The sequence below is a fragment of the Hyalella azteca genome, unplaced genomic scaffold, assembly GCF_000764305.2.
Source record: "Hyalella azteca isolate HAZT.00-mixed unplaced genomic scaffold, Hazt_2.0.2 contig17406, whole genome shotgun sequence".
In the NCBI taxonomy this organism is placed as follows: domain Eukaryota; kingdom Metazoa; phylum Arthropoda; class Malacostraca; order Amphipoda; family Hyalellidae; genus Hyalella; species Hyalella azteca.
The window spans coordinates 169,406-277,265 of record NW_025947190.1 but is presented as its reverse complement, the minus strand read 5'-3'; the positions used below and the strand labels follow the sequence as shown (position 1 = coordinate 277,265).

General features: G+C 37.9%; 2 protein-coding genes across 2 annotated transcripts; one reads left to right on the top strand and one right to left on the bottom strand.

Moving 5' to 3' along the window:
• Positions 1-17,782: 17,782 nt before the first annotated feature.
• LOC108682692 (neural-cadherin) lies at positions 17,783-79,276 on the top strand. Its single transcript, XM_018171913.2, has 29 exons — positions 17,783-17,974; positions 18,557-18,721; positions 22,897-23,385; positions 25,495-25,672; positions 31,052-31,285; positions 31,863-32,026; positions 33,758-33,967; positions 35,366-35,545; positions 42,647-42,722; positions 44,301-44,413; positions 45,211-45,727; positions 46,833-47,080; positions 49,163-49,320; positions 52,649-52,811; positions 53,057-53,512; positions 55,462-55,792; positions 59,973-60,108; positions 62,785-63,247; positions 64,289-64,753; positions 65,146-65,228; positions 65,824-66,159; positions 67,142-67,333; positions 68,499-68,686; positions 69,143-69,307; positions 69,544-69,697; positions 69,959-70,068; positions 73,775-73,912; positions 74,385-74,852; positions 78,184-79,276. Exons 1-29 carry the CDS (start codon positions 17,783-17,785, stop codon positions 78,333-78,335), a joined length of 6,924 nt encoding a protein of 2,307 aa, XP_018027402.2. The 3' UTR covers positions 78,336-79,276.
• Positions 79,277-86,458: 7,182 nt separating this feature from the next.
• LOC108682691 lies at positions 86,459-91,506 on the bottom strand. Its single transcript, XM_018171912.2, has 7 exons — positions 91,254-91,506; positions 90,405-90,943; positions 89,601-89,874; positions 88,460-88,545; positions 87,911-88,027; positions 87,419-87,584; positions 86,459-87,097 (listed from the first exon to the last, which is right to left on the bottom strand). Exons 1-7 carry the CDS (start codon positions 91,327-91,329, stop codon positions 86,892-86,894), a joined length of 1,464 nt encoding a protein of 487 aa, XP_018027401.2. The 5' UTR covers positions 91,330-91,506; the 3' UTR covers positions 86,459-86,891.
• Positions 91,507-107,860: the final 16,354 nt, after the last annotated feature.

Here is a 107,860-nt window from a genome sequence, read left to right as displayed (position 1 = left end):
GAGACATAAATTATGTGCCTTCTCAGAAAACAAAATGACAAATAAAACTTGAAACGTTTCTTGTGGTTTGAATGTAATGCTCGAGATACCCGTAACATTTAATATCTGATGGTTCTCATGTCGTTAGTTTCGTAAGCGTTAGGTGTTAATATAGCTGATGACATTGTTGGGATTGACGTCTGTATTGACATAGGGGCGGCAATGAGACGATAACTGAAGAATTTGACAGACACCGAAACTTCCAAATACTCGCCGGCTGATACATGAGTGAGAGGTAAATTGGTGTACTGACTGCATGCGTTTCACATGTGCCAATCAGAATTATGCTTGCCTTCATTCAATTATTAAAGAATTAATTTTCGAATAGCACTCTCAATTGACTAGACAGAAGAAAAATTTCATTCTGTTTTAATTTCGCTTTTACCTTCTAAATTTTTGTTTAACTTTACAAGCGATGCTCCCAACTGCGCTTCACTAGCTGGAGTTTGGACATTGAAATAAGTTCTCATCAATTAATAATAATTGGGGAGGAGAGTTGCTTGGAGATTCCTATAACTGGAAACGTCTTTGGAGCATTAATTAGAGACGGAGATGTGAATCGTCCTCTCGGTCGACAAGAAATCCTGCTATTCAAATTACTAGGAAATAGTCGTAGAGTCATCATTGCTTTCAGCATATCATTATAGATCTTTCTTCGTATCAAAATAAGAAAATTATTCAAATGCTATTGACATTTGAGTCGAGTTCTGAAACAACAATTCGCCCACTGAAGCTTGGATGCTGGAAGAAGTATGAGATAACGATGCTTGACGTGGTAGAGCAATACTCCTTGGAGTCATATTGACACGATAATCAATCCTCAATAACAATTGCGCGCATGGCTCCATTCATACGAAGTTTATTGTATTCAAGTTATCACATCTGACTGGATTTCTTCAAACAATTACCTATCGTTGCGAGAATTGTTTTCGCCTCCACATCTTCGTCGCGAGGACTTGAATCGACGAGCCTGGCCTCGCTGCGAGGACTTGACTCGACGAGCCTGGCCTCGCTGCGAGGACTTGACTCGACGTGAGTACTTGACTCGACGAGCCTGGCCTCGCTGCGAAGACTTGACTCGACGAGCCTGGCGTCGCTGCGAGGACTTGACTCGACGAGCCTGGCCTCGATGCGAGGACTTGACTCGACGAGCCTGGCCTCGCTGACGCGAGAACTTGTCCCGCTCTAATCTCCGGTCTATATTGCGCGGCCACTCGAAGTACAGAGTCCCGCGGCTCAGAATAGAAATATTAATTAGTGACAGGCTTGCAAGGTTCTTACTGCCCAAGACAAGAAGGTACTGGACTGCAGAGAGCCTGTCTCATGGCTCATGGGACAGTGTTGTTCCCACGAGGGCAAGATTAATCCACGTCTTTCATGAAGTCAAGCTCTCCAATTAGTCCGCGATGTGGCTCTCTCAATAAGAACTTTTAAGCAATAAGTACTTTGAGATTTTATAGTGCGAAAAGGTTAGTATTCTCGAGCCCGTTGAGATTTTGAGAGAACTGATTTTATGTTCGATTTATTAATTTATAAGCACTACTGATCGCTTGTAGCTTCCATCACAGACTAATGGTTCACCCTGGTTACCAGGATCAAATTACATACATAATGTTTTATCGTTGACTGAAACCTTCTTAAACTTATGAAACAAATAATTTGCACGTAATTGATACTCACGATAAATATCATTGTCATTATAACATTTAATAAACGATATCGATAAAAATATAACTTGCAATAAGATTAATGTTGATCATGAATATTGATTAATTAATTAGTTTGTTTCTTTTGTAATGTCATGGCGTTTTGAAACAATTGCCATATGCCTTTTAATTACTAGAGTATAAATTCAATTCTGTATCAGCCGTGGAAAAAAATCAACACGAACTTCCCTGAGACAAAGTTCCAATGAACAGGGTTGGGAAATACGAGATCCCAACTCGTGGCTTCATAAGTGACAGGAGATGTAGCGTTCCCCATGAGCTCGGGGATAAAAGAGCTTCCTTATGTTTTTGCTATTAGCGGTTCGGGAAATTTGTTAGCACTGAAATATCATGTTTATCGCGAACCGGAATCCAATTAGGGAGATAACAGGAGTTGCAGTGAGCAAACACTGCTTTGTTTGATCAGTCGTTGTCTCTGCATTCATAGATTTGAACACCGCATCATGGATGTTAACTTTTTTGTTGGTTTGATTTATCGAAGTATCCAAATGAACGAAATTATACGAATTTTAATTCAATTGAATTCTTAAATAGTTAGTGCATTAGTTGATGGCTGGAAAATTAAATAATATTGAAACTACTTTTCAATCTTCTTCAATCTTGCTACTTAATCTTATGATCCTATTTGAAAATTTTTTTACATTACTAATGCATTGAAAATGAACGATTGATGCTATCCTCGTCTTGCTTCTGGTCGGAGTGTCATTTTCTGTTTACCGTTTTTTAATAATGTTCGAATTATAACCGGTACAACGCAGAATTTAAAAGAGAAGGCTCAACAGAAACGGAATTTTGTTTGCTCATTCGACCTCTGAAGAGGTCGCCGAATATGACCTCCCGATGCGGCGAGCTGCGTGACGTGGACAGACTGAGGTAGCGTGTGGGCAGCATGGCAAGGAAGGAGGCTCTCACAACCGCATGAATATCCCAGACCAGCAATCTATTTCACAGAGTTCAGTTTTAAAGTGTCTCTTTGGTCTTCCTACTTTTTCACAAGAAGAAAATATTGGTCGTCTGGTTTTGCACGATTTTCTAAACCATAGCAGGTTACCAGACAATACTATGGAGGTTGTTTAATGTAATACACTCTTCAGTAAACGAAAAGTATGGTTATTAGGATGTAAAAACGGTCAATCTGCCAACATCAAAATCGTCAGGAAATCTGGCAGAAATTTCAATACCGAGAGTGCCCAAGGGAATCAAAGCATTAAGAAATCAGAGGCGAATCTGACTATTTCGGGTTGGTGAGCAAGCAGCCAAAATGACTTCATCACATTAAATATAAGCTAATAAATCCCAGTTGTTTGATATCGATATCAATTATCAAGTTGAAATAATATATTTTCATGAAATAATTTGCTACCTTTTTTCTCTTGCAATACGCGCACATACTAGCAAAATATCAGATTTTTAATTTTATGAAGCTTTTCAAGAAAAACGCACGTTGCCGCAACTTAAAGATTATCCCAAAATGCCGGCGTACAAATTGTTTCGTTTGGGTAAAATTTTCATGTCTTCACATAACTTCATGAAGTTGCTTATCCACGGACTACTCTAGCTAGCCAAGTGCTCCAATTAAGTGTTTCCGTACTTTAAAGCGTTACAGGAATAAAGAATTGGTGTTATATGAATAAAGACAAATATTGGTGCACTAAGAATTAGCGTTTATGTTGCTGACAAAGGATGTAAATATGATGCAGAAGAATCTGGGCTCTTAATATGAGATTTGAGTTCAAACGAAATAAAATATTGCATAAATGGTAATGATACGGGTAAAAAGTATCAATTCTCGAGTGGAAGGAAAGACATGCAGTGACTCTTAATATCAGCACACTTGCAGCGAGTTTCAAAACGATTATCGTGCAAATGATGGATTTTTATAAAATTAAAATTGACAGGGAATATTCCTGTGCGCTTCGAATTAGCCGGATTAGTCACGGAAAACTACTGCTAGATTGAAATTGGCGAATGCAATCGAATGTGATACAGATGACGCGAGCGCATTACCACTTAAATTTTGAAAGCATGCATGGAGACAGTGCACGTCGACGAATGGGTCACTAGAGTCGATACAGTGTTTTGTTTTTCAATGAGTTGGCACTTCATGGTGACGGCTGTTGTAATTGACAGATTGGTTGCCTAAGTTGTGGTGTAGGTGAACTCATTTGATGACTTGTAGAGTCGTATATTGTTCTAGTTTTTCTAATGAGCTAATGAGTCTTTTTCGAGTCGTAATTTAATTTCGTTAATTCTCAAGCAAACATTTTCTGCCTTTTTAGGTACTTATTGAAAAGAAAATAATGGAAAACCCAAGCAAGATTCTATCTTATGAATTTCGTCAGTTTCGTCTGTGGTCGTGATGCATTTGAAAAACCTTGAAGGATTATTGAGGTGTAGAGTAGAAGAACGAGTATGATGACGCATGAGATACTATATAATCATTCAAGTAATACGACCATTATTAGATTTTGTTCATCGACATGATTAATAGACATAATGCAAGTATAATATCAGAATCTGATGAGAATTCGTTATATAACGGTAGTCGTAATTACTTCTGCCAAATTGACAATTATTAAGGAAAAGAAATCACGAGTTCCTTCGAGGCTCTTCAACCATCAACATTTATAGAATTATTATTGTAGATATTTATTTTCGATAGGAAATTTATCTGACAGCCTCCCTGATAGCATCGTTGACGCTCCGAGTATGAACGCATTCAAGAACAGACTAGACGAAGCTATGCAGGAGCATAAGTTCAATCTTAAAATGCCCAGCAAATTACGGACCTGGCAATAAGTCCAGCAGCTATCTCAATCAATCGTCAGCTATGGAAAGAATGGGTTCCAAAGGCCGGATACCTTGTGAATCAAGTCACGAAAAATTCAAGAATCGGCAATAGGCCATGGGCCTATTTCTTCAGTGCCGACACTTCTATTCTATTCTATTCTATTCTAAATGGGTGCCAATAATTTAATTCAATTTTAATTGGTAAGTGTAACCCTCATGATACCAAGAAGCAGAGCAATTCTTGACTGTGCATTTAATTGATGGACGAATCTCAGGCGTCAGGAACTAATGCACAATTAGATTAATTCGAGTTCTAAATTCAACTAAATTGGATCCCTGAAAATCTGCCGCGTGGAAAATCGACATATTCAGAATTAATCGCAAAATTATAGCAATATTTTGACTCTGAAGACGTCGCGACGCACGCGACTTTAATACAAGAAAGTCGCTCTGTTTCGTACACCTCTCACCGTTGCTGGCATTAGACCAGAACGTTATTCACTTAATAATTACGAAGCTGTTGCTCCCATTTTTTTTATTTGTTGCTCTTATTTATTGAATGTATTATATAATTAAGTGCATTTGTAATAGAAATACAGAACAGTTTATTGAGTATATAAAAAAACTACTGTTGTTCAGTTCTCCAAATCTATTTGACAAATCGATTGGAATGAATTTGTACCCAGTGGATTGCTTCTTATGAAAATAATCCATATTGGCAACAAGGACTCGCTTCCGTAATTTTTTGCGCACCAAGTTTATGGTCGCCGAATAATTTTTAAGCGGGGAAACCCCTATGAAAAATCCAGTCCACGAATTGCCTGTATTTTTGTGGCCAGTTTGTCGCTGTGCTGCAGACGCACCGCATCGTGAAGCTCCAACTTTTGCACGAAGAGAAAAACCACCGTCCGGAAAGTTTCCTTGCTTTTGAGGTAATGAATAAAAAAGAATTCAGTCCTGAGATTCCATCTGCACTTTAATCGAGAGGCTTCAAACCCAGGACGCTGCATGACTTCAACGGAGTTAGTTCTACTGATGGAATAAAGGACGTTTTTTTCAGAATTGCGTAGTGTATCTTGTAATTTTATGCTACAATAAAAAAGACATAATGTTTTACGTTCATGCAAAGACCAATTATGTTCGTTTTTCTCAGCCTAATTATTTTTCATCCAAAGCTAGAGGATGAGCTCAATCTCTTTTCTCGGAATGGAAGTTGCGCGTTAAGTGCTGGGTTTATTTTTCATGCCTGGCGACTATAAATTATTATCAGCTCTCAAGGAGGACATGAGCTTAAGAACGAAGTAAAATTACTTACACCTAAAAAGAATATTGCTCAATTTAATTTATTTAATTTTTCTTTTAAGAATGAGTGTTTCATTTAGATTGTGTTGTTATTTTGTGCAAATTGTTTTGCAAAAAACTTTTTGACCATTTTCGTTTGGCATCGGTTTAGTAAAACATAATTCTTGAATGAAATTTGTTCTTAGAAGTTTTATTATGAAATCAATGTTGAGAGATAAATCAATTCTTAGATAGTTGCAGCTTTGATAACGGTACTGATCGAAGTACTATATACGTATAGGCATGGAAGTAGTAGGTGTTGATAAACTTTAAGGGCGCGAAAACATTGGTCTTGAACTTCATGGCATATAAAGCTGAACACAAGATATTTCTCATGCTCCGAAGAGTTGCGTACGACAAACTATGATGGCGAAACATGTCTAAGCGGTGAGTTATGAACATGTGCCTAGCGCTGCCTTCATCACCAAACTTACACAACTTCATCGCAGTTACTTTCTCTGAAAGCTTTAAAAATCTCACCTCGCCTTGCTTTATTGGGAAAGTTTTTTACTATAACAATAAAAAGACGAATTTTGGACCACAAATCGCGCAGCGTTCACAAACTAACCGAGGAAGGGTAAATGAGACGTCAATTAAAAAAAATTATTTTGCCGAGGAAGATCAAGATTGAGAACTGTACATGTGTGAAGGGTTTTTTTCTTGGCAGACTGACTCGCGATCAAGCATCAGAAAGATTAAACAAACTTCGAATTGAATAGATCCGGGATTCATTAAATTAAACTTATTTATTATACGTGGTCGGTAGATAGCTTCTAAAAATTACGTCGATAAACTGGCTTGCAACTATCGGAACCGCGTTTGCAATTCCGATTGCGTTTTTAATCCAACCGACGTAAGAAAAGAACGACTGGAATATATTGTACAGCATGATGTTTATGTAATACTAATGGAAAATAAAATCCTTGGCTCAACTTAGCTTTGCAAGGATCTGCATGAGAGCACACCCAAATTTACCTTTTTAGCTCATTTTCTCATTTATGGAAAAAGGCGCTATATTGTGCTCGTCATGTGTCTCCGTCTGTCTGTCCGTTTGTCCGTGACCACGTTTTCGATGACGAGAAAATGCGCGCTCTGTCACTCGCTGCAGTGAGTACTGTGTTATATTTTTTTATGCTGATTGGGAATAAAACCGTACTCTACGATATTCTTATCGTAAGGTCAGGCAACGCGAGATGCTGTCAGGCGAAAAGGGTAAAAAATATAACTCAGTACTCACTGCAGTGAGTGACAGAGCGCGCATTTTCTCGTCGACGGAAATGTGAAGTCACAGGCGGACGGACGGACGGGCAGACAGACGGACGGACATGACGAGCAAAATAGAGCATTTACTCCATAAATGAGAAAATGCGCTGAAAAGGGTTTTGATAAAAATACTTGAGAAATCATTTATTCCTAAATATTCACAACCTACGTGACAAGACAAGAGGATATCCACTTACAAGTCAGACGTTAAAGGAAGAATTGTTGAAAAGTTTTTTAGCGTATAGCGAGTTGTGTAACTTTCGCAAGTGGCTGGTCAGAGGTAGCCACATCTGAGTTTTGTTATCCGAACCCCAAGGCGGAACAATTTCTTCCCAAGAAATTATTCTTTTTATTTGGTTGGTTTTAATTTTTCCTTGATGCCGGTTGAGGACTTGTGAAAATTTTAGTATTTTTTGCATGAACTGTCGTTGAATAAAATTTGGCAGGAATGATCAAGGCCATGAGACAAGCATATTTTTTTGAAAAAGGGAAAGTGTACATTTATGAAACGGCTAGATGACTAGAACGACCTATGGACCATGCACTCGAATAATAACAAATTAAAGAAATATAATTGCATGTTTTTATTATTTACCTTAAAGAATCGAATGTCCCATTACCTCTCTTCTCCGGACTGCTTTGACTATGACATTCTTTCAAGTACCAACTCTCATCCAAAACCCAGATCTAATGCTGCAATCACAGCCACTGAGGATGACATTCCGCAATGCAGGAACAGTATAAAGTGGGCGCACATAATGAAAAGTCTGCTTATTTTTCTCATTCGCTAGAAAATGCGCGCGCGCCAAGCTTTTTATTAGTTTCGCCGACCACAAGCCAATACTTCAATACGTTAAGGTCCGCCGGCCATTATCTGCTATGTTCTACGCGCATTATTTATCTACGCAGAGAAAAATGCATCAACTCTAGGAGAAAAACGCTAAAAACTGTGGAATGCCGATATGGTGCTACCTAGGATAAGTCACATGAGCGTATGCTCCTTCCTTTAAGAGCATTCAGGCTTTAGCATGGCTTTTCATCTTCCAGTCATCATTTCATTAAAATTTGTTTTGTTTTGTGGGAACATCCAATAAGCACCGAAGCAAGTCCGAACAAAAACAAATATCTTTCAAACAAGTGTTACTGGACATGTGCAAACTACAGTATTATTGCAGTTATAATGAATTACCTTTTCGAGTTTGAATAAACATATTTCAAGTAAGGACGATGGTGGGCCGAATTAGCCCATGAACGATTGCATGAATCGGAAATATTTTTTCCAATGAGCCAACGAATTAATATTATTATCCAATATGTTCGCCTGTTTTTGGCGAACACATTGGAGTAAGAAAAACGTTTTTTTTCTTCGGTCACACATTGAGGCCCAAGAAATACGACGATGCATTGATTCAAGAAGACTACTGTAGAAAACACTGTCATATCTAATAACATAACATAACATAGTGATCTCGGCGTTGAAGCGTAGGCCTGATGTGGCCTGTCGCCGATTCTTTTCCTTTTCGTGCCTTGTTCACAGAAGATCTGAAATCGTGTCATTTGGCCGGATCTTTTCATGACTGGCGATAGTTTGAAGAAGCTACTAGACTGCCACCGGGTTCGATTAGCTGCTGGGCATTTCAAATCTGAACATATATTTTTCCATAGCTTTATCTAGTCTGTTCTTGAACGCGTTCATACCTGGAGCGCATATGATGTCATCGGGGAGGCTGTTCCACATGTCGGTGATTCGAAGCGAGAAGAAATTTTGTCGCGTGGAGAAGTTGCAATAAACAAACAATCAAAATAATAACGATGTTAATACATTTTTGATATTAAACAAAATATAAACTTCTAGTAAGCTTTTAAATCTAACTTTGCATGGAGATTTTGAAGCAAATCCTTCAATTCGGCTTGTTGGATACTTATTGTCCTTATATAGGGATGAGTAATCATTATGCTCTACACCCACGTAGGAAAAGGTTCGTCAGTGCCTCTGAACGTCTTTTATGTAATCGAGCCGAGCAGCTGTTCAAGCAATTACTTTTGCGTTGTCGTGGCTCTTATTGATGGAGGTTACAACAACAGGTGTCATGCCGATTGACTTGAGAAATATACAAACTTCTATCTTGTGTTAGAGCTTCTTGGGAAGAGTGGTCAGAAGATGGTCCGATTCCTCAAATTTATCATCAAATTTTCATGAATCGTTTGCCATTTCTATTAATTGTCAGATGAGTGCACTTGCCCAGCATTTATTAAACGTTAATCTGAGGAATAAATAACGTGATTTTTGTTACATTAATTTAGAGTTGAATCTTTGTTGAGTATTGCTTGCTGAATTCTAGGGAACTTCTTTCCCTGGATTTTTTTGAAATATGTTTCTTCTCCGTTGTATAGGATGGCCAGCCAAACCTTTCCACGTATGGAGTTTAGTATTCAGTGTGATACTACGAGTTCCCTGCAATTATCGATAGCCTGTTTTTTATCTCAAACGAGTGTTCGAGCCCCACGGAGGGGAGCGTCACCAACAGAAGTTGCCGCCTTTGATAAAGTGCTTCAAAAAATAGATATTTGCGAAATTTCAACAGGAAGAAAGATTTTCTTCGTCACCGTTTTTTTAATTGAAGCGATACAGCCATAATGGTGGGAGCATTAAACCAAAAAACCTTATAATATACTTAATCAGCATTCAATTCAATGTAATCGAGAGTAAGAAAATTGATCCTAAAGTATTCATAAATTCATTGGTTCATCGATAAGTTCAGTTTGAAAGTGATTATTTTGTATTACATGTATTAGACAAACTACTATACAACTGTACTACCAACTAACTGTACGGAGGTCAAGGAATCTATCTCACTTTTTTTTACCTCAACTGAAGGTATGAGCGAAAACCATTTCTTAAATTCCCCTAGATGGTTTCCTTCTGAGACGTCGATAAAACAAACGGAAGATATTTTGACAGCGACATTCTCCGCTGCGTGGGACTCGATATCCAGTCGCATGCCGTCCTCAAGGGATTGGCTCGAATGACACGGAAATGAAGAGTTTACATTTATGAGTGGCAAGACGACTCGCAACGTTTGGGCTTCGGTTCTTTAAAAGCTCCACTTTCAATATCTGTCAGCGCCCGTCACTTGCAGAGCTGGAGTTTATAACTTTTGGGACCGGGATGCCTTGGGGGCGTAAAAACGCTTGACTCGCGCCCTTCGCTGCTTAGTCTCACGTCACCGACGCGCCCTTTTTAATTCGGGTTTTTACATCGTTTCCTGTGCTAAATTAAGAGGAAAGATTTTGTGCAAAAAGTGTTCCCATTGAAATGAACCAAAATATAGCGAGAGTAAAATTCTCTTTGTAAAAAACCTACGGAGCATTGATTGAATATTCACCTCTCGTTCACTTCTAGCTTTTGCATTGCATGAAAGCACAGATGATTGGCGATATGAACATAGTAGAAGATTTTGAAAGAACGGATTTGTGCGATATGGGGATATCATATTTGCTTGTGTTGATATTGAATTGTGATCAGAATCTTTTAGATCTTAATTGGTTATCTAAAGTAATAACTTCTTATCCGTGAATGTCATGCTGTGTTGCTCCAAGACCCTGATCCATTAAAGAAAGGAAATCGTTAAACATCAGCTTATCCCTCTTACAAACGAAGTGTTTACAAAAACTGCTATCCAGGCCGAAGAGAAGTGGATTACATACCAAGTTAGTGTTTGCTTCTATCTCATGTTCCCCTGCATGCTGTCTGGAGTCAAAATTTCCCTAGCTCAGATGTTTTACTTGAGAATGAAAAGGGTGGAGTTCTACATGCTCTCAAGAGTTCTACGCTCTAGTGCATATATAGAGCGTTGTGTCTTTTGCTGATTCTTAACCCCTTTTTTGCTGGCTCTAGCTGCGCCGCTTTCAATTTTGCGTAAGGTTGATTTAGGGATGCTGTCGTCTCCAGAGGGAGCAACAAGGATTATCTTGAGCATTTTATGAGCACCCACGATTTTCATACGAGATGAATTCACGAAAAAGTTTGTGATTTTGGGGCGAAGATGTGACGCTGCAGATTAAATCAATCCCTGTAAACAGGGATTGATTTAATCAGAATTTTCAGACAGAAATTTTTCATGATTTGCCACCGAGGAAAATATATAATATAATATTCAACATAACGCTTGCTGCACTGATTTACAAGACATAATTTTAGTCGTAATATATTTATAATTCACGTTAGAGAAGTTCTTCGCATACCATTCAATCGCTCAGAACTTCAGGATACTCGTTTGCTATGGATAATTTTACTGTGGTGTTTTTATTTATTCTTTTCTCACATACGATAACACAAAATCGACATAAACTTGGTGAAAAAATAACCCGTATAAACTAGTCAGTCAGCCACAAAGCAACAATAGTGTAGGGAATGAACAATAATCACAAAAAATTAGGTCCCTATAAAATAAGCAGTCTGTCAAACTACTACACGATGCAACTGACAATAGCATAACCCATAAATGAGCACATCAAAATCATATTAACATTGGGTGAGACTCATTATAACTGGAAACAAGTTCTATAAAAAGAAAACCGTCACCATGAAGTCGAACTTAACTGTGTTTGAAAATAAAATCACGGGACTTCATCTTCAAAGCTAGTTTAGACAATTCATTTTGAAGTCGTCCGCCAGCTCTCTAAAGAAATTAGCACAACTTTGAACCACGTTTTCTAATCTCTGATTTATAACTGGGACAATTTTGCAATAAATTAATTGCAATGCTAACTTATATGTTTGTGTGCCCCCAGTGACGCAGCTCGTAGGTCGCGACCCCGTGAGCTTCAGTGCTACAAACTACAGCGCCAGCATCCTTGAGAACTCCCCGCCCTCCAGCCTCATCACCCTCAGCGCCTTCGCCATCCTCAAGGGTACGTACGCACTAACACTTTACAAAATAAACTCTTGACTTTGTGCGTACGCACTAACACCTCACAAAATAAACTTTTGACTTTGACACAGCGAAGAATACTATTTCACACCACATTAAAGCCAGCGCGGGAACGTTATCATCTGAAATCTGCATCTCTTGATCTCTTCACTATTTGACCTTCAGTCAACTGCTAGATTGACTTTAAATTCAGGTTGAAAAGCATTATTAGCAGGAAGAAAATCTGATGCTCTTTCAATGTACAGATAAATCGTTAAATTTTTGATTTTTTTAGAAATTCATCCGTAGCTGTTCATTGAGTAGTGATCAGTATCCTCGTGACAGATTTTGATGATAAGATACTAAGAATATTTTCGGAATATAAAGAACATTGGGTGAATTTTGGAAATCAACTAATATTATTATCATTAACATCATTTCAAAACGATTCTGTGACAGAATACACTCCTATATTTTGATACATAAAAACGGTTTACGATAACATGACTTTTTGTGATAGATTAATTCCGATTAGGCAATCTAAGTTTAATTTTTGTGTAACCAAGATTCTTGAACACTCTATTTTAAATGTGAGCTGCTCCTTAAAGAAGTTGTGACCATGGGAGTTTTCAAAGCATGTAGAGCAGCGGATGAACTCGTCTTGTGCGTTGGTTTCACCCTTGTACACATCTGGCACAATAACCCCACAACGTCTGTGTCTTGAACATTTTTGAAGCTTTTCAGCTCGCATCTGACACAAAGAAACGTTTTCTTTGACAACATCGAAGATAGTTTTGGAAAACTTGTCATGTTTCTCACTGCGCCAGTTGCATATCACAAACTTGTAGCTGAATAATAGGAGTAAGAAGTCTTAAGGCGCTGTAAAAAACACTTAAGAGTACTTCAAGAGAACTCTTAACATATGATTTCAAAGTAGCAGAAATCGTATCCTCATTGCAGAAACAACTATTCCCTATGCTTCAAACACACATAGAAATACGCAAATTTTTTATGATGTAAAAATAGACAATTTACTGGCAAACGTCTCACTCATAGTAGGCTTTGGAGCGCTCTTCGTTGCAGAGGATTATGAGCTTGAATAAAGCTATACACCTGATATACTTTTAAATAAATTTCAAAGTATTGGACTTTCATCTATTAAAATTTCGGTTTTACAAAATATAATGTAAAATATAATAAAATTAATTTTAATTCTGGCAACAAAATAAATGGACAAGGTGACTCAAACGAATATTTTATTTTATCGAGCCTATTGTAAGTGTGACGGGAGATTTTGTCCTGAATATACTGAACTTCTCGAACTATAAAGGTATTAGTTGATGATGCCTGAAAAAACACGTCCACATGTTCTGAACATACACTTAATACACAGACGATATATTTTCTGAGCACCGTCATATGCACTTGGTAAAGTGAGCGCAATTTTTCACTTTTCACAAGGCTGCGGTTCATCAAAAACGCCCGTCGGGGCATTTGCTTGTTTTGCAGCCTGACCACGAAGGGACAGGAAGAGCAATTTACGAGTGCTCGCTAAATTGCAACAGCCGTTCAAACAATCGCTGCCCTGATGCGTCTGTGAGTCTGCCAATCATGTTTCTCTTGTTCTGCCGTGTTGCGGCGCTCGAGCTCTCCTCGCTGCCCTCTGGGCAACACGGATCGAGTCCTGTTGTGAATTTCCAGCAAATATTTCAAGCAAAAATATCCACTCGCGAAATGTTATAGGCTTGCGTTCTTCAACTTTAATGAATTGGAAAACTTCAAAGTTTCGAATTTTGTGGAACATGTAATTAGAGTAAATTGAAGATATGCTTTCATCTTTACTTCATTCGACCATACAAAATCCTTTCTGTTCTGCATAAACTTTTCATAGATGGAGCAAAATACAATTCTCTCTATCGAAAAAAACAACAACAGGGGAATAGAACGAATGAAAGACATGAAAAAATTACTGACTAATGAGAGAAAACTTTCTAATCAAACATCCAGCACTTCTTAATTTGTAATTAATTACATGAATATTGTTTAAAATTTGGTTACCCGAGTCGTCAAATCGGTAACTTCAAAAGAAATGATGTGAGTGACATTTTGCAACGAATTCATCAAAAAGTGCATTCATCTTATGAATGTAGCTTCCCCGGATTGATCTGTACGCATTCTTCATTTGTCTTCTAGCTATTTACAGTTCACGCGAACAATGATAATGAACGAGTGCGTAAGGCATTGTGTTTAATATATTTACTGCGACGGATAGTTTGTGTCGCGACAAATTTTTGCTCGTTGATTTCATGATCGTTTTAAATGTAACGGAGAATGTGAGTGGTATAAGATTTCTGTTCTTCCTCTAATATTACTAAAAAAAGTTTAAGGGCTTCCACTACCTCCCTGCTCCCTCACACTTACGTCATGAAAATCTGTGGTGAGTGTTCATTGAAACAATGCATTGAGTTTAACATAAATCTAAGTATAACTCCAAACACAAGATTTATGATTTACTCGTAGCCACAAGTCATAAAACAGAGTAGGAATTTGTGCGGTGAAATGTCATTAAAAATTAAATTAATTTTTGGTAGTGACGCCGATCCTAAATTGGCTTTCCAGACTGTCAATTTCGCAAACAATTCCAATGCGAGCATCTGTTTGGGTTTATGAAATCGAAATCCAATGTAAGATGATCGCATTGGCAACTAATTTTGGTGCAAAAGCCCACTTGATTTTCACCTTATTTTCCACTTAAAATTCGGTCATTATTGTGTTGTATATGGCTCACTTTCTACCACAACTCGTTCATTGTTAGTGAGTTAACAGCATGTTAGTAAAAAAGTATTCAGTATCGCATGTGTTGGAATTATTCTTAAATCATCGCGAATGAAATGGATTGAAATACTGCTTAAATCGCAAAATAAAACGTGTTATCTAATGTATAGCGCGTAGATCGGATCGAATAACCATTTATGGGACACGGCAAATCTGAAAAATATTGAGTCTGTCAATTCGCAATTAAACTGACCCTGAATGTTCGTAGTCTTGTTGCCCCAAAAAATTAATTAATGATTGTCGAACGCCAAATTATTTCAAAGAAGATGCAGTGAGGGGGGTGGAGAGCCATATAATGAATAGCTTTCAGTCGACCAGCACACTCGGCCGACCGGCTTCTGGCAGCCGACGAAATATGTTGATACAGGACAGAGAAAATTTCCGCATTGTCAGTCGCAATAATGAGCTTTTGTGCCTAGCAATCCTTTGCTATTAAACGCTGCTTTACGCTCATTAATTCAGATTTAGTGCCGGCTATAATTCACTGAATTGGTATTGCGCTTCGGTGCGGAATAGACAAATTTTTCATTTGAGCGATTGAATGTCGTTTAATGCTTAACCGTTTTTTGTGAGGGCTTGAACAATAAATAAGGTTATTTCATGTAAACATGAAATACATGTTTACATTAAATAACATTATGGATTACATGAAATAACCTTGTTGATTGTAAAGAATGATTTTGATGTATATGTCGGTAAATTTTTCCAAAAATGTTATTATTAACACCAAATGTTTCAATGAAAATGGGTACAAAACTTGGCTTGCGGTTTCGAATTGCATCCTTGTATTCGAGTCCTTTTATAACCTGTCCCTTGGCTTGCCTCTCTTCTCTTCAATAGAAATTGAATGGATAGTTGTCAATAGATCCATTTTTGGATTTACTATGAATAACTTTTTCATTCAGATGTATGATTTCAGTTATTTTGACATAAGGTTTATGAGTGTGCAGGAGCCCAGCTCAAAATCTGGCCCAGAAAAAACATTATGATATATACACTCCCTTAGCGATTATTTGAACGCTAGCTCTATTTGTTTTAGACTGAAACTTACTGTTTGGATTTGCTAATTATTTGAATGTAATCCTATTTTATTACGTAAGCGAACCGCATAACAATCTTCAGAGCTACCTAGTATTAAAGATTCTGCGTTCTACGCAAATCAATCGCACTCGTTAGCAACGTTTTTCAGCTTGTGCTTCATGAAGGATGTAGCAGCTTGTATACAGATGAGCTTGCACTAAGGAAGTCCAGCTATTGACAGTAGAAACCATCGATTGCAGCTGTTAAATCATGCAAGGAGATTTGATAATTTAGGTCATATCCATAAATCATCAAAACCTGCCCGTCTCCCATTATTTCTCCCGCTTGATATGTTTTCAGCAATATTGATACGTCAGCAGAAAAATGAGCTGCTATTCAAAAATCTCAAAATTTGTCTGGTGCTAGTAAATTTTCGAAGGCGAAAAATCCTACGATATTATATTGGCATGACATTATAGATTTTTGACAGATTGTGCTGCCTCTCAGCTAAACCTGACTTAATTTTCATCTTAAATTAGAATACGTAGGTATGTCCTAAATAAAATTTCTAGATTTTCCAGGAAGTATTCGCTCTTTCATTGTTTAAATAGACTACCTGCAGCCATGTTGACGTTGTAACTATCTTGACAATTGATGGGACTTAAAACATGGCGTCAAACATAATTATCCTTATCGTTTAAATTTGTTTCTTAAACTATGCGGAACTTCCACAATGTTTTGGAACTCATCACTGCGTAGTTTTTCAGAGAACGCTTTCGACCCATTAATTTTCCTTTGTTTATTCTTATGAACTAGTGCATGTTCCAAGGCAATATATTATTTAACTTTATTTTACAAGGCTCTTCTTTTATATGCATGAGAGAAAGATATTCGCAGCTTTTCCTCAATGACAGACTCATTAGTTTTAACCTTAGTAATTCCGATTAAGGCTTTCTAAGCATATTGCTGATCCACCTTCCATTTATAAGCTAAGAATTTTGCACAAAACTTCCAGATTGAGCCTCGTGCTGTGATTCGTCGCAGTGACAAATCACCACTTGCAGAATCAAGTGTCCATTTGTGCGCACAATGAATGCAGTCCGTAAAAAGGCGTCTTGAGCCCGGAATCCAGGCGCGCTGCAGATGTTAATGGATCGAAAGCTCACAGGCGCTTTGTCAAGTCTGAGTGATTAACACTCGGGCGATAAAATTCCTTTTCCGCTGCCGCATTGGCAATAATTGTTGCTTAATTACATTTACTAGTCAATCAGTGCCGACGGGGAAACTATAATCCTTAGTTTTGATCGTTTCAGAATTTTAAGTTGCATTTTCTAAATTGTTTCAGAAATTGTTGGCATTGAACCAATTGCAGTGCAATAAATTTTCCGCATGGCGTGCCGATGTGGTGGAAGCGAGCTTGCACTCCTGAGTATTTAATGATAGCCTGATTTTTATTCCGCTTCCGCGGCAGTGTGATATGTTTTCCGCGCCTCGCCGTTCCCGCCGTTATATAATATATCAGTTTGATGTGGTTACCGCTCAAACGATCGGACGGGATCTATCAATATTTAGCCACTGTTTAGCATTAAGGAAGTAAATTTTGCAAAGACATACTAAGTTCTATCGTGTGGGTCGTTAAAAGCATTACTTACTGACTACAAAGAAATGTATAATCTGGTAATATTGATAATTAATTTTTGAATTTCTTCAAACCATGTCATTGTGATCACCGATCATGAATTGGACTGATTTTCGGAAGCTATTATTTATGTAAAACTCTATTGCACTCAAAAATTCGAATAAAAAAAAATTGTATTTGGCGCTTGCAAGTGATTGAGATTACTAACTAATGTAATGTCACGTGCCACGTGTTCAGACGAGAAAATCCACTTCCGGGTACTGTCTGAAGGCCCCGGCGGGTGCGAGGAGCCCTACAGCAGGAGTCACCACCGAGCCAGAGGCGCGTCCTCCTCCCTCTTCCACATCGGGCGTCGCAGTGGCGCCCTCGCCACCACGGCGCCCCTCGATTATGAGGCCCACGCACAGGTGCGTTTCAGGGTCGCTCTTTAAACTATATTTACATTCAAATTCACTTATATGATGTTTATTAATTGAAACTTCATTAATTTACTCTTTAATCTAAAAATACATAATTATAATCAATTTACGACCAAGGAAAGATTGCTTGTTTCATTATTGAGCTACTGAACTAGTGTTCAGTCAACCAACAAGATGCGACTAATTTCCAGGAACACTACAAGAGAAAGGTTGTAATCTAATGCACGCACACGATTTTATCGCATTCATTGAGATCATTTTTAAAGACAAAACTAGTATTTGGCGGTTTAGGGGACACTAAAGCAGTCTAACGGCATCATTCCACTAGGCAGCTTCTGGTTCGAGCACAACAAATACTCGTCGCTTCAAATTAAGGACCACTTAATACATAAGTTCCAGATGGTTGGTTTATTTGATATCAATACAAATCAAACGAACGTCATTCATTATACGTAATTGAATGACAAAATACTTTCCATCTCTTTTTGGTATTTTATCATATTATGTACTCGAGGCTCTCAACAACTAGTCGTAGCTTGCATTGCCGCCAAGTTCGCCTCTCCCTTGTAGTACGCCGTGCGCGTGTCGGCGAGCAGCAGCATCGGCAGCGCCGTGACCTGCGTCATCGTCAAGGTCCTCGATGACAACGACTTCCCTCCAGTCTTCGTCAGGTCATATTACGAGACACAAATAACAGAAGAGGATGACAGAAACCTGCCAAAGCCAATCCTTCAGGTGAGCTAGCTGCTCTATTTAAGTATGTCGATTTTGAGATGTTTCAAAGACGGTATTCTGCTATGTCTGGTGTAAGACATTCTTTCCTTTAGCTCCTTCATGTGGTGCGTCGTGTGATGTGCTATCCGCTAAATTGCCTCGCTGGAAAATAATGCGTGACTGGACACAACGAGAAATAGCAGTGAGTTAATTTGTTAATAAGTCGAGTCTGACTTCGTCTTAGAGTTAAGAAATTTCGTCGAATTATTAGGCTGAGGCTCGTTAGCAGTTCTTCCTGTCCCGCATTTTCTCATCAAAGGCAGGCATTCCAGAGAGATTATCTCGTGGGCATTCGAATAATGTGCGGTGGACTGTTGCACTTAACAGCAACGTATTTACGGGCGTGAATTTAAAATTTTGCCCGTTCTACGTCTTACAGATGAAAGGATGCGTTCTAAGTTTCCAGATAAGCTTGCTACAAAACCCTATATCTGAAATCTCTTTTGTTTCGCAATTTTTTCAGCTTAGAAAACTTTTAGGGGACGAACCCCTAGATGCAAGGATTGTAGTTTACCAGGCAATAAATACGAGTACTCGGGTGGTAAATACGTACTTGGTATCCGACAAGCTTTTGCCATTGGATGCGCAGATCTGAAAATGAAATTGTCAGTATATTGTTTTCATTGTTACTACCGTAATACAAAGTACGTATCGATCCCTCAATTTCTTTGTAAATAACATAATGCCGTTTCGAAAGAAACGAATGTGTCGAGGTTCAACTGAACGCGCCCAACTGACATCACAAGATTCTTGCTTTAGTCGCGCAGCCTCCTGAGACGTCCTCAATGGTGCATTGCTTCAAGCGCGGCTCTTGAGCAAAGAGTATTTCGCCGAGATTTCGAGAACATTCGATGTTTTTCCCAAAGCATTACGTGTAAAATGAAATTCCTTTGTTTAAATTGAGACTGCTTAATCCCGTTTTGGCTGTCTAGTTCAGAGACCTAAAATTCATCATTAACTCACTCAACATGGATGGCTGGAACAGTTAATTGCGCAGAGATTATGTATTCACCGAAAACAACCTTTGGAGATCTTGAAACTTGTTTCACCTGGGCCAATGTCTTCTTGCCAACCTGAATCACAGCTAGATATATATATAGAGGTTCCATTATTTCATCTTTTGCATTTCTTTTCACCCAAATTTCAGGAATATTTGTCGATGCTGTACTGACTACTGAAATAAAATGGACCTAAATATCGAAAAGAATATCTGTCTAATCAAAATTTTAAGTAGTCGTACAACGTAAAAATCTTGCTTATTATGCTCGAAACAGCGACAAATAATAGTAATACGTTTTTATTGAAGCTAATTGTTCAGAAATCGAGTCGTTTTCCCTCAAGCCTAAAAAGGCATGACGTAATTAAGCCAGGTGAAATGCAGCGTTTACCCACCTCGAGTGTACAAACGTATTGAGTAAAATCGAAGTAGATCCGAATACATTGTACTGTGAACGGGCAGCGTTGTTGCATGATCATTATAGGTGATGAAAGCATATGGTATTAGATGAATCGACCTCTACTCTAGATATATTCAGATCTTTCTACCTTGGTAAGTAATAGCTTCAATTGTTGAACTCAACCATATTGAGATTGACAGTAATTAACTCATGCTTGGTTTACTTTGAATCGATTGCAGGAGCTGAATTGAATTGAAGTTCATACAAAATGTACTGCGTCATCTGGCATTGTTTATATACGGGCATTATCCATTCAGTTAGCTAAAGAATTCCAGTGATCGCAATTTTCCTTCACCGAGGCAATTATGGGGCAATTTTTAAGAGTGATTAGAGCAGGAGCATAAATTAGTTTCAGCCTTCGTTCAAATTTGGCACGCGGTCGTTGCTTACTGGCGATCAGATGCGTCATCTTGTCATTACATATTGCCTAATATTCTGGACAAATATTCCGTGAGTTAGGACCCTCAGTCTGCAATATAGCACTGAGTGATCCAAGCGTTCAAAGGCAAGGAGCAAGTAAAATTAGAGCGTTTAAAGATTATGTGAGCTATAATCTGGTGTTTTTGCTCGTGTCCACCACAACGTCACAGCACGTCTTTTATGCCGTGGCCGTCATTTCAGACCATCTCATTGATCTCAGAGCAGCCAGTCTCCTTGCGAAACAGTTCCTGGGATAAGCTGCTCTGGAAACAATGTACCGGCTTGCTCCTCTTGAGATCATCATATGATTTCTTCCGGAATTCATATGACTCCATCATCAACCACCCACAAGAAGCCTCATTATTTAGGTTAAAATACTTAAAATACCTGCTTTTAATCTTGCATATATTTGATTTTTTCTTCAGTATTTTCCTCCGTGTAGCCATTTTAAATTATTAGAGTAAAGTTTCTTCGTCGAACATATCATATTTACCATCTTGAAGATACGTATATGTTTATTCTGTTTGTTTTTTCTACATGGGATTCATGACGTACTCGAATGCTGAGTTGTTTTTGGAGTTGTCGTCTTCTTTGTCGCCTAATGTCTCAGAATGGCTGTCTCTCTAATTTGCTACTCACTTAAAGCTCAAATTATTGATAAACTTTAATTTGTTTTTTTTTTCTTCTTTTGGTTCAGCATAATTTATTTAATCATAAGAGGATTATTATGATTAATCAGGAAGGGAAATATTTCTCTGTGCAAAACTTTGAAAACAAATAAATCAATGATACAAGAAGAAACTATTACGAATTTTAAATATTGAACCCTGATATTTAAGCGTGATTAATACACTGACATGTTCGCTGAGTATAAATGACCGGCCAGAAACTGGAATGTTCGTGAGCTTGTACCCTTAAACTGCATTGCTTACGGAACCATTCAACGAATATTGGTTTCATACACGACATGTTGAATATTTCTGGTGAAATGTCTCGACTTCGGAGGCTAAAAGGTGTCAACATAAAACTTTTTTCTTGAGTTGGGACTACTTGTCGTCGGCTGCAGCTCAGCTGCGAAGTAAAAAATTGATCAATTGTTCCGCATTGCTGGCAGCAGCGAATCTTTTGTCCGGAATGTGAATTAGTGAGTAAAAATGTGAAATTATGCACTAATTTTCAATTTTACATTTGTTAATGGAATGTAACTTTATTTCCTCTTTTCAATGTAAAAGTTTGTTCTATTTCGTTGTTGTTTTCCGAGTAACTGTTAAATGAATTCTCTATGCAACGATCTTCTATGCATGAATGATTCCTTTACGCAAAGACCTAAGCGATTTTTTATTTTCTTCTCATATTCCTCATACATTAACCCATTGAGGTAAATCACTCATCGAATGTTACGTATCGCGCTACGCAATGCGACAATGCTGATGTTCGTTATTTGGACCAGAATTTTACTTTCATCATCGCATGAAATGAAAGAGAACATAATTGTTCATGATTGTAGCTGGAAGTGGGTGCAAGTTAGTGTAATGGAGCAACGACGTATCGAACAAAGTATTTTTGACGCATCGAACAAAGCCTTTTTATGTTCTATTTGTAGGTGGAGAGGGGATTTATAGAAGCGTATTTTTACTGTCGTGTTCCCGTGAGTTGCAACTGCAGACGATCGCGTCCGAAGTTGTGTGATGGATGACCTGCCCGGGAATTTAATTTGACCAAATAATCTCGAGCGTTAGCTTGCAAAGAAATTCCTCGGGGCATTGTACCACTATATCTATCGTAGTAAGAACTTCTAACATCGTAATATTTCGCAGCGGCAAGGCTACGTGAGCGGTAATTCAATTGAAGAAAAGCTGATGCGTGTTCCAAGATGAAGTACTGCCGAAGAGGCCGCTACTGCCACAACGGTGCCATATTATTTGCTTAATTTGACAGGGGAGGACGAAGTCAAAGTATGATCGCTAGGCATTTGGTGTAAGACATCGTCAGAAGTACACCCCATAAATAAAACTTATTTCCATTTAGTAAACTTTACGCCAGAATTTAATAGCACTGTGGGATTTTTTTAAGACGGAGGTATATAGAGACCAATAATTATTGTTGCGGTCACTCAAGAGAGAGTGAATCATGGGTGGAAGCTAATGTAAATCTTAACAAATTCGACGATTGTACCTGCTTTAAGCATTGGAAAAATTTTGTATTTCAGGAATGAATTATTTATCGCATTCATAATTATTATTATTTCCCGGGATGTAGGTGGAAGCTGAGGATGGCGATGCTGGACGATGGGGCATTCTAACGTACAGCATAGCGGGGGACGGTGTTCCCTCTAACAGTCCCCACGATCCTCTCAACCCCAGTAGACAGTCATCTGATATTACTTCAAACACAAGCGTATCTTCGAACAGGGAAGCCCTACTCTCACCTGCAAGCAATGCTAGCAACAAAATTATGATGAGTTACTCATACCCTGAAGATTACTTTGACACCAAAGGTTACACTGATTTTATGGGCACCACAATCCCTCTGGGTTCATCTGATAAAGTTAGGTACTCGGACCCGATACGTGACTCTGATCGTGCGAGCAGCCTGCACGGTTTGAGAAGCTACAGCCCGACGCGAGGCTCGACGCTCGACACGCTGGCGCTGCTGGAGTCGCCCGTGTACCGCTCACGCAAGCCCGACTACTCGGTCCTACCTTCCTTCACTGTACACCCGCGCTCCGGGGTCGTCTACGTAATGAAGGTAACTACTAACATATTAATGAGTTCAAATCTCCTTATTGCAAACCAAGAATTATTAGTGATGCATATCGATAAGCTAAAATGTTCAGAAATTCGATGAAAGCGATACTGATAAGGCATCGGCTAAATTAATTTTTCATTATATTCAAGGTTCAATTATATGAAACCTAATTGAATTTGAAACACTTTGGGCGTGGGCTTTTCTAGTCGGCTCTAATGATTATTTTAGTAATTGATGCGTTAGTTAAAAAATCATTAAATTAATTTTCATCGGATAATTTAGACTCATGTTTTTACCCACGTACAATGTACAATATGAGAGCACGGCAGCTCAGTGCGGCTGACGACTCAGCAACGAGTAAATGGAAAAACTTTTGAAGTTGCACTAGCCGTGCATTTGGCTGATGAGCTAAGTTTGTTCACAATTTTTTGCTCATTCTCAGAAGTATATATGAAATTCCCAAGCTGAGAGCGCACAATCCACAGTGAAAAATATTATCCGATTATTGTTATTTGTTCATGTACTTCGGTACTCAATATCTTGTAAATACAATGGAAGCGGTCATTTACTTCGCTCTACAGATGTACAGATGAATTCGACGGTTACACAGAATATTCTGTCGGTAGCATTAAAATAACTCAATCTCTTCGTTATTATTCTCAATGTATATATATAAATAATGTTAAAGTGTCATTCATCGATCATTGAAAACCGGTTGTGCAGCACGGATGGGAAGATTTACTGTGCAACAAGCTGGCGTAGTTAGTTTTGCATGGCATTTATCATTGCCCTGGTGAAAAAGGCTTTAAAAACTAATGTTTCAACATCTAAAGTACCGCATCGCTGTTTTCGTTTTGATGAGAGGATCCCTTGACTGATTCAATGTAGAATGGCGACCGTGCGAATGCTTGTGAAGAGTTTATTCGATTACCATCGAATGCTGTCGATACGGGCACTAAAGTGCCCACATGAATTATTTATTCGCATAGCTAAACTGAACGGAAATTTAAGTAGCGAATTCATCGCGTTGGCTGATAAAATTTGAATTTGTCATTTTGAAATTTAAGCGGCTTGGTTTTGCTGTTATTTTTAAGCCGCTTAGTATTTTTTTCCTCTTTAAACGAATGCCATTCGTTTGGGTCGCTGTTCAGTAGTTCTGAAATTCAGTAATTTGTGTTTGCCAATACTGCTGCATAAAATCAGTCGGAAGTTGAACAAATAACTAATAATAAATAACATAAGTTGTCTTGAAAGTAGAGGTCGGTAGAGAGTTGGTTTTAGCCAACTATACTTGGACAGCAGCTGTCACAAAAGTAATACTTGCAATACGCAAATGCAATTGAACATTCCTGGTTAACGCTGAGCCTTTTTGCCTATGGGACGAGAGGTGCTACGATGTTTTGAGGTTATTATATTCGATGAAAATGAACAAACTGAAAAACTCGTATTTGCTTTTTGCAAAGTTTAAGCTTGGATTTTTTCTTTTTTATCCCATATTAATTTGGGGCGTTTATTAAGAGTCTCTAGTTCATCGCATAATATGATATTTTTTGGGTTCCAGATCCTTGTGCTATTTTCCGTTCTGAGTAAGCTCTCTATTTCACTGTATTCATTTGTCATCACATTACCTCACATATATGCAATAATATTCTCAGATCTTAGGTTACACGTCTCTTTACCTCATAATTATGCTATACTCAGATCTCGAAGTGCTCCGATCTCATCTAATATTCATTGGTCGTCTGAGTACCTCACAATTATGATATACTCCGATCTAAGAGTGCGTGGATCCAATCTTGTATTCATTTATCTTCTGAGTATCTCATTCATTATTGTGATATACTCAGAACTCAAAGTGTGCGGATCTCATCTTGTATTCATTGATCCTCTGAGTACCTCATTATTTTGCTATATCTCAGAAGTGCGCGGATATCATCGCGATTTTTTTTAGCGCATTTTCTCATTTATGTAAAAAATGCACTATTGTGCTCGCCATGTCAGTCTGTCTGTCCGTCCGCCTGTCCGTGACCTCAAGTTTTCGTCGACGAGAAAATGCGTTTTCTGTCACTCACTGCAGTGAGTACTGAGTTATATTTTTTTCAATGTCAGCCGCTGGATCGGGACGGGCCACTGGGGTCGTCCCGCTGGCAGTTACGGGTGACAGCGAGCGACGGCGGCCGTCAAGCACACACCCGTCTGCTCATCAACCTCAAGGACGTCAACGACAACCCACCCGTTTTCCCGTCACGTGTCGTGCACGCCGCCGTGCCTGAGAACTCTCCGCAAGGTGAATGCCAGTTTTATTGACGTCTGTAACATTGATATGGCGGTGGAAAATTGTATAAAAAGTGAGAAATGATACTAACGAGGCTTGTTAAAGAAACGCTCATGACCTAATAATGACTTTTGTTAACTATTTTGGGTACCTTGATATCGCATTTGCTTGATTTTAAGGCTTGCAATCTCAACTATTCTGTGAAAAACTCCCTTCGATCGACATAGTTCAAAATCAGCATCGTTGATCTGTAATTTAAAAACTTGCTGTCCAATTATCCCTCTAGAATTAAAGGCTTGTATCCTCATCCCCGACCAAGCCGAGCTAAACAAACACATATTCGGACACGACTCTGCTGCAGCTCATCTCAAGTACTAATATTTCCCGCAGTTTTCCATAGATCTCTCAAGAGAGATTGAGCACAAAGCTGCGCGATTATGTCTAAAGACTTTGTAACCACGATAAAGCTTTCTATTTTTAGTTTGCCTTCTTAAATCCGCGATGAGTAGAGCGGGAAGCTAATTTTTGTCTTGATCCTCATTGAATATTCTAATGTAGTTAATTCGTCGGGAAAACTTTTTCACTTTCGACAAAAGTTCAGATTACTCTCCCTCCTTCATTCATGTTATAAAATTTCGTTTCATGCAGAATCGGACTAACAAGCAATTGTGTTTATTAAGATGATGACACTCTTTGACGCGTCAGTGATGACAAATATAATGATTGATCCAGCTACAATTTTTGTTTTCAAAGGAATTTTCAGTATAGGTAAACTTCTCAAACTTTCTTTTAAACATTTAAATTCAACCGTGCTGAAGTATAAAGACCGGTAAGTGATATATGTAGGAAACATTTGATCGATTTTCTCGAATGCCTGTTTGTTCTTTTGAAAAAAAAAACACAAAATGATCATCATGTAGTTTTTAAGTATCGTGGTCGAACCACGATCGTTGTTTATAAAAGCTCTGACATAGATTAGTACTTTTAAAATGGAAAAGATGGAGTTTTCTCCCATTTGAATCATTTTCTGGTCTAGAAATTTAAAAGCGAAGAAAACACCACAAAAATTTAGCATATCTCTTTTGAAAAGCAGCATATCTCTTTTTTTTGGGCAGTTACTATCGCGCCCTCCTCATTCGGCTGTGCGCACTCACGCCGAACAGTGCAACGTTCCAGTGTCCGACACAGACTTTAAGGTTTTAGCTTATAGTTCTGGTGCTTCCGATCTGCGTATTTTGGAATCCTTGTATATTTTTAAAGAGAAGCCTAGTTTAAATGCTGCCTATAGTTCTTATCCATTAGAAATTGTGAATAGATAGGTACTTACTTTATTATTCTGCCCTTTGTCTGTAAATTTAGGTTTTTAACTTCTGTTTGTGTTTTTTTTATTAACTCCAAACTAATTTTCTGCATTTATCTGTGTTCTAGATTTATCGAACTGACGATGGAGCTGGTCTCCGAAACGTTTTCAAAAGAGATATGCTAAATTTTTGTGGTGTTTTCTTCGCTTTTAAATTTCTAGTGAATCTGCGATTAAAGCAATCTAGTGACTTTTTTATTTTCTGGTCTCTGATGGACACAATCGTGTTCTAAAATTTTACAGATACAAATTAATGCAGGGTGGAGTTACTTTCTTCACGGAAAACAATCAATCTGCATAAAAACATTTTATAGTTGTTGGACTAATGACAAAATTCTCGTTCATTGCTTCCGGTAAAGTTAAAGTACGAAATATATTTTTTATATCTATTTATTATTGAAGTGATTTTAATATGGAAGAAAATTTCTACTGCGCTTGTATTGTGCAATCGCGTACTACGGTTTTAGCTTGGTTTAAATTACTTATCAAATCGAATTTCGAGAGCCCGGAACATTTTGATAGAACTATAACCATTTTGTTTTAATGTATTTTATTTTGAGCACACTTTGGCTTTAAAATATTGAAAAGATTTTGGGGCAGTATATTCACTGAGTATAAAAGATTCATGCAAGATTAGTACATCAAAAGAACTTTTTCTTAAATGTATATTGTTACAATCGGCAAAGCCATAACTGTCGCACTGCCTATTAAATAATCAAGTTAATTCTTAAATTCTGCTCCACAAATTTCTCCTCATGTCAGAACTTCTGCAGTCGATATAATGCCCGGGAACTTTGGTCACTCAAACTCAGGCGAACTGTGGCATATCCTTCATGAGCCCGAGAGTACGAGTACCCTATTTCAAAATATGGTCGACTTAATTTCTTTCTTCTAACATTGTACAGTCTTATGGCAGCGCAGCGGGGAACCCCTGCCACGTACTGACCGCAATAAAAAGTTTACTGTACATTGCGTTGGGGAGAAATGTGAATATCCATGTACTGCTGAAGGCTGATATGGTGCAAGTCATCAAGTCATTGTCACGAATAAAATACGTTGTAACCAAAAGGGTATTGTGAGGCTGCAGTAATGAACATTTATTGTAAGAAAGGAAAATTACTCTCAATAATCACATAGGCTAATAGTTTCTCTCTCTTGTTATACCTAATGTAGGCTGCTTGCGAAAAATACCTTAAATATAGAACAATACATATAATACAACAACTGTATTAATTGCTCAATTTAACTTACAAGGGTCACTTTGAAATCTCCTGGATGTTTCAAACGCTAATCACTAAATTAATCAATGACAAATAGGTACATATGCAGTTTTATTTAACTGGCAAATTCGTAAGTAAATTTTCCTCTCTTCGAATAATATAATCGATATGATTTTATATGATGAACCGGGACCGTTACGGGTGATGGGGGTTCAAGGGAACCAGCACCGAGTCAAAATATGTCCAACAATCTCTCTTAGCATTCAAAAGATGCAGTCTTAAATAGAATTGATTAAATTTTAAATGCAGCACGAGGGATTCATGTAAAATTGATCCACGTCATCGAGAAACACTTCAGCACCATCTCCACAGGAGTTGCATTTTGGTTTACTAGTACAACAATGCTCACGATTTATTATTTCAACGCCATATCGTATAATTGTTCCTTAATCCTTCACGGATGATATGGACTTTCAAGAAAAACGTGACAGAGGAATCGATAAAAAAATTCCGCAAACGATGGTTACCTCTTTCGTCTCTCATTTTACGAAAAACTGTAAACGCCGTGAGACTATCGCACACATGCGCTGAATCCCACAACTCAGAGTTCACAATCTAAAAAATATAAACCCAACAATAAAGAATCAAAAAGTTTGCTCGTAATAAAAATTCGAAATGATTTTGCATGAAAAAAATAATAGTTATGACTATACCAATTTTTGATAAATAAATTCTGGGTTCATAGAACCTAATACCATTACAGCAGAAGTATGATGTGTAGCTTAAATATTTTTCTATCACTTGACGTATGATTCCTGAATTCCTTATCGACTTCATTGCCTAATTTTCCAAATCATTGGTCTATTTAATTCTGGAAAGTGTTCGCAATGATGGAATGGTCTCTGAAATTGCACAAACACCAAATTTTTACTAATACTTCAGTCACGTAAAATTATTATAAACAATTTTCCCCAGATTGTTATAGGTAGTCTCGTACGCTTCAGAGGAGCGCGCTTCTATTATGCAGGCCGCTTGATCATTAACTCGGAGCCTCGACACCTTCCTCGCCCTAATGTCCGCGATTTGTCTGGTTGTAATTGACCTGCGCTTGATAGGCCGGCCAAGTTGAACGCATCGCCTACATGTTTCGTGCATTCATGCTTGATTAAATCTTTGCATTGTTTACATTTGCACAATTTGTCTCTTGTGTGAGCTTAAATCTTTCAGTGGGTCGTGCGTTCTGGCGGTCAATGAAATACAGCGAGCACTAGGATTTTTTTTACTGAGTTCTACACAACATTTCGTTGCATATGCTTCATCGCTGGAATGTATATAACAATGCATCGGTGAAGAATCTCCTTCACTACACAAATTTGCTTTATAAAATAGAGTGGAGACATTCGACCAAACATTGGAAGTGCTTTAGTTGAAAATGCTAAAGCTAAGACGAAGTGTCATTCCCTAACTGGATATGAAGATAGTGTGAGATTGGCTATATACTGGGGAAATCAAAGTAAAAATGATTGCATTTTACTATGTTAGGGAATAGTATCAATATATGCGAATTGGATATTATAATTTTTAGCAATAGTAAGTATTCAATTTGCGTTTGGACTTTCCGTTATCGTTCAAACTTCCATGATTTAGTTACGCGCTGTAAGGAATACTGAATGTCATTGTGCAAACCCGTTCTTGAAATATATATGTGAAAACTCATTGCTTTATATTAAGTGAACCTGTAAGGCATTGTATTACTCGAGTCACAGAGGTGTCCCTATAGCAACTCTACAATAGGGTCAATTAATTCAATCCAGACCAAACCAAGAGATCTTATTATAGGCGAGGGCAATCGGCGAGACAAGAGCAGTTGCTGAGTCACAGCATGTTCTGTATTAAACAAGTTGTAAAAAAATTATCCTGACAATTTTGAGCCGTAATTCATTTTGGTGACTGTAAACAGAATGAAAAACGAATTTAAATGAACAAATTTTTGAATTAAATGATCAACAATATTGCTGGTTAAGGCTCATGTAAAAGAAAATTCATTTTTTTTGACGTATGAAAATTTTTATAATTCGAATAAACATTTTGGTTGAGGGCTTTCGGCTTGAATTGAGTGTGCGTGTACTCTTGTAGCAATTGTTTCATACGAGTATGTATATTACTAAATAATGTACATTACTATGTGTATATTGACATGTATTTCTATATTACATCTTTGACCCGAATTCCTTTTAACTGAGATTTATATCTGCGTATTCAACGTCCTGTTTCTTTAATTGTGCTCCTTTATCCTTACCTTCTAATTTCTCGCCGCTCTCTCTTCCCAGCCTTTGTTGAGAGGATCAAACTTTGATCACGACGAGAAAAGAGATGGGAAAGGGGCTTTTCTTTGTGCCAATCATTATTGTTAAGATGATCATCCAGGAAGCTATACTTGGCTCATTGTAAGCATGGTTCTTCCGTTTGCAGTGAACAGCTCATAGTGGGGAAATGATTAATTCAATTCCTTCACTTCTTATATCACCAATCTATTGTCATAAATAACAAAACTTCTGCACTATTATGTTTTTTTCAATACAACGCTCTGTTCATTTTGTTGTACAGATCTTAATGTTCTGCTATGCGTTCGACTGTTTAAGGGTTTATTTCTCCTCGACTTTCTTTACTTGGGTTCTTCAACGTATCTTAGCTCATTAGGAAAAGACATACAACTCCCAACTCCCAGATGTTAATTATAGAATGACTTGTGTCTCATTAGAATCACTTCATGCTTCATGTCTCATCACTACCACTCATATTTATCGTCAGGCACGGCGATCGTGACGGTTACAGCGCACGATGCTGACGAGCCACTGGAGGGCCCCGCACCACAATTGGTGTACACGCTGCAGAAGAACGTCATCGAAGAGACGTCGGGCCGAGCCATCTTCACGGTAGAGAGAGACTCGGGCAAAATCAGCACGGCCGTGTGTTGTCTGGACCGTGAGCGCACCGGCACCTACACCCTCCTGCTCGCTGCCACAGACGCCGGCGGGCTACAGGGTTAGACTTATTTCTGACAAGGACTCGATATGTTACGTTAGGACCTTTAGCCGCATAATGTAAGCCGTTATATACGTTCAAAGAGTGTCGGCAGTATTCTGTAATAGCTCTTTTATAATTTTATTTCATCTTAAACTGCTGTTTTTCTTTAAAGTTTATCTTATATACGTATGTCAAAATTAATATAAATTTTATAACTTCATATATAAAAAATTATTGTTTTATAGTCCATAAGCTTTTGTTTCGCACATTTTTACATATTTGTTAGAAATGAAATCTATAGGCAATTTTTGAATTCGGTTTTAAGGAGGTAGCAACACTAGACTGAGATTAGATAGGTATAGTGTTGAGGTTCGCTCCCATACGAACAAGAGGCTCTGATGTTTGTGATGCCCGGCGCATTCTTCTTTTCCGTTAACGATTTGAATGGAATGCTTTTTTAAAAGCTTTAGACGTTTTTAATTAAAACTTGAAGTAAAAGTGACAGAATGTTCATTAATTAATTTGAAAAATTCCTACTCAACCTCTAAAAATGCTTTCTCACATTGACATCACTGCACACTTATCGACGGCTCAGGAAGTTGCACGGTGGTGGTCGAGGTACGTGACGTGAACGACGTGCCTCCTCAGTGGGCACGTCGCGAGTGGGCCGTGTGGGCAGTAGAGGGCCAGCCCGCTTCTGCCGTCCTCGCCACCCTCCCCGTCAATGACCCTGACCGAGCCAACGAGCTCGCCTTCAGGGTGAGTGAATGTGTCCGAATAGGAGGACCGTGTGATTGCCTTTAGTGAAAGTGGAATGTGTTGAGTGAATGAGTTGAGAGTTGTGTGGACGAGTTAAGCGTTGAGTGAACGAGTTAAGCGTTGAGTGAATGAGTTGAGTGAGTTAAGCGTTGAGTGAATGAGTTAAGCGTTGAGTGAATGAGTTAAGCGTTGAGTGAATGAGTTACTGCAGTAACTCATGACTATGGTGAGTTAATATTGAACTTTATTTTCTGAATATACATCAACATTGATATAACTTCTGACGGCGTTCAGTGAATTTCCTACTGATTGAGCTGAGCATTCGACAGCTTGAGTGCATGTATGTTCGACTGCTTTGTGTGTAAAGCGGACGAAGTGAACCTATAATGTACTACAGTTTGAGTGAATTTTAGAATGGGTGCACTAAATATATCATTGTGTGATGCTTGTTCTGAACTAATATGATTAAATGTCTATAGTGGTTCTAGAAGAAGGTCTCATTAAATGAAAGGAACATTTGATTTCTTATGTGAATGTACCGGATTCAGGCTTAATGCGAAAAGTCAGCAGCGCTATTTGAATTTTCTGTTGCTTTTAAATAACGTCTTTATGATACTCATACACCGAATATCAGTCAAAGTTTAGTGATTATATGAGTTTAGTAAATAGGTTAGTTCAGTGACAACACATAGTAAATTTAGAGGTCTGTTAATTGATCATTATATCTTTCGGATTTTTTTTGACTGATTTGTGAGAAGCTAGATGATGCATTTTCACGAACCGTCGCCATTTTTCCTCATGGTTGACCTTTTCACATCGAGGATCCGACTAAATCACATAATGCATGCATCAAATTCTTTAATTTTTTCTTAATTCATTCGTAATTGTATCAAACTTGGAAAAAATTTCTTTAATTAATTAGTTTTCAAAAAAAAAGAATATTTACCTAAACTCTCAAACTCTGTCTGAGAAAATCTACGGGAAATAGTCCAAGCATTCAACTTACTTTTACAAATGGTCACATTTTGGATAGAAGTTCGAGTTCTACTACTGCGCTCTTATATATGTTTAATGCTAAGCTACTGTCATTTTATGTTTCTTATGGCTTATGTGATGCAAATTATTGTTAGATTTGCAAATTATTTTTTATGTCTGGCCCAATCGTACTGATTAAAAGCGTCGTACTTTGCTTACTCGCGCGCGAAAAAAATTTCTAGGGAATATTAACGGCATATTATTGCAATGATCTGCTTAGAGCTAATGCTCATTCAAGGTAGAGTTAAGGTAGTAGAGGCTCAAGGTAGAGTTTAGTTGGCTCTAGATTTGTTTTATTTCTCACGGGCATTATAAAAATTTTAGGTTCAATGTGTAGCAGTCTCTTCGTTAATGGGGTTTATTTTTGCATTAATCCCGTGTCAAGATAACCACATTAAAATACGTTGTAATGAAATAACGAGTCAATTAAAACTAATGTGTCTTCATCATTTTGTGTTCGTCATGATTTTGGAAGAATCGACTAATCAATGAGGGATTGAGTGCAACTCTACTTGAAGTTTTTGAAAATGGATTCATAATTCAACAAAAGAACTCGTTGCACGTCCTGCAATCTATGAAGGTTTTTCTGTCATTAATCATTTATGTCAGGTTCACTCATTATGAGAATTTTTCCTCCGACACGTACTTTTTGACGAAGATCAAGGCTCATCGCCGCAGTTTTGTGCCTCACTGCAGGTTGTACCAGACTCAGGGCCTGGGTGGCAGCTAGCGCAGTTGACGCCTCAGGTGGAGGGCGCGATGCTCGGGGGGAGGAGGGCGGCGGTTCTGAGAGTGCGCGAGCCTCTGGACTACGAAAACCCGCGGCACCGCGCAGGCATCAGCTTCAGGGTACAGGTCACGGACCAGGTGAGCCTGCCTTGTGTTTCAGCCAGCCTGCTGTACCAGGTGAGCCTGCCTGCTGTACCAGGTGAGCCAGCCTGCTGTACCAGGTGAGCCAGCCTGCTGTACCAGGTGAGCCAGCCTGCTGTACCAGAGTCATCATCTTGCATCGAGACAGCATTGAATGCTACTATTAATTGTTCAAGTATCAATTGCTGAAATGCCAAATTTGATTTGAGGTAAATTTGATCTCAGCCTCTGATTCACCTTAATGAGCAACGATTGGCATTAATCCGCCGTTTCACTAAGGAAGGCACGATGAACTTTCTCGACCGACGCAAGAGCGACGACTGTCAGTCAATAAGCAGATCCTCGAATCGTGCCAATCAAGGGAGTTGATGGAGCGTAATGAACCAAGGATGAGATGTGGACGCCAATTGGAAGCGTTGCTTGGTGTTCATGGCTTATTGACTTATTAATGCTCCAGTGCCGGCCGTCTTGAGACCGCCGGGAACTCTAGCGCTATCTGCTCCGAAGAATAAATTTTACTGCCCAAATTGTTTAAATTTACTTATTTTGCCAAAAAAACTTCTAAGCAATTTAGAAGAAAAAATTAATAAAAATTTAAACGTTTATTATGCTAAGCGCTCTAAAATGATTTGAAGAATATTAGATTAATGACTGCCAATGAATTGTAGCTTAGTTTCAGACGTCGAGTACAGTCGGACTGATAGCGCTGATGGCATGGCAGGCTTCATTTGATCCACAGTGGTGCTTGCCAGCTCTTGAGCTGCGCTTCACTTCCAACCGAAGAGATCAGGGCGCTAGAGGCGCTTCTATTAGAATTGTCCCGGCTTCTGTTCCAGGAGCGCTCATCGCTTCGATTTATTTCAAAGCTCGGCTGTTGATCGTGCAAACAGTAATTTCCCAGAACCTTTGAAGCAGTTTTCAGCCAAATGAGTTCGATCAAGTATAAATATGGTCGGTGGGTACAGTACAGGTACTAGCTTCCCTTCGCGATTAGTTTTGGTGTCACGTCGCTCGTGTGAACTGAGCATAATAATGAATAGTATTTTAAGAAATAATTATCGTGTATGTAATATCAATTAACGTGCACTTTTGGATTGAAAAGGTGGAAATTAAGAAGTGCTATTTATTTAACCATTCGGAAACTTATAAAAGTTCTGACAGTTGTGATAACAAAAATATATATTCTACTTATGCAGAACTAGTATCGCTCAATACTTCTTCAATATTGTTTCTATTGTGCTACTATGTTCAGTGTTTAATCCAATACCTTTATTTCTATTAGAACTTACAGATTCTAAGATTTCCTAAACAAAATTGATCTTTACAGAATGGAAAGTTTACTCAAGTCAAGCACCATCGTATGCAACATTGTTGTATCTTCCTCCGCGTTGAAGTAAGTTTTTTTTATGAGAAAGAAATTTGGCGTGCGCGCAGGGCTCGTCGGGCTGGAGTGACCACGAGCGCGTTGGTGAGGCTCGCGTCATCCTGCGCGTGCTGGACGCCAACGACAACGCGCCGGTGTTCGTACGGCAGCCTCCCCACACGGTCACCGTCAGGGAGGACCTCCCCGTGGGCAGCGTCGTCGCCACCCTGCCTGCTGCAGACCTCGACGCTGTGAGTCTCTTAGTGTTTGCTGCTTTATTTAAGTTGATCCTGAGGTCCTCTTATAAAGTTCTTTCTTGTACTTACGCGTGTAATTTTATAGTTATTTCTCGCACACACTCATTGTGTAATTATATACTCTTGGTAAGATGTTATTTTTATTGCAATATTTCAATAGTGTTCTGTTATAATTTGTAATTAATGTCCGATATAACGTTATTTTCGTCAATATCCTTCCAAGTGAAATGTTATGAAAATATGTTAGTTTCGGAATAAGAAAAGGTGAGAATTTTTTTCTGCAAACAAATTAGGACAATAATTCACGTCATTTTCTCTTTTGTATCGTTAATGCAACGTTTAAATCTTTAGTTATATCGTTTGCTGCCGGAATTGTTCACTTATGCGCTATTGTCCTGAAGATGGAGCTTATCTTCCTAACGTTTGTGTGAAGATATGATGAAATTTGTTTCATTTAAAATTTTCATTTAATTCTTCACTTTCCCAATAAATAGTGATTTTTTAGCAGATAATTTCACTTTTCATGGTGATTTTTCCACGTGATGCGTGATTTGTCAGAAACCTCCAATACGTCTGGTACAACGTGACGTCTGGAATGTTGATTGACCGATTGGAATGATGCCAAGGTATACAGGGCGTCAAAAGTTTCGGGGATTGGGAGCTAAGAAAGTATTTTTTTCTGGAATATCGAACTTTTTAACACGGATGTTCAACTTAGAGAGAACTTTGGCCGCCTTGCTTTCAACGAATACGAAGCCGGACCTGGAGCTGCCGTATTCGACGAAGCGATGCGTTTTTTATGAGTATTTTTACATTATTTTTTTTCGAGCATTGTAAATCTTTTGCCTTCTCATCCCCTGAAAAATATCATTCAGAAAACTTTAAGGTTTAGCTACCACTTCCGGTACTTCCGGTTTACGTATTTTAGAATTCATGCATCAGTATATCTTCAAAAACAGGCCTAGTCTGAATTCAGCTTTTAGTTCTTATACACTTGAAATTGTCTATAGATAGCTGTTGCCTGTTTTTTTGCTTGTTCTTTTATTTGTAAATTTAGATTTTATTTTATTTTTTAATTTTTACTGTACTAACTACTGATTGCATCTGCATTCGAGAATTTTCAAACTGACGTTGGTGCTGGTCTCCGAAAAGTTTTCTAGGAAGATGGTATGGTACTTTGTTTGGAAATTTTCTTTGCTTTTAATTTTTCAGAAAAAAATATCTATGTGCATTCATGTGAAAAACTAAATTAATGTTCTCATAGACATTTGGCACGCAAGCTCAATATTTTTCGATCAATGCTATTTACAAGAAAATTTATCAACTGATGGAAGCTAAATTTTAGCCTAGAAATTTTCAACGTTAATTGAAAAATTAATTTTGGAGTTAGTTATACATAACTTATTGTCGGGTATTTATTGATTACAGCTGACGGTCTATGAAGTAAAAATTTATCAACAAGAAAAAAATAAACTAAATTAAATTTTGAACGAATGTTTTCATAGCCTCTCTGTTGTCCGAGATTTTTGGTGCCGGGACTCAAACATTTAAAGCGAACGAAATATTAACAAATACCTTTACGCGTACACTTTTTCACCAATTCGGACTTAATTCTGTGAAACTGTCCGTTGCACAGCTTCTCTGATTTCAGTGTGTGACGATTGATTTATCAATGAAGAATCTCAATTTATGTAGTTCATTTTACAGCCAAGGTTCAGGCCGGTGATTGTACTGCGTAATGCCACTGTTGGTTTTCAGCAAGGTGTTTTTACCCTTGTTTGTATCTTCGGTGTCTTAGCAAAATGGAATGAATTTCTTCATCTAGAAATTGAACATTTTGAGACTATTCTGTGTCTTAGTCCATTTCAAAGAATTTTGAGGAGAGGACTATATCATTTATATTTTAAATTCTGCTAAATGAACTACTAGATCCATTTTTGAAACAGAAGTAATTGACGTAGAGCACCGAGCATGTGTGAAGTTAAAATAATATTCTAACGTTAATTAGGATAATTTCATTGCAGCTGATAATTCTAAATAATAATTAAAAGGCTGATCATTCTAAATATGTTCGTGACACTAAAGTTCAAATGACTAATGCTAATATTTAGACTGATTTTTTCCAGCCACTGTTTTTATATGCACCGAAGGTGAAGAAATTCGATTTGGCAGGTTACTACGCCCATTTATCATGATAATATTCATATAAAGTTTAGTTTTTCTTCATAAAATCTGTCCCGGAATTGATTCGAGTGAGCGCTTTCATTGAGGACGTTGCTGACGTCCGTCTTCATACGTCTTGCTGATGTGACGGTCGGCAGCTGGAACACGGACTAGTAATATTGCGATGTTTGGCTTCCTGCTTCAAATACTTGCAGCAAATGTGATGCATTGCCCCGGTGCGCTCACGCCTGACTGGCCTACGAGTCTCGTACATGGAACATTCTACGCACCAAAGAAATGCGATTTGGTATTGACGAAAAATCCGAAGAAATGTCATGTGCAGCAATATTTTCTTTTCAAGCATTGTAGCTGTATGAATTTAATTAAATTATAGTGCGACAAACGACGGGAGTTCTTCCTGACATTAGAAGCGAAAAAGGAACCGAGTTTTGAATTGAGCTAATCACTGGAAAGATTTACAACAGAGGTTCAGCGATGGACAGAGCCGGGTTGTGCAGCCACTCTCCTGACAGAGATTTGCTTAATTTTATACACATGTGTCGTTGCTGTATATCATGGAACACGCCGATTTGCGTTAAGCTCCTCCTGCAATGCTCGACCAGCGACTGTATGCAAGAGAAAGCATGTGATCCGGTCATGGAATATGCATTGGTACATGCGTGCCCCATTTGGATAGTGGCGTGCATCCGGGCCCCGGGTTACTTTAGTTTAGTTGGTCCTTGCAAAGCCTTCAATTACATCTCCATCGGAAAATGTGCGGGACAAATTTTAAGTTATATCGGTTATGCTGGCTATTCCTTTAAGATCACAAAATCTCTTTGTACAAAATCTCTCCTTGTTATATAAAATAAAAATAATGCTCTTTATTTGTCAAATTTACCAGTAGGTTGATATGACTTATAGTTGAGATATCCGCCAATATAGTTTCCAAACACAGTATAATTTTAGCAGTGAAGTGATCCAAATCTGACGGCAGAAATAAATCACGGTACTGTCTCGTGCGATCTCCTAATCGTTTAGTTGAATTCAGTGTGAAGTCGTGAGAGTAATCTTCTTTGTCGAAAAGTATAATTGGAGATAAATGAAAATAAAATGTAAAATTGCGAGGTAAAACAGAGGCTCAACTGTTGTCACGTTCCCTCGGTGATGGTCTCACATCTGTCGTTGTACGCTAGGTCTAAATTTCTTCTGTGAGAGCTGTTTCTTATAAAACCTGAGAATCTCTCGGTAAGATTAATGCTAATACTACCCTAAAAACGTATGCCTCGGCGCTGCTTTGAATGCAAATTATTTTTCAGATGTTGACGGCTGCGAGAAATCTTGCAACAATTTAGACCAGAACTAAACGTGTTACGATATTGCCAGCGCCGCTCATGTTGGCCCTAACACTTTCTGGAGCGGAGAGAACCGCTAATGCAAATGAAGAGCGAACCAGGGAATATTTATAGGCTACAAGGTTCAATTTTTATTTTTGAGGGTTCAAAGAAAAAAATTAGAGATCTTTTCCTTGCCATCGTCTTGATGTGTAATACCAATTGGCCATTCGTATGCACCCCGCGGCTTGGGAATGCTGACGGCACAAACAGGCTTCCCAGTGTTGCTGCCCACAAATTTTCTGCAAGTCACTCGATCTCAACACTTTCAGTAAAATTGCCAACCTGCAGATTGGATATTTAAAACGCTCTTGTTTAGTAGTATTCATACTTTTTTCTCACAAATTTTACTTATAATATTTGTTCATCGTTCATTATGAAATCCCATTAAATTGTAAGGCCCAGCTCAGGTCGAAGATCGTCACAGCACTCTGTTTTGATGAGAGAAAATGTTAAAATTGTGTAAAAAATGCCGAACTAGGCGTAGAGGGACTTAATTAAGTACAGAGTCTGCCCCAAAAGTGTTATAGAAATATTTATTGAACATTTGATCATCAGATATTAAATATTTTTTACGGCTGGTCAGAATGACAACTTAGATTACAAAATTCTGCATTTATTCTTTGCTCGTTTATTTCACAATGAAACTTTCTTAAAAAAAGGTAATTATTCTAAACTAGATGAACAGTTCAAAAGACTTTTGCTGTAATCAAAATTCTACGGCACTATCAGCGGCCCTCGTACTGTCGACACCTAATCTGTGATACCACCGGCTCTAAAATCTCACTTTATGTCTGTCTGATGAGCGGCAAATGAATGACAAGTCCTTGGGGAGAGCAACATTCACACTGTTTGAAACGAGGTTTTTCACTTTAGTAGGCGACTGAATGACACTGCCGAGCCGGGTTTAGTGTTCAACCCTTTTGCTTCAGCGATCTTTTGGAATTTGAATTGAAAATGAGATGAGAGCGAGGGTATTTTTTGATGCCCAGCCGAACCAGTATCGTAGTCTACTCTGACAGCCGCGGAAGCCGGCATTGGCGTAGTTTACTTTGTCGTCCGGGAAGACAGCATCAATGTAGTCTACTATGTCGGCCGGGAAGCCAGCCTTGATGTAGTCTACTATGTCGGCCGTGAAGCCAGCCTCTATGTAGTCTACTCTGTCTGCCACGGAAGCCAGCCTCTATGTAGTTCACTCTGTTGGCTACGAAAGTCAGCATCGGTGTAGCTAACTCTATTGAATCCGGAAGCCATCATCGTAAGGTCAGTATCAGTTTGGTCGACTCCGTCGCCCTCTGGCGCAAACGTGACGGGAGTGTCATGTAAGCAAAAACGTGAATTAATTATGTTGCTGTGTCTTCCGAGTGTTAACATTCGTGCAAAATTCATATAAATAAATGCTTAGTCGATTTAAAATATTAAACTACGTACTGTCTGCAGAACTATGATAAGACTAGGTGACCCGCGCACTGATTACGTGTGAGCATTTCTATGACGGGCCGCAGTTTTGCCGAAAGATTACATTTCTTCATTGCGATTCTTCAACTCTTGGTAAAACGTATAATACTAATGCGAGAAGTCCCAGTTTCGTAATAGCGGATACAGCAATGCATGGAAGTGGTCACGCCTGACTGATTTTTTCATTTAGAATATACAACTCTACATTAAATATATAATGCTATTGAAGAATTGTATAGTTCGCTGCTTTCGAAGCTAATTCTATAAGCCCTTGAAATCTTCGTCTTTTGATCTTGTTGGTCCAGCTATCCATCAGATTAAATTCCATTGGCTTAATTTTCTTCTAATAGAAAACTTACAATAGCAGCTGCTCCCTAGCACACCTTTTCCCGAATCAGTGAAAGAAACGATTTATCATTTCTGATCAATATCAATTTCGAATCAGTCGTCGAAGCACTCCTGAAGCTGTGAGACTTCATCAATGATTCCCGTTGAGGTTCAGTCCCTCTGAGACCAATAAGCCTGAGTGCTCTAATTTGGGTCTGGCGCTCGGACAAGCCCTTGTTTACTCCACAGTCGACGGTATTGAAGAGCGACATGTATCGGTATAGTATGTTGCGCCAAAATGGTATACGTTGCCTTAAATCTGTACTAAAAAATAAGTTTGGGTTAGCGAATGATTGGATTATACAAGTAACTGCAAACTTATTTAAAATGAGAATATTCTCGCTGTTATGTAGATGGTTGATAGGAGGCTGTGTAGAACCAAAATAACTGAAACTAAGTTGGTAGGAATACATTAAAAATGTTTTCAAAACCTAAGATTTTAGTTCAAGGATCTTGAGGGGTGTTGTTAAAATAACACAGCTGAAAATTTTAGTTTCGAAATAAATCATTCAAAAGGCTAGGATTAACCTAACTACAATTTTGAAAGCCTCGCTCTGCCCAGTTGTTTACAAATGCACATCAGAACATTTTATATTCGTACTCATTACCAAATATTCCATAGGATGTTTCTACGGATTTAAATTGTTCGCACAAGACAAAATAAATAGAGTTTTTATATTTCTATTTAATATAAGTTTGGCCATCATCATTTACCGGAGCACGATGAGGTTTTGAAGTCATCATTGCATATTTTGCTTTCAACGACAGAAGTGTTCAACTGAAAACCACTGCAGAACCAATGCACTGGCTCGTCGAATGCAAATAATACTGTTCTCAACTCTATCGATCTTAGTACGTAACTTTTGATTTTATCTACAGCCTCGAAGCGAATGCGCTTAAGTAGCATACTTTGTACGTTTCAGAAGATGTCGAAGTTCTTTGGCATGAAGAGCAACCCTCTAGAAATTGAACAACCTTCTGGAACCTCACCGCCCAATTTCCCAATATTCGAGTTTTCCTTTAAAAATATGGCCGAGCATAAGTTGCAGCCGAAGTTGGCAGCGCTGTCAAATTCCAGTCATGCTCTTCGTATGTTGCTGACTCCTGACACTGCCAGCTTAGTGAGAAGTGCCCTGATGATCTCGCGTGAAGTGTGATTAGGGTGACTTTACCGCTTCTGCTAAGGTGCTTTATGCCAACTTTGCCGTAAGCTTAATGCCGGTGTGTCTGGCTTTCTTTAACGTTGAGTCTTCAGTAACGACTATCAGCTATTTGTGAACAAAAGTTTCTACTTATTATGTTTATTTTCAACGAGGAACGTTTAATTAGTTCTCGTATTATAGTTTAACTATAAGATTAAGGTGTTGTTAGTTATCAAAACTCATTTCCATAATGAACAATAGATTTTTCGGTAATTACGATGGAGTAGTTGAGACGTACTGGTACTTGCTGCGTACGTTTAACAATGCATATTAATAGAATTTTACGCACTATTACAATTGCGTAAAAATGTTGATAAAAATAAAGGCAGCCGCTGGAGTAATGATCGTTTCGGAAATTTTAAATGCCCTAATATTTATCGTCTAAGGCTAGTAATTAAGAGTTTTTATCGTACAATTACTGTTTATGTTGGCAAATCCAAACGCCTAATTGCTGTTCATTTTCCACCAACCCCCCCCCCCCACCCGAGCAGGGGTCCGGAGGCCTCATCAGCTACGGCGTCACTGCAGAGGGCAATCTCGGCGGGACCTTCGCCGTCGACACGCAAGGTACGTTGGGGACGCAGTGTGATCGCAGCGTCACGAGACCGTCCCTCAAACACCGTCCCATCATGCGCGTGTTCATCAAGTTCCTCTCTAACGCCGGCGTGCGTTAATGAACAAAATATTGCGGTGCTTTCTACCGCTAATCCATAATAACATAATAAATAACGATCCTGATAATTAGTGAGGTTAAAATTGACTTGGAGATGATTTATTGAATTGCAAGTTCTTGTTTGGGTTTGATGTCTCGGCCGAGTTTTAAGTGAATAAATTGGCCGAAAATGGCCATCATGGCACACTCTCTAGTGGAGCGTTCATTTGCATCCCGCCTATGGCTGTATCACTTAGAGTCCAGAGTAGCGACGAATATTTTAACACCTGCACGGCGGTAGATGTAAGTGAATTTTGATTGCATTTGGCGTCGCTCTAAACGCAAGCCAAGAAACACAGGAAACCATAACTGGAGGTAATAAATTCAGGTGAAACTTTCGAAAACATTAAAGTAAAACCTTTGGCTCGTGGAAAAGAGGCCTGAAAAATTGAATAAGATTTCATAAACACTTACAGGAAAAACATATGTAAATAAAGTGAAATGCGTCTTGTTTAGAAGTATTTCCCAAACTATATAGCATTTGAAGGACGAAATACCTGACTTCGATTGATCGCGATGAAAGTTCATGCAGTATAATCATTAGGCTTTCAGCACAGCCAATGCTGATCATCGATTATAACATTTCCAAGGTGGAAATCCGATCAAAATGTTGCTGCTTTTTACAGCACAGAATTTGGGCGGCCGAGAGCTCCTTTGTGAGTGGCTGACTCACTCAAGCCGACCTCTCGCAGCCTCTCAGCCCTGCTCACGGGCTCATCGATTTTGATCTTGAAGCCTTAAAAACTTACTAGGATATTAATTGTTATTTTTCTCACTGCCTCATCTTGGAAATTGGATTGCTGATTTTAATTTCTTATGAGAGGCTGTAAATATCCCACGGTTGGCACGATAGGGCATAAAAGGTCGAAATACTTATGCTCAAATTTCTTATGTATTATGTATACAGATTACAGGGTTTGTACGTGATTGTATTTAATTGAATAAAGAGATTGTGTCGGTTGGTATGGAATTGAAATCGTCTAAACTCTCTTGTGGTAAAGGTCTATCCGATATATTTGTAAAAGAAATAGATAAATACAATACTATAAGAGCATTTATTATTTTAATGGGATAGGTTTTTCTTCATCTTTTCATCCCACTATAGTTACAACAAATTGAATATTATATGTCAGTAATGCTCAGATTTCTCTGTAACGCTGGCTTTCTGGACTCATAAAACTCTGACTTAAATACATTTAATTTAATTAGAATATAAAAATTGACTATATAACACGTATAGTTCATTTTACTTCACCTCTTGTTAAATTTTTCCTCCTTATAAAATATTCATATGTTACTGCGTCCATCCTAGAATATCCATCTTCTTCCATAAGAAAAATTCTGTTAAGTGCCTGAAGAAATGTTCGAGCAAATAAGAATTGGAATTGAAACACTCGAGACTTTGAGCTGCCACAACCCTCCCCCCCCACCAGGCACCGTACGCACGGCGCGCCTGCTGGACCGCGAGACACTGGCCACCTTCCGCCTCCTGGTGGTGGCCTGGGACAGCGGCACCCCTCCCCTCACCACCACCAGCACCGTCACTGTTAGTTCCTAGGATATATGATAGATATGAACGCTATTAGAGAGGTTATAATCCGACAGTGTGGTATATGATATACATGAACCCTGATGGAGCGATTATCACGCGTCAGTTCTTGGGATTTATGATGTACGTTAACTCCGATAGAGCGCTTATAACCCGAATTCTAATTGTTATTCGAATATTTGAATTCGTATGCTATTAAGCTTTTGCGAGATAATTTGAATGACCTGCATTGAGTTGTATCTCTGATTAATTTTTTATGTATATAATTCATTTGATATGATATAACATGTGTTAAATTTATGTATTCATAATTTACTCAGCTTTTAACTTGGAGTATGATTGTTATATCCGGACGTTTAATTACTTGGAACTATTCGCACAAATGAAAAATTGTATCCATCTCCCTGAGGCCATGCTCATTAATTGTTATACTACTTATATTCGAAATGAGTTTGCTGAAGACTCTAGAACGTTTACATATTACTTTAACAAACTGTGGCTTGATCGAACTGTGGGTTGATCGGAAACCAATTCATTATATAATACGCGTAAAAACTAAAATATATAAACTATTTTGGATTGTTATTGATCAACCTGACACTGAAGGTCATTGATAAGCGAAGTAATTTAGCAAAATCTGTTTTAGATCATGAGCGATGGTCCCGCTAGCGGGAACAATCAGAACTCAACGACATTGGCTTGAAATTTTCTAGTCCGCGGAGGTCTTTGATCAGGTGATTTATGAAGCATAGCAGTAGTGCCTGACACGACGAACCTTATCGTTTGCTCCGTAGGTGTCAGTAGAAGATGTGAACGACAACCCGCCGTTCCTCGTGAGCCCCTCCATCGTCTCCATTGCTGTGACTGACTTGAAAGAACGAGAAAAAGATCCAGCGGCTGCCTCCACCACGGCATCTGATATTCAAATGCCATTTGCACCAGACGTTGACTGGGAAAAGCTATTGAAGAACGTTCAAAATATCGGAGGAGATTTTTCTCATCTAAACGAAAAATACCTCGCTTCTTTCACGAGCACGCCAGAACTAAAACGTGAACAAGAACCTGAGCTGAGCAGTATAAACGAAGCAGAAAAAACCACGACATTGCTGAGCTCGGCATCTCCTCTACAAACAGACAGAGGGACACCAAAATTTCCTGTTGGTGAGATCAAAAACAACAGGTTGCTCCTAAATTTGACTTTTGGTGACTTGGACGAGTGGGCAGTGGGAAATGGACCTCCTTTTTCTGTGATGTTGGATCCAGCAGCGATGGAAGACCTGCGCGGCATTGCTAACGTCTCTTTTGCGGACGGTGAGTTTTTACTTAAATGAGTAATTAAATTAATTCTATTATGAAATACTTGTGGAACAATTTCAATTATACCTTATTCTTGCTCTACTAGGAATCGGTGGAATGAAATGTCGATACTGAGCGCTGTAATTAAGATCTGCATTAAGAGCTGGTTGAGTTGGGGGGGAATTGTTGAGGCGAGCCGAGAGTTTGTATTCTTCCATTGGTTGAAGTGTACTCTGCTCTTCATGGAGGGCGCTCGAGACTGAGACTCGTACTTCGACGGGCGATTTATTCACGATTTTGCCATTTTGTAATGACAGAAGAGTCCTGGAAAATTAAGTGCAGTTCATTGACTGGAATATAAGACCCGATCTTACTGCATGCCTAAAACGTAAGAAGATTGCCTGTCCTCTAATGGCATTGTGAAGCGACGGGCGCTTGAAAGGAAGTCCTGAAATTGACAGCCACCGCTGAAATTGCGTCGCTGCTTTCAGGGCGCGCCGAGTTGTTCATAAAATGCCTTCGATTTCCTCCAAATGTGGAGACTCTATAACCCGCCCCTGATTATTATTGGTCCTGCAAGCGACAAAGGGCTGGAGCATGAGTTCAATTTGGCTCAATTAGCACTTGAAAAAAATGGCCTTAGTAAGAACACTCTTCTGTTTTTAAGCTATGGAAACAATTGTAAAATATAATTTAGGCTGAATTTTCGCCCTAGTGGATAAGCAGTAAAAGACATTGCTAATTGATTTATTTGCTAATATCTTACAGACGTAAATTAGATCTTACCATCTCTATAATGATAAAACTCTCCCGTATTTATTCTAACATGCCAATAATTTTATTTCGCTTGCGACTGACAGTCTATTCGTCTAATACAGTCAAATCATTGCTACTACAGTAATTCAAAATGCATTCATTTATAATGCGTTCCAATCATTGCTAATTCATTAATTCAAAACACATTCATTTATAATACATTCCAATCATTACTAATACATTAATTCAAAATACATTCATTTATAATACATTCCAATCATTGCTAATACATTAATTCAAAGTACATTTTTATATAACAATTTCATATTATTCAATAATTTTGTTCACATTATTTGCCACGCAGGTTATGTTCCGTACAGCAGTGCAGCGATGCAGTCTGACCCTCCAAGCAGTGCTGCCGGCAAGGTGGTGGTCGTACCCACGACGGTACAGCTGATGAGGGACTGGGAGCAGCAGACAGGCGTGCTGCTGCTGCCTGTCGTCGTCAGCGACGCAGCTCCTGTCCCTCAGTCAGCTACTGTCACCCTGACGCTGGCTCCACAGAGAACCCCCACCTACCTCAACCGTACCATCGTGCTGACACTCATCAAGGTGGGAGTTGTGTGTCATGCACTGAGAGAATTGAGCGAGGCTTTGTTCAAATAACGAGTCTTTTTTGCCCATGGGTGCGTCAATCTTACCCAGTTCGGCCCGGCAAACTGGCACATTGTGTAACGTCCGCTTTATGATCGTGTTCAGGGTTCGAAAGTGTGTCAATATTTGGAACATATGGCCTTCATTCATTGAAATATGACATTAGTTTTCTGAGTGTAATTATTGTAGGTAATATACAAGAACGTCGAGTCCTGTATCGAATTTTGATTCTAGATTATTATTAATTTAATATTTTTCTGCTTTACCCAGTGCTTGAACCATTATAATTATCTCATCATATTGTTAATCCTTGCAACTGTAAGTCCTGCTTATTTCAGCTTACAATCGTTCTAACTTTCGCATCCATCTAATTTGAAAAGTTTAACTTCCAACTGCGAATTCTCGCGGCGTCGATTTTGCACTTCGTTAAAATATTTCGGTGGATTTTGTGCGAAAATTATTGAAATTATATTGACTCTGGTGCATTGTTGGAATCCCATCAAACTGCGGTGGAACTAAGCTAAATTAAATTTCTGATAAATTGAATTAAGTGTCTGTTTTTTGAAATTGGTTCGTTTAAAGTCTGGATGGAAGCGTCGGTACATGAGTCGATTCAAGCCAATATTCGAGGTTTAATAGGAAACAGCATTTTTTGCAAATCAGCTCACGAGGAAAAACCTTAAATAAAGCTAGATTGAGAGCCCTGTTGCTCCCTACATGAAACTTGCGCTGTTTGCCGATGGATGATATTTCCAAAATGACATCAGCGTTCAATCGATAGAAAGACAACGAAAATTAATACTGCATTGGGATAAGAATGTTTTGAATAACCATGCTTCATTGGATCTGCTTGATCTGCTTGATGATTCCTCTAAGTGAGTTTGAGATCACAATAAAAGTAAAATAAATATTAAATAGTAAAGGCAGTAAAATAATTCACACACAAGCAGTGTTTAATTAACTAAGACGTATCGTGCAACAGTTATAAATCGATTTACACAAGATTTTTACATTAATCTCTCACAGATTAACTAAACCTGATTGCTTTGATTTAATTATCAGCAGACAGAACTTGATCGAGTTTTTGCAGAGAATAATTAATTAAAGCAATCGAATCTTAAACCAGTAAAGGCTTCGTTCAGTCGAAAACTTGTAAAAATTTTCGATCCAGTCTCATAATCCCGCCATGAAGAGAATATTATCCGACATGCCATCTAAACCCAGAAAGCTTTCTCATTTTTATTATAAGCCGAATATTTGTTTATGACGAGCGTCTAGGGCCGTGCAATATTTTGAGTAGAAGTTCGAGTTTCCATTCCCCACATTCGAGTAGCTGGGCTGAGGGAGTCAAGCCGGCCGCAGCTATAAGTTACTCTCTTCTTTCTTCATTTGCACGTCAAAAAAAGCCGTAGCTGCATAGTTTGTCTTTTATAAAGAAGCATGGGCGTACAAGTCTTGTTTAAAATTGCAATCGTGTTGACTTTACTAAATCGTCGTTGGTTCGCGTGCCCTGATGGCACCTGTAAACATGTGTCGTCTTTTGCATTAATCCGCTTAATGCCCTCATTGCGGAAAGTTTGGTTCACCGCAGCGAATACATTTCTCTTCTTGACAGTACACAACAGCAGTAAGTTTTATACACAAACATTGGCATTCGAAAAGTTTGATGTGGCCTTGAGAAGAGAAATTCGTTGCCTACTTCGTCAGTTCTTTTTTTCGCTTCCAGCAATTGGCTGCTCGTATTTAATGCGACTTATCCTACAAATCAATAATTTCATAATTATGTTCTTGAACATTTTAAAACTTTATACATTTTGATTATTTTCTGGCATTGTCCACAGCAATCTTAATTATTTAATCTTGCGCATATTATATTTCTAGCTTCTTCTTGCATTATAGACTCACAATTAAATGAGATTTTTATCTCATGAGTATGGATTCCGTCATAAATTGATTACTATGGATTCCGCATCACATGAATATGATGACTAAGTCTTCATGTATCACATTGTGAATGAATATGAATACTTTGCAATTTAGGACAGCCCCCAGGAGCAGGAGAGGTGTGACCTGGGCCTGGTGCTGGGAGATGCGACACCCGCCTTCGGGGTGTACCACTGGGCGGCCCCCCATCCCTTCCTCTACCTTGATCCGCACACCGGGGCCTTGTACCTACTGCAGGGGGCACAGATGCTTACGTAAGTTTATCTACTAAACTCTGAAATAAATATTTATTTTCTGCTCATATTTTTCATTATTAGTTTCTGAATCAAATTATGTTGAATACCACAATAGACACAAAAAATATTGAATTGTAATTATTAAAATACTACAAAAAAATTGCAGTAGGTATTGGAGAAAGCGTTATTTCTCATAAAGTATGCGAGAAAAAAAAAACAGCTCAGCTAATGCAAAAGACTCGATCTAAATAGTCTCCCGTCTCAACATTCATTGCATGATTCAATAGCAGCGGCTGCGAATGTAATCTATGTGCACATACTCACATCGTTACAGCATTGATCTTAAATGATAAAGATTAGAGTTTTGTGGTGTCTGCATGCATCGTTGCTGCACAAAACTCTTCTCAAAATTCGTCCTGAAATATCTTGAACATTCGTATAGCACTTTTGCGTGAAGAATTATGTGCCGGAAAAGAATCTTTGCCTAATATTTCTGCACTTCTGGTCCAGAAGTGTGCCATAACAAGCATTCCATGCCCATTTATATGCCCTGCAGGTGGCCCATAAGATTTGTGTGATGCATTACAGTTCATATTACAGTGCATTACTGTTCACATTTCAGTCCCTCGCCGTTCATTTTATAGTTCATTTAGTCATTTTATGATGAAAAACGTCACCGTGGTCGTGTTTTTCTCAGCAAGATGCTTGCAACCATTTCGCGCGAACATATTGCAAAGTTTAACCTAACAGCATACGATCCATCCCGCTTTATTAAAGGAGTTATTTCAATTGAATTCCTTATGAAGTTGAGCGATATCAAGGCTTCTAAAGACAAAAATTCCTTTTCATTTCCTACTGAATATTCTTTTGTACATGATTAAGATTTAGGTGTTCTTGAATTGGAACAGGAAGACTATTATACTTACGTAACTGCTCTAACCTGACGCCACTGTGTTCCGATAAGCTGGTATCGTTATGCTATATCCACGATACATGTTATTTCCAGATGAACAGCATAATTTTGATGTTGGTAAAAGGACCAATGAAACTTGAGGTGTTCCCAGGTCCTTCTTTACTTTTCATATCCAATTAACATAACATAGTGAGGACGGCGCTGAAGAGTAGGCCTGAAGTGGCCTGTCGTCGATTCTTGTACTTTTCGTGACTTGTTCACAGGAGATCTAAAATCATGTCATTTGACCGGATCTTTTCAGGACTGACGATAGTTTAAAATAACTACTAAACTTTCACCGGGTTCGATATGGTGCTAGGCACTTCAAGTCTGAACATATATTTTGATTTCGGGCTCTTGCATACAGGTTATAATTTGATATATAACTTGATCGAGCAATTACTCACATGACTGCATTGAAAGGGGACGTACGTAGGGTGATGACATCCCGCTCCATGCGAGCGTACGTCTGAGAAAAATGCTTTGAGTTATGTGATGCTGTCAATAAATATGCTTGATGCTTGTGAGCCCACACGCACTCACTCCATCATTACCAGTCCTTGGTATTATATTGATAATCGTCAATGATGAAGCACCATTGCCAGTTGCATAAAATGTATCACTATAAAATACGTAAATCAACAGAGCAAGCGACAATCAGGTGACCTCGTAACGCTAATCGCCGAGGTTCACAACTATCACGATTCCCTTACTCGGCTTATGAAGAAAGTTTCATATCTTGTAGCGCCGTAATGACTGAGCCGTAACGGTATTTCCATTCATTATTAATTCGACTCTGCGTGAAAGTTCCTCAATTAGGAGCGCCTAAAAGTCCAGCAATGACTGGATAGGTTGCAATTAACTTGCCGTGGGCAGCACCAGCAATGAAGCAGTTTTCAAAGTTTAGGCGAGCCGCTCGTTGAATAAATCAGGGTTATTGTCTCGCTTCACAGCGACGCTTCCCATCCCAAGCCTCTTGATTCTAATATTAGAGGACCTCTAACGTGGTTATTGATCGCTTGTAGGACAGAAAACTGGAGGTAGTACGTCGCACAACCAGGTTACTAATTATATTGAACTTATGGACTGCTTATTAAGCATGACGAAAAATGCAGCTGGAAAGAATTTTCACCAGTTTTGTATAATAATGCAATTTATTTTTGAACCAAGATTCGTATAATAATTTAAAAGCTCTAATTGTGAACTATCCCAGTGTACTGCGATTTGATCAAAATTGAATAAACTTGACGTTTCATTGAATTTCCGTACAAGTGTAAATAAAAGATCAGTGAGGAACGATAAATTCTGTGGTTGGGTGAACTGCAGGAAAATTGGAAGGTAAAAGTACAAAAATTAGGGATTGATTATAATAATATTAGAATTTAAAGGAATAAGTCTCTGTACTGTTAAGATTGATTCTAGTTTCAATCTTAATGAGCATCCTGTGTTGAGTCAACAAGCATTTGTTGATATCGAACGCAGAGTAGAATAGTGAAGGGATTGGAGGCGGCCACTCAAAACGCCAGCATAAATTTGTCCTATGCGAGCGTCCTGTCTAGACGAATGAATTGTTCCATATTTGTTCAAAATTGATTTCAAGTTAGAAACGCGCTCGGGACAGGATATATATTTTGTGAGTGTGACATCCAACTTGAAAGTGAATTATGATGAACGCGCGCATTAATAAGATCATGTCTGCAATTAAATGTTGATTGGAAAGTATTATTTTTATTTCACTTGTTACTAGAATTCAATTTAAGCGTTCGACAAATTGTATTGAATTTGAATTAAATTTCCCGCATTTGCCGTTACTAATGAATTTAATTTAGGCTCTGACTCTTTGATTTGGGTTGTAATTGTGAACTTGTAGGACGAGAGGAGAAATAGCCTAGATTGTGTATAGGAAGTGAGATGGCATAGAAATTAATGACGTAGAATAGAAAGAAAAAGGAAAAGAGGAAAGAGAAAGAGTTACAAAAACCCATTCTTGGGATCGACCAAGCTGGCACAGGATAAATCTAAGCATAAATTCATTACGTAAAAGTGTATTGTGTACCTGTGATATATCTAAAGTAGACTTGCATCTGCCATTTTTATCACATTCGTTCCGTAACGCGTTTCTACCGAAACTTAGGCATGTAGGTCATATCCACATTACCTTTATTTTCATTTACTTAGTCTTCAACAACCATTAAACGCATACGTTTTTGCAGGTGAAACCAAACTTTTATCCCCAGGAATATTTGTAACAAAATTTTGTCGTATTGCATTTATATCCGACATTCAGTGGCTCTCAGGTTGGCACAAATAATTTGAAACGTTCTTGTCCTCTACCGGAAATCAAGTTTCATAACAAAGGTGGCTTCGAAGTAAGAGTTTGTTTGCCTGTGTCAGGTTGTCAGGTACGCTGGTAGTGCAGGAGGCAAGTGCAGGAGCAACGGTGCAGGTGGGGATCACAGTGCAGGTGCGCAGGCTGCATGTTGGAGACCTGCAAGCAATGATCCCCTTGGACATCGCGGCTCCCCCGAGAAGCCTCTTCTCTACCGCCTCCCTCAACGTCAGGGAAACTACATTGTATAACTAAAAAGTTCACTAGGCATTCATAATGCTTTCGTGTGGTGGTTAATAGCAAATAATTGATCCTAATTAACATTTTATGATCTAATCATACTTTAGAATTAATTAAAAACGATGCCTCACTATAATAGGTTCTCGATTCAAGTTGATCAACAAATTTTAAATATAAGTGTGTTGAAAATTTCATATTCTATTTTATGAAATATTGAAATTATATTCTCTCAGGAGCCGCTGACTGCCTTGCGGAAGCTGACGGCGTCCATTCAAACCCTGCCGCAAAACTTCGATGATCTGGAGCGTCTTATTGACAGCGGAAACAAAGAAAGAATTAGCAACGGCGAACAGAGCAGCAATAATAGCAGAAAAACAAATTTGAAAACTACTGTAGACATCAGTGGACGAGGCGTCAAAGGTAGCAAAAAGAGCGGCAACAGTAGCAGCCGCGGCAACAGTAGTAGCAGCAGCAGCAATATCAGCAACTCCGCACATCTCAGGACAATTGAGAGCGGTACAGAAGACGTCTGGTATGAGCAAAATGTCGTACTCGTCAGCGTCGAACATTTACTGGACGACCTCGAGACGAAAGACCAACCAAAAACCGCAGATAAAACCAGACTATGGCTCGCGTCTGACAGTAAATTTCTGAAGCTCGGAGTGATGCTTCACGACAGAAGAAAAGTGGTGAGTCGTTTAGTATGTTATACACGGCGGCGGAAAGCCTTGCTTAATATCATTGCAAAGTTACTGCTAGTCGACCTCTGTCCACACTGTGGCCGCCTATCTTCCGCCGATGATTTAATTTGGGTGATGTAGTTTCGTGAGCTTGCCTGATGTGTGGGTTGTGGTAAAGAAATTACCTTGGGATTACGAGAACATATTTCTTAGGATATAACGCAGCATAAACTGTTTATTTGCCCGTACTCATATTTCACTTGATATCAGGACGACTAATGAAATTCCCATCTAACAGGGCATTTATATACACTATTGCCGCAGTTGGAAAATCATTTGTGAATAAGCCAGCTCTAAGCTTGAATTACGGAAACTCATTTATTGTGCACTCTCAAAACGCGTGACGCAGAAATCGCTTCATTAACCTGCCGATTTGTTCCCTTGAATAGAGAGCTTCGCAGAAAAATCCCGACACAATTACTGTCACTGCAGGTGATCGATGGCAATTGCATGCGAAGTCATAATTCTTGCAGAACAACAAACCGACGGCTTCCGATTTATGTGCTTGCTTCAGACGCCTTCTTCTTATTCCCTGTATTCGCCAGTTACCTTTAAATCACAGTTAATTTTGTAATAATTACTGTACTTATTTGCGTTACTCATCTGCATTCATAATCATATATGACGGAAACGTATGAAAAAGAAAGCGTTATTTTTCCTCGGATATAAATGACTGAACAGAAACTCCTACGTGTTTCGTTTCAATGCAAGACAAACACGCTAATCAAATTAATAAATTTTAATGACTGTTTGAATATTATTTTAATTTTGCGTTTTTATTTTGCATAAATTCAAAAGTAAAGTCAAATCAGCGGAAAATATCTAATTCTGATAATAAATAATTCGGAGGCAAAGCCAACCAAAAACAGCAGATATAACCAGACTAAGTCTTCTATGCGTCACATAATGAAACCGTTCGAGGACCAAATCGTAAAAATTGAAAAAGAAACAATCACAGTAATATTGTGTTACAAATGGCAATATCACACTTATAGGAGAGTATCTAATAATGCACATTAAAGAGTATGAGTGCTTCTCATGATGCACTTTCTGGTAACACGATAACTCCGAGCGGCTGAGTCGATAGAATTTCAAGCTGGTGTGAAGGGATCAGCTTCCATGCATTTTCTGACTTTGAAAATGTTACACGTGAGGTCTGTGAACAACTAACCCCCTCCCTCTCTCGTTGCATTTCAGTTCTGAAATGTTCAGACAATTTTTCGGCACGGTCTTCCAAAGGCGAGCTAATGGCTGTTTTTCCTGAAGAGTTTCTTACCTATAAATTAGCCTCTCGAGCATTAACGTATTTCTCTGTCGGGATTTCTGGAGGAGCAGATTCAGTTTTTTTCAAGGTTTTATTACTTTGAATAATTATGAGCAGACAGATTTCATATCTCCCTTGAGCGAGATTGTGGGCCGTTTTTTATTTTGGCTTTTGCTCATTGTATTTCCCTTGCGAAACACAAGTGAAAATTATGAGCCTCCTATTTGTGTAATAAAGCGCTGACCTTTTTCGTTCTAAGTGATTGGCAATTATGGTTTGCAGGCAAATGACTTTTTGGAATTTCGAAAAACAATAACAAAACTACACTTTTTGTGTTGCTTTTGACAATTAACTTTTATAGTTTTGGCTTCAGAAATAATTGTTTTCCTATAATACGTTTAACTTAATTGCACCAAAAAAAAAAAAAAAATTTGCTAAGTGTTGGATAAATTTAGTGCAATTTCCTAAAGTTCCTATTAATTTCGGAATCTCTGTAGAACGTAACTATTTAGGTTCTTTATCTGTAAACGTCGAATGCAGTGGAATGTATATCGGATAAATATCTAGCAACTAGTTGATATCACACCGTGTGTAGAATAAAATAACTCCTCCCTTTTGTCCTCCGTTGCAACAGCTGTCATCCGTGCTACGTGCGTCAGTGACGGGTGTAGGCATGTCAGAAGTTGGCGGGTGTAGCCGCGACGTAGGAGGTTGCGCGTGCTGCTGCAACAGCCACGTAACACTCGACGGTCACGTCTACACAGACGTGTCAGCCGCAGCAACATTGGTCAGCCCTAGGTTCGTGATCACGTCTTACTGTGGCTGTCAGCCAGACGTTGCTCCCGCTAATGCTGCCAATCAAGCGAAAAAGCATCCTGCCCGAGGGGAAAAAGTTGCCGGAACATCAGAAAGTTTTAAAGACCACGATGCCTCGAACGATCAGCGAGAAGTGACAGCGCACAGAGGTGAGAGCTTCGCTAATGGCCTGCAGCATTTCGTGTTGTAAATAAATACAAGATATAACTAGGTTTTAATACGGAACATTTAATAGGATATTAGGGTACATTTATTTGGCTGTCACTGTAATGTTTGAATAAACATAGATAACATAGATATATAAAAAAGTTATAACGGGAATTATTACATATAACATATTATAAAAAAGATATGTATGAATAAAAAATATTAGAATTCTTATGATGATTATTCTGGAATAAATTGAAAAAAACATTTAATTTGTATTTCAAAAATAGAGCTGGAGATTGTGGTGAAGTAAATTAAATTTAATTCTATGTTAGTTTGAACTTTCCGTAATTACGTTCATTTTCTGAAAGGTGTACTAATTTTGAGCAGTCGGCGCGCATTTACTGAGGCATAGTGGATCGCATTACAAGTATTGGGCCAAAAATATTCCCATAAAGAGCGGGGTTCAGGCTCAATTTATTACTCACTTTATCACACATTCACGAAAAATCTTACTTCATACAGAAATTTAGATTTTATACTACCAAATTACCAACTATTTTTTAGCTGATAAATTTTTCGTTTTACTTTTAAATGTGAAAAGGGAAAATGTTGGCTGAGGTTTCGTGTTATGATCGTGCAATTTATATATACACGATACGGTCGCCAGCTAACTGTGAACGCGGCTGGAAAAAGAAACCTTTTCGGAAGGCTTAGCGCGGCAGGTCTCATAAGCCGGCCTTGAGGGGCAGACTAATTCTGTGAATTTAATGAAAAGCCTAACAATTAAGAAGCGCTACTTACGTTGCCGTCGATTATGAATTTCAAAATTTTGTAATTTTTCAGCGTAAGGATGGAACAAAATGAAACCTGGACAGGATTCAATTAATTGTTTCAATTAATTGTTAACACGAAATTTGAAAATTTAACTTCAAGCTTTGTGTGCAATATTTTATTAGTACTACTGCATTATGGAGCAGTTTCGTGATGTATTAGCAATTTCAAAATTTGTATTCGTTTGTATTGGGGCTATAAATCTACATTAAACTGTTCATACATATACTGTTTTTATTGTGTTGTGTTGATCGAATATATCAACTACTTTTTTCGGTTCGAGACTATCTATATCTATAATTATGTATTTATGGTGAATTTGGAATTACTTTATACTTCATTCAGATGAATTGAAGCCTTTAAAACATGCTATCCAAGTAAACAGCTGGCGTAATGAGTAACATAGTCCGCGTCAACACCGTGAGCACCGACACTGGCTAATCACATTTATTTCTTTACCCTTTTAACCCCACATGACTCCATTCTGGCATGCATTCAGCTGCAGAATTATTCATTCTTCCATTTCGCATATGCTCTTGATGCGGTGTGCACCCTTTACGCATTTTTGTGTTGTACTAAATGTATGAAATCATGAAATAATGGTAACTTTCCGCAGTACATGGGTAAACCAAGTTCATGACAATCATAATTTGTTGTCGGGCAATGAAATAAATTCTATCCTGGGTAGCTGTTTTTGCGCACTTTGGTGGCCACTATGGGGATTGGGGACTGCTTGTGTTGCGATCACACGATGAATGAATTAGTTCATACGTTCTTTGGAACGCCACGCATTTCACTTAGCTATGTTTTGATTTGAATTTTATCAGTTTCTGTCTTATAGTAGTTGGCCCCAAAGTGTACTTTATGCTTGGGAGGGTATGGTTAGAGTCTTACTTCGAGAAGCATTGTCTAGTAAGCTAAATACTAAATAGCTATACCAGATGCTATTTAGTATTTAGCCAGACCAATTCGTCTAAACATTCTGTTTTGCCAAGTAAACAGCGTTTACCAATTCAAATAGGAAATTCTGTAGGAATAATGAGGCTAGGGGTCATGTTCAGCTCAAATGTTCCCTATGGCAATTGTCTTTTACGTTGGAACCTATCGTGGACGAAATAGATTGAATGTCATTCTTAAACCTAATGCTATTATAAGCCTGCAGAAGTTTCCCAGCAGCTCCGGAGATACCACGCGGGTTCTCATTTCTGAACAGTTTTCTTCGTCTGGTGGGCCAGATCATCTGTCGACTGATATTCATCGTAACTTTTCAAACGAGTCAAAAATCCCTGCACTTGCCGCTGCACTGGAAACTGATGAATCATGTCCACGAACAGTGGCCTTGTGCCCAGAGTGAGACTTTCCGATTTCGGATTTCGCTTCTAGCTACGAGGCTGCCTCGGTGCTGGTCATGGAGACATCTGAGGCCCCAACTGTTGAAGAAGCCTCTCCTGGTTCTGTGATCGAGATGCCGGTTGATTTTTCATTTGATAATTCAACATTTCAGGCAAGGATGAGTAGCGAGTCAAGCTCAGAAGCTGAATTTTCTGTCTCGGAGTCAGAGTACAGCTGGAGAAGAGTGCGAAATCGGAGGGTTTTTCTTCGAAGTACACGTCTTTCAAGGCGATGAAGATGGGCCGTCATGCACGGAATACAGAAGCGACACGCCTTGAAGGACACGCCTAAGACACGCCTATAGATGAGATAATCCGATGAAATAGCAGTAGCTGCCAAATTCGTGATAAATTTTTAAGTTTATTTCACCATTCATCTAATGACAATGTATGAGCTGTCTTAGAAATGAAATGTGTACGCAATGAATTCAATTGGAAAACTTTAAGAAGATGCATTTTAGTGTATTGTGTCTAAATGAATTATAAAACTAATCATTTTGGAGACAGAATGAAATCTATTACTGCGCTTTAGTAGCAAGTTTCTCACCATGCGAATAGCAAGCTCTTACTGCTAGTATTGATTATTCTTATGTAATGGTATTGCGTTGATATTTTAGACGATCTATTGTCAGCTGTATAATTTTATGATAATTTATTATGTTAGAAAAAGGTCTTGACGTCTTGGGGAGGGGAGGAATGTAGCGTGCAAGTCTTTGGCCACGCTTCAAACGCTGTTCGTTTTCTTAAGCAGCCTTACATCTCTGCATTACTGTGACTAAAGAGAAAAAGTGTGCGCAGCTAGTTTTCTCGAGAATCAGCTGGTTGCGAATTGGCAGCCGACTCATGCCTGACTAACCTCCTTCTGTAATGTCTGCAAATTTCAATAGGCCAAACATATTATTTAGCATTTTTCAATCTATGTACATTTAGTTTCAAGTTCTATGTCGGGGCTGAGGAATCTAGACTATATTAAAATCTACCATGTGGCCTCTGAAAATTCAGTGATGTGTTTTAAACAATACTCGTATGTTAAGGCCCGCGGTTAGTGACTTAGTAACGAAATTCAAGTAGCATATTGGTCCCGCTACAGCACTTTCTGCTAGTTTCAAAATTGCTGTTTATTAACTTGTCATCCCCTCTATCTTAATTGCCTCGGATTCTAAGATAAAAATTATTTGTAATTAATAGTACAGGGTGATTCACGAAAACTTTCTGATTTGAAAGGTTGTTAAAAAATAATTAGTAAAGCTGTCATTATAATATGAAGTTCATTGAAAAATACATTACCAGAATTTCTGTATCAATTACTTTTGAAGATGATATCGGACAAATGACGTCAATGCATTCAGTTGGTCGATTTTTAAAGTTCCGTTCAACTCGCAGAAGCATATTGACGGGTATATTGGTGATGGTTTGGCGTATGTTGTTCTGAAAATGAGGTAGGGTCCTTGGACAGTCATTGCAAACAATTGATTTAAGATGATCCCATGAAATATCGCACGGAGCCAAATCGGGTGATCGGGCCGGCCAAAGAAGGACCCCTCTCAAGGAGATGAGGCGCCCTATGGGATGTTAACGAATAGCAGCGTGTTTACATTGTGAACGGTGTGGAAAACGCAAAACGCTTCTCTAACTCTCTCTACTTTTTTCGGGTTGTAGCAGTCCGCTGACCCCCAGACCCTCTTGCATTCACACTCCCACTTGCGCCTCGACAGCAAACGCACGCTGCTCGAAGACATAGTGGCAACTGACTAGGCGTTACACAAAACTTCACGACCTTGCCTTCGATATGAAATACTTTCCCCTCCCTTTTCCTACAACATCTGGCTGCTAGGCGCGAAATACAAAACAAGAAGTTTCCATGAATCACTATGTACAAGCTTTATCTAAAAATATTTTCACATGTAAGTGTTGTATGTCACGTCGTCTTGCACGACTATCTTTATTTTCCGCCCAGGATCCAAAGAATCATTTGAGGTTAGCGGCGCTCCACCAGCTGCGTTCCCGGTGATTGGAAACCCAAGACCTTCGTGCGAGGCCAATTTCTGCCTCAACGGCGGCAGGTGTTTGGCCGTCCCGCAGCGTCAACCGAGGTAAAAGTGGCGGTTGCATTGTCGTCCCGCATCCCAACCTTGTTAAAAGTGGCAGGAGATTGGCTGCCTCACAGCATTTGCAAAGATAGTAGTGTTAACAGAGGAAAACGTAGCAGGTGTTCGGAGGTCCTGCAGTGTTAAGCATGGTAGAGGTGGCTGCTGAATGACCGTCCTGACGTGTAAGCCAAAGTAAATTCATGCCGGTGTGTGGACGTCCTCAAACGTCAACCAATATAAAAGTGGTAGCTGTTTTCCAGGCCCGTATCGTCTGCAGAGGTAAAAGTGGCAGGTGCTTCCCCGTTCTACAGCGAATACAATCAAGGTATAATAATGACAGGTGTTTGGCTGCCTCTCAACGACGACCAATGTAAAGTGGCAGGTTTTTCGCTAGTATTCACTAAAATAACATCACAACCGCGTAGAAACGTCAGAATAGCCTAGCTGAAATCCTCTGAAATTCCATATTTCAAACCAATTTTTAACTATAAATATTGTTTTTTTTTTGGGGGGAATGATCGAATTCTTATCTACGTTCAAATAAGACTGAACAATTTGGACCAATTTTTTTGCATGTAGAATGATGGACGGTAAAATTTACTATTATTAAAATTTTCGCACATTTAAAGACTACTTAAACGACTGTTTTTTGGGCACAAACTTCCAAATTACATTGTCCAAAGAATTTATGCAAAATATATTATTATGTGCCGAAATTGATCATGCTTTGATTGATTGTGGATTACGTTTTATGACACCTTCCTTACTAAATATTCTGTTATTATCACTTTATTAAGACTTTGCGTTGTCGAATGAGAAGTAATATATTCATATTGTTATGCTGAACTGCGTTACATTGGAAGATTAATTTGCAGGGAATTTATGACGAAAAGGTCCCATTAGATTGTCTGATTGTCTCGTGCGTTTTTTCTGATGCCGCTCGTATGAGTGTGTTCAGAACTTCAGAACTACCGTGCTGGATTTCGGGAACTTTTACAGCTTTACATCCCACGTTTCTTGGTTAGGAGCATTCCAATCGCTCCAATTCATAGCATTCCAATTGCTTGCAAACAGTTGTCGTTCATTCTTTTTTGTTAGTTTAGATAAAAAAGCTGTTTTGATTTACCAAAAGTTGTACCAAACACAAACAGGAAGCCTTGAGAGACAGAATAGTTTACATCCTACGCAGAATAACAATGGAATGCTTGTCCAATTTCCAAGTTCCCATTGTCTCCGGACAAAGTGTTGTGCTGAAGCAGCGATGCGGTTCCTTCAGGTTTACCAAGTGTCTGTGGCAGTGACGCTACAATGCAGTCCTCGTTACATGGCCTTGTTTCGCTCCGTTGAAACATGTGGCAAGATATGCTGGCCAAATTAAGTGAATAAAGTTAACGTAGCTCATAGCGTCGAGCTCATTCCTCTGCTACAGTAAACGCTCGAGGTGTCCCTGGTTTCGTTTTAATAATCTATTGCTGGGCCTGAGATATTGATGTAACTTTTGCTGCATAATTATACGCACATTTTTCTTGATTTTCTACGGTTAGCTTTTTAAATATTATCTTCTTCAATAAAGTCATTTATTTAAATGACTATTTATCAATTTATCTGTCATGATGAAGAAAAAGTCAAATTTTCGCAATTTACACTTAAGTTAAGTGTTAAATACGAATTTATTTTTACCGAGAGCAGAATTTAACATAAAGTCTACTGTCGACCCTAAGTTGACAGCACTTGGTTTTGCTTGATAAAATCCTTTAAATAATGTCACAATCATTACGAGTACATAAGAAATTTTATGCAAGAGAGAATTGAGCTTCAGCCTCAATGAAATTTCGGGCTAAAAGCCTTCTATTTTACAACACGTCTCTTTAACTTCACTTCTTGTTGTTTGTCTGTCTGTCTGTCTGCTACAAATCTTATAATCGAAATTTAACACACTTCCACTTATCCTATCGATCTGAAATTTTGCACCCTTGCGTAATGTTGGAGGCAATGCATGAATCAAATGACAAAATAAATGATTTTAAAAATTTAAAAAATTTTTTTCAATGTTAAAAAAATTGAAAAAATAAATTTGTCAGCTACAAATCTTATAACTGATATGTGACACACTTTAGCAAAGGTGCATTGATCTGAAATTTTGCACACTTGTGTGTGAAGTCGGAGGCAATGCATGAATCAATTGACTGAATAATTAATTTTGAAAAAAATATATTAAAAAATTGAAAGATTACTTTTTTAAAATTCGAAAAAAGAATGAAAAATTCAGTGTACATCTGTAACATTGGAGACACTTGATTCTTTAGAAGTGTAGTCTTTAAAAAATAATTTTTAAACGTATATTATTGGATTTATTTTGTTTTATATTCATACAAATATGATTAATGATTTGAGAAGTGAGATTGATTCGCTTCTGTTGAATTCACTTTGTCATACGAAGACATATGCTTGTTATTTGCTGTGAAGTTTCTAAATTTTCTACTGCATGCGTTTTTAAGGACTTGGGTTCTATGCATCGAACGGTTGAAAGTTTCTTCCTCATATTTAAATTAAAAACTATTATCGACAATGAAGTTTACAATAACTTAAATTTTGATGGGTTTCAACATAGTTCGGAGTCGCAACTAGTTTTTAAAATTTCTGAGCACCAACATTAAATGAAGTTAATTTGTGTTTCAGATGTATTTGCCCTTCTTACACGTATGGATCTCACTGCAAGATCCTGCAACGGCAGTTTCTGTCGCCCCTGAAAGATCTTCACGGGGCCACTCGATCCAATGACAGATCTCAAGACAAAAGCTCTGGAACTTCTGGGGTAGCGTTCACTCAAACGAACAGCTCGTTCGGTGGCCACATACATAAAGGTTCAGCGGAGTGGAAGGAATCCACGTTGCTGGTGTCAGCGCTGCCAAGTTGTTCATCTCTGTTTATTAGCTTTTACTTCATCACTCACCACAGATCTGGCCTTCTCCTCTTTGCTGGAGTGGATGAGAAGTTTTTGGCTGTTCAGCTGCAACGAGAGAGTCTTCAGTTGCTACTGAAGTCACCAAATAAACACAAGATAATTTCAACAAGTTTGAAAAGCCGAACTCCATTGAATACCGGCGTGTTGCATCGCGTAGATTTCTGGTGGAAAAATGGAGTAAGTTTGAAATAATTTGTTTTGTGGTTTGAAATGTAACTGAATTAACTTACTTAGCGTGGTAAATATATCCTAGCAAAATATTCTCATGAATCAAACTTTTTGTAACGCCGAGTATGTGGTCTTTCTAAATAATTATTAGTTACGTATGCATAATACTTGTTTAAGACAATATATTTAGTACTGACCTAGAATACTGTGATAACTCCCAATGGCCTTGAAATACTTAAATTATTAGTTTTCAGGGAATAAACATTCAAAACTATCGAAAGTTCTATTTCCGGAGATACAAGAACGGACAAGTCACCATTCGTAAATCTCAAAAAACTTTTGAAAATTTTACTTCAATTCGAAAAGAATCTTCCCGGACATGGCAGATGCTGTTATCATTACCTCAGGCGGTTAACTCTTTTCATGTATTCTTGCGATATCACAAGATAAACGATATATTGGACAAATTATTAGACCACATTTGCTGCAATTTTGATCTTGATTCGCATTCTTGCTAGGCAAAACTGGTGGGTTTGGAATGGTAAGTCCTAGTGCTGGGCCGCCACTCTGGGTCGGTCCTTTGGTTATGTTCAAGCTACCGAAACTGACATGTTAAACGGAGCCCAGCAAATAAGCTGCATAAGATTCAGTGCTATGCTGCCCTTGTTTTGTTTCTCCTCTAACTCTATTTAAGTTCTTGGGATTAGCAACATTAACGGAGCCTAGTAAAGAAGCCATTTAATACAGGTTCTAACATGTTTTATTTCTAAATATTCAATTAAAATGTCAGATAAATAAGAAAAAATTTTCTCGTGTAGAGTCTATACCATTTTTTTTTTAATTTAGGGAATTTTTAGAATAAAACATGGTTCGCATATCATGTATAAGTTTGAAAGTGTTTTTTAAATCCTTGACAATGGAAATACCTCAATCGGACATAAAAGCTTCCTGTGTTTAGCCACTCATTCTAAAAATAAATTATTTTTATGATTTGTTGCCATACAATTTTTTTTACAATTTACTACACGAAGAAACATTCTTTTTTTCTAGACGGCCACTCTGATGCTGGATCTGTGCCGGTCCAACGAGCAAGAGATTCAGCAACCACTTCAAGAACTCCAGCAAAATAGCTCTAAATTGGACTCTTCAGCGCGCCTAGAAATCATATCAACGCATTTCCGACAGCCATTGACGGACTCTGATAGAGTCACTAAAACTTCAAAACGCAAAGAATATTTCCGGACTAAAACCGGCTCAGATTTCATCACATCGTCTGATGACCCAAATAGAGCCGATCTCGACGAAAATGCTGAATTAGATATATTTTCTTCCGAGTGTAGAACAGACGTTCATTTGGGGATGGAAAACTCTCCCGTGAGAGCTGGAGCTCCAGTGCAGCTCGGAGGTATTTCACTTGATTTATTCTCCGATCGCAATGACAAAAAAGAAAGGGAAAAATTCCATTCTGCTCAAGTCTTCAGAGGATGCATCGCCCAAGTGCGGGTCAACTCGGAGGTAAGAAAAAAGTCTGCGCGAGTCTCAACAAAGTCTCAACACTTAATGTAAAGTCTATGGTTTTTTTGCCTGACATTTAAATCTATCATGGCTTAGTCACAATTTTAACATGTGACTGGTTAGCCGATCGATATGTGAATTATTTTGAAGACAGGCTGTAGCTAATTTAAATGTTAACGATAATTCTCATTCCTCTAAAATTAAATTAGCCATAAATTATTGAAGACATAAAGAATTTACATTTCGGATTAATTTTATTTTGCCGTCAACTTGTTTAGATCACCAACTCATTATATTTTACTATTCTCATCTCTAAATAAATAACCCACTCATACTTACCAAGCTGCTACATTTTCCACAGTAATTATTTGTTCTGATATCACGTCTGCCAGCTTCTAGATTTGGGGGAGAGCGCAGTTGTGGGCTCTAGAACGACAGTGGGCTGTCAGTTATCTGATCGCTGCAGCAATTCGAGGTATTTATTGAAAGGTTGATTTACTGAGAATTTAAAATAAAAGAATGTAGGGTCAGAACGGAACTTTTGATCCTAATGCGCAAAGCGTTTGCATTTCCCGGCCGTACCCAACAGTCCATTAAATATTCGGAAAAATTAATGTGTCCGGCACGACAAATGAACAAAAGCTATTCGGCCGCTTATCCACATTATTTTTGATGCCGAGGTATTAACTGGTATTGAATTTTTATTCTAACTCGGAAAATAGCAGGGTATTCTTGAGCGGGAACTGGGGCAGGGTGAATAGAAAATATAATTTTATATTTCTAACGTGTAAATTTCACTGCAAAATGGGCAATATATGCATTTCAAACTGGTTGTTAAAATTTTTTGAATCCCTGGTCAACTGGATTTGAATCCCTGATAGTCGAATATATATAAGATCAGCCTGAATCCTTAAGCTCAGATCAACTCGACTATTGAGATAAAAGCGTATTTTGCTACTTTAGCTCTGACCAAATCCATAAATAATTCCCATAATACACAAAAATTTGTTACGTAGCTAACTGAATTTTTTGGTATTACAAATATTATTCTCTCCTATTTCTGTTTTCAGCGTCACTTTACAACCGAACGATTTTTACGACCATACCGAATCGATGCACCGGCATCCACACACGAGGCGACTAATTCCGGTGCTCTTCTGGTCCAACTTTAACGCTTCTGACAAGTGCCAGTACTGCTCAGAAGTGCGATCTTCTTGCTTGTCAGATGAATATGGACACAAATGCGCTCGGAAAGCGAAAAAGAATAGTCTTGAAGATTCAGTGTTCGCATCCTGCCACTCTGAACCTCCACGTGACGGCTCGACTATTCACATAGGCCAACACAGCGCCCTTCACTACGCGTTGTCTTTCGCGCCGCCTACACAATCCTCATCTCTTTCGTTGAGGTGAGTCGGTACGTGTTGATACAACAAAAAAGTCAAGAGAGCTCATGTGTTTTCAGTTCTTGCCAAGTGTTTGCATATCTAATGTTACGTGCTGTGAATAATATGACGCTATTTGGTTTCGTCTGACTCAGGCTTTCGCTCAGTCTTGGGGATTGTCTCGACTTACGTAGTCAAATTTGAACAGCTTTTTGAGTTTGTTCTCGGCTCAGTGAGTTTAGTGTTTCGAAAATTCTTCTCGTTTATATTCAATAAGGCATCTTTTTCGCTTTTTGTGCAACATCGTTATTTTAGATAATCAGTCTTAAATCTAAGTTGTAATTCCAAAAAGAATAAGTATTTTCTTTTTCGATTCATTTTAGCAAATTCATTTTAGCAACTTTTTTTTGCAAATGTCTGCATTGTAAGAATGGCTGTTTTTGGAGAGTGGATTTTTCATGAGCTCTCTTGTTCATAGGCAAACGAATATTTTTACACGGAATACTTTAGTTTTACCATTCAACATTCAACTTGAAATGCCTCGATCAGCGCACTTAAAATATTCATGGCTGGCCTAGGCTTTCAAAAAGGCTGCAATAGTTAAAAAAAACAAAGGTAAGAAGAACCGATCTTCCCAGGGGTCGAACCTGGAATTTGAACGTAATCGAACGAACCAGGCGTAATAAGTGCTGAAATAATCTCTAAGCGCATTGGGCGAAACAATTTATATGCATCACTAGAATTTAAACCCAGGAAAGAATTTGGGGTAATCGTTATCGATGGGATCGTCACGCAGTTATAATTTTTAAAGCTATCATGATCATCCTTTATGGTTTGAAGGGGGAAAAAATAGGAAGGTTACTTGTGTCAAGGCTTGAATTCAATTGTAATCAAAAAAGGGAAATCTCATTCTCAACTCAGATATTTTTTTTTTTGCGATTGCCATAAAATGTGAATTTTCGCAACCCGTTTTTATTTAGCAAAATATATTCCATTCCTTTGACAGCTTCAAGACGTTGTCAGCAGACGGTCAGCTGTTGTCCCTTACGTCGCGACACTCGCGCGACTCACTGAGCCTGTACATGCGGGGAGGCCGACCGTGCGCTTCACTCTACCTCCACTCGTCCGGACACCTGGAGAGCGTGTGTCTCAAGCGCCCTCTGTATGACGCGCGTTGGCATCGCTTGAGGCTTAACAGGTACAACGCTGTGTGCAGAATAAACATGTTATTTCCTGACACTGTGCCGAAATTTATGCTTTGAGCTTAAGACCATTATTATTGAACGAAGAAATTTTTTAGTATGAAGTACCAGATTTTTTCCGATATGTGAACCAGCTGCTAGCTTTACAACGGTCTTGTCCAAGATCTAACTCAATTTTTGGAAATTCGATGTTTTATATGTCGTTAATTAATTGGTTAGCATTTTCCAATTATTTTCAATTGGAAACAAATGAAATGTATATAAACATAAGGAACAAATATACATTAACTGACCTCATAGTTGTTTTGCAAAAGAATAATCAGCAACGCAAGTTTTTTATTTGAATTTCCTTATAAATAATACTCCTCGGTTAGCTTGAACGAGGAAGCCAAGAAAATTACCCGGCGCTCTGTCGTGTCACGTGATGTGATTTGCACTTCAAAGTGGCGGCTGGTGATGAAGTTATTGCCCAGTGGGGGTGCATATATTCTCTACATTGGCAGGAAGGCGCTGTGCCCTGCTTCTCTGCAATGAACTAACGTTGCATATACTAAATTGTATTCGGAAACACAAAGAGCTTCCCGCTGCGAGATTGTGTTCGGTTCCCGCGCCGTCAGAGCTTTAATATGCCACTAAATGATCCAAATAGGACGCAGTTACCTCACATGGCCAGCGAAGTGTTACGCCTCAAAGAATTTTTTTCCATTAAATAGAATTCTGCTGGTACGGCTGGTTTCGGTGAGGTAGGGATTATTAAAAAGATTAGACTAGAGATTATTCGCTGGTGATTTTAACGAATTTTCATCTCTGGAAAAATCTAATGTTTGAGTTCTGCCCTAACGAGATTTTCCAAAATTTGGCGCCTAGCAAGTAAGATTTTCAAGGCTCACTTAGCTTTAAGCATGAAATAAAGGTCTAAATCAAATAATGAGTAATTAAGAAAGTGTACTGAGCTTTGCAATCTTTTGATTTGAATTATTTTTGCGGAAGACCATCAATGATGCACCCGAAGTAACTGGGCTTCATCAAAAATCTAATTCAATTGACAATGAGTACAAAACAGCATATTTTATCTCGAAAATAATGGTTACACGCAATTCAGAGATAAGAGCTATGTCCACACATTTGAAAGTGTGAAAGATCGACTTTATCCTGTGCCAGACATGGCAGAGTGCTGGAGCTTGCGGCTGACGACACGGATGACGGTCTGTACGCTATAAGACGCCCACCAGATGCTGCTGACGCTCATGACCGTGGCCGCTTGCAAGTGCACCAGCAAGAGGGAGTCGTGCTGGGCGGGCTGTCATTGCTACAGGGAGTCTCAGGCACTCAAAATGAGTACTTTGAAGGTTTGAAATAAACTTTAAGTGATTGTTATCCTACGTGGCTCCAAGGTTTTTTGAAAATAAATTTGCGCTCATGCATGCGTACTTTATTTTATTAGAATGTTTTTCATTTTTTGTAAGGCATGTGATGATCTTTTCAGCTTCAAATTTGAAGTATTGGTTTTATATTGATTACTGATTTAATGATTATAATTAATAGTTTATAAGAACATTACAGTTTTACACAATTCAAATTGGCTCAAAGTAACTTTGCCACTTGATTTATGTCAAATGCATCTGCCTTAAGTAACGTTGACATCAGACGGCACTCAGACGTCGAAATTGCGCTTCAGAATCGTCCATCTTTTCTAGAAGGCGATAAAAATGCATCGATCTGTCTCACAAAACAAACGAGCTCTTATTGCAACGCCAGACTATTGTCCTTCATTGTACTTGCATTCTTAACGTGTTTACGAACAGGCTGCTTGCGCGATGTGATGTACGAGGGCCGTCGTCTGCCTCTGGGGGACGAGCGTTCGCGGTGGGCGGCCTTGACCGTAGAGCGCAACGTGACGGTCGGCTGTGCCGTGACGCTGCCGTGCATTGACCAAACCGTGCCTATCAGAGCGACCAGGAGTTCCAAACGTGGGTAAAGTAGGAGGCAAATAGCAAATTCTGGTGTAATTTGTTGCTTCGCTTCTGCATTCTGCGGATAAAATTGAACTACCTGTTCTTCGATTATCGTATATTTTTTGTAGTATGGCAATAGACGTAAATGCGATCTTCATATGAAATTTACATAATATCATTAGGTTTTGGTAACAATATCGCTGGAATCCATGTTACCTAAGCAAGTGATATTAAATTTTGATTCACTCAAGTTCACGTCGAGTCGAGGCTCGGGTCTAGTGGCTTGCTGGCCTCGCGAGACACATTGCGCTCATCGACCCAGCCGCTGCCGGACAGCAACAAAAACTTCCTGTCCTGCGACGCGCCCTTTGTCTGCGCCAACCACGGCAATGAAGTCTTTTGCAGGCAAGTGCGGCTTGCAAGGGGACATAATTTTAGCCTTTTATTCGTGTTGCTAAAATGTTAGCGGAGCGGTGGAATATTTTTAATGATAGAGTTGTCCTCTCAGTTATTCGGCCATTAGTTCTGTTTTCAACTCAATACGGTCGAGTACCTGCCCGCCTATGCTGTATTGGACGGCAGTCGACGGTTAACATAATAATTAATGAATGGTACTTGAATAGCTTCCTTCTACTTAACTTATAAATTAACTGTAATCCCTCGTAGCTGCCCTGAAGGCCTGCAGGTGTCCAGGGATGGCCTGCGCTGCCTGGATGTGGACGAGTGCTTCTGGCGCCCTTGCCTGGCAGGGGGTACCTGCCACAACCTGCCGGGAGGTGAGCGGTCCGTTCTCTCTTCTTGTATACCTTGAATATTATTTGTTATTATTTGTTTTATCAAGTCATGATTCTTAGACTAGTACTTAATTATTGTTTTTAAGGGATAATGGTACAACATTCTTCCGATAACTCTAACTTCGTTGAATAGAGACTTCAAATACCATCGACTTTAAGGAAATAATTTCCGCCTTAATTCCTGTTAACCACGATTAAAATAAAAAGATTTATATTATTAATATTTTTTGTCGTCTAATGTTTGTTTGAATTTCTCTTAGAAATGAAATGTTTGAATTTCTCTTAGAAAGTTAATAATTGATTGTTTGTGAATAATTTTTTATTAAATACTATGCAATTTTTTGAGGAATTGCTTCATCATGTCTTATGATCTGTGGCAAAATACAGAAAATTGAAATCATGCCAATATCGTGGATTGAGATGAGCTGATAGTTGCTCGATGTGGTGAACATCTTCGTGCCAGTGTTGTGGCCGTGCTCTTAATATCTCCGATAATTAGATGCCTCTTCGTCCAACTTTTCTATGCGCCACCTCAGCGTCTACAACGTTGGCCAAATGTCTCGTGCGATAATGAAGGCTGTTTTCAGAGTGGGCTTTCATACACGAGAGCTTGTCGTCATTATAGGTTTAGTGAGACTCTTTAATCGATGTCGATCTCGAAACGAAGGCTTGCTCGTCCTTTACGTCGTTGTTGCGAGTTTTTTGCTAGCTCATGAAATGAAAAGTTGATTTCACTTCACAATTTAGGAATAACGCCACCCTCATATATGATATTCTTCACTTAATAACTAATAATTTAAAAAAATGTCTGTACATAATTTATTCGAAGGAAATTGCATTATTTAAAATTTAACGTTACCTTTAGGCTATAGCATACATTTTTGCTACTTTAAAGTTATTTTTTTTTCTCATAGATAATCAAAGAAAAACGATTTTAGAGTGCACCTGAAAATTACCCCGCTCATGCCATAACATCACTTCTATCGGCCATTAAGGAGCAGTCACGTGAGCTCTTCTAAACCTGCCTACCTTAAAGTCTGTCGGGAAACGGCGTGAAACTTGAGGCTTCTGTAGAACTGAGGCTCTCGGTCAAACTTATTGATTTTTCATCGATGTATTGGCTACCAGCATTCACTTTAAACGGCCTACCTTCATTGAGCTTGTAAATTTAACACACCAGTAATATCTGTAGTGTTCGTGCAGTGTATAAAAGGTGTTATTACGCGGTACATCGAACATACGACAATTCGAAAATTCATTATAACGTTTAATGTAGTCTTCAGAGATTTCATAAGCGAATTTCCAAAGAGCATTAAATGCAATGACAGTATGCTACACTTTAGGTGTTTTCAATTTTTTGACGGAGGAAGTATTCCGATATAAATTGCTGAAGAACTTAACATTATAAACTTGCATTAATATGCCGAAAAAGGGCCGGGGTAAACCATTGAGTTGCGTTGGGACTTTAGAATGAAAGTTTTTGCAAGCGCGTTGAATGCAGGTGGATTTCCTCGATTTACTGATTACTTTATTAATTACTTCATTTATTAAGATGTTTTTTTTATAACTGTAGTGCCGAAATCGCGGAATTGCCAATTCTATGGATTCGTCAGCCAGTTTGCCGATTCTGTAGAATCAGCGTTTGTTTACTATAGGAATCTGGGGTTAGGTCAGTCAGCCAAGTTATTTTTTTTAAAATATTTAAATACAAAGGAACTTGACCGAACTTGATCTAACTTTTTCTAACTCTAGCTGTCGACTTAATTATGTTCTAACTCTAACGTCCGATTTTGTGGATCAGCAACGAAATACTGATTCTAAAGAATCGGTAAACTGGCTGCCGATTCCATAGAATCGGCTATTCCGCGATTCCAGCATGACATAACTATATAAGCTGGATTTTGATGAAATTTTTGGGACACTTATTGAGGAATTTTGTTGTTTTTCTTTGATGATTTATTTTTTTAGATACTTGATGTTCAAAATATAATACATCTACCAAAATGGATGAATGTACCATTACAAGATCAAAAAACTGCGCTTCCGATCTATTATGGCAAAGCTAACGAATTAAAGCTCTTAGTTTCCAATAATTACGTAAGTCCTTGTTAACAGGTCAACGCGTATCTACGTATGTATAGATTTTAATTTTACATCAGAAGTTGGTGCCATAAGTTTGTGTCGCTTCGAAGGTCTTGCGAGGTGAAATTTATTGCTAGTCTCGTATCTGAGCTTCTTAATTTGATTCAGGCTTTTTTTTACCGAGCATGTTGATGCGTAAGAAAAATTATGATCGTATTTTTGAGAGTAGAACGCAGGAAGATGTGTTTGAATTATCTCGGACTGTAATGCGGTTGTTACCACTTGATTCGTGCAGTTTGTCTTCATGACCACATCCAAGGATTATGTATATAAAGATATAATGCAGGTTTCGTTGAAGACCAGAGAGTATTTCTTATTGACAATTTTCTTATTATTTTCTCGATTCGGCGAATTAGGCTCTTGATAGGAAGTGAAAATCCAAATTTCGTCTAACCGAATACATCCCAAGCCCTCAACTTCATCTCCAGATTACCGATGAACTAAGCAGGCTTCTGGATACCTACGACAACAGCGTGAAACTCAGGACTCTTCGTAAACTAAATCGCCTGTACCGAGGAGATATAAGTCTTCCGCATTCTACTGATGGATATATCAACCTCTCCTCTATTTACAAACTACCGGATTTGTCAGGACGTTAAAATTGTTCTCGTAATTCAAGCTTTGATTCCAATCTGTATCCATAATACCCTATGTTTGTACTATTGTCATTTCAAAATTTCAAATTCACTTGTTGCAAAACTCGTCCTCTACTTGATAATGAATGAAGTTGCAGTCGAAACGTCGTAAAATTATAATAAAATGTCCCTTGGAAACCTGATATTTGGATTTTCACTTCCTATCAAGAGCCTAATTCGCCGAATCGAGAAAAATAATAAGAAAATTGTCAATAAGAAATACTCTCTGGTCTTCAACGAAACCTGCATTAAAGAACAGCTTCTGCCAAACTACACTAATAAAGATATAAGTAAAGGTTTAAAAGCTTTTTGTTTTTCCTTTTGTGTGCCAACCTTTTTGATCACTCAAGATATTTTCTGTATTGGACGCAGTCCTTAATTAAGTCGTATTTATGCTTACAATGACCTCAATTGCGCTCTTGTTCAGTGTTAAATGCCTGCATAACTTTTAATGATATGCGACTTCATTAATTTGGTTTGTTTCTCGTACTTTTTGCAGCAAAAATACCCAATTTTTCCGGGTATTTATTTCAAAAATTTCTGAAATTAGTAATACATGTTTTCTGAGATGTTGTCTCAGCTATGCCTCCCGAAGTCTCGCTTTTCATTTTTAGAGGTGGTTCACCGCAGTCATACTGATTTAGAATATGACGACATGGAGGCATGATTGGAAATAATTCGTTACTACGATCAAGAAATTTGTCCATCTGATTTGATGGAAGGATAAATATTTTAAAGCTGGCATGTCAATAAACATTACAGAATTGTAAGCCAGTGTTCGAATGAATTAATTGAAGAGACGAACAAACCTCTGGTAAGCTGATTGAAAAAAAGAACGTAAGAACATTCTCCTCTTATTAACTCCTTTATATGCGCGTTAATGTCATATAATTATAAGTTTTCTACTGCAGGTTTCAGATGTGAATGTCCCTCTGGCGCGCGGGGGCCGTACTGCGAGGAGGCGGCGGAGATGGAAGGAGGCGTTCTGCTCCCTCCGCCATCTCTGCTGCTGCTGGCGCTGGCGCTCTCGTCCGCTGCGGTGCTGCTCTGTGAGTTCCCTTCACTCCAGTGCTTCATCTTTCATGTGTGTTTCTCGTAATTTTCTCTACGATACACGAAAACTTATATGACATATGGAATATTCAGTGAGCAATCAAACATCTCTTAGAGCAAAACCTCATAAGTTAGTGGAAGCCTTTTTGCCAATATATTATCTATATAATAAATTTGATCTTCAGTACCTACTCCTACGATCTTTTCTCTAATTACCCCCTTTACCAAAGAATCGTCATGCACCTGCAATTAATCACCCGAAAAACAATGATCGCTTATAATTTATCACGCAGGAATTCCCTGTCATTCACTAAAAGTTTTCAATCAGCTCGAAAGCATCACTAAATTACAGTTATCAGTCAAGAAACAATGATCACAAACGCACAAATTATTATCCAATTATCATTCCCAGTATTATAAAAGTTGTCTGGACTCCTTACTCACAACTACTCGTTATTTATGCTGCAGGTGTGTTGGTCTTCGCTCTGTGTTTTGCTTGCCACAAAAGACGGGTCAAGTCGAGCGGTCGAGACCAGGAGCTGCCATCAGCTGATCTCGAGTTGCAGGATCATGGCGGCACTGACGCGTGCCTCCTCGCCACTGATTTTGTCAACATCGGTGGACCAAACTTACAATTTGAATTACAAACTGACAGACGGAAAGACGATTACAGCAAACTTTGCATTGGAGCCAAGCTAAAGACCATTGCTTCTACTCTGGGCCGTAATGCTGGTGATGCTGCTGGTGAGGTCGGCTGTGCAGATTGTGCTGATGCAGTTAGTGTCCCTGCAGTCGCTAATGCAGAAGCAAGTTTACGGTCTCCGACAGGAAGCGTGACTCGCGCGCCCCTGACAGAGGTCGCTAACGTCGCTCTTCCTCTCCAGGCGATGGCTCTCGACGTCGGCTCGCTGCCACGACCAACGTCCCTTACAAAAAGTGAGCTAAAAACGCCAGTTAAAAACTGTTTCTATATATTAGAACGTAAACGAACTCAATTTTCTGCTACGAATATTGGTGAATACGTTAGCCGTACCTGTTCTTACAGCAAACGTTGCTGTGTCCGAGGACGAGATTTCTTCTACTGACCTTACAGATTAGGAATCCGTGTGGAATGTTAGTTAAAATTTTTGATCAAAAATAAAATTAGGATGTTTTCGCAGAAAAAATTCGGTGTAAATTGAATTGACGGGCAATTCATTTTTTTAAAATTGTTCTGAACTCTCAACGGAGTACTCGGCAATGACGACGATATTATAGGTAATAATATTATTAAGTTTGTAGATGCTTGACTTGATAACAAAATTATTCCCAATTGTATTATGTTTCTGATGTTCGTCCTTTCGAGTCATGTTGACCAGTAACTGAATTGCTCGATGGATAATGCTGGTCTTCATAACGTTGCAGAATGTTTGGATCTTTCTCATTTCTAAAAAGTGTTTTTCTAATTTCTAATGGCTTGCTTTTCTAATTTTTTAACATCGCATTTAGGACTAGACAAATTTGAGATGCTTCCCTTCAATACCTCGAATTGCGATGTTTTACGACCAATGAAAGTTTACGTTCATGGCCGCATTAGAAATACTTCACCCTAGTATTTGCGATTCAACCTCTTCTCATCAACAACTTCCCGTCGTTTGTGCCAGAGCAGACGCGAGGCCGATCTAATACATGTACATTCCTGGGGGTCGGAGGAATTTTACCAAGAGTCCTAAAGGATTCAATCAATCAGCGAAGCTCCGTCAATAAAGATCGTCTTTCTTTGCCGCTGAGGGAAGAACCTCTGAATAAGCTGTAGAGTTATGTGTCGGAAGAGGCTTGGTCCGATAGCTTGATCATTTGTCATCCAGCGATCGATATCTACCGGTCTTCCTTTGAGTGATCAGCAGAATATACCGGAGGCACTTCATTTAGAGCAAGAACCTTGCATGGTCATGAAACCTTTACGGAAGATGCACCTTAGTTCTTATTCATTTTTTTCATGCGTTACCAGATTTCATTGGACTTGATTGGAATCATAATGATGTGAATTTTGAAATTCTGATTTTAAGAATAAACTTTCAAATATAGAAAAAGAGTTAAAAACTTCAATCGAAAATATAATGATATTATAGTGCGTGATAATTGAATGAATGCACCCTTGCTTATAGGCTTTACATTGTGCATTGCCTATCGAGTTTCTATCAGCTAAAAACATTTAGCCAGAACAAAATTCACCAAATATTGAGACACACATATTAATATTAGAATAGAGTGTTATCGTCATATTAAAAGTGTAATGTGCATTACGACTATATGCTGCAGAATGTGACCACTTGAAAAATACATCAGAAATCAATGAAACGATACATTTCTTGGAGTTCATGATAGCTGTTTAATTAAGAATTAATATGAACAAAATTTTTTCTATTATTTGGCAAATGGGCGCTAAACATTGTAAAGTGCCCTCATTTCACTGTTTCGCATGTAATAATATCGTTTTAAAGTTCCAATTAAACTGGCCGCTTAGAATTAACAGCTAAAATCTCTATGTTGCTCAGGCGTTCATTATGCAATAAACCTCTCTCAATTAAATAAACTTGTGGCTTATGCAAATTACGCTAACAGACCAATAGGAATTTTGCTCATAAAGGATTGGAGCAAAAAAGGTAGAATTTTAATTCATAGCGACAGCTATTGCAGTGCTGTCAATTCTTCACTGTGTCAACATCACACAGAAACGTTTCCTTGCCTAAATGAGTAGACTAAATGCTAATGATGTGACACATCCACCGAACATGTTCGACCTCTATCGCTGTGGCGGACGGTATAGCTAGGGCTTGCTATATAATGGAATAAACCCAGGTTCTATAAGTCGGCGATGGTTTAGAATGGTTTATTTACACATGACGGACATTGAAGTAGTAACAGGCATATGAATGACGAGACACAGATTGAATAGTTGACATGTGATATGAACGCTTGCTAGTGATTGACTGACACAAATGAGAAGAATGGACTAACATTACTTACTAACTACCAGTTACGGGACGATCCCGTATGTTACGGTCGGGCTTACATTAATTTCCCCGACACTCGCTATTCATGAAATTAGACATTTTTTAGATGGGTATTGTAGTTCCCTGCTTAATAAAGGGGATTTGCCTGGAAAACAAGCACATGAAAGTCTGTACGTGGCACGTTGACGAAAACAGTTAACGAAAAGAGACATCATGCTTTGCAATAAAATTATTTTACGTCAGTTTAATTACTTCTTCCCCACGCTGAAGTTGGAAAATATTTATCATCGTTATGTAGAATATCCCAGAAATTATTTACGCTTTATATGCATTTAAAAGCTGCAGTCTGTTGATCACTAAAGTTCACGCAAGACGATTTGGGATGCGGAAAATAATTAAGAATGCGATAAGTTACTTCCGTTTCTTCTGGTTGAAGCGTTAATTTTTGTTCCTTTGCTACGGATTACGTGTTAACCGCTCAACTCTCTTTCAATATATTTCTGTACTATATCGTTTTGTTTGACTATATATATGGTCACATATTCAAATAAATGCACTCATTGGTAAAACCACCATGCAATGACCTCTGAAGGCGATAGATGTTTACACGTAAATTTTGTGCCCCGGCGTCCCCTCCGACATTAACAAGTTTGCTCACGTCCTGAATTGCTTGGCCAGGACGGCGACTGTTGGCATTTGCAAGCTCAGAAGACAAAACTGCTGAGTCTGCAAAACTGACGAACATTTCAAAGGAATGCTCTCCTGAAGCTGTAGACTTTTTCACCAATGGTGTTTGTGGAGCTCGGCTTATAAACGCCTTAGTGTGCAAATATTTCCTTTTTTATCTCTCGATGGGAGTTTTATTTCTAACGCGCTAAATCCTTTGCATTTTACCAGTATTCTTCTTGCATTTCTTCCGGTGTCCATTTGGGGATGCTCTTCAATTTATCAAGAAGGAAAGATTGAAACGCCAATGACATAAAAATAACAATTATTTTACTAGTGTCCTATATATGGTAATTATTAAAGTTCATTATTATTTCCAAGCACTCCAATTGCATAATCAATAAAAATATTTAGTCAAGTTTACTATAATTTTGCTAGATTTTTGAAGGATTACGAGTACATTCAACACGTAAATTCCATTTAAGACCAACCTTTTTGATTCTAAGACAGGAGTTTAGTGTAACGCCTATCAAAATATCTCTTTGTTTCTTTACCCTCGGGGCAGCTTTTCTCCAGCGATAGGTCACGGCCCTCTCTGCCCTCAGACGCGGCGAGCAACAAGCGGGTGTCGTGGGCGCGGGCCGAGAGTTCAGCTGCTGGCGACGGGGACCCGGCGACGTCTTCGGACCTCGCGGCGCTCGACAGCAGGAAAGTCTGCACAGATTTTTGCTTCGACGGTGGAGGAAAAAGCTGCTGAAATTAAATAGCAAGAAACTTAAAATCCATTACTAAATCCTCAAAGCGTATAATTAATGTTTATTATTTGATCAGGCAATAACTGATTGGGCTGTTTTCTAAACATGTTATCAACCGCAATATCACAACTGAACTCACATAACGATTATAATTTGTTTTAATTTCTTTTGTAAGCTAGCTATGAATTTTGTTTTAATTGTAAGAAAACGGAAAATGTTATCTTCTCTGTTCTATGTACAATTATGTATAGGTTCTATATGAATATGGATATGTTCTATATAATTATGTAGGTAAATTTTGACGAATAAACAAGTCAGGGAAAATATAATAGTCGGCGAAAGATTATACAGAGCATTGTCTGTAAAGGCTTGCTGAGCTCTCGTTCTTAAAATTTGTAGTTTTATCGGCACTTCTTTTGTGTAAAGTTTTGTATGCAATGTAAGTTTTTCATTAGATTCTATTCTATTCCAGTTAGTTTGAATATGTTTTGAAATAATTTTTTGAAATTTTAAGTTAATTTCAGATAAAGCAACTCGAGATTGCTTACGCTCTAAAGAAGCCCCATATTGTTCAGTCCTTTGTTGATCAATGTTTTTGGACGCGCCGAAGAAATCGGAAAAGTGAAACGAAGCCTTTAACGGTAGGCTACAGCTCGCTTTGCTCTAGAAATATCGGTAATTAAGGTATTCTTAATGTAAGTTTCACTCGAATTTTCAATTAACTCATGATTATACCTTATGCACTCTGTGGGTTGAATTTAATAATTGAAATTAATTACTTCTGTTCAGAATTACAGTGTATTCGTCAGCACTCTAAATTTAACGTGGCATTGTTACTTTTTGTATTCATCCGCTATAATGACTTGAGCTTTCTTCACCTACATGTTATGAATGTGAATAAAATTGGTTTACCATCCTTCTTTACCATTCCTAAAATCGATATTATTCAGCCGTTCGATGAAAGTCTGAATTAATCGTTCAAAATCTCATGAAAACGTTCATTATGACAATTATGAAACTTTTGTTATGTGTATTCATTTATTAAGAAAAATACCTTCAAGAACACTAGCATAAATGCTGGCTGTGATTCCGATATTGATTTCAATGAAAACCTTCCTTTGCCAACTCCAACCCGCTGGAAAAATACGACTATTCCTTGGTTTCTGCTTCTTTTTGAATTATTTTCAAAATGCTAGTGTGTATGGCCCAGAAAATTGGCAGCAGATTTTAAATTTGTAGTTTCTTTGAACGCGTAAAGCCAGAAATGGGAAACGTCATCGCTTGAAGGGGGCAACATTTCAATTAGACGTCAAGGCAAGTAAAACCTTATAGTAAAGTTCAAGGATCCACTCCCCATTCGAAGCTTTTTCCTTTCTTCGTAGTGCCATGGAATTGTATTGTAGCTTGTATTGTAGTAATGGCAGCTCATGCTGCACGGCGATTTTGCTTTATTTTTTACTCCGCGGACTCGGTACATGCCAGTTCTTTTATGAATCATCAAATGTTCAACGAAACTGCGGATCTCGTTACTTCCTTTTTTAGTACTACAAAAATACGAGCATGCTAATAAATGACTTTACATGAAATATTAGTGTGAGAATATGCCTTTGATTCATTTATGATATTATAATAATAAACGGAAATTTGACATTCGGTTCTAAAATGAATATGGTTCCATGATTTGAAAGAAGAAGCTTGAAAGCTTTAATCCTAACGCATTCGAGCAAATGCTGTCGACTAGGCTTAGCTACTGCAAGAGCTTCGTCCCGACGAATGCAAGTGTAAATTTGTTCATTTCTTATGCATGTAAATTAGGATTATTCTAAAACTTCGTTGCATTTACTTGTAGCTGAGCATATTGCGTTGCTTTGCTTACTGTATTATGGGACGCGAGCCGAACTGCAATGCTATTAGGATGATCAAAATTTTGAAGAAAATTATGATAAAGCGTTTGAATTTACTCTCTATTGGCTCAAAAAGCCGTTGCCTTGTAAAATTGTAGTCATTTTCTATGGCTATTATATTTGGGTATATAATATTCAGTGAATCTTCACCCAATATAATCACTATGGATCCAATAAAGATTGATTTACTCATCAATTATCCTGATTTTAGTATTTTAGAAATGGACTCGGAGAATAGAAAATTTCTCCAAATTAATGCCCAAAATGATGAATTAATGATCACTCGTATTATCCTCATATCCGATTTTCGGATATCAAAAATGGTCGCTCATATATACATAATAATTTTCAATTTATTTAAGTACATACGGGAGATATTTATGGAAATTGAACTCATTCTTTGAGGCATTTACATTTAACTTCATTCTCGCCAGACTACTAATGACCTTCGCATTTTCCGAAGGAAAAATACGTTTAAGGAAACTTTTTCATAATCCTAAAAAAAAATAATTTACTTCTCAGGTTTTTTACTCTCGAGTAATTGATTATCTTTTTAATCCGTTAGTTGAAGCCGAGGATTTCACTAACATATGATAAAAATGAAATAGAAATTCGGTATTATGGATTTGTGGATATGGTTTTGAAGGAGAATATAGACAATTTCTTGTCTCTTGAAGCTATGATCAAAAACGAGCCTTCGCAAGGCTCAAACTCTACGCTATAGAAGCTTGTCAAGAATTTCCTGAAGTCAGTGACGATGCGTTGCCAGCCTCTATTCTCATTTTCATTCAAATCGGAATTTTTTAGCGCTTGTCTACAAACTTACAGCACCTTAACTTTGCTTTGGTCTCTGTAGAACTTGACGAGCTTTTGATGAGAGGCATTCTTTTGATTTAGGGCCGTAAATTCACTGCGACGAGAGCAGTTTGCTTCTGAAAGGAATTAACGCACTGGAAAATATATGACACTTCACGCTCGCATCCCGCTTTATTGTGTCACGCGGATGTGGTGTACGATGTTAATTTTGTCCATAATTCAATCCCTTCTGAATAATAATGAAATTAATACGAAATTTGGTACTCACTGTATGAAAATCAAAAACATATATCTATAATTTTCCATGAGATAAGGTATATTGTAAATTAATTCAGCAATACTAGGCTCATAGTCTTCCATTCCCATGCACAGTGTCTGCAGGAGATATCATTGTAAACCTATACAGATATCGATGGAATAACTTTTTCTTCGAGGAAATTTCGTAGGCAACCGAAGATATCAAATTCACCTCTACTACGCGAAGCCATTTTCTCCAAGCCTTCTACGCTTACATCGATGGAAGCTTTCGTACAGGAGAAAAGAAGGCTTGCCGTGCTCAATATAGAGCGATACCAATAACATGTTGGAAGGCACAGCAGTAAATTCAAAAATTCTCTTCGATATTTTTAGGATTAAATTGCTTTTTGATTATTCAGTGAGAGAAGAATCTTACGAAAAGATAAAAAATTCCTCCTTCTACTCATAAATCAACATCCAATGAAATGAAATAAAAAATTTTCGGTTATCAAACTTTAACTCTTTTTAGTAAAATAATTTTACGGTTAATCATTGAGAATAGAATTATTAAATTAATTCTACCAATTAATGAGCGAACTGCCAAGAATAATAGCTTTAGAGTTAGAAATTCTTTAAAAAATTTCGAGATATGAGATCTGGCTCTCGTAATAATTAATTAGTTCTGATTATTTCTTCACTCTTGATATGGATAAAGGGAAAGCATCAATAGGCAGCACCACATAATCAAACAAGGTTTAAATTAACTATCTCATGTGAAATTGATAATAAGGTAAGGTTCGCTGAAAGAAGATTTAAGGGGAATTACGCAGTGACCGGGGTATAAATTGATGTCTCCTAGGGCAGTGTTTCTCAACGTTTTTTTCCATTCCCCCTCTTCGAATTAGCGTAAAATTTAATTCCCACAACTGTCTCTTTTATAGCGCCATCAAAAATATTTGGATAAATTACACTTCAATTTTATGAGACAGAGTACCCGGATATTTTACATTGAATCAAACCAATACATTCAGAAGACACAACGTTCAAGAAGTGATGATAAGTTAGCCCTTGCACCTCATCACTTGAATTAAAAGTAATAATTAAAACACAGAAGACAGACAAAAATTAAAACACAGAACAGTCTCTTTTTTGCAATCTTTGAGAGAAGAAGAGGACCGTAAGGTATCTCTGCACAATTACTCAATACTTGGTTGATGGATCAAATTGCTTCACTTGAACATATTCTGCATTGATTTCTTCTTTGAGAACCTTTATTTTGTTTGTAGAGAACTGCGGCACAGGAAAGCTATGCATGAAAGCTCTCGGTCAGCTGAGTGAATACGCCCAGCCCACGTTCAATTATAAAAACACGTTCAGAATGCAAAGCTGATCTTCGGTATAGCAGTCTTCGCTCAGACTACGGTCAAACTTGACCGGAGCGCTGCTTCCATGTAATTATCTTGATATTCTTTGGATGGACATGGAAATCATGTTAAAAGTTATCTCCATAACTATTCAAAATGTAATTTACGTATAGTCTAAAATGAAGCTAGAGCACAAATAAAAAATTAAGTCATAATTGCGGGCATTACACGCCGGTAGACACTGCATGCATGAATGTGCCCTGTGCTCCGAACACTGTTGTATACGATGTGTACCTGACCACTACTATAAATTGTCATTGTTGCCAGGTCGCTGCAATTATTTTTATTGTCAATGGAGAAAACATCGTAAGACGGGAATGAAATATTTCCTTTTCATTTTTCCCCCACGCCCTAATTGCTTGGTATTTGCGACCCTCTTATTGAGTGGGGCGCTCTCATTGTTTGAGAGCCCCTGAATTAGATCTTGCCTGCTTTGCAATTTAATTGAGATTATTCTTCATCTATTTCACCACATTTCATTCATACTTTATTATGTATCAGTCTGCCCTGATAAAAACGAATTGATCGTCAAGCAAGCAACGCACTAGAGCAGCAAAACATTTATCTTGGTTTGAGATAATAGAGAGAAGGAACCAAACCAAAAACAACAGAAAAGAAGCTGAACAACTCAACACGGAAAGGGGGGAGAAACATTTTTTACTTCTTCCCGGAAATGGATCGACGTCTCTAGGAAGTCACTAACGCTTGATTGCAAGATATGGAGCCGCAACTAAAACGGCTCGCCAATATATTACTGGACCGTGATCGCCTCAGCCTTGGCCCGCCATTGGGACAAATCGAAGTAGCTTTTATTGGGGACAGAACAGATGGCCACTTGCATTGTTTATCTTATTAAATATTGGTGAGATTTATTTTTGAGCATTGCTTCTCATGTAAAACAATTTCAAATGATGTGGAAATAAATATTGAGAACTTCTCCATGGAAATAATTGACCTAATGAAAGGCTTTCATGTCAAGACTAATTTCTTGGTTCCATAATTGTTGACGCTGAATACTGTTTTCCCCTGGAACCGAATACATTTATTTGGGTTAGGATATCTGTAATATTGGCAAGGGACGTAGTAAAAAGAGTTTCTTCTCGTCGGTATTTGCATGTTTCCTCAACCACATTAACATAAGTCGTTTATTGCATCATACTTTGCATACTTGGTTGAGTTGCGCTGGAAACTATATAGGAGCTATGACTTTGACCGAATTCGAAATCGATTTTCTTGTGTATTATGAAACGAATAAGTGATAAGTGGCTTTCAGTATAAGATCATGTTTTAAATCTCAAGGAATTTGAAATTCAAATAATTTGTGTGTCAATCTTGTATATCAAAATTGGTCGTTAACATTCACCTCGTGCCAACAAGAGATAAAAAACCTTCATGTCAAAGTGCTAGTATATCATTTATCCTTTTAACTCGAAGGTAGGATGAAATTATATATATCATATTGAAGGTAGGATTTTTCATATGTAATTGAAAAAAAAGGATTGAGGCATTAGCTGAGAGTAGGGCGCCATAGGTCCCATGAAGATTTAATGGCAGTTATAAGAAGGAAGTCTTGTTTTCAAGTTCAGAAAGTTTCCTTCGAGCGCCATCTACACTTTTTTGCCAAAACTCTCGGGTTTGGCACGAACCCAGAAAATAAAATTTCAGTCGAAGTCTAGTTCAGTCGATGAACATGCATAGTATAACTTGAGGTATTTCATTAAGAAATAATCGGAGAAAATTTACACAGGGGTAGAAGTATTCACGATTTATGTCGTTGAAAAAATCAAATGGAGCCTGAGTTTTTTTGGAAAAAAATAAGAAAAAATTGAAAGAGACTAGTCAGCTCCGTCGTCCTCTAAATATGTGATGTTCGACCAGGCGCACTAAGCTTCAGTCTTCGAGAGTTTCCCACTGCGTTAGTAAAAGAAACTTCGTTATGTGCGTCGAGAAACAATATATTTTCTGAATAAAAATGAATAACAATGAAAGTCGGCCAAATATCAATCAGCTACAATGATTGCTGTTAAGATTTGAAATAAATTGTAGAGCTTAGATAATGCTAAGTAAAATATCACACAACGACAAATGCGCAGGCCGCGATAGGGCATTCGGCACCGAAAATACTGTACGTACGCGATTGAACCGTTTTTACTTATGTCTACTTAAGGCGCTTGTGATCAATAATATCACAGACAACTAAATATTTACCATCTTTCCAAGACGAGCATATATATAACTAAAAACTTTTACATTGAAGTGTAAAAACATTAACAGTTCTCATGACTTCTTTCCAGCATATTGCTCACTTGTGCAGATTTGCTGTCTTGTTGTACAGGTGAGCAGCAAAGCTGGAAAGTTTGAGCCGTGATGATGGTCCCTCTTATTCAGAAACTTGGCAAAAAGTTGCGCAATAAGAGTGATACGAATAGAACCTAGACTGTTTGTGCTTTATTGCTGTACTTTTGTTTGTGCATTCGTGCTGAACAATGGCTTCGTATTATTCGTAATCTTAAACGAGGCGGCAAAAGCTTTCTTATCTCCTACCGACAAAAATCTTAACTATGGAAGCAAATGCCTGAAAGATTTATAATTTTGTTATTTAATGAATTGTCAAGAAAACATCGCTCAATCTTCACTTGGATATTGTTCTGATCAATCGTTAAAAATGTTGATCCTAATTACTTGCTAATTATTTTATCCCAGTCATTGAAAAGCTTACTTGAGGTCTGTGTGCCTGGGGTGCAATAGAAGCCAAGCCATTCCTTTCATGTCTGTTTTTTTCGAGGGATCAAGTCTTGTTTTCATTATTTTATTTAGGCTCTATGCTGCTTGGTTTTACTCAAAAGAGAGACTGACTTGGATTCTTTGACTTCGTTTTTCGATCACACGTGTCTTCTCACATCGAATTGCTTTCAATAAATTATAGTTAAAAATTTCATCTTCGTGCAGAATAATCAAATATTAACACTTGAATCTTGACTTGACATAGTTTTTATTCATCGGAGTCTATTCATTCAATCGCTTCAAGTGTTTTAATCTCGTGGCTAGCCATTTTCCTCAAAAAATCGCAGCTTGGCGGTAAAAGATTGTAAGGTGAGGAAAATTCTAAAATAATATCAGGCATGAAATTTGTAGACGCTGAATTTCTTTCATAATTACGCTGAAATGTGGGCTGCTGCTCTCTTTATAAACTTCGTTTACTCGCTAAAGTTTTATAATTATTGCCAGCCAGGAACTTTCAAGGCGTCAGGCAGGATCCCCAATTCCTTATTTCCCAATTTCCACAAGCTGGTCCAAAACAGATTGTTACGAATTAATGCCACATTATTTCGTCTCTCATTTCAATTCTTTATTATACACTAGACAGATTGTCACGTTTGTTGCAGTCTTGGGCCAAGCCAGCTTGTCTACACAAACGACGCTCCAGGATTAATTCTAAAGACTGAGCGAAATGCAAATAACTTTCAAAACTCTCGTCTACTCGGACGAAGGCTCATACGCTACAGTTCACAAGCCTATCGGAGCAAGATAAAGTTTGACAATAAAAGTTCAGTCTAGTGTACAAAATTGTTACCAAGCCGGGCACAATGAAAAATAAATGGGCAGCAAAATTTGATTTAGAGAAATATTAACGTTTTTTTCACATAAAGGCAAATTTCAAAACTTTGCTTCCGCTTCGCCCGTGAATTTTTTCACTTTTACTTTTAACTAAGAATGTTTCAACCAATATTATTTCTAAAACACCGAATGGCCAAATAAACATTAAGCTGTTTTATAAATACATAAAACACAATGTTCATCAATAATGTCAAACGATTTGGCGTAGTGTTTATCATCAACTAGCCAAACGATATGGCGTAGGCAAGAAATTGAAAACACTCAAATCAAATCACGGCAATCAAATATTGAAATAAATTATTCATAAGTACTAGGTTAATTTCAGTTCCTGAAGCGTTATATACAGTGGCGTCATCTCCAAAATGGTCAGTATGATATAGGTGCTGTTGATGCTAAGCTGCTGTGCTTTAATTAAAATTTATAACTATTAACATGTCATTATTTTACTCGAAGTATTTAGTTATAATCATCGTTACTGGAAATACCTGGTTATGAATCAAAATATACAACCGTAAGGAGGTAAACAATTAGCATGAGTAATAACAAAAGTTCATTCATGTTACCGTAAAGGTATCGGTATAAAATCTTTCATGTTTGCCCTCTCGTAAGAAGGCCTCGCAAGGATGTATTGTCTGTGTGGGAAGTGGAGGTCAGGGTACAGGGTGATGCCCCGACCCAAGAAGCCCGTCCAGAAGCCGTACGTGCCGAATGTTATGATGTTGTGGTGACATCGGGACAACAGGCACATGTCATCACCTATGGAGCCTGGTACATGGAAACATTTATATGAGTGCAATGAATGATATATGAACATAGAAATTCCGTACACATTTTGATCATTTTAATTTATGGATCCTGGGAAAAAACAATTAAGACAAGATATAATACAAAAGGTAGTAAGTTTTTCTGCAATGATGATAAGAATTGGGCTTGAAACTACATAATATTAAATAAGTCATCGGTGTTTCATGCATATCGAATAACAGTATATGAGCTATTCACCTTTGCGATAATACAAAATTAATATTCGTGCCAGTTCCTAGCCTCACAACTCTTGGCAGCAGACCTAAGTATTCCGCTCAATACCTTGAGAAACAAAAGCGTTGTTGAGGCCAGCGTCGCGGAATAACTTCATCGTGGTTCTGACGTCGTCGGACGTCACGACGAAGATGACGTTCGTGTAATTACGCATGAAATACGCGGCAGCTCGTGCCAAGTAGCGATCGTACGACAATCCATGTACGGCGTATTTCTGTGAAATATAGCGCGTTTAATGTCTTTCATAGTTATATTTATTAATTCCAATCTAATTAATACTTTTAATTAATATTCCAAGTAATACTTTGAGCATAATTTAAACCATTTTGTATCAATGACCGAACATTATTTCATGAAGAATCTTTGCTCATTGATTGTGAACTCATTGAGCAACTGACAAAAAGAACTTTTCGATCGAGCAAAACATGTTCAGGTACGAATTTAAAAACAGATTTCGAAGTTAATTACAATTTTTTCATCCCGGCCTATGTTAATGTTACTAGTAATTTGCATAGAATTGAAGGGTGATCTCAGGCTCACAGTTTGCAAATAGTTGATGTAGTCGCCAAGTCTGACGTGAACGCCCACGAACAGCAGAGGCGAGTGAGGGTCCGCTTTCGTTGCTTGCAGAGCTATGCTGCTGAGCCTGAATTGTGCCTGAGCCAAATTAGGCAACGGCATTACAATTGTCAAATGTGTGAAAACCTTTCACATTAAAAACAATAAAAATTTAGTTTATATTCTTTCAAGTATATGAATTACTTAAGAATATTTACATTCAAGTAGTCTGTCCCAGCTCTGGGGATTTTATTAGTAGAGAGATCATTTAAAAAAAACTGGCATCACTAATCAAGGCCGTGACGGAAAGCGAAGGATCATAGTTTAATATTTCTAATTAATTAAAATTCAATAGATTATTAATTATTCATAGATGCAATGGCATAATAAAATAAATATTGTTGATAGATAAATAGTTTTTTTCCCACTCATTTCTAAAATTCTCCATTTAATTCGTAGAAATTAAAATGATAAACGAACTCGAAACTAAAAATATTCCCATGAATGTTGTCCATGCAGATATAAACTCACCGATAAGTCAAGCTTTGATTTGCAGGCAAACTCTTTTCTTAATTCTTCCCTGAATGCACCGAACAGTTGCATTTCCAGAGGATATCCTGTGTAGAAGAGAATTTATGAGTATCACGTATACATCAAGCATCGCGTTGTACAAATATCAATACCAAGTGGCACCAGGCGATGTGAACGGTCGATCATGGCCTGAGAGAAGTGAACTGGTAATGTATTTGAAATCAAACAATATGGGAAGCTTTCGAAGTGTGAATATCACATCGCGTATCTTTTGCTGTAAATTTGATAATAATGCAGCAAATTTTGATGGCCAGAAAATTAACAGACAAGAGTTGATAAGGAAATTCTGAATGTGGCGGTTAGGAGGCAATCAAAACCACATGCAGTCGTATGTTTCTTCAGATTTTCATGTTTTTTATCTGAGAATTCGAATTCAATTCCTTATTTAAAAGATTACCAGTTACCATCAAATACGCATTCGATCAAAAACAAGTTTATATCAGGACACACCTGAGTGACTGACATGCCATTACCAGGTGACCATCGGTCACTACCAGGTGACCATCAGGTCACTACCAGGTGACCAGCAGGTCATGAGTGACAGAGAGCGCATTTTCTCGTCGACGAAAACTTGAGATCACGGACAGACGGACGGACAGACGGACAGACAGACAGACGGACGGACATGGCGAGCACATTAGTGCATTTTTTCCATAGATGAGAAAATGCGCTAATTAGTAGCATATCAATGGCTGGGACTCCCTGCGAAGAGAACTGCTCACATATAAGTGAGATTTCTTGAATTTCGATAATATATCATTAATAATATCAAGCATATTGAAACTTGAAATTTTAAGTTGCTTGTGTAATTAATTAGCCTAATCAAAGGTGTTCTTAATTATCGAACGTTGGAGGATCTATTATCATGAATGATAAAACTGGAAGAACCCCATCGTTGGAATTGGTAGAGTGTGCATTTTGGCGATAATTTTAAACTCAATTGCCACAATGGACGAAAAATTCTTTGTAATTCTTGCGTTGCTATAGATCTGATTAGACTCTAATTAGGTGCAGAATTGAATTGATGAAAAATTTTCGATTTATACTGTTTCATGAAATAGCCCATCCAATCATTAATTACCTTGAATTGTTACTCCTGTAAAATATTTATCAAGTTCACTATAATGAGATTTCTTGAGCGCTGCAGACATGCAATAAATTTTCTTGAGTGCGTAAAGGGTGGCGTAGTCGCTCATGAGGTTGCCGAGTCTGCCATGCACGCTGTACGTGACGAGCGGCAGCCTGATGCCGCGCCAGGTCTTATCGTGTGGCACGCGCGTGTTGAGACTCAGCGCCGTGTGGGGCGGGGGGCGGTCATCCTTGCACGTGGGGCATGCGTAGCGGTCGTTGAACTTCTGAGAAAGAAAGAGCTATACCGTCATATACTTTGTTATATGTGATGATTTGCGCAATTTTACTGTTATGTCCCGGGGCTATACTTTCAAAAAAGTTAAGAGATCATAAGTTCATCAGCCATTCATTGATGGCATTTCAAGCAAAATCCAGCAATCATAGACAAGAAAATAGAGCGTAAGTAATTACGTTAACTTAGCGAGTTTTTCACTGAAAAACGTTCAGTGAAAAACGCCGAAGAGGAAACAAAAAATGTACAGAATAAACAGGGTTTAAGACAAACTATTTTGAATATATCAAGAGACATATAAAAATACACAATGTTGACTTCATATAGTTTTAAAATCTGTGATTGTGGCCATAAGCGTTAATGAATGCACCGGCATGAGTTCACTCATGTCGTTCAATAATTTAGATCTGTTTGTTCTAAGCATCTATTCTATTTGTTTTAATACATTTGCACAGATCTTCTGAGTACCCATATTATTAATGTATATTTTGAAAATTACCATTTTAACATTGATTCACTCACTTGAAGGTCTTCTAGCATAGTCCGGAGATCAGCGTTGGAGGAGCTCAAGCTTTGGTGCAACATATTGATGATTGAACTATCATTCTTGAGGTCCAAATGAGTGATCTCGGTGATCAAATTGGTCAAGTTTGTAATTATATCGGCATGATTGTGAACGAGTACTCCAGGAAATTTGTTGTTAGCATTAAAAGTTAGGCTATTTATGGGAAGAGTTTGTACAGGGCTTAGTTCTGACGTTTTAGAAATATTTCCTAAAGTTGTTAAATTTCTCGGGCGTTGATTCTCGTAATAACTAGAAACATCTTGAGAAATTTTTATATTATTGTAATAATTTGATTGTAAGTCCTTGTCTTTAACGATACGGATATTCTCGACTGAAGACCACGATTTATCCAAGTGTTTACGATTTGTGGAGTTTGAAGCAAACATTCCGGATAATTCCAAGGATTTGTCAAGCTTTGTATTGTTAGGCGAGGATCTTCCCACAGGTTGCGGAGCCCGATAGCAACGTCCTTCCTGGCATACTTCGATAAAAACACCTGGAAAAAATGACATAATCGCAATATTCCAATACATGAGTATACTATTCATTGTGAAGCTTACATTATGAGAAGAAACATCCAAATGAAGCACAAGTGATAATTATATTATACTTTATTTCATCTAAAAAAATTTAGAGATAATTTTAAAATCATGTATTTTATTTCATAGAAACATTCATTTGCCCACATCACCGAAGATAATAATTTTCATGCCTAACTTTTAAAATACATCCATAAAAATAATTTAAATTGATGTTAAACTGAATCATGATTGAATTAATATAATTCAACCGTGGCTCTAACCAACCTCCTGGCAGGAGTGTCATGCTGACGAAGAAACTGATGGCACAACCCATGAAGATGACGCGGCGTGACACCTGCATTTCCTGTTATTGACGCTCATTACAATCTCAGTTAAAAACACAAAATGAATCATCCATGGGCAACTTTTCGTTTCGCTCAATAATTGCTTTCTTGCATATATTTTCTATGCTTGTTATACTCATATAGTGGTTAGGAATGATGCAACAAAAACAAAACCTCAATAATAAAGAGACAGAGCTCTCGCGTAAGTAGGAGTAAGACTAACTCAATGAGCGAAGTCGCACGTCGCGAGCATTAGTCGCGTTGGCAACCAGACTGCGACGCGCGACAGGTCAGCTCGTATCCACGGACGACTGCCATGCTGAATATAGAATCAATAGCTTCACCTCAGCGTTAATTAATTACATGTAATGTTTAGTAAGCTAATGTAAACAAGTAAAAAATCTGAATAATTATATCAGTAAATTAGAAAGGTATTCATCTTGCTACCTGTCCCTCTAAGAGGCTTAGTCACCTTGACACATTATTCTTAATATTTATAATATCAATTATTAGGCCAATTACATAGCACCCGTATAACAATCGAACCGATGATGACCACAAACAATTAAATCTTAGACATGAGCAGTAAATTTGGAAGTAACGGGCTGATGTATGCAATATAGGTACATATTGTAAAATTGTGTAGAGTTTGAACATTTTCCCCTCACCGTCCGACGCCCCCCAGTCTGCCCGCGTGTTATGCGGACGGTTTCCATCCAAGCATAAATAATTATCCGCTTGAGCGGGCAGCTCTTGATGCGGCCGGCTCAGATATTCAATATATTTTCAAATTCCCATTAGATGCCACCCTAATGTTATAGTCATTCTGTTCCTCGATAATATCGTCGATAATTTCAGCTCCGAGGAAGAGGCTAGATAAGAAGATTGTAAAGAATGTTTAAATAAATTATTTAGTAGGGATAAGATAAATTGATTAAACAGGGCTAAATTGGTGATTAAAAGAGGTTTCGGAGAAAACACACTAATTTTAAGTCCATCTCGGGAATTTATAAATGATGCAGGAATCGATTTATATATTGTATAAATTATTAGTTGAGACATTTAAAAAAAAAGATGCAAATGTTATCCTTTATTCCAGGCTATTCTGTCATGTTAGGTTGCAGTATGCGGAAGCCTGCTGTCATAACCGACAATCGATAATTCCAAGAACTGAAGTCATTAGCTTCAAATTTCCAAAGAAAAATTTCTAATATAAAATTAAATTCATTTCATACGATTCATTAAAATTTTTTGACGTTCGTATTTACTTCAGAATTTCCGACTGTCAGGTAAACTAGGTAAAACATGAGCGTTTGAGGTTGATCGGGTGGTCACGATGTATAGTTGCACTAGCTGTCGAGAGATCTCCAATTTGATGCACATTTGAAATAAAAGTGGTCCTCTATTTCATTTCATGAATTGTAACTATGAACTTGTCATATATCAAGATGCTAATAAAAAAACTAAATTTTCTTTGCTAATTTTTTAATTAAACATTTTTGAGCCTGCTGTTACATATAGCATATTTAGAAAAATACAACTCATTTTACACTTCTAGGACACGGTACTTCATTCATGTGTTGAAACTTTCATCATCAAATTTATTGTAAAAGGAAAACAATAAGATTATTTCTGTTAGGAGCCCCTGCAAATGTATTCACTTGTTTTCCACGTTTCCTCCTAAAAATTTTTGCTTCAACAAGAGAAACCAGGAAATTTCCCCCGTATCGGCCCTGGGCCCAATAGCTGCATGAGAATGTAGACGTCGCGCGGTTGCCGTGAATTTCAGACGTTATTCTTCCGGCTGCCTTGAGGTGAATCTGAGGAGATGTTAAGTTTTCAAATACAGTCAACGTGCAGGTTTTTGCGCTGCCGGTGACCTCGCAGAAGACTATTTGCAATGAACTTTTTTGTGAACTTCCTGACGAGGATAAACTAAGACAGAATTGCCTCAATCAGTTACGCAAATGAGCGCTGAAAAATGTGTGCTTTCACGATTAGGCGATTGGCTCTTTTTCGTTAAGGCTGACTTAAAATACAGGGAACTTACAGAGGAGTCAATGGTCCGTGGATATTCTTCTCAAAAAAGGTACATTTTTTGACGCACATCTGCTCATGAAATCTTTTATGGACGCAGAAAATTCATATCTTTTTGAGCCTTTTCAGAGCGCTTGAGTAGGTAACACTTGACAGATTGCATACCAGGAGAAATTACTGAGCCATTACGTACAGCGGTACAGGTAATATTCATTTTTCTTTTGCCATTAAAATTTTAATAACGGTGCGGTTATAAATTTATTTTCCGCAAAAATTTTGGCGAAAAAATTCGACATAAGGTTTACGAGCAGCTCATTAACTAAATTTCGAAGTAAACAATATTCACAACAAAATTAATGAAGCATTTAGTAACTATGATCGCTAAATGAGACTTTTATCGAGTCGTAATATATCATCAGAAAATACCAATAAAAATATAATCGTGAACTATTGTTCTAAATATTTTTTCTGCACAAACTGAATTATTCATGCGTATATTCTCGTCGACCGACAGCCAGCTACCGCTATTGCTGAACAATAAATATCTTCGCGTTGATACTGGGGCTAGTTAATCTTCAGAACAAATACAGCCATGATCGGCCGTCGCAATACGCTTGAGCCATAAAAGCGACCATAATTTTGGCTTGCAGCAATTATTGCCCCAGTGTACAACAGCGAGGCAGCATCTGGTCTCTTGCAGCGCTTAGTGTCTTGTAGCCTCGAGAAAATCCGATTATCTTCGTCACAAGCCCGGCAGGGATGCCGTGGGTAACTGCTGGCAGAGAGATTTATTTTGGTACAGTTTATGTTTTTATTGGTTTAAACATTTCAGGTTAAAAATTTACTTTTCCCATATAATTGTTTGAATGAATGTTTAAATAGATTTGAATAGTTTTTAGATGCCAGTATGTGAGGAGTTGTGCAGTGAGAGGACCACTGTGGTCCTAACAAGTCAGTGGGTTAGGACCACACTAATTGAGTTTCCAAGTTTTTAACATTGAACTTAATAAAAAATGTTCCCTAATACTTAATAATTTTTTTTTTCAAAACACGCTTTCAAAGGTCGACCTGGAAGACAACTCATTCACATCGCCTTATTCGTACACTTTTCTTCTTACTGGCAGTCTGGCATTCCTTTTACTAATTGTTAATGCGCGGTTCCTTTAATTGTTTTGATAGAGAATGAAAACTAAACTACTCTATCAAAATCGATCAGAAATTATCTTTGAACTTGGCTATTAAAACTGAATGAAAAATAAATGGCCCAAGCTCTCTTAAGATTAAATAGGGAGGGATTGTTATACGAGGCTAGTTGGAATAGTTCGACATCTCGCACTGATTGAGTAAATCATGCTGACTCAACTCGATCAGTCCGGTGAATATTTATTCCTTGCTTAATTCGTGAAGTTGCAACTATCGTCAACCCTGAAAAAATAAGTTTGATGAATTAGTGGGACTTGTTTTTTGGACAAGCGTCTCAACTAAATTCAAACCATAATTTAGCCATGCAATTCTGTCGCTGATAAATTATGTTGTAAATAATTCAACACTCTGATTGAACAAGGTATCTGAGGAAATGTTTTTGTTTGTTGTGACCTCATATGAAGTGCAACATTAATAGAAACAAAATATGATTATTTCAATGAATCGAGGCCGAATCGAATGAATCGAATCTTCCAAATTCTCAATGTACATTTCTGAACTCGATTCCGTCAATCAAACGGAAAGCCAATCAATGTCGACTCTGAAGGCTCCTACGCTGCAGCTGAGTCAGAAAATAACCACAGACGGCATGCTTGAATGCTTCCTACAATGCTCCCTAACCTACCGATACGTCAAATTTCTAAGTCTAGAGGACTACATCGCTCCCGAAGAAAATTCAGTTTGCATTTAGGTAAAAATTTAAAATTTCCGTATAAAATCTCGATAAAGCTGAACACATAAGAACTTTTAGAAACTATTAGCTAGATGATAGATCCCGATTGTAAAATTCTTGTTAGTAATAATTTTTATAGGAAATTAGGTTATATGTCATTTCATACGACACGTAATCAGGACCCACAGATTCTTGTCATATATAAATAAGAGCGGTAATGTGGTGCTCGTTTTAGCATTTTTATCTCATGCGACAATTTGTTCATTATTAAAACTTTTTCTTGGGCCCGAAGCGGCTGGAGATGACAAGTGAACCACTGTCTACAGTGCGAAGAATCGTGTCAATGGAACATTTAAAAAACTTTCAACCATTTAAGAAACATGATATAATGAATTGGAATTACACAATTTATGTACGCATACGCAATAAGATTTAAGTTGGTGTTTCCAGCATTAGCCCTGAAACAGATGTGAGGTATTCACACAATCGACAGGTAGTTAATTAAAGAAATAATCAAGGAAACTTTTATTTTAATTTCTTCAAAACAGTTTGAGTGACTTTGAATGATTCATCTTCATAGTAAAGGCGAAAATAGTCAATGAGAGCCGAATCCAAAAGTGCAATCTTCAGCATATGGGAACGTGAAGGTGAAGATGGCGGGTTGGTCACTCGAAGAAAGAAAGTAGTGACGAATGCGTTACGTACAAATAAATTAAGGCCAGCCAGTCTCGGGTTCGGATACTGTAAAGAAGTGAATTCAAATTATAAATCTTACGAATGAATTCAAATTATAAATCTTGCGAAATGTTTCAACATAGTTTAAATAAATGATTAATTTCACTTTAGCACGGAAAACACTACGAACCTGAGGTTTAAATGCCCAGTGTGGTAATCACTTCATGAAGGAAGAATAATTGATGGAAAATAGTGGAAATCAGTTTAAGGGGTGGGAAGTTGGACGTGAAAAAATAGCAAGAACAGTTGAAGGTTTTGATGCTTTAGAAATTAGAGAGATAGACTTAAGACTAAGGTTTGAATAATGATCTTCGCATGTCACGTAAAGTAAATAACGCACTTCTAGAGCGAAGAACATCAAAAAAGTAATCGATTTGATTTGAAAGAATTAGCATTTTAAGATTAGCATGCATTTGATAGCATTTGATAAGAAAGAATTAGCATGATATTTGAATTTCAATAAATTTGATTATCCTTAAACTAGGTCCAACTTCCCAACAGATTTGATAAATGAATTTAATAGAGCAAAAATAAATAAACAAAACGAAATTCACACGACATTCATACAAACCAAGGGATAGAGAAACAGGGATCATAGCAAGATGGTAGAAATACTTGAACTTCGGGAAGTTACTTGTTCACCGGTTCAAAAACGGTGGTTAAAGTTCGAAAGTTTCAACATAGTTTAAATAAATGATTAATTTCACTTTAGCACGGAAAACACTACGAACCTGAGGTTTAAATGCCCAGTGTGGTAATCACTTCATGAAGGAAGAATAATTGATGGAAAATAGTGGAAATCAGTTTAAGGGGTGGGAAGTTGGACGTGAAAAAATAGCAAGAACAGTTGAAGGTTTTGATGCTTTAGAAATTATAGAGATAGACTTAAGACTAAGGTTTGAATAATGATCTTCGCATGTCACGTAAAGTAAATAACGCACTTCTAGAGCGAAGAACATCAAAAAAGTAATCGATTTGATTTGAAAGAATTAGCATTTTAATTTAATGCATGATATTTGAATTTCAATAAATTTGATTATCCTTAAACTAGGTCCAACTTCCCAACAGATTTGATAAATGAATTTAATAGAGCAAAAATAAATAAAAACGAAATTCACACGACATTCATACAAACCAAGGGATAGAGAAACAGGGATCATAGCAAGATGGTAGAAATACTTGAACTTCGGGAAGTTACTTGTTCACCGGTTCAAAAACGGTGGTTAAAGTATAGAGCTATGAATAATGAATTTAAACAGACTTTGAACACTGCTTGAAGGCGGTATAGCTTTGGACTGGCACTGTCGGCAAATATCATTTGATGCAATTGATAACTAATGATGATGAAGACAGCCTAAGATCCGCGGCAGAACCCCTGATCTCGACTAAATACTTTTTCTTCAGATGAGGTTAGAGAAACGGATTCTAGAAGCAAGATAATTCGGGTTTTTAGTTTAATAAATAAACTCTAGCCTAATACAAATTAACGGTGAGAAATTAGGAATTTCTCACACAGAACACATGCTATTAGTTATGAGTTAAATATGTTATAATGAATTTATATTATATATGTATTTTATTATAATTATATATGCTGTATATCATGTCCACATATTTCTACCACATCAAATTAGCCCTCTACCGCCGTGTCACTCTCCGAGAACAAAACTTTCAACTTAAATTGTACATAAACTATTGAGTGTAGCAACCCGAGGACGTTTGTACGCAAAAGAGAACATTTTAAAGTTGTACGTGGCGGCAACCATCAGTGCAAGTCATTTTGCGCTCAACAGAACGTATCCTTTTTGGGAAGTAGGCTTGTGACAATATTGCTCCGGTTACTCTCGTCAGGCGGTAGAGGGTTAAGTGTAAGATGGTCGAGTCATGCACAAGCACTGCGTTTATCAAACGTTTGCTGACCCTCGCTGACCGCCCAGGAAATTTATGAACCCCTAATTCTGCGTATAATTATGTTGTTTTTATAAATTCAGTAAACCCAGTGTTTTGTGGTGTTATAGGTTATCGAGATGTAATAATTCTAATTTCTTATAAAATAATATTTGAATAAACCACAGTTCTTTTTGATTACATTTATAAAAGTTTTAGAACAAGGTTGAATTTTTTCCACACCTACATGTTTACTGAAAAGACTTGATTGCACGTTAGTCAAATTTTTGCTTCATATCATGCTGGAAATCAGCAATAATGTTATTATCTCTCAAATTTTGTATAACAAGTGCGTAAATTAGCTACTAACTTCAAGTAATAACAGTTCGAAACCAATTCCGCTACAATCAATACCCCATCAGCGATATGATTGATATGATATGATTCCATCTCCACAATACGACATGAAGCCCATTAGCCCTCTCTAAATCAGTCCAGTTAAACTTTCAATCAGAAATAGAATATTCATAACACCTTGGTTATTACGTTAGTATTATATTCAGTAAGACTACAATCACTGTTGCAGAAATCTGACAGTTCAAACAATGAACTCAAACTCATAAGTAGGGAATTCAGTTGAAAAAACTTTTCAGTTGAAAATTTTTCGTCATCATGTAAATGAATTAATGAATGAAATAAGGTAGTCTCACCAGCCCAACAACCCTACCTCTCGACTCATTTCTGTATACAGATATATTTCGGTTGCATGGTAGTATTTTTCGCTCGTATGGAAGTATGTTTATCTCATATTATGATTTGTAGAGTGAAAGTCTCGGCGAAAACCTTTTTGCATGAAAATATACAACCTTTAATTGTTGCTATTCTGCTTACATGGCAGATCTACCTAATAATATTTATTTATTTTTTAATATATATATATATTATTCCTCAAAATAACTTCAAAAATGTGACATTATTATTTAAAATATTTTGAAAACCTCTTATCAGTGATTTTGATTTTTCAGAAATGTCAATTTTCAAATGCTACTAGATATTTCTGGAAAAACGAAATCAAGTATTCCAGGGATATAAAAACATTAAGAGCCAGTGCTCCAGATGCTGTCATGTCGCTAAAAGGATTTTGAAAGCAATTATTTGCAATGAAACTGAGCTTTTGTGATCCTTGTGCAGATCCTAAAAATCTGCATCACTCATAAAGCAGAGAGCTTCTCTTAAAACGAACAGTCTTTCTGCGGGTACAAACGAGCCATCAATTCACCCGACCAGAAATTACGAGTCTTAAAGACTTGCAGTAAACCAAGTGATGGTCTTACTCCTAAACCAGTGGATGAGGATGTAGGAGAATAAAATTTTCATTTAAGTGAAATTCAGTGACTAAAACTCTTAGTGAAGCAATCTTACAAAAGTAGCTTGAGCAAGGCAATTGGGTTTCAAGTTTCAGTTTTACAAAAGATACACTTGGAATCATTGTAATCCACAATTTTCGCTCATGGAATTCAGTACGAGTTTAAACTGATGGAGTGATGCTTGGACTTTATTAATTAAAAAATATTTTATTATCCAGTGCAATAGACGTTTAAGTTATACCAACAACTCAATTACTGCCCTCCCACCAACCACCTTCAATAGCGTTGATAATCCTTATAGCCGATTAATGCCATCACAAATATTGCTTTGGTTTAATATATCTCGAATGAATAAACACGAAATTCATGCCGTGAATTCAATTTTTCACTTCGAATGGATTTATTTATTCTACTATATCATTTTTGAATTTTTTACTCTCAAGAAAACATAAATTTTTTGGTCGGGCACAATAATTACTGCTGTTTAAGTTGATTGAAAAATTGCGTGGGACAGCAAAGAGTCGGTTTAGCCAACAGAACTGCGTCCAGATAAGGTGGAGAGGGAACGAAAGAAGGTCGTTTGGTAGCCCAGAATATGGTAATAACCAGACCTACTTGCTTTGTGTGTTGCCTTTGTCCGGACGAGTAACGAGCTACTGCGTATCTCCACCCAACGATCTGCCCGGTCGTGGTAATGTCTTTCTTATTTCGGCACTGCACCAGAACAATGTCCCGACTTTTGCCGTTTGCTACGCTAGTCGTGGAGCGAGCGCCACCAAGGGATGCTCACTATTCATTTTCGATCCCAGTGGCTTGCGTAATTTATCTGTATTGGCTCATGCGGTGAACTGTAATTATTGAGATGCCATGTATAAACGTGAATTTTTCTATTAGTAGTTTACAAAACGTTACATACTTAAATTGGGTGCAGGAGTCGTTCTGTTCACTCGGTTCACGGTATTGTTGCAGATAAAATTACTATTGGCAAAAGCAAATCATTACGTTTGCTAACTTAAAATTTCTTAACTGCTGCCGAATTCCGTGTGTATCATTGTTGCCGGAAGGTATCTAACCTTTTTATCACTCAAACACTCTGTGTTTTAATTGATCATTTTTCAGTAACTTCCATCTCTATTTAATTATTTACGTTTTTCGTTCAGATTAATTTTTTGCATAACTAAGGACAGTCACAATCAATTCAGTTCCATCATTTAGTACCTAGCAGTCACTGGCATTCCGTGTATTGTGTTAGCCTGGAAGTGCAAACCTTGGTAAGTCTGCTCTCCAAAATCGGAACAATATTAGTTATTTCATTTGTCATTTATCAGATCAATGCTAATTTTTGTATCACTGTTAGTGTCCTTGCTCATTATGCACTTCACTGCTGTTAATGTTTCTTTGGTTATTTTTGTGGTATAGTTTATTCAAACTTATCCTAACCATTTAATTAACAATTTCTTGTGTGAAATAATTGATTATTCCTTGGCTGACTGTCTCCGTTTTAAATGCATAATAAATATTTTACATGACATTCTGCCATTGGTTTAAGACACTGAATTATTTAACTTGTAAATTCTTTAATTAGCACTAGGGTTATTTATGTTTCATTTATTTTTCTTGCAGTATCAATCTAGTCCTACCATGTGCTCCCTATATACCAAAGTTTTGGCCTAGCAACTGCATTCTTAACCCTTGATACTGGTACTGCCACTTAATCACTAATCAATGCCACACTCTTCTACCTTAACCGTTGTTTGCTGTAACTATCCTGTTATTAGTAGAAAACTCTTCAATAGCTTCCACTGTTTATTTAATTCTCTGAAGTGGACAACGGGTTTGTCCCACCCGCTAGCACGGTAACATCACATTTTACAACTAACTATGCATTCGAGAATTTTTTAATTTAGGTCGTTCAGAATTTGCTGTGATTAAGCAACAAGCACAAAATAAATCTCTCGAAGTCTGTTGTGAACACGAGCAGACATGTTGAATTCGTAAAATGAATGTATATTATTTATCATGAAAACTAACGTGCAGCAAACTTATTAGAACCAATCACGGAAATATAATCTTTCGAATTGAAATTGAAACTATAATTAATTTAGGTTTTTATGCAGGCAGGCATTACTGACGAGAAAGACAAGACAAATTACAGAAGAAATCATTTCAAGAAGATAAAAATAATCCATATAATTTAGCAATCTAGCTTAATTTTGGAAAACCAATAATCATTTTTCAACCGGAATTTGAGCTTTAGTGAAGTCCTGCCCAGAAGTGTGACCTATTCTAGTCACAAAGTCAGTCCACTTCATTTAGCTCTGAGCTCAGTTGTTCCTTTGAGGCGCCCATATTCAGCCATTGTGTCTGAAGGGCAAGTGGAGGTAAATCTGCCAGTATTTGTCGCTTAGGTTTACTCGCTGCACGCGGGCTGTCAGTAAATGGTTACGTGATGGCAGGCAGTGAATGGTTGAGTGAAGGAAGCCTGTAAATGGTCACGTGAGCGAAAATAGAATGGTGTATAGAATGGCGAGGATAACCAGTGAATAGTTCCTCAGGGGCAGCCAGTGAATGATTGTGGGAAGGCAGCGGGCAAATGGTTACGTCGCATTCGTGGCCAGGACTCAGTATTACGTCGCCGCGATCTGCTTCAATGGCAGAAGCTAGTTACTCGGCCGGACAAAGGCCACTCACAAAGCACGTGGGTCTGGTCATTACCATATTCTGTACTACCACAATAAATTCAAGCATCTTCTTTCAAACCAAGTGAATGATTAAAATTAAATAATTACGCTATTGTAGCCAGCAGGAAACGCCAGTGAATGTTTGCTCGATGACAGTCATTGAATGTGTGCACGGTAGTATTCAGTGAATGACAATCAAAATGAAACCAGTGAATTGCTACGCCAGGGCAGCCAGGGGATTCTATTCAAGGGCAGCCGATGTAGGGCCACGAGAGGGCACATCGTTTGTAGTCACGTGAAGGCAGTCTTTAGATGTTCACGCGAGAGCAGAAGATAATATACCAATAGAGGAGAAAACATGGGAAATTCCAGGAGACAGTTACTGCGTGGGCAACCGAAGGCATGTAGCGCTAGGAACTCGATCATCAAGGCTATGCGGCCGGGTTATGTCGTTAATATTCCCAAAATGATCGCTCTAAGAAGGATCTTTTCTAAAATTTCACGATTAATTGGAAAATTTTTAAGTACTTGATTCTTAAAGCCTTCAAAATCCAACTTTCGTGCATAATACAGAATACGCAAACGAATTAATTACGTAAATAATTAATATAAGATTATCAAAAACAATTATGACGCACTCATCATTATTGCAACATTGAAAAAATGAAATGTTTTCTCATTTTAAGCTTTTTTGCAGCTCATCCATTGTGCATTGATGGCATTTGTATGCTATACAAATGAAATCAAACATCTGCCCTAAGTAATTGTGTAGAACTAACATTCTACACAGACTGTCCATCAAACTGTAACCCGGTACCCTGCCTCCTCTTCCCTGATCCTGTTCAGTATGCATAGCTTCTGAGTGACATGAGCTCTGCCAGCTCACATGCAGGCACAACCATAACCTCGGAGCGCTTGAAAGGCCTTCCTTCACTCACGAATTTTCTAAGGATTGCCGAACAGGCGAAATTAGAGTTGAAATTCCTCGAGATGACCTCGAATTTCTATGGGTTCTGTGATTGCAATAATGAGTCTTGAGTTTTATACTAAAAATATTACATTCGATAATTAAGCTCGAGAAATTTTGAAAGATTCGTATTTCAGTTTAAACATGAAAGTTTGACTGATTCTGAGTCGAATTTTTAAATTCCTTCTAAGGAATTTCTAAATTTCTTCAAAAGAATTTAGCATGCCGTTTGTCTTCGTATAGGAGACCACCAAAGTTTGTTATTGATTTCTGTTGACGGGCCGCATTTGTTTTGGCTGCGGTATTTGTGGGGAAATGTTGGGAGCCAAGTTTTGTTCTCTTCTTCTCGGTTTTAAAGAACGCCTGATTATTTGAGGGTAGCAGGCCAGCGCAATTGCTTCCACATCGGCCAGTAAGCGTTTCTCGGCCTGTGGTTATTGGGCTCGCTCAGAAAAAAGTTTTTCTGAGCGAGCTCTTGTTTTTCATAAAATTCAGTTCTTCAGCTACTCTAACAAATGCAAGCCTCTTCTTTATCTTTTATCTATTTATATTTCAAAACACATATAAATAAATTTGTAGAGGAAAAATTATTGAGGTGTTTTTACACTTTTTTCGCCACTAAACTTTCAGTTTCTTTTCTAGAACGATTAAATTATTATCCATTTAATCTCAGGTCCAAACGACGCCTTCTTCACGCATCCGGTGGTGATCTCATCTCACTAACTAAATTCACTCCGACAATCTATTTACTGCGGCAGTGACCTGACTAAGAAGCTAAAATTCTGAAAATCGAACATATCAGCACCAGGTACTTTATAATTAATTAGCAGATAAGATACCAGATTAATTTTATTGTACATGTTATAAGTAAGCGTACGATTTATGCGGATGAGGTTTTCCGTTTTTCTTTCTAAACTATTTGATTAGGTTTTAAAAGAATATTACACGAGTAATTCTTGTGTTATTTTTGAAAATAAATCAAATTGGTCGTATGGTAGTTTTGGTTTTTTTATTGCAATTTGAGAAGCGCGTTTCTAAATCATACCCAACAATATGTTTTGTATGGAAGTCCTTTGAGGGCTTTCTTCAAGCCTACATGGGAATCTTTCCAAGTCCCTATATCCCCTAAAATTGCCATGCATGGTCCTGAAACGGCCATAAACCAAATATTGAAGTTGGGATCGGGCATGTCCCCAAAAATTAGGTAGTTCCCAGCATAAAAACAGAAGCCCTCTTGGGACATAAGGTCAAGCAATCACTGGACTCTTCCAGGTTCTCATGTTTTGCTGCCGCAGCGTCCATGCGGTGAGAATTTTCATGTTGGAATATGTTCGTATAAAATAGTCCTATTTTGAATGAAAGTTTATAAATAAATAAAAAAATTGTATTTAAATAATAATTATATTCTAAAAATAAATGAACTAGTTAATAGAAGACAGCGCCCCCTCAATACGAAGTCATCGCGTTCCTTTTATATATCTTAGCTTTAATGCTTTTTTACTTTATACAATTCAACACGGAGTTAGATGTTGCTTAAATCTAGTATAATCTACTTTTGATCAGAAAACCATTATTTTTTTACCCAAATGAGTTAAATTTTCATTTTAATTTCAGCAGCTTTGATTTTCGAGCATAAAAATTAACAGCAATGGAATGAGCAATTTCATTAATTGATAGAAGCATACTATTTAAGCATGATAAGAAAAGTCACTCAAAAGTGAAATTTCATTGAAATATATATTAGATATTATTATTGCAGATTTCTTTAACTATCAAGGCACGGAGTTGTCTATTGAGGTTACTGACAGGTGTATTGACGAAAATATTTGCTTTAAATTAAGAGGCCCGTTCAGCCGGCTCAGCCGCGTTAGTCGCTAATGTAATTTTATAACTATTACTAGGTCCAATAACTCCCCTCATAAATAAGATATAAGTCTGAAATTTGGAATGCTATCCTGGCTAATTATTTTTAATACGTAGACATTAAGATAAATTATGTAAACTTTTTATTTCAACTGTTATCAGGGAGGATGAAATCTTGCACCCCGATATTCGTAAAGCGTGTGATTTTTCTGGCAATTTCTCGATATACGTCGGTTTAACTATTTATTCTTCATTGATCGCTACCTCAAACATTTCTGAATTATTATTATAGTATTAGATATAAGCACTTGAAGNCCAACCCGCCAACGAACGACGTTTACAATTGTGGTGGTGAGCTCGTAGGGGAGAGCAGATACCCTTACCTATCGAATTTCTGGGGAGGCTGAGGTGAGGATCAAATCAGCAAACTGTCTGAATATCTCTCTATATTTTACCTTATGTTATGATTTGAAATTTCTCGCACTTAATATTGCGATGGATGTTTCTGGAAGAGCTTCTAATTAAATATCAAATAAAATCATGACAAAAAAATTCGTTTGCAGATAGTAATAAATTCGAAGCGATATTAACGATGATGCTGTCCATGAATTAATAAGTACATATTCAAACAACGTTGACATTGCTACGTTACAATATTTATTAATGAATGATATCCGTCATTCAGTCCTTGAACAAATCTATATAAGAATGCAAAGGAGCCTGTAACTAAACAGTGCACATAATAAGAATATAGTACACCTAATAACTATACAGTGCAGCTAATAACTATACACTTATGTATAGTTATAATAGGTAGGTGAGGGGACGAGGGGACACACCGCACTCGTACACTGCCATGGGCCCACAGCACCGTGACAGCAGTAAATCACTCCTCAACCCTCACCTACCCCACTACAAGGCTCGCTGTTGTCTCGCGTTTACATGCAGTTCGAATATGGTAGCGTAGCGCGGATTTCGACAGTCCGTGAATGCGACTGTAAAATATAATTTGTAAATAGAAATTTTTGTATGTCTTTATTCCTGAACTTTTGACGGTATTTTTACAGCGCACAGTATATGCCGTGACAATGTGGTATGGCGATGCCACTTGTATCAGTTGTTTACAGTACCGGCTGCGATAACAACACAAGACGATAGAGGTAGGGGAGGACAATGGGGAGGTAGGGAGGTAGGACAATGGGGAGGTAGGGAGTCCTATGTGGTTGAGCGGAGGACACAAATTCCTCAACGCTCTCGTTGTATTACCCGTTCCTTCCTCCCTCTCTGTTTTGAGGGAAAAATCATGGTTAATTGGGCATAGCTAACTGCAGAGAAAGCTCTGCGCAACCTTCCAAAGTAGTCAGTGATTATTTTTTGAAAATAATTCGATAAGTGAACAGATCAATGTCACGAATGTAATTGAATAATTTTATCAGCCTAAACTATAGTTTTGGAGATTTCTTCAATGTGCAAACGTATTTTTGAGCCAGTCAATTTTTCAGTAAGAAACTAAATGATCGTAGTTGCTAATAATCATGAACAGCCTGAATGATCAGAATAGACTGGTGGACACTGTTCGCAGTGCACTGAATTTATCCTGTCTGCAGCGAACGGTTCATCTATTAGTGAAAAATAAGCCGCTCTCTGCAGTGTAGATGAGAAATTTTGCGCTAACTCGGGAAATAGGGAGAATTTAAATAGTAATGAAAATGTTTACCTCGACGTAACTAAAAAAATCTATGCACAATTAATGTGCAGCTCATACTTCACTATTCTCGCGCACCTTCGGCCACGTCACTATACGCTGCCAGACGCTGCCGCTGAAATTTACACTGCTCTCGCCCAGTGTGCCGAGTTTAGAGTTGGAGCGTCCGTGAACGGGCCTCATTGAACTAAACTATGATTCACGGGCCCTTGTTGTGATGAATATCGCTTATTTTAACGCTTGGCTTGACATGTAAACGATAATTCCCTGGTCTCTAATACATGTTCCTCGTAATTGAACAGTTTTTCTCAAGCCACAGCCAGGAATGTGATATCATACAATTAAATAAACGCCTTAGTTAATTTCCTCTAGTTACCTTGACTTTTTATTTTGTGAAAGGAAACGATCGAGTTGGCTTTGCATTTAAATTTCAGCTCTGTTCATTCATCAAATTTTAGGAAAGTTTTCGGGCGATAAAAAACCAACCTTTGACAACGTTTTCACGGTATAATTGGATATGGGTGCACATTTTATAAAGATTCGTGGTTTATGATGCAGTGACGATAAATAATATTCCTTTTTAAACCCGCCGATATAATCAAATTTCACAAAAAGCCAATGACATCTTCAGTAAAGCATAACAACAATCACAGAAGGACCGTAGTGTGCAGCATTAACGACATATTCAGGCCACAATATGTTAAATTCGTCAGAATTTTTGTTAGAAGAATATAAGAAAATTTTATAATGATTATAATTAAGCATGAATAATTGTTATATAAGCACGAAACTATTTATTAGAATATTTTAGGGATAGTAAAGCCTCCATAAAATAGGTCTTTTGACGCCACTGACTGCAATGCAAAATGCGCATCAGGATAATCAGACGTTGTATGGAATTTTTTCTTAAACAGGATCAGTACCTACAACAAATGTGAGGTGAAACGACTGTACAGAACTGGCCGAGTTTCCACAGTAAGTTTTGCTCTGCGGTGTTGGGGACCAGCTGGCTTGACAGCCTGGGACGTGCTCAGTGGGCGAGATGACGCGTTTCATAATTTCTTTACCGCCCTGAAAGTCTTAAAGCCATTACTGACAACTTACTTTGAGCGAAGTTATCGAAAGGACACGTTGTTTCACTTAATTTCATTATTACATCCAATCTTTTGGACTTTTCGAAATTAAAATTAATTTTAAAAATGGCATATGTTGAATTCCTGGTTCTCAAATGCACTTTTCTTTTATATTTCGTTCGCCTGAAGCCTGCGTGTCACCGACATTTTACTTTAGTTTTTAAAGCATCTCGACTCTAGAGTTTCAGTTGCGGTGTTAGCTCTAAGGTGAACAGAAGGAAATGTTTGGTACGTGTGTTTTAATTCTGAAGATCCGTGTATCATATATACAGTGGGGGGAAATAAATATTCGTACAC

Excerpts from the sequence above, each read along its gene's own strand:
- LOC108682692 (XM_018171913.2), top strand. The coding sequence starts at position 17,783 with ATGTCACGTGCCACGTGTTCAGACGAGAAAATCCACTTCCGGGTACTG. Across the intron at positions 32,027-33,757 it reads CCAACGAGCTCGCCTTCAGG|GTTGTACCAGACTCAGGGCC; the intron begins GTGAGTGAATGT and ends GCCTCACTGCAG. Across the intron at positions 69,308-69,543 it reads AGCGACCAGGAGTTCCAAAC|TTCACGTCGAGTCGAGGCTC; the intron begins GTGGGTAAAGTA and ends GATTCACTCAAG.
- LOC108682691 (XM_018171912.2), bottom strand. The coding sequence starts at position 91,329 with ATGCAGGTGTCACGCCGCGTCATCTTCATGGGTTGTGCCATCAGTTTC. Across the intron at positions 90,944-91,253 it reads CATGACACTCCTGCCAGGAG|GTGTTTTTATCGAAGTATGC; the intron begins GTTGGTTAGAGC and ends CATTTTTTCCAG. Across the intron at positions 89,875-90,404 it reads CTATGCTAGAAGACCTTCAA|AAGTTCAACGACCGCTACGC; the intron begins GTGAGTGAATCA and ends TTTCTTTCTCAG.